This window comes from Salvelinus namaycush, chromosome 3 (genome assembly GCF_016432855.1).
Source record: "Salvelinus namaycush isolate Seneca chromosome 3, SaNama_1.0, whole genome shotgun sequence".
In the NCBI taxonomy this organism is placed as follows: Eukaryota; Metazoa; Chordata; class Actinopteri; order Salmoniformes; family Salmonidae; genus Salvelinus; species Salvelinus namaycush.
In genome coordinates this window covers 47,454,194-47,598,372 of record NC_052309.1, presented here as the reverse complement: position 1 = coordinate 47,598,372, position 144,179 = coordinate 47,454,194, and the positions used below count along the sequence as shown (strand labels likewise).

General features: G+C 42.5%; 4 protein-coding genes across 5 annotated transcripts; 1 reads left to right on the top strand and 3 right to left on the bottom strand.

Annotated features, from left to right (window-relative positions):
* Window positions 1–17,042: 17,042 nt before the first annotated feature.
* Window positions 17,043–37,061, bottom strand: LOC120031992 (coiled-coil domain-containing protein 8-like). 2 transcript variants are annotated; one of them, XM_038977900.1, is made up of 3 exons: window positions 36,927–37,061; window positions 25,076–26,232; window positions 17,043–18,660 (listed from the first exon to the last, which is right to left on the bottom strand). In XM_038977900.1, exons 1-3 carry the CDS (start codon window positions 37,036–37,038, stop codon window positions 18,526–18,528), a joined length of 1,404 nt encoding a protein of 467 aa, XP_038833828.1. In that variant the 5' UTR covers window positions 37,039–37,061; the 3' UTR covers window positions 17,043–18,525. The 2 variants fall into 2 exon arrangements, with proteins under 2 accessions (XP_038833828.1, XP_038833821.1); XM_038977893.1 differs by having other exon boundaries at window positions 25,076–26,235; window positions 36,927–37,060.
* Window positions 37,062–38,216: 1,155 nt separating this feature from the next.
* On the bottom strand, window positions 38,217–54,267 carry LOC120044390 (voltage-dependent anion-selective channel protein 1-like). The gene is made up of 9 exons (XM_038989018.1): window positions 54,153–54,267; window positions 50,603–50,672; window positions 48,263–48,312; window positions 45,766–45,918; window positions 45,308–45,360; window positions 44,845–45,072; window positions 42,907–43,057; window positions 42,641–42,698; window positions 38,217–38,685 (listed from the first exon to the last, which is right to left on the bottom strand). Exons 2-9 carry the CDS (start codon window positions 50,667–50,669, stop codon window positions 38,594–38,596), a joined length of 852 nt encoding a protein of 283 aa, XP_038844946.1. The 5' UTR covers window positions 50,670–50,672; window positions 54,153–54,267; the 3' UTR covers window positions 38,217–38,593.
* A 14,292-nt stretch (window positions 54,268–68,559) lies between these two features.
* Window positions 68,560–133,893, top strand: tcf7 (transcription factor 7). Its single transcript, XM_038989017.1, has 11 exons — window positions 68,560–68,875; window positions 69,029–69,098; window positions 69,838–69,941; window positions 111,538–111,661; window positions 115,353–115,440; window positions 120,346–120,432; window positions 121,491–121,610; window positions 121,858–122,020; window positions 126,511–126,618; window positions 130,509–130,557; window positions 133,871–133,893. Exons 1-11 carry the CDS (start codon window positions 68,693–68,695, stop codon window positions 133,891–133,893), a joined length of 1,119 nt encoding a protein of 372 aa, XP_038844945.1. The 5' UTR covers window positions 68,560–68,692.
* A 1,905-nt stretch (window positions 133,894–135,798) lies between these two features.
* LOC120031983 (S-phase kinase-associated protein 1) lies at window positions 135,799–142,220 on the bottom strand. Its single transcript, XM_038977880.1, has 6 exons — window positions 142,089–142,220; window positions 141,196–141,292; window positions 138,789–138,862; window positions 137,621–137,764; window positions 136,686–136,826; window positions 135,799–136,452 (listed from the first exon to the last, which is right to left on the bottom strand). The coding sequence occupies exons 2-6, from the start codon at window positions 141,290–141,292 to the stop codon at window positions 136,417–136,419; spliced, it is 492 nt and encodes a 163-aa protein (XP_038833808.1). The 5' UTR covers window positions 142,089–142,220; the 3' UTR covers window positions 135,799–136,416.
* Window positions 142,221–144,179: the final 1,959 nt, after the last annotated feature.

Below are 144,179 nucleotides of genomic sequence, written 5' to 3'. Positions count from 1 at the left end.
TGCACACTCTTGGCATTTTCTCAACCAGCTTCATGAGGTAGTCACGTGGAATGTATTTCAATTAACAGGTGTGCCTTCATAAAAACACATTTGTGGAATTTCTTTCCTTCTTATTGCGTGTGAGCCAATCAGTTGTGTTATGACAAGGTAGGTATACAGAAGATAGCCCTATTTAGTAAAATACCAAGTCCATATTATGGCAAGAACAGCTCAAATAGGCAAAGAGAAATGACAGTCCATCATTACTTTAAGACATGAAGGTCAGTCAAGGCAGAACATTTCAAGAACTTTGAAAGGTTCTTCAAGTGCAGTTGCAAAAACCATCAAGCGCTATGATGAAACTGGCTCTCATGAGGACCAACACCAGAATGGAATACCCAGAGTTACTTCTGCTGCAGAGGATGAGTTCATTAGAGTTACCAGCCTCATAAATTGCAGCCAAATAAATGGTTCTTAGAGTTCAAGTAACAGACACATCTCAACATGAACTGTTCAGAGGAGACTGTGTGAATCAGGCCTTCATTGTTGAATTGCTGCAAAGAAACCACTACTAATGGACACCAATAAGAAGAACAGACTTGCTTGGGCCAAGAAACACAAGCAATGGACATTAGATCGGTGGAAATTTGTCCTTTGGACTGGAGTCCAAATTGGAGATTTTTGGTTCCAACCGCCATGTCTGTGAGACGTGGTGTGGGTGAACGGATCTCGGCATGTGTATTTCCCACCGTAAAACATGGAGGAGGAGGTGTTATGGTGTGGGGGTGCTTTGCTGGTGACACTGTCTGTGATTTATTTAGAATTAAAGGCACACTTAATTATGGCTGCAGTCCCGATATCGGGACCAATATGACAACAGCCAGTCCAAGTGCAGGGCGCCAAATTCAAAAACCAGAAATCTCATAATTAAAATTCCTCAAACATACATGTGTTTTATATCATTTTAAAGGTAATCTTGTTGTTAATCCCACCAAAGTGTCCAATTTCAAATAGGCTTTTCAGCGAAAGCACTACAAACGATTATGTTAGGTCACCACAAAACCAAAAATAATCACAGCCATTTTTCCCAGCTAAATATAGCTTCACAAAAACCAGAATAGAGATAAAATGAATCACTAACCTTCGATTATTTTCATCAGATGACACTCATAGGACTTCATGTTACACAATACATGCATGTTTTGTTTGATTAAATTCATATTTATATCAAAAGATCTGAGTTTACATTGAGGCTACAAGATTCACTAAATGCAAAAACATCAAGTGACTTTGCATAGCCCATCGTTTCAACATGAATACTCATCATAAATATAGATGATAATACAAGTTATACACATTGAATTATAGATATACCTCTCCTTAATGCAACCGCTATGTCAGATTTCAAAAAAACTTTACGGAAAAATAATTGCACGCTATAATCTGAGACGGCGCTCAAAGTAGCATACCACAGCTGCAAAGATAGCGTCACTATAAACAATAAAATACATGATAAATATTCCATTACCTTTGTTGATTAGGATCAGAAAGCACACCAGGAATCCCAGGTCCATAATAAATGTTTGTTTTGTTCGAAAAAATCCGTTATTTATGTCCAAATACCTTCTTTTGTTAGCGCGTCTGGTTTACATATCCAAACGCTAATTCTGGTCAGCGTTATATCGGACAAAAACTTTGAAATGTGATATTACCGGTCGAAGAAACATTTCAAACTAAGTACTGAATCAATCATTAGGATGTTTTTAACATATAGCTTCAATAAAGTTTCAACCGGAGTATTCCTTCTTGTCTGCGTGAGCAATGGAACGTCAGTGCCTTGCATGAGGAAAAGGCATGATCAGCGCATGGCTGCTTGATGGACACCTGACTGATTCTGCTCTCATTCTCTCCCACAACATCATAGAAGTCTCATTGGAATTTCTATTGATTGCTGACATTTAGTAGAACCCCTAGGCAGTGCAACATCAGTCAAAACTCAATTGGATTTCTTAAAGGACTCTGGTGAATACAGACAAGCTCAGATTTCTGACTTCCTGTTTTGATTTCAACTCAGGATTTTGCCTGCCAATATGAGTTCTGTTAATCTCACAGACATAATTCAAACAGTTTTAGAAACTTTGGAGTGTTTTCTATCCAATACTAATAATAATATGCAAATATTAGGAACTATGACTGAGGAGCAGGCCGTTTGAAATGGGCACCTTTCATCCAAGCTGCTCAATACTGCCCCTGCAGCCATAAAAAGTTAACCAGCATGGCTACCACAGCATTCTGCAGCGATACGCCATCCCATATGGTTTGGGCTTAGTGGGACTATCATTTGTTTTCAACAGGACAATGACCCAACACACCTCCAGGCTGTGTAAGGGCTATTTGACCAAGGAGAGTGATGGAGTGCTGCATCAAATGACCTGGCCTCCACAATCCCCTGACCTCAACCCAATTGAGATGGTTTGGGATGAGTCGGACCGCAGAGTGAAGGAAAAGCAGCCAACAAGTGCTCAACATATGTGGGAACACCTTCAAGACTGTTGGAAAAGCATTCCAGGTGAAGCTGGTTGAGAGAATGCCAAGCGTGTGCAAAGCTGTCATAAAGTTAAAGGGTGGCTATTTGAAGAATCTCAAATATTAAATATATTTTGATTTGTTTAACACTTTTTTGGTTACTACATGATTCCATGTGTTATTTCATAGTTTTGATGTCTTCACTATTATTCTACAATGTAGAACATAGTAAAAATAAAGAAAAACCCTTGAATGAGTACGTGTGGTAAAACTTTTGACCGGTAGTGTATTCCTACACAAGGTATAAGGTACTTTACTGCTTCAGTTCACCATGGATGCGTCCCAAATGGGACCCTATTCCCTATACAGCACAATACTTTTGACTAGGGCCCATATGGCTCTAGTCAAAAGAGTACACTATAGAGAATAAGGTGCCATTTGGGACACAGCCCATGACTTCATAGAGTTGTGTCTTGCTAGCCCTCTCACACATGGAGGCTCCACACTCTACAGTCATAAGCAGTAATACACCTTTATTAATCCTCTGTCTGAAACCATTTAAAGGACGCCTTTAAGTGACTTTAATGTACCTGTTCTGATGAACCTAATGTCCCACTTCATTCTCTATTCCCCCTGGTTTGCTCCTCCTCACAGAGCTCTGGCTGCATCCTGTCCACCACTGTGTTGTTTATTTTCTCATTAGCATCTGTTAGGCACCTGTCTAAGGTAATGCCTGTCTCCACACACCACGGGAGCAGCTGCTGTAAAGTCACTGAAGAGGGGAAAAGTTAAGCACTCTGAAAACAGGGGGGGAATCGAATCCACCCTCCTCCACCCCTATCGATTCCATCAGCACTTACTTAATAACATATTTTTTGGGCAGCTTTGCCAGACAGAAGTACTATTGAGGACAACCACAAAGGGACTTTGCGCGACAAGTGTTTATTGTTTGATGGAATGTGGACAAGGAGGCTATGTGAGGGAATTAACGCCATGATAAGGATAGGGAACTTCTATTACCTTTCAACAAACATCTGGTAGCAACAGACCAATCAGGTGAGACGTGGTGGGAAGTGGACCACACATATTTCATTGTCTTGTGTTTCATTTCTACAGTTAGGGGGCTTCGTCCCAAATGCCACCATATTCCCTACATAGTGCACTACTTTGACCAGAGACGTATGGGCCTTGTCAAAAGTAGTGAATTACATAGAGAATAGGGTACCATTTGGAACACTCCTAGATGATGAAACCCATCATAGTGTTGTAATGGCCTTTTAGGAGCTGAGCTGGAGGTTAAGGGACACAGGAGGGGTGGACTGTTTTATACAATGTAGAGACACTATAGGTCTGATCACTGCGATTGCTTTTCCAATGGAGATGGTTAACCACTGTCTCGGATAATTAAAGATTTCTTCTCCATCTTGGTCACGGCACGTCACAGACCCTTGCGAAGTGTTTCCTTTTGAGTTTGTAAAGAGATCAAGACAATCAATTGAGAAGCATACCAGTGGACAAGACAGAGTGAAATCATTACACATTTCTAGCTTTACATCAACAGTTAGATATTCTAGGCAAGGTGAGCAAACTACTGATGTAGCTTCTTTCCCTTCTCCACATTATATTTCCCTTACTACTGCTGCTTTCAAATTATCAAATGGTTTCCCTGACTAGATCCCAGCAAGGATGGCAGTTGTTTTAGTGTCGAGGTTTTAAGGGGGCTATAAAGCATTGCAGGATAACCTGTGTTGACAGAGAGTTATATTGAATCTGGCTGTCCCACTGTCAAATCACCTGCTGAATTTCAATTAAAACCGAGGAGGCTAACTAGAAGAGACTCCTCTATCAAATCATTCTGCCCCATAATCAAAGCAGCATCTTTATCAATATTACAGAGGTGCTCTGTACCCACTTTTGGTGGGTCAAAATGTAATCTGAGTGGTGGGCTACGGGGCCAAACAAATAGACGCTATCCATTTTGAAATATAAAAGGTAGACAATAGCTTCTTAGGATCTTGAAACAATAGCTTTTTTTAAAACATAAATCAAATCGTAGACATTTAACTTGATACCTAACAACACATTCTGATTACTAGAATGGCAGAGTTGTTCGTTTGTTAGAACTCTGCGCTTTGACTAAAAAGCATTTAACATTGTCAGAAATGCTACAAAAAGGTAGCAGATTGTTGTTTCTTAATGGATGGAAATGTGCGATAAATTATAAATGTAATAAAAACTGTTGCACCTACAAACTTTTTTTCTCCACTTAGGGGTGGATCAGCTTAATATTGCAGAAAGATTGTTGCTTCCATCAATGTAATTGTCTGCATCATTTCCAATCCCCAATATCTTTTTTTGGTAAGTATATACAGTATATATCCATATACATACACGGACATACCCATACATATACATGTGCATACATAAACATTCATACATATACACATATATACATACACATATCTACATAGATATACATACTTCTTTTAGAATAAACTTTTATTATTCCCCGCAAACCCTACCACCCTTCCTCCAATTGGAGTAAACTAATAAACAACAACACTTAGGCTTCTACCTTCAGTTTGTACATATTGTACACATTTTACAGACACAATCTATTTTACATTAGTTATATTTTGTTTGTTTTTAGTCCTTCCTCTATTTCTGATGTCCATCCAATTTGATTTCTATTTGTAACTGTACTATTTCACAAAATTCCTGAACCTATATACATTTTACAGACCCTGTATGTTTTACATTGGTTATCTTGTTATTAGTCCCACCCTTCAGCTCCAGTCAACCCCTCCCATCTATCTCTTCTATTTGCCATATATTTTTCAACTGTGCTGTGATGCTTCACGAAAGTATGGAACCTTTCTATTCTCATAGCTTCTACAGATTGTAAATTAAAGATAAAAATTTTTGCTAAAATAATTGTTATACTATTGATTGATTGACTATGGCTTTTCAAATCACCCAGTATTGCTATCTGCAGCGTTAGTTCTGGGCAAATGTTGCAATTCTTCAGCCATTCCTGGATATGCGACCAAAAACGAGCCACATATGGGCAATACCAAAATAAATGATCTAATGACTCTGCCTCCTCACAGCAAAATCTGCAGAGCTGGGAAGATTGTATCCCCCATATATATAACATTATATTGGTTGCAAGAATTTTGCATAGTAATTTAAATTGAAAAATTCAAAGTTTTGAATCCGGCGTTGTTTTGCGTATCAATTCATAAACCATGTGCCATGGAATGGGTACATTGAAAATCTCTTCCCAACTATTTTGCAATTTATATGGCACAGCTGTACATTTTTTGGTCCTTAAATGAAATTGGTATATATTTTTATTCATCACACTTTTCTTTAACCATTTATGTTCTTTAATGCAGGGCCGACAGACAAGTTCCTTACTTTTTTCCCCTTCTACTTGCCTCTTCCATTTTTGTGGTATTGCTGCAATTAGTTGGTTGTAATTTTGGGTAGAGCAGACATTTCCATATGTCTGTGTTAGCTGCATGCATGACATAACTCCACCAGTCCTATTTATGATATCATTCACAAAAATTTTACCTTTTTTTAACATTTCATTGAAAAATACGTTTTTTTTAAATCAATTAGTATATTTGAGTGTAACCACAATATTTGTTGTATTATTTGTTCTGTCTTTTCAGGTGGATTAAACTGAAATTGCAACCAACTTTCTAAGGCTTGTTTAAAAAATAACAATATTTTGGAGATTATTTCCTTTTCAAACAACTGAAAGTGAGCAGTTGTAATCTGAATAAAGGGAACAGGGCCATTCTTGAACATGGTGTGAGACATTCCTACCTATTTACTAGAGAACCAGTTTGGATTTAAGTATAACTTTTGTATGACTGATGCCTTTAGTGAGAGGTCTAATGCTTTAATATTTAATCATTTCTGCCCTCCGAATTCATATTCGTTATATAAATAGGCCCTTTTAATTTTGTCTGGCTTGCCATTCCAAATAAAATTTAATCTTTTTTTTTCATATAATTTTAAAAGCTGGTCACTAGGTGTAGGCAAAACCATAAGCAAATAGGTAAACTGTGATATGACTAAAGAGTTAATCAGGATGATTTTTCCACACATAGACTGGTACTTTCCTTTCCATGGTAGCAAGATCTTATCTATTTTTGCTAACTTTCTATAAAAATTTATTGGAGTGAGATCATTTCTTTCTTTTGGGATTTGTATACCAAGTATGTCCACATCCCCGTCAGACCATTTTATTGGTAAACTACACAGTAATGTAAAATGTGCCTTTTTTTAGTGATCCAATACGTAAAATAGTACACTTATCATAATTTGGTTTTAATCCAGAGAGGTTAGCAAAATAATCTATATCCTCTATGAGGCCGTGGAGGGATTCTAATTGTGGTTTTAAAAGAAAACATGAATCATCAGCGTACAATGACACCATTGTTTTGAGCCACGGATTTCTAATCCCTTAATATTATTGTTAGATCTAATGTCATCAGCTAACATTTCGATGGCAATAATAAATAGATATGCCGATAGTGGACAACCTTGTTTGCACCTACAAATTTAGTCAATTAATCTGACATCTATAATTTGAGCTAGGTAGCAGCAAGACATACTCTTAAAACTCAAATGCTAACGACCCTGTTAAAAAATCTGGTATGTGGTTCTCGGTAACAGACGGCTCATTACGAGAGGCAGGGATTGTGTTGTGTACGAATTTTCATAGAGGTTGGTGTCATATTGGCTTAGATATGATGATAGGGAGATTTGAATTTAACACTGAGCTTCATCCAATTCCCATATAGACGCGGCTATCGTCAGATCTATAATATATCCTGAATGCCTAGTCACCTACCTCTACCTACATGTACATACTGTATTACCTCAATTACCTCAACTACCTCGATATCTCTGCACACTGACTCGGTACTGGTACTCTGTGTATATAGCCTCATTATTGTTTTTAATTGTGTTACTATCTCCTTTTTTAGTAAATATTTGTCTTACTTTTTAACTCTGCATTGTTGGGAAAGGCTCGTAAGTAATCATTACACTGTAAAATCTATACCTGTTGCATTGGCGCATGTGACCAATACAATTTGATTCGGATTTATTAAACATTTTGCAACCAGTTTTCTATGTTCATAAGGCTAATAACTTGAATATGAGCAGCATTATGGGGGCCCTAAAATAGATTTGGTTGACCCCTAGTGGTCCTGGTGTGCCAAACCAAACGTCATTGTGGGAACCAGTTTGGTCGACCCTGATCAATAAGTATAGATCACACATCTACATATAAAGCAGTTTTTCAATTTAAAATGTTGTATTCAATTAAAAACCTTAAAAGGCAGGCTAGATGAATGTATTTAGATTACCTTTGGTGTAATCACTGCAGCTACAGGAGAGGAAGTAGAAAACCAATATCGGAAATTGGATGGTGGGACAGAAGGGGGTTCGCTTTTGACACAGCAGTGGTTCTTATTAAAGAAAATAAAAAGTTACACAGAACTCAAAATTGCGTTCAGGAACTATTTGTCCTGTAGAGTTCGTCAGTTCACATTATTCTGTTGTTGTTGTTGTTTTTTCTTAGAGCGTTTGTCCTTTGAGTGTGCACAGTCAACACACCCATCAATAGCTCTCTCCCTCTCTCCTCCAGAAAAGCAATTTCCTCGATCCCCGGAGCTCCATTGTACAACATGAATGAACTCATTATTTAAAGCAATGCAAAGGGCCTGTGGAGGGCTCAGAGCGAACGGTGTCCCCTGGTGCCCTCTCTGCCAGCCGCTGACAGCCCCACCACCACTACACAATCATGTCAATGGGCCCCACTGTTCCAGGGCTGTCTAGACTGACCCGGGCCTCCCTCCTGACTGCCTGAATACAACTTCTTCTACAATCCTGAGTCGAGTCATCCACTCAGACATACAGTACACTCCTGCTTAAGAGTCCTCCAAACACGCTGCTTGCAAATTCGCATTAACGACTGGCCAGGGAGGAGGTCTTCTGGGTGATGATTGGTGGAGGTCCCTACCTCCGTCCATCTACAATACACACACACACACACCCACACACCCACACACACACACCCACACACACACACACACGCATACACACACACACACACACACACACACACGCACACACACACGCACACACACACACATTTTCAATGGATCGAAGTCTTTGATCAAGAGCCAAATCTTTGCTTTTCTGACCAGTTGTAAAAGGTTTCGATGGGCGAATAAACAGTAGACATGGGCTGGGTGTCACAGTGAATTCAATAACCTTTATTTCTTCTAGGGAGAAGTAATATCAGCAAACCACAAAAGTTCATTCAACACATGGAAAGCAAGGTGATCCCTTTTTTATTACTCCCAAAATGCAATATAGTCAGAAACATTGAGGACCCCCCTAAAAAAAATCTCTCACCAAGCAAGGTCTGCATAATGTATATATCAGGATTTCATAGCGGCCATAAAACATTAATAGGGGCAATAATTTGGGACCATTGTGTTTGACCTGGTATGAGTGAAATTCTTGCTTACTCAGGCGTTGGTAATCGCTGTCACATTGAGAGCTGGTGGAGAGGTCGTCCGTGTGACAGCAGAACGCAGCAGAAATACTGTTACATGAGGGAACGTCCGGCAGTTGGGTGGCTGGGTGGGTGGAGAGGAGGGTGTGTAAGGGGCCTCCTTTGCTGAATATGCACCAGCTCATTGGAATTTACTTAATTCAGATTTCGGCTGCAGCGTGTGACCTTTGCACACCTCCATCCATATATTGTTCTTCATTATTGCTGTTCCTCTGCAGCGTCGGCATGACCGCGGGCCTTCGTACCTCCGTCCTCCATCCCACATGCTCAGCTGGATTTCCCCCTCTTTCTTATAGGAACTGTATCAACCAAAAGGAACTCCACAGAGTCAATGACTGGAATTTTAATGGTGTTCCTTTCAGCCTGGCCTCAGAGCCATATGAAACATACTTTACGTATCTCTGAACACCTCCAAGACCTATGATACCTACTAATGGTCTAGTTACTTTAGACAGAGACGAAAGTAGGGAGGTTGGTCGAGAAGGATGGGTGGGCGTAATCCGTGACAGTCTAGCGATCAAAAGGTTGTGAGTTGTAGCGTTTTAGCTAACCCTTCCCCTAACCCCTATTCTACAATTTAACCCAATTCACCTATCCTGCTAAGTAAATTCCCCTACAGATGTAGGATCTTAGTTTGATAACTATTTTGTTGCAGAGAATCTTCCTGCACAGCAGAAATGCAAACGTCTAGTGTATTTGAGTTTTAAAAAGGCTTCTAAAGTTTTTCATTTCCACTTTGAAACTTCAGACTTGATTTGCCCTGAAGGAAAATGTATCAACCTCTACAAAAAATGTCCATTAATTATAATACATATAATAATTTGGATTTCCTGTTGCTGCAGGATTATTTTCCTCCTGTAGCAAACTGGCTCAAATTAAGATTCTACATCTGTAACCTTCATCATGTTAGCTCCCCTAACCACCAATGTAAATTATCCCTGTATTTTTTCTTTGTTGTTACAGTACAACAAGCAACCTGTCCTCCAAATTGTATGATAAGTTATGTCATCCAATTCGTATGCTATTGTACAACCGGGTAAGACATAGTATCATACTACTATGCATCCGATAATTTGTATGATATTGTACGACCGCTATTCCATTCATAATAATGTAACCTAACGTAACGTAATATATGATACTAAATGGAGTGTTACAGATTTACTTACAGAATAATACAAATTGCCCTGAGACCACGTACTTCCTTCAGAATGCTGAGATTGCTCAGTGTTCTAGTCAGTGGTCATGCCTGAGCCTGTTAATCAGGTGTTTTATTGCCCGGGGGACAGAGGGTGACGAATGTCCATGTTGTTGTGACTGACAAGGGACAAACAGTGTGTTTGGAAAGAAGTTATAATGTCCAGGCCATGACTCCCCAATAAATTCACCCTGCCTTGTCACAAGGTGATCCCATGGATTTAAAATGGGAGGGACAAGATGTTGAGGGAACTGCAGATGGTGTCAGTGAGAAATCTCCCTCCAATTAATGCATAGACATACCTACAAATACACAGACAGAAAAACTGCACCTCATCATCAGAGACTGAAGGGAAGATCAAAGTAGCATATAAATCCACGAGAAGAAGCTAGTCTGGGAGATTTGGACAGAGCTAAGATTATAGATCCAAAGTGAATAAGAGATATATGGACCCTGCAGGACTCTGAAGACACTACTGGTAGAGAGAGTAGAAAGGATTTTGAATAGCCCATACAGTTGACAGACGGCGTAGACTAACTTACTCCTACAAGAGAGAAAGGGAAGAGGAAATACAAGACAAACAACAAGATCTAATACACTATTCTGAGAGGACGGAAGGAGAAAAGTAAATTGGGGAGATGCTGACAATGAACTTAAGGTATGAAGCATGAAGCAGCTAACATAGTAGGTCTGACAGAACCAAGCAGCCAGACACTGTATGGCTTAGCATGGGAAGGTAGGTGGAGGCAGGGGAGAAGCACACACACAGATATGTATTCGATTCCAGCCATTGCAATGAGCCAGTCCTCCTATAGCTCCTCCCACCAGCCTCCTCTGGCCTCCACCAACCATCCCAAGCTAAGCCATACAGCAGGGATCATCAACTAGTTTCAGCGGAAGGCCGATTTCTTTCTTGAGCGAGAAGAAGCACACACACACAAACACGATGGATGCTTAACAGCAATCAGCTGAGAGCAGAACTGGAGGCAGACGGACCAACATGCTAATTAAGACTACGAAGGGGGAGTTGCTAATACGAAAGAGTTACTGAAGAAGACAGAAGGTTACATTTAAACGTTTTTTAAACGGATGATAACCGTTTCATCATCTTAAATCAACAAACCAATGACAACCTCTGAGCTAACAGTTTGTTAGAGAAGGAGGAGGAGGGTTTTAAAGGGAGGGAGGTGCTTTGATGGTGAGTGAGTAATGAAGGGGAGGATGACATAATGAGAGAAGCTAGGGAGGCTCCAGGGGAACGGGCCCCTCAGAGAAGAAGGCAGGCAGTCTTCATTACAGCAAAGAAGACATATGGTGTGGTGTTTATAAACAAGAGTTAATCCAAGAGTCAACACTGTACACTCTGTAGGCTTTCCCCAGACAGAAACTCGGGACAGTAAAGCTATAGTCAATATTAAAACCACACACCCAGATAAAACAAGGCAAACAGGACTAGACAGTCTAGACCACGCATCATCAACTAGATTCCGCCACGGGCTGATTCTTTCTTGCGCGGATGGTCAGGGGGCAGGAACATAATTAAAAATCATTTGTAGACTGCAAATTTACCGCAACAAGCCCAAACAGATATAATATTTGAGTAAAACGTAATCATTTCAAACCTTGCTTACATTTATACAACGAGTGGGTCTAATCCTGAATGCTGATTGGTTAAAACCGCATTCCTGCAGGTGTCTATTCCACAAGTTACCACCTGCTAAATCTGACATTAAAATGCCTATTCACTGTCACATCAGCCCAGCCCAGCCAAACAATTAATAAACTTGATCTCCACTATAAAAAGCATCGAGACATTATGTCACATTTCTTTTAGACTAACATTTCGTTTTCAACAGCGGATTTGTATAAACCTTGCTGTCTGTCTCTCTGACATTTGCAACATTGTTTCATTATTCAAATTCGATCTCCAGCTGTCCCATAGTAATGAACGTGTCAGGACGAGACAGACAGACAGGCAGCTTTTCTCAACCAGTCGAAATCATGAATCAGCTTTTTATGGATATATACAAAGAAATGTCAATCGAAAAAAGGTTAAACGAAACGAAGTGCTGCTAGTTTGCTGTCTTTTCAGCTTCAGTTTGAAGTGATTGTGTTAGCTGTGTTGTTGGCTAGCTCCTCTGATCAACAGTGTCCTGACGAGCGAGCAAATGTTCTATGCCAGGTGAAATCGCGCCTCGTTGTTAAGGATGTGTCCAAATAAATGTCTCTAGAAAACAGCTTAAACAAATGTAAATGCTGCTACTTTGCTGTTATTCTGACTGCACTTTTTGCGTGACTGTAAGTTAGCCGTAGTTGGCTAGCTAGCAAGCAAGAGAATAAGAATGTTGCCAGCCGGTATTGCAATGGAACATTTAGAACGAACGACTAGGTCATGTCTCTAGCAACCGAACCGATAGAACAAACGACCAGCTGGCTTGGTAGCAACCCTAGATTTGTGTCTGGACTATATCTTGTGAAAGGATGAAATAGTATGAATAAAGTAATCAAAATAACGTTTTTAATGAAAATATGTCAATCAGTATTTGAATATGTTGGTAACCCATTGTATAAAAGTGATAATGCCCTCGAAGCCAGTGTTTGGAGGATGTATTGGATATAGTGCCAATACACCCGCTTCTTGGGCATTATCACTTAATTGTATCACATACAGTGCATTTGAAAAGTATTCAGACCCCTTCACTTTTCCACATTTTGTTACATTACAGCCTTATTCTAAAATGGATTCAAATTATGTTTGTCCTCATCAATCTACACACAATACCCCATAATGACAAAGTAAAAATTGGTTTTAGATTCTTTTGCAAATGTATTAAAAATAAAAAACATATCTTATTTACATAAGTGGAGATGGGAGAACCTTGCAGAAGGAGAACCATCTCTGCAGCACCAATCGGGCCTTTATGGTAGAGTGGCCAGACAGAAGCCACTCCTCAGTTAAAGGCACATGACAGCCTTCTTGGAGTTTGCCAAAAGGCACCTAAAGGACTCTCAGACCATGATTAACAAGATCTGATGGTCTGATGAAACCAAGATTAAACGATTTGGCCTGAATGCCAAGCATCAAGTCTGAAGGAAACCATGCGTCGCTCATCACCTGGCCAATATCATCCCTACAGTGAAGCATGGTGGTGGCAGCATCGTGCTGTGGGGATGTTTTTCAGCCGCAGGGACTGGGAGACTAATCAGGATCGAGGGAAAGATGAACGGAGCAATGTACAGAGAGATCCTTGATGAAAACCTGCTCCAGAGTGCTCAGAACCTCAGACTGGGACAAAGGTTCACCTTCCAGCAGGACAACAACCCTAAGCATACAGCCAAGACAAAGCAGGAGTGGCTTCGGGACAAGTCTCTGAATGTCCTTGAGTGGCCCAGCCAGAGCCCCGACTTGAACCTGATCGAACATCTCTGGAGAGCCCTGAAAATAGCTGTGCAGCCATGCTCCCCATCCAAGCTGACAGAGCTTGAGAGGATCTGCAGAGAAGAAAACTTGGGGGGCCCAAAAAAATTATCTGGGGCCTGCCAGTTGGGGAACCCTGGTGTAGACAAAGAAAAGTACAATATATGCCATCCAGGTGATTTTTAGTTTGAAAGCAACAGGGAGAGGACATTTTAAGTCTCAGTAAAGTAATTAGAGGGTAGAGGAGATCAGAGATATCCTTCTTACTGCATACTACCGACAATTGTCACATTTTGTGGTAGGGCTACTTGGCTATGTTAATTTCTAAAATTAAGGTAAACGGCACTTCCTGTGGAGCATCAACCACGTTTACATTTGACATTTTAGTCACTTAGCAGAAGCTCTTATCCAGAGTGACTTACCGTAGTGAGTGCATAAATGTTCAGATATTTTTTCGTACTAGTCCCTCGTCGGAACCAAGTCTCACACAATATGAAAATCTGTTACGAAGAATTTTTATAAAAAATAATGATCCATAGAGGACACATGCCTCTGTGAACTGAAACAACATTTTGAGGACATGAAGAAAAGGATATTTTTCTGCATTAACACATTGCATTCACCCATGTGCGCACACATTGGTCCACAAATGTCCTCTTTGAAACATACAGCACCTATGAAAATACCATAAATCCCAACTATTTCCGTCAACAGCAAACTTTCGCACACCTTGACTTCCCTCTGAAGATAAAGCAACAGCCAGAACATATCGGATAGGTATGCTTTGAGTATTGGTTTTATTCCAGATTTTTTATCTGCGAGGGGGAGGCTTCCCCCCCAGTTTCCAGTCCATATATTGACATGTCAGCACCGGGGAGCCCCCGTGGCATCTGTTCTGCCAAAATATCCAGGTTTAATGAGAGCATTTAGTGATTTATATTTTTTAAGGAGCAATCCAGAAGAATGGCGGAAGCGGATGTGGAACTTGAATCGGATGGAGGTGGAAGTGGGGATGAAGAGACTTTTGTCCAAAATAATGGGAAAATAAGCAAAATTGAAGTTGAAAGGAAAATGTGTAGTGTTGATAATACCCCATCATATCTGGTAGGAGTGCGTTTTCAGGGAGTATTGGTGTCCGACTTGGTGAATCTGTTGAAAATATCCTAAAAGGTGGAGAAAGCCTTGGGTGAAGTAAAATCAATAAAGATTATGAGAAGTGTGCTTGTTTTGATTTCTTGTGTTTGAGAAAAAGTGAAAAAAGGTGTGGGTTGGGTCTCACTCGAGTTGATGATTATGCTGTGTCGTTCTTTGAGCTACGGAGAAGGGCACCTGTCAAGGGAGTAATTTCTGGATATACTAAAGAATATTAATGGTGGTCAATTGGCAGTAAAGTTTATTTTTATGTGGAGACCCTCCCAACATGAGTGCAGCTGGGATATGTGTACTATCATGTCAGAGCTTTTGTATCCAGGCCTTTGCAATGTCATCGTTGTAAAATGTTTGGACCTGTAGGAAGTGTCTGCAGACAGAAGAAGCCGAGATGTTGGGATGTGTGGGAAAGATCACTTTGAAGGTGGTTCCGAATGTGTAGCAGAAGAGAATGGCCATTGGCCAAGTAGTAAAGTGTTGTAACTGTGGTGGAGAACATAGGGCGAAATCCTTGGAATGCCTGAGTAGGGTGAAAGAGACTGAGGTTGCCAAAATCAGGGCAGTTGAAAGTGTTTCCAATGCAGAGGCTGTCAAAAGTGTAGAGAGATTATCTCTGAAGGTCCAGTGGTAGTGAATCACCAACAGGACCTAGAAAATCTTCATGTGAAGAAAGTGGACTTTGTCTCTTTTATAGCGATGGTGGTAAACGGCACTGCACAAGTTGAAAAGAAGTCAAGATCGACTTCATTGTTTATGCAGCTGAAATATTTCTGGGATTAAAATACTTCACATCTGACGAGTTATATGGAGCACTGTCTTGTGCGGTCCCACACTCTCAGGCCCTAGAGCCTGAGCAGGGTATATGAGTATATATATATTTTTTTATTATTATTATTAATTCCTTTTTTTGTAGGCACTAACGGGGGTTGACTCCGCCATGGCTCGCTGGCCAAAGCCTATGGGGAAATTAATGGGGGTTTTGGATAAACATAAATGCCGAAAATAAGGTCTGTGGTAAACAGGCTTAAGGAGATCTTATACATTTTGTTCTATGAGATAATCTTCATCAGCTAAAGTAACTTTTTGTGAATTTATGTAATCAAAATAAGTCCATAAAGCACATAGACTTCATAATTCTTAAAGGCCATGTTAACTGACTGATATCTCATAGAACAATACATTTAAGATGTGTTAACCTCAGACCTTATTTTCAGCATTCATCCCAAAACCCCATTCTTTCCCCATTAATTTCCCCCATAAGAAAGACTGAACAAACCAGTTTCATTTGCGTTTTTTAGGAATACAAACTGGCAAGCTCTATATGCCCAATATCAGCCAGAATCAACCACCCTGCATAACCTTGACATCCCATTTGTTATCAATATCACTGCATTTACCCACCATCTTGTGCTTTCATGTATAAATATAATCTTTGGTTTCAATTAAATTGACAGTGCTTGGGGTTCATGAAATCAACCATGTAAATACGTTATTTAACTACATAAGAACATTCTACTTGCTTACACGGTGATTAACATACTAAGTTTTAGGATGATGGAATCACCGTTCAAGCAAAAACAGTCTTGTACTCAAACTGGAAGTGCATTTCTGAATGTTCTCTTGAATAGTTGAGCTGCTGTTCAATTGTCTGAACACCACTGACTTGTAGGTCTCTACTGCCATCCAAGGGCGATATGACTAACTGCAGCCTTACCTGTAGTACAGGCCCTTTGGTATGTGCCTCCTTCAAGAGTGCCTCCTTCAAGAGTGCCTCCCCCCCCCCAAAAACATCGACAGACAGCTTCTAATGCAGAACCGCCATGCAAGTTCAAAATACTATTGACACTACTTAGGATTCAAGGTTCCTCGCTGGGGTACTTGGATGGATCAACAGACAAGGATGTGACAGAGGTAAACATTGCTGTCATCATACAAAACAATAGCAGTGGAATGATTGAGTGGCTAGGGTAGAGTCATGTGGTCATGACAGGCTCATTTCCAAGGACATTTCCAAAGCATTCAATACTCATGACAAACAGTTTTTTGATGACTCTTAAAACCTGGTGTGGACGTTATGTTAAATTGACAAGAAACAGACAAAAAAAAAAAATCAAAATGTATTTCTTAGAAAACTAAGCATTAGCAAGAGGAAAAACAAAAAGGGGCCCCCAAATTCAATTGTGCTTTATTGACAAATACAATTGTGCTTCATCGGCAAACGATTGTACAATCTCTACAGTTGATTGCAAAGGCAGTGTCCATCCACCAAATTAAAGCTACACAATATACTTCCTGTTCCTTGCATGACAAAACCTCCCTTCCATGCTTTAGCTATTGTCGTGACACTCAGATTACAATGCTTTTCCACGGTCCTGAAAAGACAGCTGGAAAACTATTGGGGATTGATAAGTGCATGAGAATTGACTGATTCTGGATTCACGTCACAGGATATGGCATTAGAATTGAAGACTCGTTAAGGTAATGACGAGTGAGCGACGGTGGTGGTTATCGTTTCCTCTAGACTGAGGTCGATTCCCAAATGGTACCATATTCCCTATATCTATAGTGCACTACTTTTGACCCAGAGCCCTAGTGCCCTGTTCAAAAGTAGTGCACCACATAAGGAATAGGGTACGTCCCCAGATTCGACAATCAGTTCTCTGTCCCCTAAAGTAATCTGTGTTGAAGTAGTGTCTTACATGCACATTAGGCCGCGTGAAAGAGGAAAAAAAAGTCCTACAGAAGGAGAGCACGCCGGTCGAGTCCACATGGTTCAAAGTCATTGAGAAATCTCAGTGAGGAATCTTTACCTGACATCAGAGACTTCATCAAAGTCATTAAACAAATACAAAAAAAAAAGGGATCAGCACTGGGATTAGTGCATAGCACAATCTGGCCAACGTGTTAATAAGAAAACCAGTCAAAATGCCAGATTATGGAAAAATACAATTTCAAGCAAGGGAATTACTGCCACCATATCACAATGTGGTGGGCTCTGTCATGTCAAAAGTCCTCACTTGTCTAACGGATTTAGCGTAAGAAATAACCACAAGTTCTGAACATAAATGTATATTGTGTAGTACGCTACATACGTACAATATTAACTTTTACAACTGCAAATGCTTTGTACTGCAATGCTTTGTGGATTGAGGGTTTTGAGGCGAAACACTACAAATAGCCTTCATTCATTGCAGGGCAGATTAGTGACTAGCAAGTAAAGTACACTATTATTGGTTATTAATCTTGGTATTGATTGACACTATTTACATTCCAATTTTCTAAGTGTGTAATCAGCACAAACACTTAAGTGTGCAAAACAATAAGTGTAGAATGATAGTAAGGCTTAAACATGGTGAGAACGTATTTCATACAGACAAGTATAGGCCACCCAAATAAATCAAATACTAAAATCATAATTAATTTCAAAACCCAGGACTATGGTTAACAAAACAGAAAATAATATTTCCAGCATACGTGGGCAAACATTGAAAACGTGTATCGATTACAGAGTGGTCATACCATCAAACTCCCTCCTGCCCAGGTTTTTCCTGAAGCAAGAAAAAGTGGGGGAAGCTTGTGGGCAAGCAAGCGTTTCAACAATGCAGCTGGAAAAAGGCTCGTTTTAGTTCTTTCAACTTCCTTCTCTGCTCAGAAGATGTAATCTTGAGTCATCTTGAGGGAAGGCATGGCCTCGTTGACATTCTGGTCCAGCCGATGATACTCCACGTTGTTGCGAGAACACAGGCCGTCCCTCCAGCGCCGACTCTGGGCTAGCAGGAAGATCTGGAGAGAGTGGATATTCAAGTTAACATTTTACCTTTTTATTGAATACTGGGCTGTCCATTCATAAAGCGTCTCAGAGTAGTAGTCCTGATCTAGGATCACGTCCCCACTGTCCATGTAATCCTATTCATCAAGATCTAAAAAAGGCAATGCTGATCCTAAATCCGCATTCTTACTCAGATGCTTGATACATACGGACCCAAAAGTAGCTAAAATAAGCGCCATCAGGGTGATACTCAAAGGAACACAAAAAGGGCAATGAATGGAGACTACCCACGCTAACAATGTAGCTAGGCTACCTAAAAGGGAAGTAAATAGTCTCTCAATAACAAAAATTAACTCCAACTCTATATGCATTTCTGCATAATGTATATATTTAAGATGACTAAAGTTCATATTTAAATTGGGCAACTTTGATAGGGGTGGGGCCCACACAAAAATCTGGCTCACGGGACTGTGTACCCACATCCATACCCACAGATGCAGTCAGAGCCGGCCCTAAGTAAAATTTTGTTTTAAAGTAAATATGCTGCAATTATACACATTTTGTCATGGTGGAGAGAATATTTAGCACATTTTGCCATGGGGCAGAGAATGTTTTCAGTTTTACAGCTAATTTCATGAAATTCTACACATTTTGACAGAGAAATGTTTGCAGTTTTTAATATGATATCTGAATGAGTGACTAAAAAAATAAATAATGGGGGCCCCCTGGTCTGTAATTCAACCATGTTTACAAGTTTAGTTAGCAGTCTAGACTACCTTGAAAATAAATGTCAGCTGATTAAGTGACTGTCAGCAGCTGACATAAGATTATTTTTAAATTCAGCAAATATATTTTTTAATTAAAAAATAATAATAATTAAAACGGCACTGTGTATTGTACTATTCTCTCTCAACAGTAAGTTGAGACCTTGACTGGGTACCTCCCTCACAAATTATTATTATTTTTGTTGTAAATTGATCCACGGGCCTACAAAAAGGGGGGCCCTGACAGATGCCCATCCCTGATTTAGTGATCAAAACCATATTTAGCATATTTTGAGTTTCTGTAATACATCACATTTTCTGTGTTCTGTTTGTAACACTCAAGGTGTTACATGCGGGTTGATGGTCACTAGACTTGTAATGGACTATTCTCATATGTTGATAGTGATTGACGCCAGACTGGAGGTACAAGGACTGAGGACACACTGATTATTCACTGTGGTATTGATGACATTCTATGAACACTGATTCTGTAGCAGCTGACAAAGACACCCTTTTGTTTGGACTTCCCACAAGCCTCTTGAGCTGGTGTTTGGAGAACATTTGGTGCAGCCTGATTAGGAGGATAAAGGACCTATCTACAAGAGGCCAGTTAGACATTTTCTCTGCATCTGTGCTGGGTGGCGTCTCCCTATTGCAACTTGTAAATCAACCTGATTGACATTATCTGCGACTGCTCTTCTCTTTTGTTCACCTGGAAATTCCTATTACAGTGTGTGTATACAAAACATCAGGAACACCTGCTCTTTCCCTGACTGATTGACCAGGTGAAAGCTATAGTATGAGCCCTTATTGATGTCACCTGTTAAATCCACGTCAATTAGTGTAGATGAAGGGGAGGAGACAGGTTAAAGGACTTTTAAGCTTTGAGACATGGATTGTGTATGTGTGCCATTCAGAGAGGGAATGGGAAAGACAAAAGATTTAAGTGCCTTTGAACGGGACATGGTCGTAGGTGCCAGGCGCACCATTTTGAGTGTGTCAAGAACTGCAACGCTGCTGGGTTTTTCACGCTCAACAGTTTCCCATGTGTATCAAGAATGGTCCACCACCCAAAGGACATCCGGCCAACTTGACAACTGTGGGAAGCATTGGAGTCAACATGGGCCAGTATCACTGTGGAACGCTTGACACCTTTTTGTCCATGCCTCAACGAATTGAGGCTGTTCTGAGAGCAAAAGGGGGTGCAACTATGGCTGTGGCGGTCACGAAATTGTCAGCCGGTGATTGTCAAGCAAATAACTGTCGGTCTCACGGTAATTGACATGAATTAACATAAACACATTTAGCATCTGCTGGCTTCCACACATAGCCTACAAGCCACTGATGCAGACCTTTAGAACATCTACATTTTAAAAAGTCTAATAAATCCATGTAATATAGCCTACACCTTCACAATAAGTCCACTTTTTATTTTAGACAGGTCTGAAGAAGCATGACAAGAAGAAATGTAGTCTATTTCAGGAGAACAGAATAGTATACTCGGAGTTGCCCTTATGTTAGGTCCTGATGTGGATATGCCAAATGGCTGTGGGCTACACTAGTTTATTTAGCAGACAAGATTTGCTTCGAATTTCGTGGCATTATTTTGTATTATGAAAAATACAATTGAATAAAATAGAAATTGTATTTTCTCCAAACAATTTGATGCGGCTATTCTGTGTTGAGCGGTTCAGAAAGAAATAGATACTCCTATATGCTTAATTTAGAGTTAATGTAATTGTTCTACAAACTCTATATGTTTTGATTTTTAATACATTGTAAGGCTGCATGACGCGACCAACGATGATTTGAAAAATGTTGCTACTTTGTTTTTTTGCGCAGGCTGTACACACTGCATCAATCACTCATTCACAATTTGACTAGCACTTGATAATGCTTCGAATTTTACGGCAACTTCCTCTGTGTGGCCATAATGCATCCTAAAAAATCCATGCCTTTTGCGGTCAGTGGTCATTGTGGCCTTGGCCCGGAGTGCTGCGCTGGGCCCTTCTTCCTGAGTGCTGCGCGCTCCGAAGCACCTCTCACTCAGATGGCTCGCCATCATGTGATCAGGTCTCTCACAGGCTACAAGTGAAGACAGACACGTCGGGGACGCATCTGCGCATGTCCTTATCCAATTCCGAGGTGCATATTGAAGATATTGGAAAAACTGTCCACATTTACTTTGTCAGCCAACAAGATGAGTAGGACAAACAAACAGCAAAAGCCTAAGTCAATCTACTATCCCCCATAGTAAAAAAAGTTTGTTTTTTTAAAAGACGTATTCTGTGCGAGAAATAAATATTCCAAACATAGTCTGGGACAGTTGTGGGATGTGATAGATCCCAAATTAATACAACCACTAGCATTAAAAAAGAAAATTACGGAATGTGGCTGACGCAACAGATCAGAACGTTTAGCTTTAAAATGTTGATAAACTATTATTAGCAGGAGTACTCCATTATCAAAAGTGACAGCAAATGCGATAATGCTTGTATTGCTTTTGTTATAAAGATGCAATTTACGGTGAAAATTTACTTCCCCAAACTTGAAACACATACGTTGCTTATTTATTCATTACCTTTAACTAGGCAAGTCAGTTATTAACAAATTCTTATTTTCAATGACTGCCTAGGAACAGTGGGTTAACTGCCTTGTTCAGGGGCAGAACGACAGATTTTTAGTTTGTCAGCTCGGGGATTCGATCTTGCAACATTTCGGTTACTAGTCCAACGCTCTAACCACCAGGCTACCTGCCACCCCATATGTATGCCAGTTAGGCTCTATAGCCCTTGTAAAAGCGGATAAATTTGCTTCATTTTAAGAAGTTATTTGTCCACTTTAGTTGTGATACAAACCTTATCAAAATATATAGGCCTATGGGCTAGGCTACACGAGGTGTGCGACTATGATTCGAAAAAAGGCATTGTTCCTTGCGTTATGCTGGGCATCATTCACAAATGATAATATAGAATTCACAAGTGATAGGCTAATATTGTCACCCATTAGACTATTCTTGATTTAATCTTGTCTTTACATATACTTACACACACACGCAGTACCAGTCATAAGTTTGGACACACCTAATCATTCTAGGGTTTTTCCTTATTTTTACTATTTTCTACATTGTAGAATAATAGTGAAGACATCAAAACTAAGAAATAACACACATGGAATCATGTAGTAACCAAAAGTTAAACAAATCAAAATACATTTTATATTTGAGATTCTTCAAAGTAGCCACCCTTCGACTTGATGACAGCCTTGCCCACTCTTGGCATTCTCTCAACCAACTTCATGAGGTTGTCACCTGGAATGTATTTAAATTAATTGGTGTGGCTTAAAAGTTAATTTGTGGAATTTCTTCCCTTCTTAATGCGTTTGAGCCAATCAGTTGTGTTGTGACAAGGTAGGGGTGGTATACAGCAGATGGTCTTTTACCAAATAGTGCTCAGTCCATATTATGGCAAGAACAACTCAAATAGGCAAAGAACCGACAGTCCATCATTACTTTAAGTCATGAAGGTCAGTCAATCCAGAAAAAGTCAAGAACTTTGAAGGTTTCTTCAAGTGCAGTCGCAAAAACCAAGCGCTATGATGAAACTGGCTCATGAGAACTGTCACAGGAATGGAAGATCCAGAGTTACTTCTGCTGCAGAGGATGAGTTACTCGTGAATCAGGCATTCATGGTCGAATTGCTGCAAAGAAACCACTACTAAAGGACACCAATAAGAAGAAGAGACTTGCTTAGGCCAAGAAACACAAACAATGGACATTAGACCAGTGGAAATTTGTCCTTTGGTCTGGAGTCCAAATTGGATATTTTTGGTTACAACCGCCATGTGAGACGCAGTGTGGGTGAACGGATGATCTCCGCATGTGCATTTCCCATCGTTTCCCCACACTTAACCAGCATGGCTACCAAAGCATTCTGCAGCAATACACCGTCCCATCTGGTTTGGGCTTAGTGGGACTATCATTTGTTTTTCTACAGTACAATGACCTAAAACACATCCAGGCTATCTAATGGCTATTTTACCACGAAGGAGAGGGATGGAGTGCTGCATCAGATGACCTGGTCTCCACAATCCCCCGACCTCAACCAAATTGAGATGGTTTGGGATGAGTCAGACCGCAGAGTGAAGGAAAAGCAGCCAACAAGTGCTCAGCATATGTGGGACCTCCTTCAAGACTGTTGGAAAAGCATTCCAGGTGAAGCCGGTTGAGAGAATGCCAGGAGTGTTCAAAGCTGTCATCAAGGCAAAGGGTGGCTATTTGAAGAATCTCAAATATAAAATATATTTAGATTTGTTTAACACTATTTTTGGTTACTACATGATTCCATGTGTGTTATTTCATAGTTTTGATGTCTTCACTCTTATTCTACAATGTAGAAAACAGTAAAGATAAGAGAAAAACCCTTGAATGAGTAGGTGTTCTAAAACTTTTGACAGGTAGAGTATGTGTGAAATTTGTTTTTGATTTAGAATGGACAATTATCACACACCTGTATCAAAACAGGGGCAGCAGGAAGAAATACATGTAATCTATGCACTTAAATAGCGAATGGAGGTCACTTTTCCTGTGGTTCATTTTCATGCCAGCCAGGTAGGCTATACTCCTGTTGTAAAGATAAGCAATGAGCTTAACATTAGGAAAGTTGAGAAGTAAATATAGTAAGGCTAGCCTATAGAAAGCTGACAGGATCCTCCTCTTTTTAAGAGGCCATCATTCAGTTTTCACGTAATTGCATAGTCTATAGAAATGTTGTGCAACATGAGCTCATGGGCTCTCATGGTGTTTGATTAGATTTTCAATTACATTTGCATTGATGTCAGAATGATTTAGAGAGACAATAGAGTGCTGAGTACCAGGCAGTTGGCAAGTCTGGTAGGCTACTAGCAGCAGCATCAGAGCTTGGAGAGGCCTAATTGGAGTGGCAGGTAGCCTAGTGGTTAGAGCATTGGGCCAGTAACCGAAAGGTTGCTAGATCGAATTCCCGAGCTGACAAGGTGAAAATCTGTCGTACTCCCCCTGAACAAGGCAGTTAACCCACTGTTCCTAGGCCGTCATTGTAAATAAGAATTTGTTCTTAACGGACTTGACTAGTTAAATAAAAAATGTTAAAAATAAATACATTTGCGTGATTAAACGGTCACGTGGAATTTGACTGCCTTCGTGACTCGTGACCGCCGGTGTGGCGGTAATACGTTCCTAGCCGCAACTCAATATTAGGAACATGTTCCTGATGTTTTGTGCACTCAGTGTATAGCCAAGGCTACTAGTTTACGAGCTAGAGAGAAGGGGAAGAGACGTGCGAGTTGCCAGCGGAGATGCACGAATTACAGTGAAATACCCGCCGGAGTTTAGGCTACCCTTTTTCAATAAGTGTTTGCACCGATTTTAGATAAAGCACTCAAATTAAAATGTAGGCCTAGTGTCAACATAACCACCCATTGCTTCACTAAAATGTATTGATCAATGGCTGATAGGCTATGGACAGGTTGCATGTATGTGTCCATTTTATAGCCTAGGCCAGGTGTTTCCCAACTCCTCGAGTGCCCACAACAGTACACATGTGTGTGTGTATTGAAGGGGTTCGGTACAGCAGAAATCAAACAAACAGTCTCGTATGGATTAATAAAGTACTCCCCCTCTGCTTACCTTCCTCTTGTTGTGGTAGGTGATGTATACAATGGCCACCAGGAAGGCCAGGATGACCAGGTGGAAGAAGAAGTGGGAGTCCTCGTCCTGGGTGGTGTAGATGTTGGTGTCCTTCATACGTACGTCTATCTTCCCAGCACTCTTTGCTGGGCTGAGCACCACCTGGTCATCGTCGGCGTCCACCATGCTGTCGTCGTTCTCCTCGTTGAGGTCTTGGCTGCCAAAGTTCTGGTTCTGGTCCAGAGGGACCTTAACAGCTAGTCCAATGTCATCGTTGTCTTCACCACCTTCTTCCTCATTTTCTCTGCCGTACATGTCTGTCTCGCTCTGGGACTCCAGGGTGTTGACAGGCACTAGATCGCTCTCTTGCTCATCCTCTGTTGCGTCCATGGGGCCGACGAGCTTGGTGTTGGAGGCAGGGCTTGGTTTCTCCAGGATGGGCTTGGCAGGCTCTGGGGCTTTGACTGTGGTGGTGCTGGTGGCTGGAGCTGCAGTCATGGCCGGGGCAGCATCAGCATCTGAATCAGCAGGTTTGGGAGGTAGTTTTTCAGGAGTCAGTCCTGATTTATCTAATTTGGTTTTGTTCTTGTCTGCAGTTTTTGCATACTTGCCAACATTTGTTTCAGCAATAATGGCAGTGGATTCAGCTATAACCTCCCCTTTGGTGTATGGTGCATCATCACGTGCTATTACATCATCGATAGGTGTGTCCTTGATGGGTGTGTCTTCTATAGGTGTGGCAGCAGCGTCCTTAATGGGTGTGGCAGCAGCGTCCTTGACGGGTGTGGCAGCAGCGTCCTTGACGGGTGTGGCAGCAGCGTCCTTGACGGGTGTGGCAGCAGCGTCCTTGACGGGTGTGGCAGCAGCGTCCTTGACGGGTGTGGCAGCAGCGTCCTTGACGGGTGTGGCAGCAGCGTCCTTGACGGGTGTGGCAGCAGCGTCCTTGACGGGTGTGGCAGCAGCGTCCTTGACGGGTGTGGCAGCAGCGTCCTTTGCATCTGCTGTTACAGCCTTAATTACTGTTGCATCAGGTGTTGTAGCATTGTCACTGGTTGCTTTGCCGTCTGTTGTACCAGTGCTGATGGCTGTTTCTGCATCATTGCTGGCTGGTGCCAAAGGCAAGGGTTCTAAATCATCAACTCCTGGATCCAGAGAAACTGCTGAAAATTAGAGAAGTAGGAATTGAAAACAAAACCGTCACCACACTCATTTGGACATCTGTTCACATTCTTCACTTTACAAAACAAGTCATGGGGTTTAATCTTTTTGTAGCCTACAGGAGATTTGAAAATAAGCGTGGTGAAATCTTTAGTGGAAAAATGTAGCCAAGTTATATCGCCTAGGCCTAATCATCAAATTGTACATGATACACACATCTTACCATTCTACATCTGACCTGTAATGGTTGTCATGGCGCCATCCCTTTGAATGTGTTCTGTGTTAGATAAAAGAAAATAGTAGGTTCTCTTTGCCCTCTGAGTTGGGTGTCCAATCAAAAATGCATATAAAAAAAGTGTACCAATGGTCCAAACCTCATAATCCGTTAACAAGTTCTTACCCTTGTAAGATGGCTAAAAGTATGGTGACTAAATCAACGGTACTGTATATCAGAGCTCGGTGCTTATTATCGGAAGTATTAGGTTATGAAATCTAAATTTTGGGATATAATGTTAATGATATTGTAATGTAATGAAACAGGCAGGGAGCAGGTCTCGAACCCTCGACCTTCTAGCCCGAAGTCAAGCGCGCTATCGACTGTGCCGCAAAAGCATGCTCGTGCGGCAGAGTCGATATCCGCGCTTATAAACCCAGGGTCGTTGCAATATGTTAGAAAAATACCCCACTGAGCAATTCAGAACATGAATAATCTTACTTGTCTTAGTCAAATTTGTTCTAATAACATAAGGAAGTGAAATTTCATCACCAAAGCGTGTTTTCACCCACGCTGGGCAGAGCGGGTAGGCACCCTACTCTGAGTTTATCAGTATACGCTTCTCACTGTAGAAATGTGCAGTGTACTGTACAGTAAATATCTACTTAATTCATATGCATTCTGTCACTGTACAAAACGTTCAGTCAGGCATCCAATGAGAGAGATGTTTGTTCTAGCTCCTGCCATCTCATGCCTTTGGCCGGTCCTCTTAAATCAATGGCCCGATTCAACCAGAGAGTCAACATGATTTTATACTCATGGGACTTTGATATTCATCGGCCAAGCTGTGGGTTAAGATGGGCGGGGAAACTGAAGAATAGAGGCCAAGTTAGCAGTCGCCACACAGAATGGGAGTTTTCATTCCTGGAAGCTACTGCCAGCATCAACATTGAATAAGAAGAGGCAAGGCCGTCAGAAGATGATTAGGGATGGGGTTGGGTTGGGATAATTATTTCTCCCCATGCTGCAGACGGCTATTTCGATCCGCTCAAACAGTAAAGGCCCAGTGCACTACTTTTGTAGGAAGAAAAAAAATCTCCTTAAAAAATATACACTGCTCAAAAAAATAAAAGGGAACACTAAAATAACACATCCTAGATCTGAATGAATGAAATATTCTTATTAAATACTTTTTTCTTTACATAGTTTAATGTGCTGACAACAAAAATCACACAAAAATGATCAATGGAAATCAAATTTATCAACCCATGGAGGTCTGGATTTGGAGTAACACTCAAAATTAAAAGTGGAAAACCACACTACAGGCTGATCCAACTTTGATGTAATGTCCTTAAAACAAGTCAAAATGAGGCTCAGTAGTGTGTGTGGCCTTCACGTGCCTGTATGACCTCCCTACAACGCCTGGGCATGCTCCTGATGAGGTGGCGGATGGTCTCCCGAGGCATCTCCTCCCAGACCTGGACTAAAGCATCCGCCAACTCCTGGACAGTCTGTGGTGCAACGTGGCGTTGGTGGATGGAGCGAGACATGATGTCCCAGATGTGCTCAATTGGATTCAGGTCTGGGGAACGGACGGGCCAGTCCAAACTGTATGCAGAATGCTTGACAGAAATGGTAGAAGGCGAATGTTGAACTTTTGTTGCACACATATCCAGATGATGCTGCGGACCATTTTTTGCGCAATGACGCTGTCAGTGCGATCGAGGCAGCACTGGGAGTCTGGGCTGCATCATTATCGTGGGGGAAAGAGCCAATAACGTGTTGTAATACCAACACCTGACTCACATCTGCGTGACACGTCATCTTAAAAAAAAATAGCATTGAGCTATATTGTTAATCTGCAGGCTATTATAATATAGTAAACCTCTCAACTGCGGCAGGGTCTACTCATACCATTTTGACAGTGGTGTAAAGTACTTAAGTAAAAATACAACTAAAGTATCTGTACTTCATTATTTATATTTTTTGACTACATTCCTAAAGTAAATTATGTACTTTTTACTCCACACATTTTCCCTGACACCCAAAAGTACTAGTTACAATTTGAATGCTTAGCAGTACAGGACAAAAAGTCCAATTCACACACTTGTCAAGAGAACGTCCCTGGTCATCCCTACTGCCTCTGATCTGGTGGACTCACTAAACATAAATGCTTCCATCGTAAATTATGTCAGTGTTGGAGTAATCACCAAATGTCAAAAAAAAGTAATAAAAAAGGAAATTGTGCCATCTGGTTTGCTAAATATAAGGAATTTGATGTATAGCATTTACTTTGTACTTTTACTGAAGTATGACATTTGAGTACTTTTTCCACCACTGTACTTAAGTACATTTAAAATCTGATACTTTTAGACTTACTCAAGTAGTATTTTACTGGGTTACTTTCACTTTTACTTCAGTCATTTTATATTAAGGTATCTTTACATTTACTCAAGTATGACAATCGAGTACTTTTTCCACCTCTGAATTTTGATTAGATTTTATTTATTTTAGGTTCAAAAGAAGCATACTGGCAACTGTAGCTTTTATTCCGTTACATTTTTGGCACCAATGCATTTGATGTAAACAGCATGGCAATTACACACTCCAAGATTAATTATATGCAACATGCATCAATCCATTCTAGGCCTATCTAACAATGCATGTATCATCATCCTAGCCTATATTATAGCTGGGATCTTTCTACCTCGTCATATCAACATCTTCATTATTATATTGCTGACATTCCAACTCGAATCGATTGATCAAGTGGTTACAGCCTACTGTTACATGATAGATGTGCCATATTCGTGTCATAAGCCCCCCCCCCCCCCCCCCCCCTCCTAAAATAACATTTAGAAAAATGTAATGCGTCAGCAGTCAGTCACTTGCAAAGTATATACTGCTGCGGTCATAATGAAGGAGCTGATCGTGGACTTCAGGAAACAGCAGAGAGCACGCCCCTATCCACATCGACGGGACCGCAGTGGAGAAGGTGAAAAGCTTAAAGTTCCTCGGCGTACGCATCGCCGACAATCTGAAATTGTCCACCCACACAGACAGTGTGGTGAAGAAGGCGCAAAACAGCGCCTCTTCAACCTCAAGAGGCTGAAGAAATTCGGCTTGGCCCCTAAGACCCTCACAAACTTTTACAGATGCACAGTTGAGAGCATCCTGTCGGACTGTATCACCGCCTGGTACGGAAACTGTACCGCAACCGCAGAGCTCTCCAGAGGGTGGTGCGGTCTACCCAACACATCACCGGGGGGGCACAATGCCTGCCCTCCAGGACACCTTCAGCACCCGATGTCACAGGAAGGCCAAAAAGATCAAGGACATCAACCACCCAAGCCACGGCCTGTTCACCCCACTACCATCCAGAAGGCAAGGTCAGTACAGGTGCATCAAAGCTGGGACCGAGAAATAGCTTCTATCTCAAGGCCATCACACTGTTAAATAGCCATCACTGCCCGGCTACCACCCAGTTACTCAACTCTGCACCTTAGAGGCTGCTGTCCTATAGACATATAATCACTTGTCACTTTAATAATGTTTACATACTGCATTACTCATTTCATATGGATATACTGTATTCTAATCTACTGTATTTTAGTCAATGCTACACCGACATTGCTCATCCTAATATTGATATATTTCTATTTTACTTTAGATTTGTGCATATTGTTAGATTTTACTGCACTGTTGGAGCTAGGAATACAAGCATTTCGCTACACCCGCAATAACATCTGCTAAATATGTGTATGTGACCAATAACATTAGATTTTATGTTGTTGAAAGTGGCTAGAGGACACAGTAATGACAGAAAAATTATATACCAGGCCTACTAGAAAAATAATATGCTACTGAAAATACTAGGATAACCATCGTATAGTACGAATCATGAAAGGAGCTTGGCTACGTTTCATTCTTTGCGCCCCATTTAATAAGAGACGAAATGCAAATCTGACACCAATGCTGACGTCATTCAAATCAAATTGTATGTCACATGCACAGAATACAACAGGTGTAGACCTTACAGTGAAATGCTTACTTACAAGCCCTTAACCAACAATGCAGTTAAGAAAAAAATACACAAAAAAAGGAATAAAAGCAACAAATAATTAAAGAGCAGCAGTAAAATAACAATAGCGAGGCTATATACAGGGGGTACCGGTACAGAGTCAATGTGCGGGGGCACCGGTTAGTCGAGGTAATATATACATGTAAGTAGAGTTAAAGTGACTATGCATAGAAAATAACAGAGTAGCAGCAGCGTAAAGGGGGGGGGGGGGGGGGCGTGCAAATAGTCTGGGTAGCATTTGATTAGACGTTCAGGAGTCATGGCTTGGGGGTAGAAGCTGTTTAGAATCCTCTTGGACCTAGACTTGGCGCTGCCTACAGTTCTCATTCTATCTAATTAAAGAGAACCCTATTTTAGGAAACTTTCTGGAATGGACATAGAGAGGATTAGCAAACCATACACTCACACCCACCCACCTAAAATGATCCATCAATCAAAGCCGCCTGCAGCGCTTCTCACTCAGACTCAAGCAAATCACATTAAAACCTTGCCTTAACTTCAAATCCTTTCTGTAGGTAATCAAAAATGAGTCTACATTATAGGAAAATGTTAAATCAATGTAGCCTATCATATAAATTTAACGAGGAAAGTTAAGGGGAAGATAGACAGCAGTGATATTAGCCTGGTCTCAGTCCAGACGTAACATAGTAAATGTAAATCCAAGATTCAAATTAGTAAGATGTTATGTTTGGTATGGTTACATACAAAAGAAGGTTACTTAAGGCAAAAATAAAAGGAGTGTGCATGGGTGGGCGTATAACGCAAACGTCTAGCAACCCAAAGGTTGCATGTTCGAATCTCATCACGGACAACATTAGCATTTTAGCAACTGTTCGACTACTTACTACTTTTTAGCTACTTTGCATGTTAGCTAACCCTTCTCCTAATCCTTTTAGTTAACCCTTCCCCTAACCCTTTAACCTAACCTCTAGCTAATGTTAGTAAGTGGCCTTGCACAAGCCTTGGCTAGAGCAAGCCAAAACGTTCATAGCCTCCTGCCCTATCTCCTGATTCTATAGCGTGAGGCAGCTAGATCTACAAGTACACCCCCTGGACAGGATGCTAGTCTATCCCCTTAATACTGAGTGGCAAGCAGAGAAGCCTCAGGTCCCATTTTCTAGTCTGGTATAAGCCAGGGGATCGATCTCACAACCTTCTAATCTCAGGGCAGACTAACCACAAGGCCACTTGAGCTAGCTAACATAAAGCGTTACATATTGCACGTTTCGCAAATTATCATACGAATTCTAATTTGTAACATATATGAAATGGATAGAAATCCACCAATGAATACATACCATATGAAACGTAACATATAATACTAAATGAGTGTCCCGCATTTACATACAGAATAATACGAAATGCTCTGAGAACAGGTTGGTGATATAGGCTTAGGCCAGTGAACAAGCACACCGGATTCAGCTTGTCAACTAACCGACAAGCCCTCAATGAGTTGAATGAGGTGTGTTTGTTAAGGGCTACAACAAAACGGTGTACTGTTGGGGGAACTCGACGACCAGTGTTGGGAAACACTTGGCCTAGGCTATATGAATTGGAAATTAACAACCATTAAATACAAACATACATGCAACCTATCCATAGCCTATCAGCCATTGATCAATACATTTTAGTGAAGCAATGGGTGGTTCTGTTGACACTAGGCCTACATTTTAATTGGAGTGCTTTATCTAAAATTGGTGCAACCACTTATTGAAAAAGGGTAGCCTAAACTCTGGCGGATATTTCACTGTAATTCATGCATTTCCGCTGGCAATTCGCCCATCTCTTCCCCTTCTCTCTAGCTCTTAAAATAGTAGCCTTGGCTATACACTGAGTGCACAAAAGATTAGAAACACGTTCCAAATATTGAGTTGGACCCCCTTTTGCCCTCAGAACAGCCCCAATTTGTTGAGGGATGGACTACAAGGTGTCGAAAGCGTTCCACGGGGATGCTGGCTCATGTTGACTCCAATGCTTCCCACAGTTGTATCAAGTTGGCAGGATGTCCTTTGGGTGGTGGACCATTCATGCTCTACAAAAATATAATCAGAGTTTGATTTCTAAACCAGATGAGTTCTCAAACAGCAGCTGCCCAATTCCATGGTGGGCATGCATAATGTTGGATGCATTAGAATACAATATATGGAGAATGATAAAGAGCCTGTAGGATTATATAAAAAATAGTTGGGAAACTAATGTTTGAGTTTCAAATACTAATTGTTCAGTGAATGTGAGTATATTTAGGTGGTTTAAATGATTAACTTTCCTACTAACCTAAAAGTTAACGGTGCCAATCCATTCATTATTCTATTAACTATGAGTGTGAGACATGTTTTCCATAATGTTTGTTTCATGCACATATATGCAGGGGAAAATAACACCATCAAAGTGTTTCCCCATTTATTGAGAACGGAAACAAATCGTGTAGATCGGAAAAAGTATGTTTTCAATATAGACAAGAAAAATACAATAATGTGTGTGTTATTAGTTTAAGCACATTATATTTGTCTATTGTTGTGACTTAGATGAAGATCAGATCAAATTTGATGACCAATTTATGCAGAAATCCAGTTAAATCCAAAGGGTTCACATACTTTTCCTTGTCAGTGTATGCTCCCAGCAGGCCCAGTTATTCAGGAAAGCTTGCTCTGCCTTTCCGTTCTGACCAGCTATTCTTTATGTGTGGCATAAACACAACCAGTCAAAGTAGTAATCTGATTAGGCTAGTTCAAAAGTCTCCTGTAGTCTACTTGCGCACGTTCGTCCAAAATATACCGAACAAAAATATAAACCGCAACATCTAAAGTGTTTGTTTCAATGTTTCATGAGCTGAAATACAAGATCCCGAAAATTTGCCATACCCACAAAGTTTATTTCTCTCGAATTCTGAGCACAAATTTGTTTAGATCCCTGTTAGTGAGCACTTCTCCTTTGCCAAGATAATCCATCCATCCGACAGGTGTGGCATATCAAGAAGCTGATTAAACAGCATGATCATTACACAGGTGCACAAAGGCTACTAAAATATGGAGTTGTCACACAACGCCACAAGTTTTGAGGGAGCGTGCAATTGATATGCTGACTGCTGGAATATCCAACAGAGCTGTTGCCAGAAAATTGAATGTTCAATTCTCTACCACAAGCTGTTTCCAACATCTTAAAAGAGAATTTGGCAGTGCGTCCAACCGACCTCACAACCGTAGACCACGTATAACCACGCCAGCGCAGGACCTCCACATCTGGCTTCTTCACCTGCAGGATTGTCTGAGACCAGCCACCCAAACTATAGAGTATTTCTGTCTTTAATAAACATTTATGGGGAAAAACTCATTCTGATTTGCTGGGCCTGGCTCCCTAGTGGGTGGTCCTATGCCATCCCATGGCTACGCCACTGCCCAGTCATGTGAAATAAATAAGGCCCTAATCTATGTATTTCAATTGACTGATTTCCGTATATGAACTGTAACTCTGTAAAATCATTGAAATTGTTACATGTGTTTTATATTTTTCTTCAGTATATAATTCCAGCAGCCAAACTGTGCAGATTGTAGTGTTGAAAACACAAACCGTGTTGAAGTGCCCAAAGTCTGTATGTTTTGCCTATTGGTTGTGGTGCATTTGTACAGAAACCTGTTGGTGTGAAATTTGTTGCATACATTTTATATATTACATCAAAATGTTGAAAATCAGATTTGCACCTAGCTGGTCATTGTCTGCAGCCGGCTCTGATTGTATTGTAGGTCTAATGAAACAGGCAGGGAGAGTTAGCTCATCTGTCGTGGTCTGCGAACCCTCAACCTTCTGGCCCGGAGCTCTGTGTGACATCGACTCTGCCACAAAAGCATTCTGAAGTGGTAAAGTCGATATCCACGTTTATAAACACAGGGTCACTACAGTTATTGTTATTTGTGGTCATAAAATGTTGAACTGTCCCATAGGTGACTTGGTGAGAGGTATCAGTAGTTTAATTAGTTGAAACTTAATTACTCTTCGCAAAACAATGTCCATAAAGGCTAGAACACTTTACAATGCAAGAAGATAGCTTACAAAGCTGGAAGCTACTGGTAACTTTCCTTGCTATGCTAGCTGACAGCTAAAACTAACAAATTCACTAGCCTAGTACTTTCTTTGTGATCATTTGCAAACCATAATGTAAAATATGCTGGTTTCAAAGATGATTGCCACCAAAACTTTATTAATTAACTTAAAAATCGGTCTCTTTCTCACATCTCTCTAAGATGATCTACTGCCTCAGCGAAGGGCTCCGATGGGCAGATTTGGATACAAGGGATCTCAGAATTGACTTTTCGTAGCAGGTTAGGAGAATTTTGTATTTATTTATTTTTCATTTAACTAGACAAGTCAGTTAAGAACAAATTCTTATTTACAATGACGGCCTATCCCGGCCAAACCCTAAGGACGCTGGGCCAATTGTGCGCCACCCTATGGGACTCCCAATCACTGCCGTTTGTGATACAGCCTGGAATCAAACCAGGCTGTATCTAGCACTGAGATGCAGTGCCTTAGACCGCTGCGCCACTCGGTATCAGGTTAGAAGAATAAACGTAGCACGTTAGGATAATTAGGTTAAGGTTTGGAAAAGAGTTAGTTTTAGCTAAAACGAAGAAAAAAACTTTGTCAATTTGATTAACCAGTAATCTTGGGATGCAGTTTAAGAGTGCGCGCAATTAAAAATAAATAAAAAATAAGCTACTTCTATACAAATAAGTCCCAAATTTCAGAGAAATAGATTTTCATGCGGCTACAGATGACATCAGCCAAAACAAGCTCAATAACTCAACGCATGCACACACTCCTACTGAATACACATTCACCTGTATTGATTTACCCAGAGATTTACCATTCAAATAAATTACCATTATGTTGTTAAATTGGTAAAAGTCAAATTGATTTAATGAATACATGGCCGTATCTGAAAAATATTGACGTAACATTTTTCTAATGTAATGATGCCCAACGATTGCAAAGAGCAGTAGCTGAGTTTATATGTCTGGATCAAGTGTCATTCTGTGCCTTTGGCTAATATGCCTTTTTTTGCTGTGGCATCATTTTGGTATTGAGTATTGTGATACTTAACATGGTAAAGAAATGCTCTCATAACAGGTTAAACGCAGTAGGATGACAGGTCGACAGATGGGCTCTCTTTCCGTAACTCAAGAAACTATGGGGGCAATCTCAGCAGCCCGCACAAGGCACAGTGAATGGGCTACTGTTGAGAGTGATTAGACTGTTATGGATAGCATGTCATGTCAATTTGGATGCTGTAGAAATAGGCCACATGGTTTCGCTTTCCATGAATGTGGCATCATGTAATGCTCCTAAAAGAGGAACAATGATCCTAAGAAAGGAACTCATAGCAGTTCGGCTTTAGCACAAAAGGGACATGACTAGCTATATGAGATATGAGACAATAAGGCCAGAGTTGTAGTTTTGTCCCCAAAAAATCTGCTCTGGTCTCGAAAAATGATATTTTCATAGTCCTCAAGACATTTTCAGAAGGCGATAAGGACCTTGGAAAAGCATTCCCATGAAGACAAGCTCTATATCAATACCATATACAGTATTATCAAGTAAAACATGTTGATATTAAAATGATGTAAAGGCAGAAACGAAAATATTTTATAAGTAGGGTTGTGATAAGGAAATCATTTTGTTGACATTTCCTTATTGGGCCTCTGCTTAGAGAACAGCGTTTCCATTTCACTGACAGAATGCTTATTATTTCAGATACATGGTGAGGGACACCTGGTCGGACAGTCCGTTTCTCTCAGTCAAACCTGGAATTAGAGTCCAAGACCCCAACATAACTCGCTAACTGTAGCTGGCTTGTTACAACCAAAATAATATCTATAAAGTGGGTTTTCTAACCATTGAGATACTATAAAATTCATATTCTAATACCTAATTATAATGATTCTAACACTAAAGCATTGTGCTACTAGCTAGTTAACTACCAATTATCAGCAGAATCGTGACAAAATTAATCTTTACTTTCACTTTGACGCCAAACTAGCGAGCCCTCTGTGGCTAGGATTGGAAACTGTAACGTTCGTTAGGTAACATTAATGGTCACTGATGACAGATTAGATGATTAGGCCTGTAAAATTTTAACCCTGACTTCTATTTCTGACAGAGTTGGCTGCCATGCTCCTCATCTAACACCTTGGCAAGTCACTAGGCGGCACCCATATACCTCAGACGGCGTCACAGCAGGAGCTGGTCGTCGACTAGCTACTGTAGCTAGGTGAAAACTGAACGCAGATACTGGTTCAGGTGAAAGCAGATACTAGTTCAGGTGAAAGCTAGCTACGTTAGCTCACTCTCAACATAAAACTAACCATAATCGATGGTAACTTCGTTTTGAATATTAAACATACCGTTTTGGGTTGCCAGCGGAGCCGAAATACAGTTGGGAGGAAACAGTTGTAACATGATAAAAACGAAACATTGAATTTTCCAGCTACGTCCCATCTTCCTGCAAGTCGCCATCTTGTTTGTGAGTGATCATTAAGGGGCGTGGTTAAAATGCAAAGAGGGGACGTAGAACAGATGACAACCGAAACTGAACGGTCCTTTGTACTTGCCACCTGAGTGGGGATGAGGACTGTCTGATCAGTTGGAAAGATAGCTTTATGTATACTGAAAACTATAAACGCAACATCAAACATTTTACTGAGTTACAGTTCATATAAGGAAATCAGTCAATTAAATAAATTAATTAGGCCCTAATCTATGGATTTCACTCCTGGGCTGGGGCGCACCCATCGGGGAGCCAGGCCCAGCCAATCAGAAGCAGTTTTTTTCCAGACGAAAGGGCGTTATTACAGACATAAATACTCCTGTTTCATCAGCTGTCCAGGTGGCTGGTCTCAGACGATCCCGCAGGTGAAGAAACCGGATGTGGAGGTTCTTGGCTGGCATGGTCACACGTGGTCTGCGGTTGTAAAGCCGGTTGGACTTACTGACAAATTCTCTAAAACGATGTTGGAGGCGTCTTATCGTAGAGAAATTAACAGTTATAGTCTAAGGTAGATATGAATATAGGCCTACAGCAAATCCAAGGCTTTTATTTCCAATATCATTGCATTATGGGTGAAAAAAAAGCACAGAGGCATTCAATATGTTCTTTATTTAACAGGGAGTAACAACGTCAGGTACACAGAGTTTGTCTGTTCCAACACCATCATCGGAAGACTACCATTCCTTGTAAAATCATTTGTATTAAGAGGGATGTTGAATAGTGTGCAGGACAGGTTACCTTTCTCTTTAGGAACAATTGAGGTTTGCCTTAAACTTCACAGGCAGGTAAGTATTCAAGAACATTGTTAATATAATATTTTTGCTATATGTAATAAAAAATAATTCACACCAAATGCACAGACAGACGAGTCAAAAAAAGGTTTTTATCCTAAATGGCACCATATTCTCAAAAAGTAGTGCCCTATTTAGTGCCTCAGAGCTAATGCTGCTTAAGTGAAGGACCACTTACCCATCCCATAATAATATAATATCTTAGACACTTCCCTTCTTTGTCGGATGGTTTACAAGGAGAGAACTCTCCAGTACAGAGGAATATTTCACCTTGGCCAAGGAATGTTTATGTTGTAATCCAGTACCAGTGATGTTTAATGCAACAGCCCCACCATGTGGACAGAAAGTAAACTGTATGTTTACCAAATCCTTTTTTTTTTTTTATCTACAGTATTTTATTTTCTCTTATCAGCTTTGAAAAAATATATAAATAAATTAGTGTTTACATGATTGTAGTGAAATACAAATGCATAAGACCTTAACAGACCTTTTTCATTTTTACGTTTTGCCGACCTTTAAAAGATCTTAGTTTTGTTCTAAACTGGGCCCTGTATTCCGAAATATTTTATCTGAAATGGTCCTGTAAAAGTGGAATATCAACTGTAGTGTGATTTCACCACGTGTGCCGCCTCACCTCAACCAAAGCACATCTACTGTAAGGGAAACAAGGTGGTGAGGATAGCTATTTCAATAAAATATTTGGAGGTTTGGGGTTGTTGTGTTCCTTGCCTTCTTATGCCTCAAACTCTAGGCCAAGACCGAGCTTGTGCCCACCGGTGTTAATGTTTTTCCCATCCAGGAGAGCAGAAAGGGTCAGCTTAATGCCTGTAGACAGAGAGACAGAGACAATACATCAACAAGGGGGAGTAACAAGTACGGCTGTGGTGATCACGAAATTTCGTCAGCCGGTAATTGTCAAGTTAATGTCAAATTAACATTTAGTATCTCCTGGCTTCCAGACCTTTGGAACATCTACATTTTTAAAAAGTCTAATAAATCCATGTAACATAGCCTACACCTTCACAATACATCCATTATTTATTTTATACAGGTCTAAAGAAGCATGATATGAATGAAATGTATTCTATTTCAGAAGAACAGAATAGCATAATCTGAGTTGCCCTTATGTTAGGTCCTGATCTGGCTATGCCAAATGGCTATAGGCTACACTAGTTCATTTAGCAGACAAGATTTGCTAAGAATTCCGTGGTATTATTTTTATTAGTTTATAGTATGAAGAATACAAAAAGCTGAATAAAATGGAAAGGATATTTTCTCCAAAAGATTTGAGGGAGTGCGCACACGCGGCTATTCTGTGTTGGGCGGTTAACAAAGAAATAGGTATTCCTATATGCTTAATTTAGAGTTATTAATGTAACTTTAGTTGTTCTACAAACATTGGGGTATATGTTTGATTTTGAATACATTGTAAGGCTGCATGATGCGACAAATGATTTGAAAAAAGCAGCTTGAAAGTCATGAGCTCTGCCTTGTTTTTTTGCGCAGGCTGTACACACTACATCAGTCACTCATTCACAATTTGACAAGCAATTCTAATGCCTAGAATGTCACAGCGGCATCACCTTTCTGTGGCCACAATGCACCCTAAAGAAATCCATGCCGTTTGTGGCCAGTGGCAGTTGTGCCCTTCTCCGAGTGCTGCGCACTCCATCGCGTGATCGGGTCTTTCTCACAGGCTACAACACAGGCTACAAGTGAAGACAGATACATCGGGGACACAACTGCACGCGTCCTTATCCAATTCCGAGGTGCATATTGAAGATATTGGAAGAACTGTCCACATTTTCTTTTCGTCAGCGAACAAGATGAGTAGGCCTAACGAACAGCAAAAGCACTGGCCAATGTCAATACACTATCCCCCATAGCATAAAAGTTTGACCTATTATATTCTAAGCGAGAAATAAATATTCCAAACATAGTCTGGGACAGTTGTGGGATTCGATAGATCCAAAATTAATACAACCACTAGCATCAAAAAACCTTTTTTTACACAATGTGGCTGACACAACAAATCAGAACATTTAGCTTTAAATGTTGATAAACTATTCGGCTATTTCTTCACATTATAGGCGCAGCAATGTGCACATGGTAGTAGGCTAATGTTCCATTAACAGAAAACACCATTATCAAGTGACACAAATGCAATTATTTTATTACACTGCTCAAAAAAATAAAGGGAACACTTAAACAACACAATGTAACTCCAAGTCAATCACACTTCTGTGAAATCAAACTGTCCACTTAGGAAGCAACACTGATTGACAATAAATTTCACATGCTGTTGTGCAAATGGAATAGACAAAAGGTGGAAATTATAGGCAATTAGCAAGACACCCCCAAAAAAGGAGTGATTCTGCAGGTGGTGACCACAGACCACTTCTCAGTTCCTATGCTTCCTGGCTGATGTTTTGGTCACTTTTGAATGCTGGCGGTGCTCTCACTCTAGTGGTAGCATGAGACGGAGTCTACAACCCACACAAGTGGCTCAGGTAGTGCAGTTCATCCAGGATGGCACATCAATGCGAGCTGTGGCAAAAAGGTTTGCTGTGTCTGTCAGCGTAGTGTCCAGAGCATGGAGGCGCTACCAGGAGACAGGCCAGTACATCAGGAGACGTGGAGGAGGCCGTAGGAGGGCAACAACCCAGCAGCAGGACCGCTACCTCCGCCTTTGTGCAAGGAGGTGCACTGCCAGAGCCCTGCAAAATGACCTCCAGCAGGCCACAAATGTGCATGTGTCAGCATATGGTCTCACAAGGGGTCTGAGGATCTCATCTCGGTACCTATTGGCAGTCAGGCTACCTCTGGCGAGCACATGGAGGGCTGTGCGGCCCCACAAAGAAATGCCACCCCACACCATGACTGACCCATCGCCAAACCGGTCATGCTGGAGGATGTTGCAGGCAGCAGAACGTTCTCCACGGCGTCTCCAGACTCTGTCACGTCTGTCACATGTGCTCATGTGCTCAGTGTGAACCTGCTTTCATCTGTGAAGAGCACAGGGCGCCAGTGGCGAATTTGCCAATCTTGGTGTTCTCTGGCAAATGCCAAACGTCCTGCACGGTGTTGGGCTGTAAGCACAACCCCCACCTGTGGACGTCGGGCCCTCATACCACCCTCATGGAGTCTGTTTCTGACCGTTTGAGCAGACACATGCACATTTGTGGCCTGCTGGAGGTCATTTTGCAGGGCTCTGGCAGTGCTCCTCCTTGCACAAAGGTCCTGCTGCTGGGTTGTTGCCCTCCTACGGCCTCCTCCACGTCTCCTGATGTACTGGCCTGTCTCCTGGTAGCGCCTCCATGCTCTGGACACTACGCTGACAGACACAGCAAACCTTTTTGCCACAGCTCGCATTGATGTGCCATCCTGGATGAACTGCACTACCTGAGCCACTTGTGTGGGTTGTAGACTCCGTCTCATGCTACCACTAGAGTGAGAGCACCGCCAGCATTCAAAAGTGACCAAAACATCTGCCAGGAAGCATAGGAACTGAGAAGTGGTCTGTGGTCACCACCTGCAGAATCACTCCTTTTTTGGGGGTGTCTTGCTAATTGCCTATAATTTCCACCTTTTGTCTATTCCATTTGCACAACAGCATGTGAAATTTATTGTCAATCAGTGTTGCTTCCTAAGTGGACAGTTTGATTTCACAGAAGTGTGATTGACTTGGAGTTACATTGTGTTGTTTAAGTGTTCCCTTTATTTTTTTGAGCAGTGTATAAAAAGTGCATTTTTATGGTGAAAATTATCTTCCCCAAACTTGAAACTCACGTGCTGCTTATGTATGCCAGTTAGGCTCTACACCCCTTGTAAAGCGGATTAATGTGCTTCATTTTAAGAAGTTATTGGCCACTTTAATTGTGATACAAACCTTATTAAAACATATAGGCCTATGGGCTAGGCTACATGAGGTGTGCGACCTATTCGAAAAAGTTACAAAAAAATGTGTAATATATCATTCACAAGTGATAGGCCAATATTGTCACCCATCAGACTATTATTGATTTAATCTTGTCTTTACATTTACTAAATAATATGTGAATGGACCCTTATCATGCACCTGTATCGAAACAGGCGCAGCGGGAAAGAATACATGGAATCTATGCACTTAAATAGAGAATGGAGGACCCTTTTTTCCCTGTGGTTTATTTTCATGCCAGCCAGGTAGGCTATACTCCTGTTGTAAATATAAACATTAATATTAGGGGTTGAGAAATAAATATAGTAGGCCTAGCCTGTAAAAAGTTGATGCTCCTCTTTTTAAGAGGCCATCACTGTTTTCTCACGCAATTGCATAGCCTATTAAAATGTTGCGCAACATGAGCTCATGGGCTCTCATGAAGTGTTTGATTAGATTGTCAAATACATTTGCATTGATATCAGAGTGATTAAAGGGACAATAGAGTGCTGAGGACGAGGCAGTTAGAAAGTTTGGTAGGCTACTAATGACCATTAGCAGCATCAGAGCTTGGAGAAGCCTAATTACCATGACTAAACAGTCACGTGGAATTTGCCTGCCTTCATTACTCGTGACCGCCGGTGTGGTGGTAATACGGTCACCGCAACAGCCCTAGTGACAAGTGACAAGATCAGGGCTCATTGACTGGCTGAGGAGGTCAAAGATCAAGTGCACGCTGCTGTTCTGTCATTTCTTCCCAAAATACAGTAGAACGGTATTTCAACTGCACATTTAATCTACACTGGCATGGAGAAAAATAATATTTCGCAAGACATTTTAATAAAACGTTTTAAAATTACTAACCAGGCTTCAGAGTCTGAGTGTATCCCAGGCCCACAAGGCTAGAGTTGTTCACTCTGGCCTGTTGGAGAAATGTATAGATTAGAAACATGATTATGATAGAAAGAGAAAAAAGGAAAAAAAATAAGACTCAAATGTCCTCAACAATACTTCCACAGATCATTTTAAACTTATTAGCCTAGTAACTCCCTCTACCTGTCCCCTGAATGTGACCCCAGGCGGAGGTCATGTCTCAGCCAGTAAGAGGACTAGCTAGAGTGGCCCCTTACCGAGAAAGATGCGTCAGCATCAATCTGGTACTTGGCTGCAATGCCAAAGTGGGTGTTGCTGTTGCCAGCGGTCCAGGCCAGGTTGACTGCTGTCTCCAGCTGGTCGTTCACCTTCTGGTAGATGGAGCCCCCGAACTCGGTGCCATCATTTCTGTCGTCGAAAAAAAAAGCGGTTGGTCATTATTACTATGAGAAGGTGGAACTAACATGTACGCAAGTATATTGCAACATCACTATCCATTCCAGTATTCATGTTCAACAAAAAAACTAAAACGAGAACTGTTACAACTACCTAATATCACATGAACTGCAATCAGAAGATCAATATTCACAGTCTAAACTAGCAAACTGAGGGTACAAAACATTAGGAACACTTTTCTAATATTGAGTTACAACCCCCTTTTGCCCTCAGAAAAGGTCTCAATTCGTCGGGACACGGACTCTACAAGGTGTCGAAAGCGTTCCACAGGGATGCTGGCCCATGTTGACATCGATTCCTCCCACAGTTGTGTCGAGTCGGTTGGATGTCCTTTGGGTGGTGAACCATTCTTGATACACACGGGAAACTGTTGAGCGTGAAAAACCCAGCAGCGTTGCAGTTCTTGACACACTCAAACCGATGCGCCTGGCACCTACTACCATACCCTGTTCAAAGGCACTTAAATCTTTTGTCTTTCCCATTCACCCTCTGAACAGCACACATGCACAATCCATAAGTGTTTGTATATGCTTATCGGTCATAGTATGGATATAGTTAGCATGCCAAAAGTTCCCAGATGTCGTACTACATTCGCCAAAATACAAAGTATACAAGCAATGGACACTTTTCCCGTGCTTTTCGGGTCCATAATGCAATTCTTCAGAAAATAGGCATTGCTTCATAACGTTTTCAGATGAGGAAAATGGCGGAAAATATGCAGCCGAAGTCTGACGAAAGCAGATACAAATTTGTTGCTTTAACCAATTATGACAAATGTTAAGAAAATGTTGAGCAATGTAATAAAGTAATTACTTTTCAAATAAGTTACGTTACACGTTATGTTGGCTGACAATTCGCTAGCTACGCATACCCAGTATACTGGTGTAATGATACTGGTGTAATGATATGCTATGTTAGCTACCTACTGTAACGTATTAGTAGCCAACTGACATCGGACTTGCCAGTAGATTCACTTTATGCTATCTAACTACGCAACATTTATTAACTTGATTATTCACGTCATTTATAGCTTAGCTAAGTGTTAAAGTGGTTCGGGTGTGTTTGTAAATTCGCTCTGGCTACCTACTCCGATTTCAGAGCACTCTGGTCTGACTGTGCCAGAGCGCAGAATAACTGATGCAATTACAAACGCTCAACACCCGTTGAATGTGGCCAGTGTCAGTAAATGTCGGCAAAAAAGTGTAATTAAATAGTTGCCAGCAGCACCATTACAGTTACCAACACTCTGGATAACTGCCTAACCAGCTCTGCTAGGGTGAGTAAAATGGTCAGAGTGAGGTGTTCTCTCATTTGTGTCTGGAAGTAGCTAGCCAGTTAGCTTGGGTGCTTGACTGCGGATTAATCCTAGATCCTACTCCTCGGCCAGAGATTCCAGTATGCGCTCCAGAACGCCCAGAGCACACTCTGACACTCCAGATTGAATTTACGAACACACCTGAATGTTCCCTAAGCCCCATCGCTGGCTTACTGTCAGTGTTGTTAAGCCCCATCGCTGGCTTACTGTCAGTGTTGTTAAGCCCCATCGCTGGCCTACTGTCAGTGTTGTTGAGCCCCATCGCTGGCTTACTGTCAGTGTTGTTGAGCCCCCTTCTTACTTCCATTGTTTGCTGAAGCGCAGAGGCCTACCTGAACCATATTTATGTATCGGGTAGGCGGTCATTGTAAATAAGAATTTGTTGTTATCTGACTTGCCTAGTTAAATAAATATATCTACTTACACATTTGTGTGGAGCTGGAACTCGTCGGTCTTGTAGCCCACGGCAAAGTTGCTCTGGGTGACCCTGTTCTTCCCGGCCTCGAAGGTCATCTGGTAGCCGGCCAGCCAGCCCTCGTAGCCCACCACCGCCATGCCGTGCACAGCCGTCCCGTTAATGTCATAGTCCACATCACACCCCAGGTTGATGTGCTCCCTCTTGTAGCCAGTCTTGATCTTACCACTCTTCTTGCTGGAGGTGGGGATATGAGAGGAATGGAAGGAAGGAAAAACTTGTGAGTATGAGGTAATATAGAAATCACAGTGACAGAATGGCAAATACATCCAACAATCTACATTGAGCTGAGCAGGACAACAACAAAAATAGCAACATGTATTGTGTGACGACATCATTGATTGCAATTAATTAACATTGTGAAACAGTTAAATGCTATCTTCACTGAATTAATTGGATAGCCACTTCTTACCCAGTGTTTGGCGAGAAGGAGGAATCAAACGTCAGTTTAAGCCCTTTGGCCAACTGAAGGGAGAAGGTGAGAGAAAGATGGAGAGGTTAAGAAAGCATGAAGAAAGCATGAATGATTCATAAGTAAATTAATATCCGAGGCAGACGGAAAGAACTATTAAGAAAGCATTGTTGCGTAATTAAAAGGTATATTGCGATGAGCATTTCACCCCTTAATAGGGTGGGGGGGCCCATAGGGAACTGAGACTCCCACACGAAGAAGACTAAACATGTAAAGTTATGTATATATTGTCTTAAAATATATAATAAAATCAATGAAACAAGTCAGTGAGTGCTGATCTTTTTTATATTTACACTAAGGGATTACTCATTGTCTTATAGCACCCTTCGAACAATGACAGATTGAAGAAAACGGACTAGAGTACACCCTAAAGAACCTAAAGAACACATAGACCTGACCTGGTCCTCCAGAGTGATCTCGGTGCCCAGAGTGTTGTCGGTGTTCCACTTCTCAGTGAAGGTCAGTCCGTGTTCGGCCCACTTGTACTTGGTCTCCAGGGTGCCGGCCACTTTGCTGGTCTCGGTGTTGGCAGAGCCCGTGCTGGTGAACTCCTGGGATTGGGGTCAAACAGAGGTCAGTGGTGAGATGTGATCACGTTATTATAGCATCAGACATTATTAGTGAGGATTTGGATGGCTGAGGACCACATTGGCACGTCACAAGTGACGTGGACAATCCGAGAGGTCTTTCACAGGTGCCGATGAGTCAGATAACTAAACGGAAGAAAAATATAAAACAACATGAAGTGTTGGTCCCATGTTTCATGAGTCGAAAAAAAACAACAAAAAAAAAAATCGCAGAAATTTGCTATACGCACAAACCGCTTATTTCTCTTAGATTTTGTGCACAAATGTGTTTATATCCCTACTAGTGAGCATTTATTCTTTGCCAAGATAATCCATCCATCCGACAGGTGTGACATATCAAGAAGCTTATTAAACAGCATGATCATTACACAGATGCACCTTGTTTTGGGGAGAATAAAAGACTACTCTAAAATGTGCAGTTTTGTCACAACACAATGCCACAGATGTCTCAAGTTGAGGGAGCGTGCAATTGGCATGCTGACTGCAGGAATGTCCACCAGAGCGTTTGCCTGAGAATTTAATGTTCATTTCTCTACCATAAGCTGCCTCCAATGTCATTTTAGAGAATCTGTCAGTACATTCAACCAGCCTCACAACCGCAGACCAGGTGTATGGCGTTGTGTGGGTGAGCGGTTTGCTGATGTCAATTTTGTGAACAGAGTGCCCCATGGTGGCGGAAGGAGTTATGGCATGGGTAGTCATAAGCTACGGACAACAAACACAATTGCATTTTATCAATTTCAATGCACAGAAATACCTTGACGAGATCCTTAAGCCCATTGTGAGGCCCATATTTTCGAAGGTATCTGTGACCAACAGATGCATATCTGTATTCCCAGTCATGTGAAATCCATTGATTAGGGCCTAATTCATTTATTTCAATTGACTGATTTCCTCATAACAACTGTAACGCAGTAAAATCTTTGAAATTGTTTAATGTTGCGTTTATATTTTTGTTCATATTTTTGATATGACGAACACATCAAGACTGTTTCAACGACAGCTTTCTTCCATCTACCTAACATTGCAAAAATCAGAAACCTTCTGTCCAAAAATGATGCAGAAAAATGAATCTGTGCTTTTGTCACTTCTAGGTTAGACTACTGCAACGCTCTACTTTCCGGCTACCTGGATAAAGCACTAAATAAACTTCAGTTAGTGCTAAACACGGCTGCTAGAATCTTGATTCGAACCAAAAAAATTGATATTACTCTAGTGCTAGCCTCCCTACACTGGCTTCCTGTTAAGGCAAGGGCTGATTTCAAGGTTTTACTGCTAACCTACAAAGCATTACATGGGCTTGCTCATACCGATCTTTCCGATTTGGTCCTGCCGTACATACCTACACGTACGCTACGGTCACAAGACTCAGGCCTCCTTACAGTCCCTAGAATTTCTAAGCAAACAGCTGGAGGCAGGGCTTTCTTCTACAGAGCTCCATTTTTATGGAATGGTCTGCCTATCTGTGAAAGACGCAGACTCGGTCTCGACCTTTAAGTCTTTATTGAAGACTCATCTCTTCAGTAGGTCCTATGAATGAGTGTAGTCTGGCCCAGGAGTGTGAAGTTGAACGGAAAGGCACTGGAGCAACGAACCGCCCTTGCTGTCTCTGCCTGGCCGGTTCCCCTCTCTCTACTGGGATTCTCTGCCTCAAACCCTATTACAGGGGCTGAGTCACTGGCTTACTGGTGCTCTTCCATGACGTCCCTAGGAGGGGTGCGTCACTTGAGTGGGATGAGTCACTGAAGTGATGTTCCTGTCCGGGTTGGCGCCCCCCTTGGGTTGTGCAGTGGGGGAGATCTTCGTGGGCTATACTCGGCCTTCTCTCAGGATGGTAAGTTGGTGGTTGAAGTTATCCCTCTAGTGGTGTGGGGGCTGTGCTTTGGCAAAGTGGGTGGGGTTATATCCTGCCTGTTTGCCCCTGTCCGGGGGTATCGTCGGACGGGGCCACAGTGTCTCCCGACCCCTCCTGTCTCTGCCTCCAGTATTTACGCTGCAATAGTTTGTGTCGGGATGCCATTATATGCTGTTATATCTGGAGTATTTCTCCTGTCTTATCCGGTGTCCTGTGTGAATTTAAGTATGCTCTCTCTAGTTCTCGCACTAATTATCTCTCTATTTTTCTCTCTTGGAGGACCTGAGCCCTAGGACCATGCCTCAGGACTACATGGCCCGATGACTCATTGCTGTCCCCAGTCCACCTGGTCGTGCTGCTACACCAGTTTCAACTGTTCTGCCTACGGCTATGGAACCCTGACCTGTTCACCTCTTTTGGCTCAAGGGGTATACGGACTGCAGTGGAACTTACCAGTCCATTCTCTGACTTTGTTTTCAAGTCCAGCTTGATGAGACCAAAACCTGAAAGGCACGGAAGAAAATTAAATCAAACTGTTGTAATTACAATATATTCTATGAGTGATTTTTAAACTGATGATATATTCCTGTTCAGTTCATTATTTCCACTAGAATTCCTAGCATTCCGTTAACGCATGGCTTCTGTTGTTTTCAAAATAAGCATGACGTCTCTTGCAGACTTTTTTTTAGCACTTCATAAACACATACAGTACATTCGCTAAGTTTTCAGACCCCTTGACTTTTTCCATATTTTGTTACGTTACAGCCTTATTCTAAAATGGAATACGTTGTTATTTCCCTTATCAATCTACACACAATACCCCATAACGACAAAGCAAAAACAGGTTGAGAAATGTTTGCCAATTTATTATATCACATTTATATTAGTATTCAGACCCTTTACTCAGTACTTTGTTGAAGCACCTTTGCAGCGATTACAGCATCGAGTCTTCTCGGGTATGACGCTACAAGCTTGGCACACCTGGATTTGGGGAGTTTCTCCCATTTATTCTCTGCAGATCCTCTCAAGCTCTGTCAGGTTGGATGGGGAGCGTCACTGCACAGATGTTTTCAGGTCTCGCCAGAGATGTTCGATCGGGTTCAAGTCCGGGCCACTCAAGGACATTCAGAGACTTGTCCCGAAGCCACTCCTGTGTTGTCTTGGCTGTGTGCTTAGGGTCGTTGTCCAGTTGGAAGGTGAACCGTCACCCCAGTCTGAGGTCCTGAGCGCTGTGGAGCAGGTTTTCATCAAGGATCTCTCTGTACTTGGCTATATTCCCCACAGCATGATGCTGCCACCATCATGCTTCACAGTAGGGATGGTGCCATGTTTCCTCCAGACATGACCAGAATTCAGAGTTCAATCTTGGTTTCATCAGACCAGAGAATCTTGTTTCTCATGGTCTGAGAGTTCTTTAGGCTGTCATGTGCCTTTTACTGAGGAATGGCTTCCGTCTGGCCACTCTACCATAAAGGCCTGATTGGTGGAGTGTTGCAGAGATGGTTGTCCTTCTAGAAGGTTCTCCCATCTCCACAGAGGAACTCTGGAGCTCTGTCAGAGTGACCATCAGGTTCTTGGTCACCTCCCTGACCAAGGCCCTTCTCCCCGGATTGCTCAGTTTGGCCAGGCACCAGTCTTGGTGGTTCCAAACTTCTTCCATTTATGAAGATGGAGGCCACTGTGTTCTTGGGGACCTTCAATGCTCCAGACGTTTTCTGGTACCCTTCCCCAGATCTATGCCTCGACACAATTCTGTCTCGGAGCTCTACAGACAATTCCTTCAACGTCATGTCTTGGTTTTGGCTCTGACATGCACTGTCAACTGTGTGACCAAATCATGTCCAATCAATTTAATTAACCACAGGTGGACTCCTATCAAGTTGCAGAAACATCTCAAGGACGATCAATGGAAACAGGATGCACCTGAGCTCAATTTCAAGTCTCATAGCAAAAGGTCTGAATAATTATGTAAATAAGGTTTTTCTGTTTTATATTTGTAATAAATGTGCAAACATTTCTAAAAACCTGTTGCCGCAATGTCATTATGGGTATTGTGTGTAGATTAATGAGGAAAATGTTTTATTTAATCCATTTTAGAATAAGGCTGTAACGTAACAAAATGTGGAAAAAGTCAAGGGGTCTGAATACTTTGCGAATGCACTGTAAACCACTGTTCAATAAATCCCTCTGAGAAATACCAGTCTAGCCTATCACACATCCATTACAACTATTACATAACATTGATAGATTGAGTTTATTGATTTGATGTGGTTTCTACTAGGGCTGTGACGATACCAGTGTCACAATATTTTTTTCCATAAATACATAATGGATGTTTGTTTCCAACATTTGGGCTGTTTTCCTAAAGTTAAATCTGCTTTGTGTTTTGTTTCCTTGCCACGATAATAACGAGTATTGCGATACTTGTATCTTCCCGGCCCTAGTTTCTACACTAGAGTACATTGTCACGTCAGGCACAGTTCACTGCCCCAGCTTCCTTCCCATCCATCTCTGGGAGGCAGTGTGCTGGTCGTCCCACCCTCGCCTGTGTGATTTACCTGGGGATCCCCATAATAAGGCCTAGGCCTCAATAGCTCAGTACAGCTGTGTTTCTCTCAGTCAATAAGCTGCCTAAGGACAGCCAATCTAAACTAGAGGGTTTACCAAATGGCTATAACACTAGGCTAGTACGACTACAGTCCACCCCTCATTCTCTGCAGGACAGGAGCAAAGGCTGAGTTGAAGAATGATCTAGGAAATAGTGGGTAGAAAGTAGTACTGCTCAGTGCTCACCGTATCCCTTGGTAAAGACATCCTTGGCGGACTTGCCAAGGTCAACATAGGTAGGAGGAACGGCCATTATCTGTAAAAAATCAAATTAAAATCATGAGAAAAAAAGGAGACATCTTTGTGTTAGGCTACTGCTTAGCACAAAGCTCTGTGAGATAGCAATGGGGCAATGGCATACATAAAGCATTAGCAGTGTGCTAGGCCTTCAATGACATAGCAACAGAGGAGAGAGCACTGCGTGTGGGGGAGGAGGTGGGAGAGGATTGAGGTCATTGATGGACGGGGTGGGCCGGTAGGGGGAGGGGCAGGCAGACAGAGGAGCAGGCAGACATGCCTCACATCTGCCTGAACGGACTAGCCCGTTTGCTCTGACTCATCAGAAAAAGAGTGATGTGCTTGCCTTGCCAGGCTAGAGATTTCACAACAGCAGCCAAAACCTGATACACTGGACTGACAGCCAAATTAAAACGCAAAACACAGAAGGGTCAGCTTATGAATCAATAAGTGATTTCTAAAAATGGAAGGTTAGATATGTTTTACTATTTGTTAGATGACCTCAACTCCACTCTTACTATAAGATAATGTGTGGGCAGAGACTTCAATGTTGAGTAACAGGAGGGGAAAATCTGCTTGTTGCAGATTCCAAAAAGGATTTCGGCATTGATCGTGCTTTTTCGTCCAAGACTAGGCTTAAACTGGAACACTTGCCCTCTACACACATGTGCACAATGCTAATTTGCAAATAGAATAGCCTATAGCCCAAATGGCTATTTTGTACATCAGCGCATGCCACATAGCCTACAGCATCGATCACTTCCTTCAAAACCCTATTTAATAGAATATGAATGATAATTACTACACCTTTCTCCCTGTCATACACTGAACAAAAATGTAAATGCAACATGCAACAATTTCAAAGATTTTACTGAGTTACAGTTCATGTAAGGACATCACTTTAATTAGGCCCTAATCTATGGATTTCATATGACTGGGAATAAAGACATCTGTTGGCCACAGATACCTTAAAATAAAAAGGTAGGGGTTTGGATCAGAAAACCAGTCAGTATCTGCATTTGCCTCATGCACCCGATACATCTCCTTCGCATAGAGTTGATCAGGTTGTTGATTGTGCCTGTGAAAAGTTGGCCCACTCCTATTCAATGGCTGTGCGAAGTCGTTGGATACTGGCGGGAACTTGAACACGCTGTCGTACACGTCGATCTAGAGCATCCCAAACATGCTCAATGGGTGACATGTCTGGTAAGTGTGCAAGCCATGGAAGAACTGGGACATTTTCAGCTTCCAGGAATTTTGTAGAGATCCTTGCGAAATGGCACCGTGCATTATAATGCTGAAACATGAGGTGATGGCAGCGGATGAATTCACGACAATGGGGCCTCAGGATCTTGTCACAGTATCTCTGTGCATTCAAATTACCATCGATACAATCCAATTGTGTTCGTTGTCCGTAGCTTATGCCTGCCCATACCATAACCCCACTATGGGGTAATCTGTTCACAACGTTGACATCAGCAAACCGCTCGCCCACACGACGCCATATACACTGTCTGCCATCTGCCTGGTACAGTTGAAACCGGGATTCATCCGTGAAGAGCACACTTCTCCAGCATGCTAGTGGCCATCGATGGTGAGCATTTGCCCACTGAAGTCAGTTACAATGCCGAACTGCAGTCAGGTCAAGACCCTGGTGAGGATGACGAGCACCCAGATGAGCTCCCCTGAGACGGTTTCTGTAAAACGATGTTGGAGGTGGCACATGTTAAGAGAAATTAACATTAAATTCTCTGGCAATAGCATACCAATTGCATGCTCCCTCAAAACCTGAGACATCTGTGGCATTGTGATGTGACAAAACTGCACATTTTAGAGTGGCCTTTTATTGTCCCCTGTGTAATGATCAGGCTGTTAAATCAGCTTCTTGATATGCCACACCCGTCAGGTGGATGGATTATCTTGGTAAAGGAGAAATGCTCACTAACAGTGATGGAAACAAATTTGTGCACAAAACAAGAAAAATATAATATTAATGTGCATATGGAACATTTCTGGGACCTTTCATTTCAGCTCATGAAACATAGGACCAACACTTTACATGTTGCGTTTATATTTTTGTTCAGTGTAAATGCATGGTTTAGTGACACCCAAAACCAATTATTACACATCTCTCATTTCTACACGCTTTGAAATTCAGTGGGGTGGCAGGTAGCCTAGTGGTTAGAGCATTGGGCCAGTAACCGAAAGGTTTCTGGATCTAATCCCAGAGCTGACAAGGTAAAAATCTGTCGTTCTGCCCCTGAGCAAGGCAGAACGACAGATTGTTCCCCGGACGCCAAAGACGTGGATGTCGATTAAGGAAGCCCCCCGCACCTCTCTGATTCAGAGGGGTTTGGTTAAATGCGGAAGGCACATTTCAGTTGAAGGCATTCCGTTTTTAATACGAGCCATCTTCAGTGACCAACAGGCACTCACTCGAAGGGGACCACGGTAGGAGACAGGAAGTGTCAAACATCAGGCATTCCAGAATACACACACACATCCAGCTCACACACGTTACACAAATACACATACAGGAAGGAGCACTGAACCTTTGAGGAGCATTATTGGTGGGAGAGGTTAGAATATTAGGCCATACAGAGAATAATGTCCGTGGGGTCTTGAGGAATGTACTAGCTAGTCATACATAACAGGGTATTCAAGGAAAGCCACACAATGTGTCTTTCTGGTCCCTCTGGAGATAGATATACTCCATTGCACAAAGTCAATGAAATCTCATCAGACGATAGCTAGATTTTTGCGTTATTTAATTTTCAAATAAGCATACCTGAACAGAAATACCATGGGGACATCGACTGATAGGACCTTGCGATAGGAGATTGATCAAGCAAAGAACGTTAGCATTGTTGCATTAGACCCGTGTCAGGCAGGTGGTTTCACGTTCCACATGCACTAGAGAGATGGAAATGCAATGTACATGTCTCCAGACAGTTGTCACAGAATCTGCAACCTGCTGCCTGATACGAGCAGTTCTTCTGCCTGGCTGCCTGATGATGTCCAAGGGGTTATGCAACAAGGCGGCAGAAACATCACTGCTTGTGCTTGAACATCTTTAGCTTATTGGTAACTAAGTAGAAAACTAGCTAGCTGCTGAGGTTAGCAGGGCAATTGGTGGACAGCGGGACAAGCGCATACACTGCACATCATCGTTGGCTATAGCGAGTAACTTTAATCAAATTGCAGAGAACAGTACCTAAGCTCATTAAATTCAAATAATAATGCGTTAGGGTGTTAGCTAGTTACTCGAGGCCATGTTCACATAGCTAGCTAGCCAGAGAGCTAACTCATCAGGCTAGCTAGCTGTATGCTGATCAGCATTTCTCCTCCTGGACTGCTTCTAACGCAACGTTACTGGTTGCGTGGTGGATGAGCGTGCCATCTCTTCCAACTCAAGCCAAGAAAGAGGTCAATGTCTATCACAACAGGGGTACAATAGTGCCCCATAATATTCCGCAATATTAACTACATTTCAACATACCTCTGTCAGTGCTTTCCAATCCTGCCTGAGGAGATTCCTGTCAACTAGACAACGGGAGGGGTAAGAGGAGGTGCAACAGCGTTACACACGCTAGAAGTCAAGCAAGCGTATGAAAAAAAGAGGCATGACTCTTGCGTTGTTTTTGTGGCGCACGCGCTGTTGATCGTTTGACGTCCGCATAGCGCATCATCGGTAGGTTTAAAACCCGCCACCGTTAACAACCGATCTAGAATCAGCTCGTCCCACCTCATCACCAATCCCCATCATTATGTGCTTATAACAAAACCGTCCCTGGTCAACGAGTAGCCTAATCGCTGGAATGCAGGAATGTCGCATCAACGTTGGACAAGGGAAGAGCCAGGATGTGACATTGAGCACTCATCACAGTCGACTTCTGTGATGGCATTATCTGCATCGCCAGCAAATCCTGGCTGTTTAACCCAGTTTATACATTCAAAATGTGCATATTGTGAAGGCCTTTTTATGTCTAAGCCTATCATGCAGTTGCTATTTTGAACTTTTTTTTGTCATATACAAATCACCTCAGTGCCAGTTTTCATACTGTGTTCTGCACTCTTGTGAGCCTTATGGGTGTAGTGTATGGCAGCATGGGTGCGAAGCTTTTTGTGAAATAGTGTGTAACTTGTTGTCATAGAATAGTGTGGAAGTGGTTGTGTGGAACCCTGCCAAACCACATGACTTCCTCTGTCATAGTTAGGGTGCAGCTGGCAGCAAATACCTCCAGGTATTATCTAGTGAAAATAACTACAATGTGATACCGTCTATAGACACTTTCAGTGTCAGATTAGTTATATTATGCTCAAGATAACATATTTTATATATATTTTTTTAAATATAAATTAAATCGCTGGTTACAGTATGTGACTATAGGCACACAGGTGACCCAGGAAGTAGAAATGCAAAGCTAGGCCAATGGAGAGCATGTTCATCTTCGAAACTATGATATGCACCTACGGTAATTATGTCTCCCTTTATCGAATTATGTTTTAATCTTTTCTGCTTCGAAATAGGCAAAATACCCTACAAATAAAGACATTTGGAAAGCCGTTTGTTTTGAAAGCATTTATGAACATTTGCAATCCCAAATGTGCTAGAGTGGCTTCTAGGAAGGTTAGTAGCACTACAATATCTTCAGAGGACAAGGGGACCATGAAACTGCCTAATCAAAGAACCAAAGGAGAGGCCGCAAACTGAATGAGGGCATGGGAGAAGCTTTGAGCTGTTTTGGCCAGTAGGTGACAGTGTAAGCAATGTAATGTGACTCCTCTCTGTTTCCAGAAAGCACAGTGAAAGTCTCCTCAAATTACAAAAAAAGCAACTAAAAACTTCAAATTAATTTTAATAATTGTTGTGGTAATCAGACACTCTCGAAATATTCATATAGTATTTTCTTGAAGTTATTTGATTGATTAGAAAAGGTTAGTTACTCTATGAACTTGAACTATTTGTATTTCTTTAAAAAAAATCTATTTGGTTTCAATGTCAATCATAAGATGAATATACTGCTAAAAATAACATATACTGTTGGGTTTTAGCTCATTTAAAAAGAATAAGGAACATGTTGTATTTCTCTGACTAATAAACACATTAATATCACATAAAATAGCAACACCTCAAATTAAATAGAAAGCCTCAGCATTTTCAAATAATTTATGTAAACATTCTCAACTGTCAGCCAGAAAAGAACAACTACTATGAAAATGACTTAAGTGTTATGTAGCTACCTAACTATCTGATAGATTCATTTAAATTTGCCTGAATCTTAATAGCAACATTTCAATTATTATTTTAATTGATAATACTTTAAGTGGCATTTATGTTATTTCACTTGAGCTAATTCTTCAAAGTAAATAGGAGCTGTTTTTGTCATTTAATTTCTGTAATAATTGATTAATTCCAAGATAATATCATGCAGTGTTTGAGGCAGTTCTTTTGTGATTTTATTTTCCTTAAGATGGCTTGAAGTAAGTCATGTCAGTAAACAATAATGAATTATGTTAATTATAACAGCAGAGCAGGTATAAACAGCATGATTCATAACTAACAAACAGTCTGTCATTGATGCAGAGACTCTTATATTTATTTATTTCCCAACAGTGACTGATTATTTTAATCAATTCAAGTTAAAGCTACAATCCTTAGTTGCTACATCCATTTTTGGACTTATAAATGTATGATATATACCCATTGATTCTTGAAGAATATAACTCATGAGCTTAGTTCAACTGTTTTACCACATCAGAACCCAAAATATATTCTTGTTTTGCTGCAACATTTGTAAACAATGTAAATTAAAACAAACACTGTTTAGCCTCAAAACATGGTTTAACTCAAAATGTTCTATCATGGATAGTTAGTCCTTGCATCCATAGCTCTGTCTATGAATTTAAGAGTGGTTGCATTTCTTAGTTTTTTAACAAAACAGAAGCAGTTTTGTTATTGTTTCAATTAAGGATTCTAGCTTTGAGGTATTTCCTTAAATTCTTGAACTGCTCTTTTATCTTGAACATGCACAATTGCATTTGGTTGTTCTTGTGTCATTGTATCCTGAATCACATTTTACCAACAATTTCTCATCTGTCGCCTTTCAGTCGCCTGCAGATGAAGCCAAATTCATTTTTAAATTATCCCCAAGTAATATCTGGATTCTCCTTTCATCCCCACGCATCAAAGCCAACCAATGCACACTTCAAACAGCCATCACCAACTGCCAATCACGTATCTAAAGATGACAAACACAACGGAAAATGCTAATCAACCAAGGACCCGCATCTACAAAGTAAATAAAGAAATTATAAACAGATGCCATAATTTACAACATATGGATAAATAAAGCACTATGTCATCTTTTTCAAAACAGTGGTTCAAGCGAGGTCCAAAACCCTCCCATCCAACCAAGCCTCTCATGAGTCAATGACTTCACTGGAGCCTGATGTATGTTGATGCTTTTTCCATTCAGCACTGAATGGAAGTCCGCAACCCAGACTCTGGTTATGGTTGTATAAATCATTTTATTTTCCCCAAGTTCCTACTCAAACAGCCGCTCTCCAAAGACCTTCTAACTTCCATTAACTATGGGCAAACGATTGAATATGGTAACTGACGTTTTTGAAGATGGGATGGTTTATTGTCTCGCACTTTTCTAAGTAAAACATCATTTCTATCAATGATTGGAAATGTTTTTTAGAGAGGGGGTGACACAGAATACAATAAGTAGTTAGTAGGAAATTCAGTCAACCATTTCTGGACTTCTTGACTTTTTGAAATCCCCATCCGTCCACTGTTGGCTGCCCTGCCCGAGCACATGAAGTTAGTGATGCCAAAGATGAGCTAAAACAATATGAAAGGTGTACTTTGAAAGGCTTTGTTTTTTCTCTTCTGCTCAACGTCACAGAAGTTGTTAACATTACAGGGGGGAAAAGATGTGTGTGTTTCCTGGCTGAACTTTGGTAGAAGGTACAAGAAATGTCAAGGCTTGACTGTGGTCAAAGCTGTTCTCGCATACGTACACACACACACACACACACACACACACACACACACACACACACACACACACACACACACACACACACACACACACACACACACACACACACACACACACACACACACACACACACACACACATTTGAGTCTTGAGTCACTCTTGCTATGCCTGCTTGTTTTGTTTTGTTCTAAGTGTGAGAGACTGAGATCTTTATCTAGCTACCATGCACTGTAGTCCAAGGAATGCAGTAAGATGGGTAACAGACAGTTTCACAGTAGTGGCGAGATCTGTGCTGATAATTGGGTATGCTCAGATGCACCTTTTTCCAGTATAGAACAAGCTTTGTTGTGGGAGCAAAAGTATTTCTGCAATCGCCCACTTTCTATTTCCCAAATCACCTCGCAGTGTAACACTGTGGTAATAATTCCATACATATGTTATCAACCTTTCTGTTTACTATTTATTTTATTTTGTTTATTATTTAATAGAAACATATGAAGGGCCAGTGTGTCTAGATTCATATTTTCAACACTAAACTGTGCTTGATCAGCAACAACTGATCATTCACAAAATTATGATATTTTTGCCATTGATAATAACAACACAGGTTTGGCTCAGAGAAGGGAGAGATGTTCAGCATTGAAGTTATTGAACAACCACTATAAAGTTAATCAGAGAGGACTGCACCTCACTGTACCCAACATCAACATGTGTACTGAATATGTGATCATCTAATCAACAGATTCTCCATATTCTCCCCGCAGGTGTCTGCACATCAAAGGGGCAAAGGATGGAATGGTATCTCTATGCCTGCACTTACTACTGTGAACAAGCCTGGTTTTAACCCCCTGGACATGGCCAAGAAGAAACCTAGGAAATTGAATTTAATTACTCTACCGCTGCCTGGTTGATGTGTGGTACCATTTGCAACCTTTAGGTAAGGTTGGACCACAAAAGAAACAAAGAAACAAAGCCCTAATTAAGATTCATTATCAAGTAAATACTACAATACTTTGACAAGATGTAGCACAGAGAAAGGACAATTTAATCAATCACACTCAACCCTTTTGAAATGAACATATTTTCAAACACAGCAAGCAGCAACTGAGAGGCCATAATGGATGATGACTTCCAGACTGTTATGCAGTGGAAACAAGCGTTTTGCTTGTTGTGTAACACCTTGCTGACAAATGTGCAGCTCCTTTATCTAAAGTGTGAAGAAATCAGACAACAAAAGGAGATGTCTACTCCAAGGCTTGGCATATGTGCTAGCTTTGAGGAGATAGACAGGAAACCTTAAATGCCAGGCTTGCGTCTCTGAATAACGAACACACAGTACCTCCTCAGACCGTCTTGTCACATCCAAGCAACCCTAAATAAAAATACTTCTTATATACATACATCATTGCTTTTCCCCTCAGTATGAGAAATATCAGTCTCAGTCCATCATCTTTTATAGTTCTGAGGAGGAGACGTAGTGTTCCCCAAAGGCCCCAATAGATCCCCTTTATTAATTCTGGTCCTGGATAACGAAATGACATAACATTTTTAACATTATGTATTTTTGTCTTTCTAGTTCGAGTCACTATGGAGTGTAAAGACAACTTTAGTGATGGTGCATCTTTGGCTTGCTCAGTGTGAGAATAACACATTTACAAAACTCTACAGAGTTATCTCTTTCCCCAAAACCGTAACTGCTCAGCCCTGACAAAATATTTTAAAAACTGCAGTTTGGAGCAGATATGTGAAAACCAAGAGTCCGTAAAACCATGCAACAACAATGGCTATTATATCAACCACTGCTCCGCCAACCACCATTCAAGACCAATACATCATATCAGTAGTAAAGATAAGAGGTCTATCTAGCCTCAATTAATGTTTTCAGTTGTTCCAGTTTAGAAAATCAAGAGAAATAACAACAGTTGATATATGTGTGGTGAATCTCTCGCTGCCATTGCCAGAGCAACCCTGTAATCTAGCCCATCATAAAACCAGAACAGATTTGGTTTAGCGCTTCCAGGGTGCCATCACTTTAAATTATTTTGAGCCAATCAGAAGGCCTGGGAGAATAATGTTTGTTCCCAGGATTGATTCCCAACTAGATGATATACTGTGAGAAGCAGTCCATTCAAATCTATTTCTCACACATATGCAGAAAAACTCTCACCAAACTCTCACTCTCCCAAATACACAAGTATGGTTTAGGGTTGAGTTTCCCCTGTCATTACAGGGACAAGGTTAGTTGACTATGAATCACACTTTTCAAGGGTCATTGTTTCTTTTCTGCAAGGATAGAACTACCACACTATTATCACAACATTATCCTCCAGCTTCCTGTGTAACACGGTCGTAGATTTGCCTCCCGATAGTAGTTCCATCTAGTAACATCCCAGATGAAAGAAAATCTCAGCTACACGAACCCAGACGTCATAAAAATGAAAACACAATGTGAGCATTTACATTTTAATGAGTTGCTGAAAGATATGTGAATCTTTCAATAGGCATCAGTGTACATATATTTTTTCATCCCTGTTTGAGTTTATAAAAGGAAAATCAGTTCAGCACCAGTTGGGACATCCAATCTCTGTTCTCAGTCTCTGAATCAAGTCAAAACCATCAAAGCCTAAAGTTTAGGAATCTAAAGTCGGTTCAATCTCAGAACGTTTCCCGCAGCCTTTCATGGGTTGCCAAACATTTATTTGTTTTGGATTAGTTGAATTAACCCCGCCTTTCCCAGTGTCAGAATAGCCACAGTCACAGCGAAAAGATTACAAGGCCCTCCCTCATATATCCAGCTCAACAACCGTATTGTACCGTACACAGCGGCAAAATATTTAATATCACTGGATAATATTTTGGTTTTTGTTTGACAAGTAAATGGCCCTCTGAGCTGACAGTTCCCATGAGCACAGACCTGTACCCTTGGTGTCACCGTGGCAAAATGTTCATGATATCTTGACTTTACTGTACTTAAAGCTCTATAATGTAAAATGTAAGGGCACCAAAGAAACTGTTAAGTATTTTTAGTCCCAAGGCATTGAGTAGATTGGGCTGTTCTCATTCAATGTAAAATAAATTAGAGATGATGAAATTATGAATTATAGATATTGTTTGAGGCGGAAATTTGGAGATTATTTCTAAAAGTGTCTTGGTAATAAACATATAATCAAACACCACGAACAGTTGTCATGACATAATTGTATTGGAAAGTGGTTCACTATTGTGGAAAAAAGGTTGGGCGATTTAAAAAAAACACAAAGGCAGACTCATCATTTGAGGCATAACTCTTTTGGCGTCAATATTTCTTCACATGACAAAAGTCATGATAAAAACGATGTGTGAGTATGTAATGTGTTAGTGTTCCAACTATAGCGAAATGTTGAATAAATACAATTGTTTTTCTATTTCAAACTATTTCTCTTTCCATGGGTAAAAAAATATATCTGTTGCAGGGAATTGGGATCAATCCCAGATGGGACCAAATCATTTTTCAAAATGTGGTCAAATGAATCCTGTGGCTTCTAATATAGCACTATAGCACATGCAAGTTCAGTTTGAGAGAACTTTCCTTAGAATGCTCAGGCAGAGACACAGACAAGAAATAATTAAGACTTTAGAGCTCTGTTCCTAAGTAATCATATCAAACCAAAAACAGAACAAATCACATATTTTCTTTGTTGAAATTCGAAAGTTGGCATTGTGCTCTCTGAGCCTGAGCTATGTTTTTACAGTCATACAATGGGGCAAAAATCAAGTGTTTGTCTATCGATAGACAAGACCAGGTTGGTAATGTACAGTAGGCTACTGTACAACCAGTTTCCACTAATTCCCTTCTTGTTCCTCGAGGGGTCAGCCTTATTCACTTTGCTGAGTCCTTGGTCCTATCAATTATGAAGTAGCTCACTGACCAGTTCCGCACAGTACATTGGTACAATAAACGTGTTCTGCAGTTCTAAAGGAAGCAGTAGAATATTGCTCGTATATAAACACGTGAAATGGTTGACATGTTGACTACTTTGTGCCATGGTGTAATCCATGTAAACAATATGGAACACAACAGAGCTCTTGCTAGCCTACATTGATTAGCACCATTGACACAGCCATGTACAGTACATGTAGCTACAGTGGTTTCGTTTCATCACACATCTCATCGTCATTTACTTAGCCTTCACACCACTAATTCTGTCCCTGAGTGAGAAGTCAAGTCTGATCCTTGGCTTTCACCACTCCTCAGGCAGCCAATTAGCAACAGCTCTCTTAGTATTTTCCTTGTATTTCCATGGCTTTTGCCAGCTGGTTAAAAAATCTGGGATGTTTTCTTTCTTTTTTTTCTTTCTGTGCGACACTCCCCACTTTTGACCTTGGCTTCATAGAGGATGTTTGGAGCCCAGTCTCTCATAAGGCTTGGAAATGAACAAGATCACACAGAGGAGTTTTGACTGTATTCTTTATGTTTCTGGGCTTGTAATAATCTCCCCACACTTCCAATCCATTAACTTGTAAACACTACTGGTGCTGGCAGGATAAAGAGCTGAAAATCCACCCCTTTATTCATCTTCATGCTATTGTTCTTTTATGAATGGCTCGTATCCCTTGCTTCTTGTGTCGGACAAAATCTGTGCAGAGCACAGGGGACATGTTATACGATTTTCTCTATTCCTTTTAATGTTGATTGATACTCATGTATGGTCTTTGTGGATGTCTTGTCTTGAAGTGAAACCCTGTGAACAGGAGTCTAATGGGGGATGTCCCCCCTGAGGACGGGCATGCGGTCTGCCAAGTCATCTCATCAGCCTAAAGCAGGAATAACAGCAATCAGAACACATTAACAATTGCTTTCTTGCCTCTTGGTATCTTGGCAGGTATCAATTGGTGGCTTCTCTATAGGTCTTGTGAAACATTGGTACCCAGATCATTGGCGTGTGTGTGTGTGTGTGTGTGTGTGTGTGTGTGTGTGTGTGTGTGTGTGTGTGTGTGTGTGTGTGTGTGTGTGTGTGTGTGTGTGTGTGTGTGTGTGTGTGCCTACATGCGTGTGCGTGTGTGAGACTAAGCATGTATCCCCTTGATAGATGTATACATCCTCTACTTTGCCACATCAGTCCACTAACAGCGGAAAAACTGATCCCGGGATCTGCTGTTGACTGTCAACTCAAAAAAATCCAACCCGCCCACTCACCACTAGAAAGCGACCACCGTGAACGCACACATTTAATAGCCGTGCCATAAGTCCCGTGAAAGGCCACTCTGATCTTTTTCTATCTATGACATTCATTTGTTTCACTCTCCAAACCAAGAAAAAGGAAAACAACGCAATTATAACTGCCATTATTTCATTCGTTGTGATGTATGATGCTGTAGTGAGATGGCTTATTTAGGTGGCTTTCTAAGGGACGTCATGTTCATCTCCATGCAGTTTCATAAGCTGAAGTAATAACAAAAGTAAATCATCAGTGTGCGGTGTATTTGAGCGGCGATATAATGAGCCACTTAATTACATTGTAATAACTATATAGTTAAAAAGTGGTCCCATATTTTCTTGTTAGTTGTTCTCACTGTACCACTGTTGCCACTCCACTAACATGCTGAAGTACATTAATTCCTTTTGTGTTTCCTGATGTCCGCTGATGCCTGAGGCCCCCCCCTGACTCCCATTTATGGTTTGACTGGGGAAGGGAGTCAGGGGGTTCTCAGGCATCAGCCTTCAGCTGCCCGCCACTGTGGTCAGAGCCTGCTGCTGGCCCACCAGGGTTCTCACGCTAGTCCTCTACCTCTAAAGAGGCACAAGCCCCAGAGCCCTGGCCCCACACACACACACACACGCGCGCGCGCGCGCGCAAGGTGATATATACTGTACATAAACACACAAACACACAAGGTGATATATACTGTACATAAACACACACACATATGACACATGGTCATACATACAGGCACACACACATACAGATTCAAGTACACACAAATACACATGTAGGAGCTTTATGCACACACAAGCACATAGAGCACACACATTTTCATACACTCATACACAAATGTTTCTTTTCAATGTAAAATGTGACTTAAATCCTGAGGGACAGACTGTAGAGAGAACATATCAAAACCAAATCAGACGTGACTTTGAAGATTGATTAGCAGTTGAATGAAGCTCATCTGAGTCAATGGCACTCAAGCAACAATCCAAAGTGTTTATTAGCAGAGACTGATGAGGTTAAATTAGGGCTTTCATGGTATCTGTGATGTAGTTAGATTGTGCCTGGGTGAAAACGTAATCAGGAAGAGTTATTTAACCACCCACAGCAGACCTTGCTGGACTGTGGTAACAAAAAAAATGTTAATATCAGTAAAACCGCTAATATCATGTTAGATGCAGAGGCAAGGCAGGGCTGACTCACTTTAGCGCAAACCCAAGCTACAATTTTGTCAATGAAAATATCTGAAATTGAAGCTCTGCATGTCAGTGATCTTAGTGTACTGTTGTGAAGTTGTGGGGAGGTGCCAAAAAAGCTGCACTTAAAAAAATTAAAAATAAATTGCAACATTGGCATGTTGGCATAAGTTCAACAAGTAATGGAATAATTCAACGAGGGGAAAAGGTGCTGTAGAAAAAAATATCTTTCCACTGAAGCAACTTGCTGCTTGTGCCACATCTTTGTACAAGCGTACATCGTTGTTTCAATCTAGTGTGTCTTTAAATAGCAGTGTGTGTGTGTGTGTGTGCATGTGTGTGTGTGTGTGCGTGTGTGTGTGTGTGTGTGTGTGTGTGTGTGTGTGTGTGTGTGTGTGTGTGTGTGTGTGTGTGTGTGTGTGTGTGTGTGTGTGCACGCACGCCTGTGTGTGTGGAAGGAGCGAGGAGTGAATGGCTTGGCTCCACATCAAAGGCCCCTGCAAGACTCTGCATTAACGAGGCCCTTTGTTTCCTGCCTCACAGATTACAACAGGTTTCTCCCTCCACTGCAATGGTTCATCAGGCTCTGCTAGGGAGAGCACAGTAACCTCAGGACCCAGGCCTTTTCCTCAGTAACAGCCAACACTACAGCCCTGTAGAGTAGGGGAGGGCTAGGGTAGAACAGTCATCACAATACCCCACTCATAGAAATGAATAAAGATCATTGTGATCCAACTACTATCCCTACATCTGGTCCATAGCAGATTCACCCGTCCATAAACTTCCCTATCCCTCATTAACTCTGCAACAGCAAATGGCTGCTCCTTCAGCAAATGTTGTGTGATGTGAGACAGTTGGGTTGCGTCCCAAGTGACACCCTATTCCCTATACGGCGTACTACCTTTGACCAAAGCCCTATGGGCCCTGGTCAAAAGTAGTGCACTATATAGGGAATAGAATGCCATTTGGAACGTAGAGGTATGGTAGCTCCCATCAGAGAGCATTTTTAATGAGCCAGTCCAGCTCTTTTAACTGTAACATCTTTAGAAGCACATGAGCCAAAGCAGTCGTGACCCAAGATGGAACCGCTCCAATAATGGTTTGCTGCTTTCTTCTCCTCAAAAAAAGTCCTCCCTTAACTCAAAATGAGCCAGAAGTTTAGCTTACTTTTTACATAGCATTTTACCTGCCTTCTTAACCTTTTTGTGAAGTGAAGTGATTGGTCCAGCATTTAAAGTAACATCACTTTATTGAGCACATTACATAATCCCTGTTACATTCCTTATGGCTCCTTTTATGTCTTAATTATCTTCAGTTTGGCTCGGCCTTACAGCGTACTCAGAGGGGACATACTATATCAATAATGTAGACTTCGGAGATGTATTCAAATAGCGTTTGTGTAAAAGTCCGAGATATAACGTCTAAAAACTGTCCTGCATTCTAGAGGAGATAGACAGAAAGGCAATTAGACAGAAAAGGAGAGAGAACTGACCAGGTCACAGCGACAATGTAGTAACCATGTATGGATCCCAAATGGCACCCTATTCCCTATATAGTGCACCACATACAGTAGGGAATATGGTGCTATTTGGGATGCATACAATTTACATGAACAATGTATGTAATACATGTATCACTAGCCACTTTAAACTATGCACTTTTATGTTTACATACCCTACATTACTCATCTCATATGTATATACTGTACTCGATACCATCTACTGCATCTTGCCTATGCCGTTCTGTACCATCACTCATTCATATATCTTTATGTACATATTCTTTATCCCTTTACAGTTGTGTGTATAAGGTAGTAGTTGTGGAATTGTTAGGTTAGATTACTCGTTGGTTATTACTGCATTGTCGGAACTAGAAGCACAAGCATTTCGCTACACTCGCATTAACATCTGCTAACCATGTGTATGTGACAAATAAAATATGATTTGATTTGATTTGAACAATTCACTCATCCAATTGAATTATTGTCATTTACAGGGTTTCACATTCAAGGGTGCTTCATACTTCATTCATAATTGTGTTGAAGGGTGGAATATTTCATGGGGGAAAACCTACATAAAAATGTAGGCTGTCGAAAAGATTTGCTAAGGTTCAGTTTTGCACGTTGAATGTTGCTTGAGAGAACATGTTTTTGGTTGGAGGGAAACCAATAAAGCGCACACAAGTGGCTACAGTTAAGAACTGTTTCCTTCGATGTGGCCTAACCTCAATGAAAGGATGTGATTTAATTAGTTTGCTGCTTTAATGTGCCTGAAGTTTATTTAGAAAGCAGAGTATATAATTTTTTTGTAGGAACTGCAATTTATCCTTTGTGCCATAAAAATATGTGCAAGAGAGAATGGTTTCCCTTGCAAATGATTAAGAAATGGAAAAGGGATTACTCAAATCCAAGTTTTCACTTGAAATCATTCCATGATTCCAAATTGTTTGAGCTTACTGATATCTGAGAAGGGAAAATGGAAGAACTTTGGATTTTTTTTTGGTATTCCTCTTCTCTATCTAATTTCCCTCCCTGTTCAATATGGACTCTATGCTTTTCAGCTGATGTTCAAAGCTTCATTGCGACTTAGACAAAAGTATTACATGAGTGGTTTAAAACATGACTTAAGTTAACAGAAGACTGCTCACTTGACCTTTGACTGGTGTGCAGGGTAGGAGGAGTTTGCACGTTTGGGACTATTCCATTGCTTCAATAGTACCAGTCAAGCTAAATCAAGCGCACCTGAAGTATTTGATTAATGCATTTGACTCGTGTCTGCCCTGCTCAATGACTAAATGTAAATGAAATGTCACTTGATATGTCAATGTTGTTCACAATAGACAACAACGCACTAGAAATGACATATAACAAACACGTTTGACGTATGTGGAACTTTAGAAATGCACGTTGCAGGATTCCACATCATTGTAAAGCCACATAATTATGTTGCTTGTAAAGTGTACAACATCACCACCCCAGACATATTTCGGTCTTAGAAACTTTCTCTAAATTTAACCCCTAAACATTCAAGTGACTAATTTATGTGCCATTAATATTTGCATTGAGTTTCCATAAACCTTTGCCCGAAGTAATATTACCATTTGTACATATTTTTCTCTCGACATGAAGTGCTAGTGTTGGCAGACAGTGATTTTTGTTGTCTGTTTTCTTTCCTTTTTTGGTGTTTCCTGCCCCTAAGGCAGAGCAGAGAGTAGAATTTACTGACATCTGACGTCATGTCTCCAATTCCCATAGAGGAGATAAGAGATGGGGATACAGAGGCTGGTGTGTGAGTGAGTAATGCACACACAAACCCTGATAAGGAACGATTTAGAGTCCGACAAAGATAGATCTATCATATTAATCAAATCCAAAACTCACACACAGTCAAGTCCAACAAAGGAACGAGTGCATACGCCACCTCAAGGATATTTGAAACCAATGTGAGCACGTAGAAACACACACACACACAAAAAGTGCCAAAGAATCAAGAACTTGTGAAGTAAGCCACATAGTGAAACACAGCTGTGTATATTTAATCAAAGCGAATAAACAAGGAGTTTAAACAACTCATTTATAATTTAGATTTGCATACATTAAACAGCTCATTTTAATCTTTTTATTCATATGCATGGCCGATATTGTATAAATATGCAGCTTTATGCAAATACTAGGCACATTTTCTGTTTGTATTTAATTCTATTTCCCAGTTGTGGTTCATCATTTTCATTCAAGGCAACAGATTAAGCCAAATATTAAGTCACAGCATGGGAGCGTATAAATATTTCTCAATTAAAACTCAGAAGACCATGCTACTGTATCAGCATCAAAAATGCTAGTCTACATCTCCTAGTCTACATCTTTTCCCTTCCAAATGGTGTTTTTCCATCAATCAAAATCCAAGTGCTATAGAGACTAGCGAGCCGTGCCATGTCTCTTATATTGATGAGTCTTTTTCTGATGGTTTACAGGGGACGTCCTACATGTCTCTGGTGTTCTCACTACATCAATACAAATGTCAAATAAATATTTCTACAACTTCACCAATGTCGGGATAAGATGGTTTTAGGTTTTGTATCTAAATGCATACTGTATACGAAGGAATCGTGTTTTACACTCTATGTATTTATATATAACAATATATAACAATGTTATAACAATGTTACACATTAGATAACGTTGTGGGAAATATCTATCAATGGCACAATAATCTGAAAGATTACAAAGTGTCCCCTTTGTTAAAAACAAGTAACTCTATCCATGATGAGGTGTTAAACGTCATGAATGGGCTAATGCCCAGCAGGTTCTTAGGTGATGTCTCTTTAAGAACTGTACCCTCTGCGGAAACAATTGTACAACCCCCAACAAGTCATTGAATCTGTCAATCACCGGTCGGCGCTCTTTGATGTTGGGAGTCCTCGCCTTGTCTTGAGCTCAAATGCACTATTTGTTGCTGCCTGGCTGCATTACATTCAACGTGCAGGGCCGCTCCACAGCAGAGCAACTTTTGTTTAGTTTTATACTTTGGCCGTATCTGAGTGCAACAAACTTGGGAGGTTTAGGTTAATAGAAAGTTTCGTTTCTTTTTTTTCTAAGGAGCGCACCGCTGATTAGGCTAGGACAATATTTTTTATTTTCAAAGCAACATGCCTCAGCTCAGTAGCGGCGGAGGAGATGATCTTGGAGCGAACGATGAAATGATATCCTTTAAGGATGAAGGCGACCAAGATGAGAAAATTCAAGAAAACGCTTTCACAGAAAGGGACTTAGCTGACCTCAAATCGTCTCTGGTGAATGAATCCGAGACGAATCAAAGTCCGAACGCAGCGGTAGGTACAAGAGAGATAGTTCTTATGCGCTGTTGGTAAGGTTGAAAGTGGTTGTTAAGGGGTCTTGGTATGAAACTTTTGTCGCCTGGCCTGTTCAAAGTTATTCTCAGGTTACTAATCTATGTTTACTGTCATTGCTTTGGACACTTTCAGGCGGTCAGACGGGGACAGCAAAACGAACACAGAGGTTATCAAGAGAAACACCGGGAGCATCTTGACGGCGGTAAGAACTAACGTTAACAAGCTCGCGTATTCTCAGACAGCAGTTGAAGTAGGCAAATTGTATCGCAGTGAGTGAAATACGTTCCCTGGGATTATAATTATAAGCATAATGAAGTCATAAGCTTTACGTTAGGTTTATTTCTTGCCCCTATATGGGGCCAATTCTGTCAAAAACACAAATTGATTTTTGGCTGTACTGAACCTCACTTTTCAGGGCAGGTAAGTTAAAACGCTATTTATATCATGAGCTCTAGTTCAGTAAAAATGTTTGAATATGATAAATCACAAAGATTTGTCCACTCATGCAATTACCTAAAAGGGAGTTGAAAAAATCCATGTGGATCAATTACCTTCTTTTTGGACAGCCTGTAAAGATGCATCACACATTTTGTTACCATCAACAGTCAAGACTTGAGAGATCAGTGGTTAGCCCACTGTGGTGAGTGACAAACAACAACAACAACAACAACAACAACAACAGCAAGGGATTGGGGTTTGGCTGTTTTTGTGATGCAAGATTAGGGCTGTCACTTTGTCACACAAATATGTGACAGTAGTAAAACAAGTCTGTAACCTAGAATCTGTCAAAGAACTCTCTGTCATTATTTGTTGAAAATACTTTTGCTTATTATACCAGTTTTAACTACAGTAGGCCAACAAAAAAACAAAAAAAAGTCATTTGGAAGGTAAGTGAACATGAGAAAACATGTTATCTCACATTTTTTCGTCTCACTCCACAGTTTCCAAACATCAAGATGGAGGAATGTATAAAACAGCGTATCCGGGGTACCCGTTTCTCATGCTGCCTGACCCATACATCCCCAACGGATCAGTGTCACCATCTGTAAGTCCACATCACGCTACCTTCCACATCACAATGTAGAGTTAATCACTCTGTTGCATTATTATGGATTGTTATTCTAGGTCTCAGAAGGAATCCATTTGCGATAACAGGTGCACGATCAGTTGAACGTCTATATCTGAAAGTCAAATGCAAGGACAACGAACTGTAAGGAAATTAGAAAGTCTGGGGAAAATGATTCAAAGCCACGTGTACTCCGGTAGATTTTGATGTCTGTATTGCCATGGTATTACTCTGATATGAAGTATACATCCGCACCCTCATACAAGTTTGAGTATGGACTCAATCAGTAGCACATCAAAAAACAAAGCTTATTTTGCTCACACTTTTGTATGTCTTCTGTGTATTGGTATCTTATAACATTAAAGGGAACTATGCATCTTTGACTAGGTGAAGCACATTCTGTTAAATCTGCGAAAACAGGGGGGAAAAACGCTCATATTAGGCATGGCGTTTTAAAAAAGCCTACTTTTCGGTCTTCTTTTCGGGACATAACGTTTCTGTCATCAACACTCCAAGGGTTCTGAAAGAAACGCTAGCACAGTCAGAAGCTCAGGTTTAAACGGGGTCGGATATGAGGCCTAGTCATGTCGCCACTCAAATTACCAAAAAGTATCGAGTTTGTGTCTGTGTGTGTGTGAGACACCTAATTGTGTACAGACCAAAAACAGTACAACCTAACAGTTGTTAGGCCCTACGTAGTGGCTTTATATGCCTCCAAATGCATCAGGTAATTTATAAAATAATTAACACATTTTATTGAGACGTTAATAAAGTTGTCATTACAAAGTAAACACAAAACTCTGAATTATTTTCAGTGTTATGCCCAGAAACGAATGTGTCGCTACCTCTTTCTTCTTATAAATTAATTCCCCCGTTTTATCCTTAAATGCCCCGCAGTGCAAAGTACATAGGTTCTAAAGATTGTTTTGGGAATAAAGAGCACTTTCTTCCTTGTGTGTGTATGTGTCTCCACGGCTCCACACAATGCTCACTTGTTGCTTCCCTTGTAATTACCCGGCAGCAATAGCAGTACTGTAGCTGCAGATCTATCTACCTGCCACTTCAAAAGGAAGGGAGGATGGTGTAGATGGTGATTATAGCATAGGACATGGCAGTGGGGCGCGAGGGGAAACAGGGCTGTGGATTCCCTCCTGTTTGGTGTACCAGTTCTGATGTTTACGTTGAACAAGGTGATGCCTGTCTTCACCTCGCCTCACCCAGAGGCAGGCACTCTGCTTCTATCTCAGCTCAGGCGCTCTATCACCTCATTGTTTTAGCTGGGTTCATTTGTCGGTTTTGACTTGGTTGATGCCTGTCTTTGTTATTTTTTTTGGTAGCAATTTGTGAATTTACCTCCCGGGAAACTATGAAAGAAATAGTCTCTTTTTTTTCCATTTATTTGTGTCTGTTGAACTTTTGTTTAGGCATGTCAAATGTCCTTGTAAAAACTCTAGACTATCCACAGGGTAACAATTCATTTTGTTAAAATATATAAGACTAGTATTCGACTATTGAAAGAAGAATTTGAAACCATTTTGTTACAAAATATGTACATTTCTTCAATTAGTTGAAAGGCCTCACTAAACAGATGGTCTAATTAGCTGATTCTTCCCGCAGACAGTTGAATCGCACTCCTTATTGTTTTAGAATTAATGTTATTAACTCTTCAAAAGAATTTCACAAAAATCTATTCTCTTTACAGAAATCATTTTACAATGTCTAAAAAGAAAACACATGAGGCTGGAAAGCGTGTTCCTTCTAAGCCCGAACGGGTCCTAATACAATTATTACAGCGTCGTTTCATGGGACATGCCAGGGAATTATGTTCTGGCTGTAACATTAATGTAGATATCAGTTGTCCTTCCAGATACAGTGTCAAAAGAAGGCGATTTGAGACGACCCCAGATGCTTTACCAGATTTCCCTAGCTTTTCTGTGAACAAAGCCTCCTCCTGAGTGTGTAGCTGTGACGCGAGAAGGGTTAGGGTGTATGTAATGCTGTGGATTACCAGAAGACATTGTTTCATTTGAGGGGATCAGTAGAAGAGGGTCGTTTGAAGGAGCCAAACCCCTGCGGATGAAGGGTTCTAAATGAGAGCCACCAGAATACACTCCTCCCGATCTGTGTATTTCTCTCCTCTCTCTCTCCCTCTTCATGGTATCCTCGCCATAATGCACTCCTCCTCATCTCCCCACCCGTCTCTCTCCGCCCATCGTCTCTCTCTTCTAATCTCCTTTGCGATCACCCATCTCCTTCTCTTCCTTACCTTCTGTCTCGCTTCCATAAATACACTTGTTTTCTCTCCCCTCTCCTTCATTCCCTCTCCACTTCTCCTTCTGCTCTCCATCCTCTTTCCTCCCAGGTGTCACTCTCCTCTCTATCTCCCCTCCTCTACCTCTCTATCTCCTCTCTTTCTCTCCCTCTTCTCTCTGATGGCCTTGCATCCCAGCGGGTCTTGAGGCCCCGGGTGGAGGATGTTTGCGGTGGGCTGTGCTCATGGAGGGCTAGAATGTCAGGACAATCATCAGAGCCCAGAGAGCCTGTGATGTGGAAGATGTGGTTCACCGTGTGGATCACAGGCGCTAACATGTCTAGCGGACAGACTGGGGCGGCTGTAAGTCATATCCCACTTACCCTGTTCAATTAGAACGTAACGAACAGTTCAGCGCGGACGTGTTCACATTGTTTCTTCATTGTATTGACTCTTGAGCAAGTGAACATTGTTAAAAGGCCAGCTCGTTGTTTCAAATATTTGATAGTGAATTTTCACGAACACTCTTAACTGAGCTTCTTGGTGCTCCGCTTATATTCCGTCAGTCAACTTTTTGAGTATCGTCATACAGGAAACAGGATACAATCTTTAAAAAAAGAAGACTTTACCAGTTCAGCCCTCCCTCTCCGTATCTCTCCCTCTTTCTGTCTGTGGGTGTGCCTCTGCATTGCTTCTGTGCTGAACTCTCTGTGCCTTAAGTGTTAGTCCTTCCCCAGATCAAGGGATTCATTACAAGCAAAGCCCAGGATCGCACGTCCCCAGATCACACATCCTTGTCTGGCATTGTGAAGTGCTGTTTACACTGGCTTGTTCAACTAGCCCCTAGTCCCTAGGTAAACAATAGCAGAACACTGACTTAGGCCCTGTAATCCCTGCATACAAGCCCATGGGCTGGGGCTCTGTGCCTCTGACTGACAACGATAAGAAACAGTGGTGCTGGATTATGCTCCTCTAAAGAAAAGCAGCTTTTCCCGGCCCGCTTGTGTGTGCGTGCGCGTGCGTGCGAACAAACTACTTGGAAATTTGTGACTGCCCCAAAACGGCTCCTTATTATGTAATTTAACATTATAAGCATGAGATTATTGAAATGAACAAGGATGATGGTGGCGGTGTGGCAGAGTAGCCGAATCAAATCAAATCAAATCAAACTTTATTTGTCACATGCGCCGAATACAGCAAGTGTTGACCTTACCGTGAAATGCTTACTTACAAGCCCTTAACCGACAGTGCGGTCCTAATAGATGTATGGACCGCAGTCAGTAGAACATTAAGAGAAAGCCGTGTCAGTCAGAGAATGTTTAGGACAGCAGGAAATGACAGAGAGGCTGCAGATTTAAATACAAATGATGATAAGGGGCCCTCATCCTCAGCTCTTTGAAGTGGTTGGCTATAAAGAAGCCTCAAGAGATAATATGTACAAGCCTATTTTAAGAGGCGGAAACATTTAGAAAATATAAGAAACCTGTCGAATCCCCTGAGGCGTTTATAGCTGTAATTATTCATGCACTTATTTCCTTGTTCCTCCCCACCCCAATTTTGAGTCCATTAAAGAGCTCTCCTGAAAGGTGGATGTTCCAGCATCTGCTGCAGAGGTTTCTCTTTTATAGTCTTCGACTCAAAATCACAGTTTCAATGACTAACATTTTTTACAAGAGTGCTACTCACGAATCTGAGAGAGTCTCAGTTGGAAGTGAGCGTCTCTAATAAACCCTCCTCTTTAGTCTACTAGAGGCTTCCGCCATGAGCCCGCTCGCTGCTTGGTCCTTCTTTGGGTCCCTGTTTGTATTTGTCTGCGAGGTCTTTACAGGTGGAGGGGGGGGGGGGGGGGGGGGGGGGTGAAGGGATGTTGCACCCAGGTGACTCACTGGCTGACGGGAGCAAACCAAACGACGGCTCAATTGCTGTTGTTGACAGCCCAGATGCTCAGCTTCTCAGACTGCAGTTAATAAACTACAGGAAGATGATTATCACACAGGCAGGCACAGCACAGGGGTGTTTAAATAGAACGGCTTCCTTCCTAGTCTCCACCTTGCAAGCAGGACTAAATATAGGCCTCAGGAACATGCGGTAACCTGCTTTGTACACCTTTGATGTGTAATTATCGAATCGTTGACTTTTCCAAATTCCAATCCGGGGCTGAGGTACCCCGTGTTACTAGGACACTGTAGTCGTAGACAGGTTCATATTGCTTCCTGTTGACCTAACTGAAAACAAATGACAAGGGTGTCGGATAGGTAGCTCGTAGGTTAATGGTCATGTGACATATGGGAAGCAGGTTTTGTATCATTTCTTGTTACTGTACTTCATAGTGCCGTTACATGGCACTTTCATACAGCATCACCTTCCCCAGATGAATCATATTTTAAGTATATACACACAGCCTGTACTTTTTCATCAAAAGAGAGAGAGAGAGAGAGAGAGAGAGAAAAATCCCCCGGCTTATATAACCATAACTTTTGATTCTTGATGTCAGAGGGTGGTATCACTTTGATGTTTCGGGATGATGTTTCTGAAAAAGAGGGATTGCCGGGGAGGAAAAGCAAGAGGAAAGAAGATGAAGGTGGCTGAACAAAACATGCGGGCACCTTTGAGTTGGCTCAAGCTCTGTGCTATAGGGGACTGGAGATAAACAATTAAGGTAGATAGCTAGATAGGGAGGAGACGGTTCGGGTCTGGGACTCCATGGAGCTGCAGTGTCCAGGCTGGGGACACTGTAACCTGGGTAGAGTGAGTGACAGTCTCCTGGGCCACTTGGCTGATTGACTCAGTTTTAATGGCCTGCCTTCCTGGGCCACAGCTGTCTCATTCTCACCCTGTTGTGTCTGTGTCCCTGGCCAATTGGTATTTGTCAGGCTGGGGTGAGAACTCAGCAGCGTGACCCACCACTGGTGGAGGGCCAGGGTGAGATGGAGGAGGGTGGTGCCTGGGTGGGGGTGATGGTGGGAAGCTAGGCCCTGGAGGGAGGGGTGGAGGAGGTCACCCCTTCGGTGGTGTGAAGTTCAGGCAGGTCACCGTTGTTTTCCTGGGCGCTAGCTAGTAGAACACGAGTGACTGAGGCCTCCATTGTGAATGAAGCCGTTGTTCTTGGCCCGTCCACTGTGATGTCATCTCATCTACAGCATCTGGGCCTGGGTTAGGATAGGAAATCAGTCTTCTGTTTTTCCAACTATGAAATACCAGTGTGTTGGGTGATGGGGTGTGTCTGTTCACAAAGCCTGTTTGAGAGAGAGAGCGAGAGAGAGAGAGAGAGAGAGAGAGAGTTGTTATTGTGGGGTTTGTTGTCTTCTCTCAATCAATCACATTTATTTATAAAGCCCTTTTTACATCAGCAGTACAGAAACCCAGCCTAAAACCCCAAAGATCAAGCAATGCAGATGTAAAAGCACAGTGGCTAGGAAAAACTCCCAGGAAAGGCAGGAACCTAGGAAGAAACCTCGAGAAGAACCAGGCTCTGAGGGGTGGCCGGTCCTCTTCTCTCTTGTTGACAGGCCTTTTATAGATGGGTGGCTGAATGGTGTGTGCATGGCCCTAGATGACAGTTTGCCATGTGCTCTCTCTTTTATCTGGCTCTGTAAGGAACTTTACGACCTGTTTGCGCTTGTGAGTCTTCTGTCTTGCATCCAAACTACCATGTGTGCTCAGAGAAGGGTAGAACTTTTGTCTTGATGTGCTTTGTTTGTGCAGGCCTGCTCGGGTGGAATTTTTCCCCATCACATGAAAACTGTGTCCGTTATTACTGTTGCCTTAATCACTGTCATTTCCCAGAAGGCCATAGCATCACACAGTGAAGCATGTAACTGAATGCTGCTCGATGTTTCGTCTGAATAGGTCGGGAGGAAAGTCTTAGTGGGTTGAGCTGTGTTGGACACACACGTAATACTGTGTTGCTTGCTTCTACCCAATGTGGATGAGGCGTGTTATAAAATTGTGTGTCATGGACGTCATTCACAGTATTACAATTATATGTTTGGGTGTAGGGCCTATCTCATTCTAAATGGTTATAGTTATAACAAATGACTAGAAATGCATATATTACATAAATTAATTCTGTCACATGATTATAAATCACTGTCAATTATTACAAGCTGTTTTGGTGCCTTTCAAGAGGCCACACAGGAACTCAGCCCTCTGTCACAGGTTGTTCTGCCCACTTCTGCTGTGGTCATGTGACGTGCGTCCCCTGCTGGGACAGGCCCAGCCGTGGCGGAGCAGAGCGGCAGAACCACACAGCAGCAGCAGCAGGAGAGAACCAGACCAGAGCTGAGCGGTGGTGGCGGTGGGTGGGTGAGGCTGTGGGTGGAGCTGCTGGTAGATGGGTATCAGATGGGGCAGGATTAGGCCACTGTGATCGCACCCATGTGTGCCTGCCACATGCGGCTGGGGTGGCTCCACCGGGTCTGGGGCTGGGCACTGGCTCACTCAGGGTGCGGGGCCCGGCCTGGTGGATGGGTGGGGGAGGGGGAGCTGGGCAGTGCTGGTGGGCCGTGGCTTGACCCCAGCAGAGAGAGGTTCAGCCCAAGGCCTTTGCTGCATCCCAAATAGCACCCTATTCCCTTATATAGCTTCTACTTTCCACCAGGCTATATAGGGAATAGGGTGGGCGTTTGGGACACACTCCTTGTCCCAGAGCTGGGCTGGGTAGCTGCACTGGCGTTGGAAGTTGAGAAATGGAATGGTCTACTTTCAAAGTTACATGTTGAACTGTATTGTGTTGAAGGGGAGGTGGGAAGTGAAATCTGTGGTGACATGCAAGGCTGGTGGATTTCTTGGGTTCAGCCTAGCCATCCAAGAAAGAGTAGGCATGTTAGAGTATGTATCAGTAGCATCTAATCAGATCAAATCTAATCACGTTTTATTTGTCACATGCGCTGAATACAACAGGTGTAGCCCTTACAGTGAAATGCTTACTTACAAGCCCTTAACCAACAATGCAGTTTTAAGAAAAATAAGTATTAATAAAAAAATAGATAAGTAAAAAAAATTAAATCAACATAACAAATAATTAAAGAGCAACAGTAAAATAACAGTAGCGAGGCTATATACAGGGGCTACTGGTACAGAGTCAATGTGCGGGTGCACAGGTTACTCGAGGTAATTGAGGTAATATGTACATGTAGGTAGAGTTAAAGTGACCATGCGTAGATAATAAACAGAGTAGCAGCAGTGTAAAAGAGGGGACAATGCAAATAGTCTGGGTAGCCATTTGATTAGCTGTTCAGGAGTCTTATGGCTTGGGGCTAGAAGCTGTTAATAAGAAGCCTTTTGGACCTAGACTTGGCTCTCAGGTACCGCTTGCTCTCATGCATGCTTCAGTGTTTCTTGCCTCGAACCGAGCATAGAAGTAATTTAGCTCGTCTGGTAGGCTCGTGTCACTGGGCAGCTCACGGCTGTGCTTCCCTTTGTAGTCTGTAATAGTTTACAAGCCCTGCCACATCCGACGAGCGTCGGAGCCGGTGTAGTACGATTCAATCTTAGTCCTGTTTTGACGTTTGATGTTTGATGGTTTGCCGGAGGGCATAGCGCGATTTCTTATAAGCTTCCGGGTTAGAGTTCCGCTACTTGAAAGCGGAAGCTCTACCTTTTAGCTCAGTGTGGATGTTGCCTGTAATCCATGGCTTCTGGTTGGGGTATGTACGTACAGTCACTGTGGGGACGACGTCATCAATGCACTTATTGATGAAGCCAATGACAGATGTGGTGTACTCCTCAATGCCATCAGAAGAATCCCGGAACATATTCCAGTCTGTGCTCGCAAAACAGTCCTGTAGTTTAACATCTGCTTCATCTGACCATTTCTTTATTGACCGAGTCACTGGTACCTCCTGCTTTAGTTTTTGCTTGTAAACAGGAATCAGAAGGATATAATTATGGTCAGATTTGCCAAATGGAGGGCGAGGGAGAGCTTTGTACACGTCTCTGTGTGTGAAGTAAAGGTGGTCTAGAGTTTTTTTTCCTCTGGTTGCACATTTAACATGCTGGTAGAAATGAGGTAAAACGGATTTATGTTTCCCTGCTTTAAAGTCCCCGGCCACTAGGAGCACCGCCTCTGGATGAGCGTTTTCCTGTTTGCTTATGGCAGTATACAGCTCATTGAGTGCAGTGGTAAATAGACAGCTACGAAGAATATAGATGAAAACTCTCTTAATAAATAGTGCGGTCTACATCTTATCATGAGATACTCTACCTCAGGTGAGCAAAACCTCTAGACTTCCTTCGTATTAGATTTCGTGCACCAGCTGTTGTTTACAAATATATACAGACCGCCACCCCTGTTCTATCTTGCCGATGCAGCGTAAAATCCGCCAGCTGTATGTTATTCATGTTGTCGTTCAGCCACGACTCGGTGAAACATAAGATATTACAGTTTTTAATGTAGGATATTCGTGATCGTAGTTTGTCTATTTTATTATCCAATGATTGTACGTTGGCTAATAGTACTGATGGAAGAGGCAGATTACCCACTCGCCATCGGATCCTTACAAGGCTCCTCGATATCTCCGTCTCTTTCTCATGTGAATCACGGGGATGTGGGCCTTGTCGGGTGTCTGAAGTAAATCCTTCGCGTTCGACTCGTTAAAGAAAAAAAATCTTGTTCCAGTACGAGGTGAGTAATCACTGTCCTGATATCTAGAAGCTCTTTTCGGTCATAAGAGACGGTGGCAGAAACATTATATACAAAATAAGCTACAAATAATGAGAAAAAACACACACATAGCACAATTGGTTGGGAGACCATAAAACGGCAGCCATCTCCTCTGGCGCCATTGTACTAAAGCCATAAGGCCATATGTTTGTGCTTGGCTATGTGTGGGTTCTGGTCGAGAGCAGGCTGGGGACAGTCGGCCCCATACTTACCAACATTAAAATAACTTTATTTGAAAGGTATTTTAGATTCATTTTCATTGAATTATAAACGTTTTCGTGTTTGGAAGAGCATGTGACTGCCCTGTAAATCTTATGGAACAAAATCCCAAAGAGAGAGAAAGAGTAAAAGATTCCACCCCCGTGCAGACAGACAGGCAGAACATTTAGCCCGTTTTCCAACTCCAATCACAACATGGAGTCCTGTTGTTCTTCATGGATGGAATTCATTTGTTTGTTTATTTTTCCATCATTGACTCCAAAGGGGAACTCAGCCAGTCTTTGTTCAACATTAAGCGCAATGCCCCCTAACATTTTCTTCTCTGACGATCTGATATCCATTACCATGTTAATTTCAAACCGTTTTTTTTGTCATCACAATGTTTCTGAAACAATGTTTAGTTCGGGAAAGAAGACAATGAAATGAGTGACTGGCTGGATTGTTAGACGGTGGTTTGTTTGAAGCTGTATTATTCCCGTAGGTCTCGGTCTCAGACATTCCCTGAAAAGTAAGCTGATATGATTTGTCAGAGCCGATTCCTCGTGCGTGTACTCATCCCTGAGAAAGAGGCCCTGAGATAATGACACACTGCCTACTACAGGCAGGGAGGGCTCCCAAACACACACACACACAGCCGTAAAAAAAAAGGCAGGTGTGTGAAAGAGAAAGAAAGAGAAACAGAGAGAGAGAAATAAAGAGATAAATTACGTAACTAAGTTAATTTCTACTCTTTTATTTTTCTTAGATGGGAAAGCACACATGGCCCCATAAATGATGTGAATATATGCAAATTGGCCCGTAACTCCACCTACACAACAGCATAGGCCGAGGACTATGCATCCTTTAAGCAAGCATGGTTCGTAAAGACATTGGCAAGTCAAATTCAAGGACTTTCAGGGACTTTTTCAAGCACTTCATTGTCATTTTCAAGGATGTCAATGTTATACAATTGTATAATTTATATAATTGTACATATAGGGCCTTATATAGAATCCCCCCTCCTCCCAAAATGCATGCAAAAAGTGTCAACAAAAAAAAGTAGGACATTAGCACTTTAAGAAAAAAATATGTTTTGGGGCCTTTGCCAATACATTGCTATTCAAATTACATTGTAAAATATGTGAGAATAATGTGGACATTGCCTGACTAAATAGTTTTGGATGCATGGAGATTTATCTGCCTATGTGGCCGACACAGGGTCACATAATAAAGCCGTGAATAGCGTCGGCATTCATCTCACCATTTGAATCTCACCATTTGAACCCCCCCCCCAAAAAACGGGTTCCTTTTTTAACGGAATGATTTGTATGGAAAGCCAAGTTGAAGCCAACAGATGTCCTCATAAAAGGTGCTGCATGGTCAATCCGACATCTGCATTGGCCCGTACAGCATTTACTGCGATGCGGCCTCCGCAGAAGTCAGAGCATTCTGGGAGCTGTCGTGAGCATCCAATAAATAGGTCTGGTCCGTCCCACTCGAAGTGATTCAGGGCTGATCTCTACACCAACCATGATAAAGGATTCAAACATAGGTTTCAAATCAACATGCGAGTTCTATTGAATATAGCTATAGCTTATATCATAATGTAATGACATAAACAAAAATGGCAGATTATTATCAATGACTTATCAACAGCTGTAACAAGTTTTTACTGTTGCCCTAGTAAATAGAAAGACCCACATAGTAGACTAACAGTGAAATGCTTAATTACGGGGCCCCGCAGAGAGAGGAAAATTGAAATAATAGACAAAATAATAACACGAGTGAGTGAGTAGGTGGGTGTGGTGGTAATTACCGATGCTGTACCCCAGCGTCGTGAGTGACGATGTAAGAGCCATTTCAGCTCAGAGCCCGAGCCTCTGTTGCTCCTCAGAACTCCACAAGTTAAACAAGAGGCATCCCAGTTCCGCCGATCTACTCGCTGCCTTTCAAATGTTATGGAATGTGGTTTTCTCTGTGGTTTCCCCCCTATGATCGTCTGGAGCCAACTGGAAACCATTTCACGTCTTAAAATAGGGCTTTGCTTTTGGGATAGAGAGCGAGGTCTTTGTAGATATCAAACAAGCTGTGGCGGGTAGAAGGGGGAAAAAAAAGAAAATCTTGCTTCAAAAAATAGCATCGAGATTTTTTAATGGTGGACATGAAAGTTATTAATGTAACGCTCCTACCATTTCAGCTGGAACGGCAGCGCTCTGTGCCGCGGAGCTGTGCTTTCAGTGCCTGAGCTTAAAGGGAGGTTTGAAGGGAACAACTGTGTGTAGTGGATACAGAAGGGATGCATCCCAATTGGCACCCTATTCCCGACACAGTGCGCTACTTTTGGGCAAAAGTGGCGCACTGTGTAGGGAATAGCTCTGGTCAAAAGTGGCGCACTGTGTAGGGAATAGGGTGCCAATTGGGATGCAGGCTGTGTGCTGTGGATACAGAGGGAGACCCCTTCTGCCTCAGAAGTGATGACGCCTGTTTGAAGTCCCTCCCACCCACCTCTGTCACACCTCCGCTTGTTGCAGTCTGAGTTAAGAAACGTTTTGGTTCACTGTTAGGCTGTCAGACCTAGTTAATGTGCAGGTTTCATAGCATGTAGGTGTGTGTGCATGTGTTCACGTGTGTGTGTGTGTGTGTGTGTGTGTGTGTGTGTGTGTGTGTGTGTGTGTGTGTGTGTGTGTGTGTGCGTGTGTGTGTGTGTGTGTGTGTGTGTGTGTGTGTGTGTGTGTGCGTGCGTTCATTTGGGTGTGTGTGTGTGTGTGTGTGCGTGTGTGTGTGGGCGTGCATGTGTGCATGAGTGTGTGCATAGGCATTGTGGTGGTTGGGTTTCTGACATGCATCCTGTATATCAAGGCCAAGTCGAAGAGCTTGTGTGAATACATTGATGGTGATGTGTACTGTGGTTAGGCAACTTGCCTCCTCTTTGTGTTAGTGTGTGCGTGTGTGTGTGTGTGAACGTATATTCATGTATGCGGGGAAACACGCAACATAGACAGTGAGAGGGGTAGGATAGGGACCGGGTAAAACAAGTCTCTTTCTCCTTTCTCTCATTACCTTATCTGATTTATAGAAGGAGAGAGAGAGAGAGACAAAACAGAGCGCTAGCGGAAGGGAGTTAGCAGTAAACATTGAGAAGCAGGTAACCGCGTATGCACCTGGTACACCTCACCGCAAACGACTTCAAACAGTCAGAGGCACCTTCGCAGCACCTTAACCATTTCACAGCCATCCACGGCAGGCAGCATTCAAGGAACAGCGCCAACAATGAACGCCTCGATGCCTTAATCAGTTGAGGCAGGGCCACAGCAAAACTTCCTTGTCAGACACTCCCTAACTAACTATCCTACAGGCCTATACAGAGCCCAGCCTTGCACAGTCCAGCACTGCACAGCCCAGCCCTGCACAGTCCAGCCCTGAAAATTACAGCCCTGGAGAGTCCAGCCCTGCATAGTCCAGCCCTAAGGAGTCCAGCCCTACACAGCCCAGCCCTACACAGTCCAGCCCTACACAGTCCAGCCCTAAGGAGTCCAGCACTACACAGTCCAGCACTACACAGTCCAGACCTACACAGCCCAGCCCTACACAGTCCAGCCCTAAGGAGTCCAGCACTACACAGTCCAGCACTACACAGTCCAGACCTACACAGCCCAGCCCTACACAGTCCAGCCCTACACAGTCCAGACCTACACAGCCCAGCCCTACACAGTCCAGCACTACACAGTCCAGCACTACACAGTCCAGACCTACACAGCCCAGCCCTACACAGTCCAGCACTACACAGTCCAGACCTACACAGTCCAGCACTACACAGTCCAGACCTACACAGCCCAGCCCTACACAGTCCAGCACTACACAGTCCAGACCTACACAGCCCAGCCCTGCACAGTCCAGACCTACACAGCCCAGCCCTACACAGTCCAGACCTGCACAGTCCAGACCTGCACAGTCCAGCCCTAAGGAGTCCAGCCCTACACAGCCCAGCCCTACACAGCCCAGCCCTACACAGTCCAGCCATACACAGCCCAGCCCTACACAGTCCAGCCATACACAGTCCAGCCCTACAGTCCTACAGTCCAGGCCTGCACAGCCCTGCACAGCCAAGACCTACACAGTCCAGTCCTGCACAGCCCTGCACAGCCCAGCCCTACACAGTCCAGCCCGACACAGCCCAGCCATACACAGTCCAGCCCTGCACAGTCCAGCCCTGCACAGCCCAGCCCTACACAGTCCAGTCCTGCACAGCCCTGCACAGCCCAGCCATACACAGCCCAGCCATACACAGTCCAGCCCTACACAGTTCAGCCCTACACAGTTCAGCCCTACACAGTCTAGCCATACGCAGTCCAGCCCTACACAGCCCATCCATACACAGTCCAGCCCGACACAGCCCATCCATACACATTCCAGCCCGACACAGTCCAGCCCTACACAGTCCAGACCTACACAGCCCAGCCATACACAGTCCAGCCATACACAGTCCAGCCCTACACTGTCCAGACCTACACAGCCCATCCATACACATTCCAGCCCGACACAGTCCAGCCCTACACAGTCCAGACCTACACAGCCCAGCCATACACAGTCCAGCCATACACAGTCCAGCCCTACACTGTCCAGACCTACACAGCCCAGCCATACACAGCCCAGCCATACACAGTCCAGACGTACACAGCCCAGCCATACACAGCCCAGCCATACACAGTCCAGACCTACACAGCCCAGCCATACACAGCCCAGCCATACACAGCCCAGCCATACACAGTCCAGACCTACACAGCCCAGCCATACACAGTCCAGTCCTACACAGCCCAGCCTAACGCCTCTCTCTGGCCACTCACACTCTCTCATACATCAAACCTTTGATTCTGTGAGTCTCTGTGTCAGAATATTTTGTCCCCTTCGTTTTCCTATCCAAAGATGAAATAAGAAGGTTAAGTCCATGGATTTAACTGATGTTGTCTGAGGTAGCAGCAGAATGAAGAGATGAGAAAACAGCCCTTGCCTTAATTGTCTAAGAAAAGAGAGGAGAGAGGAAACCCCAACTTAATTAGGTCTATAATCAATAGCCTAACTGTTAAATGTGCCTGGCTTTGAAAATCATCCATATATATCTAAGTATATATACCCTTCAAATGAGTGGATTTGGCTATTTTAGCCACACCGTTGCTGACAGGTGTATCAAATCAAACACACATCCATGCAATCTCTATAGACAAACATTGGTAGTAGAATTGCCTTACTGCGGAGCTCAGTGACTTTCAAAGGATGCCACCTTTCCAACAAGTTAGTTCGGAAAATTTCTGCCCTGCTAGAGTTGCCCCGGTCAATTGTAAGTGCTGTTATTGTGAAGTGGAAACGTCTAGGAGCAACAACGGCTCAGCCGCGAAGTGGTAGGCCACACAAGCTCACAGAACGGGACCGCCGAGTGCTCAAGCGCGTAGCGCTTGCAACACTTACTGCTGGTTGCAACACTCACTACCGAGTTCCAAACTGACTCTGGAAGCAACGTCAGCAAAATAACTGTTCGTCGGGAGCATCATGAAATGGGTTTCCATGACCAAGCAGCCACACACAAGCCTAAGATCACAATGCGCAATGCCAAGTGTTGGCTGGAGTGGTGTAAAGCTCACCGCCATTGAACTGGAGCAGTGGAAACGTGTTATCTAGAGTGATGAATCACGCTTCGCCATCTGGCTGCTAAATGACAAAAATGTAAATGAATTATTTAATCCAACAGTGTGCTTAAAGCATCAGACAAGCTCAGTGAATATAGTTGATTTGATTAAAAAACATTTCTGTTGGTCCAAAGAACAGATAGCCCTAATATACACAGGGTACCAGTACAGAGTCGATGTGCAGGGGCTCCTCGCACTCTACCTCTTTCTCTGCCTCTTTAGTTTACACGGTTGCCACCATTTCCTCTGTGTCCTCTTCCTCCTCCAGAGTAGTACATCAGCTGTACCTTCTTCGGTGTCTTTCCAGGGGTACGAGGTAATTGAGGTAGATATGTACATATAACTAGGAATAAACACACTCAGAAACAGGATAGATAATAAACAGTAGCAGCAGCGTATGTGATAAGTCAAAAAAAGTTTGTGAAAAAAGGGTTAATGCAGATAGTCCGGGTAGCTATTTGGTTAACTATTTAACTAAGTATTTAGCAGTCATATGGTTTGGGATTAGAAGCTGTTCAAGGTCCTGTTGGTTCCAGACTTTGTGCATCGGCACCGCTTGCCATGCGGTAGCAGAGAGAACAGTCTATTACTTGGTGGCTGGAGTCTTTGACAATTTTTTGTGCCTTCCTTTGACACCGCCTGGTATAGAGGTCTTGGATGAAAGGGAGGGCCCATGCCAAATATTTTCAACCTCTTGAGGGGGAAGAGGCATTGTCTTGCCCTCTTCACAACTGTGTTGGTGTGTGTGGACCAAGATAGGTTCTTAGTGATGCGGACACCGGGGAACTTGAAGCACTCAACTCGCTCCACTACAGCCCCGTCGATGTAAATGGGGGCGTGCTCGGCCCTCTGTTTCCTATAGTCCACGATCAACTCTTTTGTCTTGCTGAAGTTGAGGGACATGTTGTTGTCAAGTCCAATCCAATGTATTTAGAAAGACCTTTTTACATCAGCAGATGTCACAAAGTGCTTACACAGAAACCCAGCCTAAAACCCCAAAACAGCCAACTATGCAGATGTAGAATCACACTGCCATGTCTCCTGACCTCCTCCCTGTAGGCCGTCTCATCGTCGTCGGTGAACAGGCCAACCACCGTTGTGTTGTCAGCCAACTTAATAGTAGTGTTGGAGTCGTGCTTGGCCACGCAGTCGTGGGTGAACAGGGAGTACAGGAGGAGACTAAGCACGCACCCCTGAAGGGCCCCCATGTTGAGGATCAGCGTGGCAGATGTGTTGTTGCCTACCCTCACCACCTGGGGGCGGCCCGTCAGGAAGTCCAGGATCCAGTTGAAGAGGGAGGTGTTTAGTCCCAGGGCCCTTAGCTTAGTGATGAGCTTGGAGGGGACTATGGTGTTGAACACTGAGCTGTAGTCTATAAACAGCATTCTCACATAGGTGTTCCTCTTGTCCAAGAGGGCAGTGTGGACTGCAATACAGAGTTTCTTCGTCTGTGGTTCTGTTGGGGCGGTATGCGAATTGGAGTGGATCCAGGATGTCTGGGATGATGGTGTTGATGTGAGACATGGCCAGCCTTTCAAAGCATTTCATGGCTACAGAAGTGAGTGCTACGGGGCGATAGTCATTTCGACAGGTCACCTTGACGTTCTTGGGCACAGCGTCTATTTTGGTCTGCTTGAAACACGTTAAAGACACAGCGGATGTTTAAAACGCGCTGGGAGAGCGTGTTTACAGGGTCTCGGCATCTGTCGCTGAGCCTCTGATCTTCATCTGTGAATCCCCCCCCCTGTTTCTAAATCAGTGAGGATCCTCAGCAGCGTCTCTCTCTGAGGAGCAGCAGATGCCCTGGTGACTAAGAGAAAGAGCACTCTGTTGTGTTTCTGGAGGCTTAGGCCGCTTATTGCAGTTGGTTGTCTTTTCTGAATGGGAGACAGTGAACGGTCTTTCTCAAGTCAAACTGACTGGGAGCACAGAAGTCAGCTGCATCCCAAATGGCAACCTATTCCCCACATAGGGTGCCATTTGGGATGCACCGTTTTACGCTCCGCTTGCTTCATCTCCTTTCCAGAACGTGTCCAAAACCGGGAGAGTTACGGCAGCTAGTCGTGTTAGAATGAAATCATTGTGACTGGGGATCCAGAGTCCCCTCTCCTCTCTCTGCGGTCCAAGTCTCAAAGGGACGCCATCGTCTTTCCCCTCCTCCCATCCATCCCGGGGGGGGGGGGGGGGGTTGTAGAAAGAGGGCTCCAAGTTAATGTGTCGAATTAGACGTTGCCACTTTGTCTTCATTAAAAGCAGAGAGCTATCCCAGCTCAAGTAGATTTCCCTTCTCATTAATTCAAGCCAACCCAGGGAATACTGTTTTCAATTATACATTCATTAACAAAACATTATGTCAATGTGATACATTTTTGATGAGGGGAAACAAGGGAGATGACTGTTGATGTTTTTTAGGTTAATTTTACCACAGGGAAGGAAGAAAGTCCCCGAAAGTCCCTTATGCCCGTAGTACGCTCTGCTTCTAGTGCAAAGTTTAGAAGTGGATATGATATGTATAGGGGTGCGTAATGTTATTAAACTTTAGTGATATAATAAACTCATGTTCATTATTAGCACTTAAACAGCCTGATAACTTTTTGTAGTGTTTGTTTCAGACCATATTTTCTTCGATTCCGGGTTAGTTCTTTCGTCACCTTACCGGAGAGAGCTGCCTTCGAGGGAATTGCATGGGCGACATGGAGGAGGACATAACCAAAGTCATGCCATCAAACACAGCACATTTTAAACTGGTTGAGATGGATGAGAGAAATACCCCACTGTTCCACGGCTGCTGTGTGACAGTATTGTGCGGAATGTGCACATAGCATAGGGCAGGTCCGAGAGGTTGGCTGCGTCCCAAATGGCACCCTATTCCATATCTGGTGCACTACTTTTGACCAGGGCCCATAGGGTGCCATTTAGGACATGGACAATGTCCTTCCTGCTAACTACCATGTGATGACACGCATGAAAGATTTTCCTCTATAGGACATGTTTTTATGTGATTGTGATCTCTGGTCTTTGTATTACCCAGTGAACGTTACCTTTCGCATGTACAGAATACTGCGCCTGTTTAGGCGTTGCTGCTTGGAAGTTGTGTTAAGATTCCAGGTAGATGGTTTTGCCTGCAGCTTGTCTGTGTGTCTCGCTCGTCTCATCGTTTACAGTTGTGTGAGGTTAAACTTGTTGTGGTTTACCATGGAAAATAAAGCCCATGTCTGTCACTGTGTGTCACGTGAGCAACACAACACTGCAGTTCCTCGACGGGGCACAGTGCGATGGAAACCTTTCAACGGTCCGATCCACTCTTAGTCTCAGCTGCATTTCCCCTTGCTACTGCGGCTGTCACAAATGGAGCAAAATGTGCAAATACCTATTTTATTTTACCTTGACAGGTGGCTATGTTATTTTAAACCCGGTTGTCAGGTACTTTATCCTATCTTCAACCTTGCTCTTTGTTGTACGTCCATCCCAGCACCCGTGGCCCCTCAGCTCTGAATGAAGAACTGAGTTAAATGCAGTGGATAAAAAAATGCTCCCTTCCCCAGAAGGGACAGCGCTAACTCCATGTATAAGAAGGTAACACTGTCAGATGTTAGCATTGTGTGCTGTGGTCATGGTTTGTTTTGTTTTGCAGCAGTGGGGGGTCTTCAGTTGCGTAATGGATCAGGTGACATGAGGAGTGAGTGATGGGTCTGTGTCAGCAGTCAGCACCATCCCCACTCCCCGGCAGCCTCCCTCCCAGCATATCCCAGGTCCCAGGCGCAGTAGCAGGGAGGGAAGCCTGCCTGGAAGGAGTGTGCTCGGCCGGCGCTGTAAAGGCAAACACACCCGTCTTTTCCATGTTTCTATTGGAGCGTGATGAAATGAGGCCGATGGACTTATCTCGGCTGCATCTGAGGACCACACTGTGGCCTTAAAGCTGACAAGCTGCTCCTGGTTAGCGTCTTGGCTCCGACGAGCCCCGCGCTAGAAGACGAGAGTCAGGGAGCAATTACGGGATGCAGCAGAGGCAGGGAGGCAGCGCTGCAGGTCCCAGGCAGGGAGGCAGCTGCCGGAGAGCTCACTGGGAGGGAGCGGTGTTCACATGTGCAACCGTACATTTACAAATCTTCTGAAAAAGTTCATCTGACTGTAGGACAAATAAGGTCCATTGTTTTAGCGGGGATGGAGGGAGAGCACAGAGTCGTGGGAGATCATGTTCAAACAGGCCCTCTCAGCAACTTGTTGAGAGAGAGAGAGAGAGAGAGAGAGAGAGAGAGAGAGAGAGAGAGAGATGCATAGCACTTTATTTTGGGGTGAAAATTACACAGTGAGAAGGCTTACTATGTTATTTGTACTGATTATCGATCGCTCAATGCCACCCTTTTGCTTGGCAGTGTCCCGAGAACCGCTGGCAACCTTGTTCTCTAGAGAACCCGGGGCGGAGGGTAGTGTCCCAGCCAAGCGGCCCTGGGCCTGGAGGAGTGTAACCCAGTGATGACAGTGGTTCTCTGTGATGCTGGACCACAGGGGGGCCCCCTGGGGCTGGGAGTGCTGCTCTGTGGTTTTGCCCTCGTTGGGTTGGCTCACTGCCGACGGAGCTCTGCCGACTCCTGAAAGACCGACTGCTCCAGGAGAAGCTGACTCTGCTTTTAGAAGTGGCCAGTCAGAAAAGTAGGGCACTAAAGAGGGAATAGGGTGCCATTTGGGATGCACCCGGTGTGAGTCACTCCTTCTACACAGAACTCGGGGGAGAAGCTGCCCTTTCTGCCTTCACTCACTGGACCAGGCTGAGGTTTCCACCTTGCATAGCCGTGATTAGCAAAGTCCCTGAGCTGCTCACAAGCAAAACGTTGCCCATCTGACTCTGTCTCGTCTACAGGGTCTGAGCATCTGTCACTGATCCACTGATGTTCATCTGTGAATCACCCCCCGGTTTCTAAATCAGTGAGGATCCTCAGCAGCGTCTCTCTCTGAGGACAGAGGGTAGATGTGATAGATGTAGGTTGTCCTCCAATGCAACAGAGACCAGGGTTAAAGACCGACATGCTGGGGATGGTCCTCCCCTGTAGGTCTTTGCGTTTCCAGTGCCCCTAGATAAAAGGGAGAGCTCGAACATCTCCTGAAGATTAAAGACACACAGAGATGGAGTGACACGTGCTAATAGTGTACAAAGGCAGGCAAATGGAAAGGCTTTAATTGACGTGTGTGCGTGGGGACAGACACACACTCACACATAGACCCTCGTGACGAGCAGCGAGCCCTCAAAATGAGCTGTGTGTCCGGTCGGTGTGTCTCAGTGCCATTGATCTCTTTAATCAATTGATCTGGCTCTCGTTCGCCACTCAAAATGCATTAAGGTGCCACTCCATGCATGTTTTTATGCTATTATTTGGTATCAACATGATGAGGATTTTCTGAGGAGCTCATAGAGTACCTGCAGTGTGTGGATTTTCTTAGACATTTTTGGCCGATACCGATATCTAATATTTCCTTGCCAAAAAACGATACTGATAACCGATATTTAACATTTTAGCGACCTCTAGTACAGTTAAATAGTTGACACACACACATGGACACAGTGGTCTAAGGCACTGCATCTCAATGCAAGAGGCATCACTACAGTCCCTGGTTCAAATCCAGGCTGTATCACATCCGGTCGTGATTGGGAGTCCCATAGGGCAGCGCACAATTGGCCCAGCGTCGTCCGGGTTTTCCGGGGTAGGCCGTCATTGTAAATAAGAATTTGTTCTTAACTCACTTGGTACACACACACACACACACACTGACCAAAAAGTTATTTTGTTTGCATTTACGTATGTCCCCATTACCAGTAAAACATCATCAAAACCTATTTCTTTCACCTACTTGCTGTGCTGTTTCGTTGTTCTTTTGTTCAGTCGTTTCAATCTCAACCAAGATTGCATCATACTGTACATGTCAAGCAAAGTTTCAGCTCTGTCTGTCCGTGGCCTCTTCCTCGGTGCGCACTGTCGCTGTGTCCGTTTCCATCTTGTCCAGCTATGTATGTAACATTTCATGTAAACCCTGTTTCTTGTGTGCATCGAAGTAGCGATCCTTGTACATAGCATCGAGCATGGTGGTAAAGAGAGAATGCCACCAAATCGCTTGTTCACAGCCTGTGTGGGCAGATTTGTTGCCGGGGCAAACTGTTGTCAAGGGCAACTGTTTCAGTCGCAAATGTGGGCCAGTAAAAACATCCACCTCGTCGGGAAAAGGGGCCATCTTCACTCCATAGAAACTAGTCAGCACTAACGTTGCACACTAGCTGCTAGCTAACTGTTTAGCTTAACATTGACGAAGTCAGAATGGGCATGCGCACTCTACTGTCATGTGACAGACTCGGTAGCGTTAGAATTAGGAATTAGAATACGAATACTACACTGAACAAAAATATAAACGCAACATGTAAAGTGTTTGTCCCATGTTTCATGAGCTGAAAAAAAATATCCCCAAAATGTTCCATACACACATAAAGCTTATTCCAAATTTTGTTTACATTTGTTTACATCCCTGTCAGTTTTGTTGAGCAGGCGTTTCAATGCCATAACAGAGGGTATCACATCTGCTGCAGGCACAGTTGATGAGCTTATTGTTCGAATAGAGCTAGCTAGTGTATTCATGTTTCCAAGTTTCAAACATGTTCTCAAATGCCATTGAAATGGCAACAGCGGTATGACAACTAGCATATTCATGAGCATGCAATACGACTTTCCTCAGTACGAAATCCTTGATGACCTACTGTGCTGTCAGACTCAGCATGCACATGGGGCTGATATCACTGGTCCAAATGTCAGTCGTGAAGCTAATAGCAGTGACGACATTACTGTATCACTCCGGTAGGGAAACTTCTGAAAAATAGTCAAAAAATATAAAAATAAAAGTGTACCGGTGCTCGACCAGTCGGCGAAAGCCAGCAACACCCATGACAGAGAGCGGTTGATTGTCAAGGGCAATGAATTCCATTATCTTGCCGTTAATGGATTTCGCCTTTGAGTTGTCTCGCTGACATTTCCTTATTCTTTCAAATGACTGCTCAAATGACTTGTTGACTGCTCGATCCCCACAGCAGACATTGTGGGCTAGGTTAGGAATGCTGTGTTGCACGTGTAGCACAAAATTGTACGCGCCATCATTACGTCATGTACCTGCGTTATATACAAAGATGTTCTCATCTTTCTGTGTTATATAGGTAGGCACGTCAGCTTTGACATCGGTTTTGCACATCGGCGTTAAACTAGATATTGGCATTTTTAGCTAATATCGGCCGTTCTGACATGTTCACCGATATATCGTGCATCCCTAGATTTCCTATTACAAATTAGATTCTGTAATAAGAATGGTTGGTTATGAGAGGTGGTGAAGAAGAAAAATAGGCTTGTTGATTTTGAATCCTGCCTTCTTCATAGCCCAGGGCGGCTGTAGATGTTGACAACCTGTTTATTCATTTGTATTTTCTGCTGTAACTAACTTAGTGCGTCAAATACATTTGTAGATTTAGTGACGAAAACGATAGACGACATTCTTTATCTTGACTAAGTTCTAAATGATCTTCTCTGGCTTCATTTAGAACTTAGTCAAGATAAATAAATAAATAAAAATGACTGGCTCATGCGCTCACTGGATAGAACAGAGACATCAAATTACAAGGAGACGCATGAACTAAGAATGTATTATTTGTGTGTAGTGTCACCTCTACTTTGTGTGTGGTCTGGCTCTTCTCTGTGTTGCTCTGAAGTCTGCTCAATCTCATCACAGTTGTTGCTTTGTGTGAAACACCAAGAACAGAACGGTCTTACCAAATCCCTTGATAATATGGGCTGTTTGATGTCAGGGTCCGGAATTTCAAGAGATACTCTTTGTTTCACAATTAAGATCTCATGTACTCAAAGGCCTGGCTGTGTCATGTCATTCTCACACACCGTGTCTTTTCTCCTGTATTGTGCTGGATACAGCTTGTGTTGCATCCCTGGAGGAGTGATTGTCTGAAAGGCCTCGGTCGGTTTCCAATGTCTTCACTTCTGCCCCATGTTTTCACTTAACTGAATGCATGAAGGTGGTGATGCTCATCTGACAGATCTCAACGTTTTTTTTTTATGGTGCCCACTGCAATTGTTTAGGGGCTTTCCCTGCACTCAACATAGCTCCTAAATCCAAACTGACACTGGTTATCTTAGCACGAAAGACACTCTACACTGTTGCGAAACTCTCCGTCCCTTGAAGGAAAACCGTTGAAATACTGTACGCATCACTTTGACTAACTTGTCATAAATACTCACCACAATATTCCTCATCTGGAGTGATGTCAGGCGATGCTAGTTTTTTTTATATGAAAAGCCATTGGTAAAATGGGAACAGCATGTCGGTCCCAGCTAGGGGAGTTCTGGCTTGCAAATATACAAGCAATTCCAAAATATTATTTCATAGACAGAACCCACAGGACAAGGCTCCTTCGAGCCGTCTTCTTCTTGGTTGAGTTCCAATTATATCTGTGGCCACATCAGAGCGTTGGGCCCTGTGATATCTGAGCCTGGTGGCTTAAATTGGAATGGCTGGTGGACTTAAAGCCTACCATGAGGTCCAGCTCTGGGAGACTGGTCAATGATGTAACGCTCATTCAATAACAAACCATTAGCCTTCCAGGCAGGCACACAACGTATTTTTTAACGGTCCCGTTTCCACGGGGGGGAACGGGCTCTTTCCTTTCTCTCTCTCTCTTTCTTTCCATCTAGCTCTCTGTCTTTCTTGACTCTCGTCACCGTTCTCTCCTCACTCAAAGGCTTGAACAAACAAACAAACAGCGGGGGTTTGAGTCTCAAATCTATAATTCAAACCAGTCAACTACTGTGAGGATGTTTCCTAGCAAACCGTCAAGATGCCTCTCGGGATTTGAGTTCAAATCAAGGGTTTTAGGGTTTCCCTATAAGTTTTAAACCTTCAATCAATGTTTATGTAATTCATCACGCATCAACTATAGGGTTTGATTATATATGTAGGCAGAGGTTTAGTGTTATTTTTTAGGTGAGGGAGCGCAACAAAAATAATGAATGTCATCATTTATCAATCAAAGTTTGTACCGACAGACTATTGAATATCATTATAGAATATGCATAAAATGCATCCCCCAATTGCAAAGTCTGCCTATGCCCACACATATTGTCTTAAGAAAAAAACTGATATTTTGAATACCCTCAAACACAAAGTTAGCCATACCTAATTTCAAAATAGGCCATCATCACTGTCAATAAATCTTCACCTTTTTCCGGTGAAATGTCCAAACTGCATGCCAATCATTTGATTTGAATCAGTTTCATGGGAATATGCATTGAGATCTTCTTGAGTTACTGTTTTGTGAGTGATATAAAGCAGATGGTGTTAACAAACTACAAGCCTTTCTTGTACTCCCATTTTGTTTCAATCAAAGCATATATCCTGCCTAGCGGCGCACGCTGTTGAGTTTTGGCCGCATGACGAATTTCTGGGGACTATTCAGCTTATGTTAAGAAGTAACTGAGGTGTTTTTGGTGTGACATGTTATAGGCCTGCTATGCTACAGGGGACATGCTGTTATATTCCGTTCCGTTATGTAAAATACAAATGAATCATTAAGTGATCTTGCGAGACTTTGATTCAGCTTTGATCTAACTTTACTAAATGAGCACCATTGTGAGAAGTGATAATCTTTTATTTGTAATAATAATAGATGTAAGTGATGAGTAGGACTATTAGGCGTAGGGAACAGATCTTGATGATGGGGGTTATTTTAAGCGATTTGAGTGCCCTTCGAATTGTGGTGCTGAAAGGACAGCACCGTAACCAAGTGGTCACATATCGTTCTGGGTTCCACTGCGCAAGAGGGAGTTTTATGAAGGTCAAGGCAGACACGCGGTGAATGTGGATCCTAGATCTCGTCGGTGTGATGATAAGGTTCATGCGGGGGATCAGTTTGTCTGCATACGCAATAGGAGGTGGTACGTTTCTGTCAGCTAAGCACTCGGACAGTAGGGCGAGTTCAAGTGCGTCGTAGGCCTACTTAAGCCCCAAGTCCATAACAAACTGTTTTGAGGACATCCGTTTTAGCAACCCCTGACGTTTTCTGTCAGTGGCAGTTGTTGTTATGTCAGATTTGGCCCGCTCAAAGGGCCTCTGCACACACCTACAGTTATTCATAATTGGCGCCCCTGCCAGAGAGAGAAGACAGGGAAGAAACCACCAATTACCTACCTATAGGCTGCTTTAGCCTATATATTTATTGAGTTTGTCACTCTATCGTTTTCATGGAATTTTAGTGGTAATTAAATAGAATTTATTTAGAATTTATCCAAATGAATTTTCCAGAAATATTTTGACCTTGAATATTTTGCATTCTGAAATTGAAAAGAAGTGAGGGAGCGGCATGCCCGCGCTACAGCAGCGCTACATCCCTGTTGGTAGGGCCACTAATAGATTTTGGGGGACAGAGTGGCGCAGCAGTCTAAGGCACTGCATCGCAGGCTTAAGTTGATGTTTAATTAAGTCACATTAGGCTATGACGTAGCAGAACACACACCATCCGCATCTCACCTCCTCTGTCTGTCTGGCAGCAGCAGATCTGCCTCAGAGCAGTGCAGTGCAGGGTGAAGGGGTTTGGCTCTCACACACACACAGGGCTGAGAGGAGTGAGCCGGCACAGATTTCCACAGAGCGGGCCTCGCAGCCTACCTGCGGACGGCGCACACCGTGCAGGGGCGGTAACCATGGGAACGGTGTGCCTTGTTCCAGGCGGCCGTAGAGAGGGCCCAGCCCAGCAGGTGGGCTCTGAGATAGGAGAGAGAGGAGCAGCTCGGGGCTGTGTGGAAGAGGGTAGGAGGGAGGGAAGAGGAGGAAGGAGAAGGGGAGGGCATATCCACTGGAATCACTTCAGCCACAGGGGCAAAGAGAATTAATCAGACAGAATAAATTATGACATGAAAGAAGATCATCCACCCCCCTTCTCTGTGCATGCATTAAGCAGCCATGTTTCCCTAATCCCCACTATTTACTACTGCATCTAACTCTGGATGGATAGGGATGATGCATGCGGTTATGGATGGATAGAGGATTTGGGTGTGTATGGACTGCTTGTGCTGGTTTTGAATGGATTGATCCATTTATCCTGTGTTGAGTTTACCGATAGCCATCGAACTGAGCAGATGGAAAGCAGAATCAGGGACAGCGTAGACTTCCTCTGTGTCATGTCAGTGTCAATGGCTAATCAGCACTAGTTTGTTGTGCTTTGAAGAACAGGGAGTTCAGGGCCTAGTTAGACAGCTAGACAGACAGTGTTCACCATCCTCAACAGTAGGTGCAGGGTGTTGAGGGCTACACTGTAGTAAGTCAATGGAGTCTATCGATAAGGAAGATGTTTTGTATTGTTTATAAACGATTGAAATAAAATCTAAAAAAAAGACAGAAAGAAAGATCTCTCCAGATCTTTCAGACCGATGCTGGAGCAATGTTCTGATTGGTCAGTTGCCTCACGCCTGTTTTGTCCATTAATGATTTGTTCATCTCCACTGGGTAGATGTCCGGCTGAAGAGATCATTCCCCTCCTCCTTCCTTCTTTTCCTCTACCATCCTCCCCTCGGGAGGAAGAGGGTCATCTCTAAGGTCAAAGTAGAGGGATAGCTCTCTTAGGCGAGATAGATAGATATCAAAGGCATTGTCTACGTCCCATATGCCACCCTATTCCCTTTATAGTGCCATTAGGTTATACATTAGCATGGCTTTGTTTGTAAACACGGGAAAGCGGAATTGACCATTTACACTTCATCGACTGAGTCATGGCACGGGAACTTGGGGTGAGGTTTACACAATTCGGTCATCATGCCGTTCTCTGGGGAGGCGTTGAGATGTCTGAACTGAAAGTGACCTCTTGGACTGAAACAGTTACCACTTCCATATGGAACACAGGGCTGCCATTCTTATTTGCAATTTTCCGTACACACACACACACACACACACTGTTAACAGATATTAGTGGTCTAGTGTAGTATACATGCATGTTTTCTATCCAAATTTAGTCCATAGCTCAGAGTGTCTTTGAAGCAACGCCCCCCCCCCCCCATCAGAGACTCTCCTCTCTTCTCCCAGTCCTTTGACGTTCCCACCATTTAACCCATAATAGTCTAAGCCCTCTGTCGAAGCTGGGGGGGGGGGGTTCTACTAAAGCTATATTGAATTGTTTTAAGAAAGTCATACCAAGGATCATTTTTCTATTTGATTTTGAATTTTAAGACCCCTTGAAGTATAAAAAGTAGTATACTGCTATTAGCCAATACAACCACATTGAATAACAGATTCACTACATGGAACAACAGATAGTCCCCCCCCAAAAAACCTCAAACGGAAGTTTGTTCTGAAGTGTGTGTTCTATGTCTGAGAGATACACTACACAACCAAAAGTATGTGGACACCTGCTCGTTGAACATCTCATTCCAAAATCATGGGCATTAATATGGAGTTGGTCCCCCTTTTGCTGCTGTAACAGCCTCCACTCATCTGGGAAGGCTTTCCACTAGATGTTGGAACATTGTTGCTGGGACTTGCTTCCATTCAGCCACAAGAGCATTAGTGAGGTCGGGCTCTGATGTTAGGCGATTAGGCCTAGCTCGCAGTCGGCGTGCCTTGCTCGCAGTCTGCGTTTCAATTAATCCCAAAGGTGTTCGATGGGGTTGAGGTCAGGGCTCTGTGCAGGCCTGTCAAGTTCTTCCACACCAATCTCGACAAACCATTTCTGTATGGACCTCGCTTTGTGCGCGGAGGCATTGTCATGCTGAAACAGGAAAGGGGCTTCCCCAAAATGTTGCCACAAAGTTGGAAGCACAGAATCATCTAGAATGTCATTGTATGCTGTAGCGTTAAGATTTCCCTTTACTGGAACTAAGGGGCCTAGCCTGAACCATGAAAAAACATTATTTTTTCTCCACCAAACTTTACCGTTAGCACTATGCATTGGGGCAGGTAGCGTTCTACTGGCATCCCCCAAACCCAGATTCGTCCGTTGGACTGCCAGATGGTGAAGCTTGATTCATCACTCCAGAGAATGCGATTCCACTGTTCCAGAGTCCAATGGCGGTGTGGTGATCTTAGGCTTGTGTGCGGAAACCCATTTCATGAAGCTCCAAACGAACAGTTATTGTGCTGACGTTGCTTCCAGAGGCAGTTTGAAACTTGGTAGTGTGTTGCAACCGAGGACAGACCATTTTTACGCACCTAGCGCTTCAGCACTCGGCGGTCCTGTTCAGTGAGCTTGTGTGGCATAACACTTTGCGGCTGAGCTGTTGTTGCTCCTAGACATTTTCGCTACACAATAACAGCACTTACAGTTGACCAGGGCAGCTCTAGCAGGGCAGAAAATATATTAAATAGTTTTTTTCACTCATCAATTTACACACAATACCCCATAATGATAAAGCAAAAACATTTTTTTTTGCAAATGTAATTTTTTAAATAATAATGACATTTACATAAGTATTCAGACCCTTTACTCAGTACTTTGTTGAAGCACCTTTGGCAGCGATTATAGCCTCGAATCTTCTTGGGTATGACGCTACAAGCTTGGCACACCTGTATTTGGGGAGTTTCTCCCACTATTCTCTACATATCTTCTCAAGCTCTGTCAGGTTGAATGGGGAGCATCGCTGCAAGCCACTCCTGCATTGTCTTGGCTGTCTGCTTAGGGTCGTTGTCCTGTTGGAAGGTGAGCCTTCGTCCCAGTCTGAGGTCCTGAGCAGGTTTTCATCAAAGATGTCTCTGTACTTTGCTCCGTTAATCTTTCCCTCGATCCTGACTAGTCTCCCAGCCCCTGCCACTGAAAAACTATACATTTGCAACAAGAAATTATACATTTGCAACAAGAAAAATTAACTTTGTCATTATGGGATATTGTGTGTAGATTGATGAGGAAAACATTGAATTAAATCCATTTCAGAATAAGGCTGTAATTTAACAAAATGTGCAAAAAGGGAAGGGGTCTGAATACTTTCCGAATGCCCTGTACTTTTGTACATATAGTGTATAAGAAAGATGAGGAAACATTTTTTTCCGTTTTTTTTACTTGTATTTGACCCATTCTTTTTGGCACTAAACAGTCTCCATATACACTTCCATCCATTTTTTCAACTGGTACCGGGGGACCGTCAGACAAGTCTTGTGAGGCCTGTGGGTGTCCTAGAGCAAAACAACCGATGTACGTGTTTGTGAGAGTCTCACCTTTCCACAGAGGGTGAAATTATGTGTAGCCCAAACTATTTGGGCGCTACAGAAAGGAGTTGGCAGATCGGCTGTACCAACTTCAGACAAGTCAAGCAAAACAGAGAAAACCATCATGTTTGCGAGAGTCTCATCTTTCCATAGAGGGGTAATAGTAGTTTTGTAGGCCAAACCGTTTGTAAATTAAAGATGGGATTGTGGGTGGACCGATTTTCGGGATGTCTCATGGTCTGACAAACACCACTCCAGCTCTTGTCACATTTCACCACAGATGCAGAAGTGTGACATTGGCGAATGTGATGGATTGAGATGCATCCAATGCAAAAAAAGACCAGATATGTCTAGCTGAAACTGACAGATTTTAATTGGGATTTTTGCATTATGCTAATTTGATTTCAGCGGGGCACGGACATCAATTTTAGGGGATTAACAGGGCAACAGTAAACATTTCGTCCCCAACAAATGATGCACCAATTGAGATATCGCATGTGACTAACACATTTCAATGAATTACTATAGGTCCCTCCTTGGGCCAATCATTGTAATGTTGTAAATGACGCATCTCTATGGCAACACGCATCCTTCACCCAAGTTTTGTCCCAGTGCTGTCTGAGATATCGTGTGTGATGAATGAACGGATGGACAGAGACTGATCGACAGTCCCCTCCCCGATATATTTGTGGGGGACATTAGAGTCTACTAAGTGTGTAGAGGAGAGGGCATCCACTCCGGCAGGGCAGGGCCACACCCCAGCCCTGGCAGTGGGACGCAGCTGACGAGTAGCTATGCAGAGGGAAGGTCTGTCTGTCCTGATCAACCTAACTCTCATATATCAGGCATAGGACTCGTGCCTAAAGGCGTCTACAGGCTTCCCAACCGAAACAGTTCGGGAAAAGTTTGTGCATATATTATGACGACATTTTGTGACGTTTTTGTTAGTTTTGGACTTCGGTTAGGGTTTTGCAGACTGTTCGGGCACACAACATTTTTTCTCAAGGCCCGCTGAAGTTCGGGAGCCGAAGTCTACGCCCCTTCGTTGGTAATTGGTGAACAGTAGGGATCCTTCAATAAAGACTATGTTGTCATAGAAACGAGATACGACTTGTTTTCATGCAAATTTTATCATTGAGAAATACTGCACCAAACATCTTAGTTATCTCCCTCACTAGTTTTAAGCACCAGCTGTCAGAGCAGCTCACAGATTACTGCACCTGTACATAGCCTATCTATAATTTAGCCCAAACAACGTCCCCTACTGTATTTATTTATTTTGCTCCTTTGCACCCCATTATTTCTATTTCTACTTTGCACATTCTTCCACTGCAAATCTACCATTCCAGTGTTTTACTTGCTATATTGTATTTACCTCGCCACCATGGCCTTGTTTTGCCTTTACCTCCATTATCTCACCTCAGTTGCTCACATTGTATATAGACTTATTTTTCTACTGTATTATTGACTGCATGTTTTGTTTATTCCATGTGTAACTCTGTGTTGTTGTATGTGTCGAATTGCTATGCTTTATCTTGGCCAGGTCGCAGTTGCAAATGAGAACGTGTTCTCAACTAGCCTACCTGGTTAAATAAAGGTGAAATAAAAATATGTAAAATCTCCTCGGGCAAAAACGTTAAGAATTAATGACCGATTTCCTGAGTGATCTCAGATTAATTAATAACAATTTTGAGGAAGTTCTTTTGCCGCTTTTTTCTCGTTCTTCAAGCGAAGGTCGTTTAAGGGAGTATGCGAGCACACTCGTTCGGTTCGCTTAGCCGACATCGGCTAGCCGCCAGCCGAACTGAAGCATACAGACGCCTTAACCCACCATACCGTATCCATAGAAATAGAATCCATTGATCCATGGATTCCATTTCTATTGCCTTATCTCAGCTTATTATCTCACCTTGTTAGAGATCACCCATCTCTCTGTCTTTTCATATTTTTTTTCTTCCCTCTCTCCTCTATTGTCTTTCCCTCGCACCTCATCCCCCTTTCTTAACTTCTACTTGGTCACCATCCCGGATCCGGGAGCATCCTCATCAGTAAAAAAGCTGACTAGCATAGCCTAGCATAGCGCCACAAGTAAATACTAGCATATAAATATCATGAAATCACAAGTCCAAGACACCAAATGAAAGATACACATCTTGTGAATCCAGCCATCATTTCCGTTTTTTAAAATGTTTTACAGCGAAAACACAATATGTATTTCTATTAGCTAACCACAATAGCAAAAGACTCAACCGCATATTTCCCCCAAAAAATTACCGCATAGGTAGCTATCACAAAACCGACCAAATAGAGATATAATTAGTCACTAACCAAAAAACAACTTCATCAGATGACAGTCTTATAACATCATGTTACACAATACATATGTTTTGTTCGAAAATGTGCATATTTAGCGGTACAAATCGTGGTTTTACAATGTGAATACGTAGTCAAAATGCACAAAAATGTTATACAATAAATCTGTTTTGTTCGAAAATGTGCATATTTGAGGTATAAATCATAGTTTTACATTGCAGCTACCATAAAAAATATCACCAAAGCAGCCGGAATAATTACAGAGAGCAACGTGAAATACCTAAATACTCATCATAAAACATTTATGAAAAATACATGGTGTACAGCAAATGAAAGATAAACATCTTGTGAATCCAGCCAATATTTCAGATTTTTTAAGTGTTTTACAGCGAAAACACAATATAGCATTATATTAGCTTACCACAATAGCCAAACACACAACCGCATTCATTCACCGCAAAGGTAGCGATCGCAAAAAAACAGCAAAAGATATAAAATTATTCACTAACCTTGACAAACTTCATCAGATGACAGTCCTATAACATCATGTTACACAATACATATATGTTTTGTTCGAAAATGTGCATATTTAGCGGTACAAATCGTGGTTTTACAATGTGAATACGTAGTCAAAATGCACAAAATTCTCCGGAGATATTTTGGACAGTCACCTAATCTAATCAAATAACTCATCATAAACTTTACTAAAAAAGACATGTTGTACAGCAAATGAAAGATACACTAGTTCTTAATGCAACCGCTGTGTTAGATTTTTAAGAATAACTTTAGTACGACATACAGCTTACGTTATAGCGAGACAGCGCCCGCAATAAGGGCGGAAAATAGGACTAAACATTTTCCACAGAAATACGAAATAACATCATAAATGGTTCCTACTTTTGCTGAGCTTCCATCAGAATCTTGTACAAGGAGTCCTTTGTCCAGAATAATCGTTGTTTGGTTTTAGAATGTCCTCTTCTCCTGTCGAATTAGCAACCATAGCTAGCCATGTGGCGCAAACGTGCCCAACTTCACATGACGCAAAGAAAAGAAAATTCCAAAACTCGCAATAAACGTTCAATAAACTGTTACAACTCGGTTGAAAAAAACTACGTTATAATGTTTTTATCACATCTATCAAATAAAATCAGAGCCGGAGATATCTAACGTGTATACCGAAAGCTTTTCAGAAGGCAATCTGGGGTTCCTTCTCGCGCCTTCGAAGACAATGAAATTTCCAGACACGTCATTCCAAAAGCTCTTGTTCGGCCTCAGATCAAGCCAGACACCCCATTCCACCTCTTCCACCTGCCTGTTAACATCTAGTGGAAGGCGTATGCAGTGCATGTATATCCATAGATTTCAGGCAAATTAATAGGAAGGCCCTGGAACAGAGCCTCGATTTCAGATTTTTCACTTCCTGTCAGGAAGTTTGCTGCAAAATGAGTTCTGTTTTACTCACAGATATAATTCAAACGGTTTTAGAAACTTGAGAGTGTTTTCTATCCAATAGTAATAATAATATGCATATTGTACGAGCTAGAATAGAGTACGAGGCAGTTTAATTTGGGCACGATTTTTTACAAAGTGAAAATGGGGCCCCCCTAATGAGAAGAGGTTTTAATCTATTGTCTCTCCTCCAGCACTCTAATGCCAGAGCCCTCGGTTTTCTTGTATTCATCTAGAACAGGGATGACAGTAACCAAGTTTCCATCCAACCTTTTTATGCGAGTAAAGTACACAAGTCGGATAAAATATATAATGACAGGCCTGATGGAAACAGAACATTTGTCAGGGAAATTTCCAAATGTCAACAAAACAAAAATAAGCGAGACAAGGTAGGATCTTTTTGTGTCTGTAAAATGTATTATTCAAGAAATGTCGGTGGAAACGTTTTTATACTCAAATATTTATATAATAACCATCATGTCGAAGTAAACTTGGAGTCACGCGATGACCTGTTGTGTGGTCCTCCCACTACGACTCGTCGGGAAATCATGCAGTTTGTTAGGCTACAGATTAAATAAATGATGATGAACTTCACAGGGTGGTGAAAGTGCAAGGTGATGAGCTTGATGCTCCTTTCCAATAAATGTCGAGGGTCTTATTCTGGTGCCATGATCATCGATGCTTGGCTGCCATTTGACGAATACAAATTATGTTGCTCTTTTGTCCATAATAATCTCATCAAGTAGGCTATACCCGCACTGTATCTGCGAGCTGTTGGCTAGAGCGCACGTGCCAATACTAGTGTATATAATGATAAAAAAAAATTGTTAGAAAACCATCCGTATTCGGTACATGGGAATTTAACTTAAAAATATATTTTCATGTGCATTACATCATCACGCACAGCCTTTTATCCCCCCAAAATCAATTTGATAGAAACACATCTCTGGTGGGGATGCAGATTTTAGAATATTTGCATGAAAATATGTCGCCAACCTAGCTAGTGATACAGTAGAGGGGGTTTTCATTGACAAGGGAAGCTATCAGTTTGGGAAATCAATAAGTCTATTGTGTCATCGACCACAACATAAAGCCTGATGGGAGTTTTTTTTTAATGTGCTGTGGTATTTCCCAGGGGGGCGCAAGTTCTGTTTTCCAAAACCACCTGTGAGTGAAAGCTGTCCCAGCCGCCGTAAAGGTTTCACTATGATTCGCACAGTACTGAATGTATTGTCTGTTCAGCATCATTACTGTCAGACCATTCAACCACTGACTGAAGGGATTTGATTCAAGGGGATCTTTAAGAACATTTCGATGGTGTCTTTTTCTGCAGTGTACGGGGATTCATAAAAGGTCATGTGGGTTGTAGGTGACGAGGATCGCGAGTTTTAAATATGTAACTTTTTGAGTGACCTAACCAAATTCACAAAGAAATGTGTGTTATAGATATGTCATTCTCATTGAAAGCAAGTCTAAAAAGTGGTAGATAGATATGTTCTATGTGCGCTATTTCTATGCTTCCCATTCTTAAGTTTCGTTTTGCGTCTTTTACTTTCGGTTTAGTACACCAGCTTCAAACAGCTGAAAATACAATATTTTTGGTTATGGAAAATATATTTCACAGCAGTTTAGATGGTAGAATGATTCTCTACACTATACATGCTTGTTTTGTCACATAAACTGAAATTAGGCGAACTATTAACATTTTTGCAACCAGGAAACTGGTAAGTTTGTAATTTCCACATTTACATTTCAGACTTGATTTGCCCTAACAAAAAATGTATTAATCCGTACAAAAATGTCCATTAATTATAATACACATAATAATCCATCACATTTTTTGTCGCTGCAGGATTATTTTCCTGCTGTAGCAAACTGGCTCAAATTAAGATCCTACATCTGTATAAATCTTGACATTTCAAACAAACAATGAACACCCAAGAATAACCACACACATCATACTTCTGACTTTCGAGCCACTTTGACAATGCTCTAATTTCACCGCTTACTGTCTGGTTCTGTGTACAGAACTCCACTAGACAAACAAATATGTCTGGTTCTGTGTGTTAATCTATTGTGTTGAGGAAGTGATGATTTCCACCAGGATTTATGATTCTGTGGTCATCTCATTTCCCTTAATTCTGCGTCAATATTTTGCATCAATAGTTACAGATGACTCCTCTGATGATATAAACAAGAAGACCATTAATTCGCTTTTAAAGCATGATCATTAACTTTTTATGGCTGCAGGGGCAGTATTGAGTAGCTCTGTTTAAGGTGCCCATTTCAAACGGCCTCGTACTCAATTCTTGCTCGTACAATATGCATATTATTGTTATTATTGGATAGAAAACACTCTCTAGTTTCTATAGCCATTTGAATTATGTCTCTGAGTGGAACAGAACTCATTCTACAGCACTTTTCCTGATATGGAGTGAGATTTCAGAAATCTTGGCCCCTGCTCCCAGGTCAGTTCATAAGTCCCTGTGAATGCTATGATGCTACAAACACTGCCTACGCCTTCCTCTAGATGTCAGTAAGAGGTGACAATTTGAATGGAGTCGATTGCGCAATCAGGGCCTGTATAAAAGGCCAAAGACCGGATGTACTGTTCTTTTCCTGCTGCGCCTGACGCACGATGTACGTCGGACCTGCTCTCTTTCCAAGCTTGGGTTTAGCCAGTAATATTTCGCCGGTCATGTTTTTACTCGTTATAGGTGTTAAAAACATCATAAGGTAGTTAATTTAAACCGTTTTATAGCAATTTATATCCGTTTAGTGCGATTTTGAGGCATTGCTTTGTGTTGCACTTTGAAGCGCCGGGCACATTTCGGGGTCCCGGTCGAACGTTAGTGGGCATTTCGACGGACAAGAGGACATCTTTCGACCAAAAGAAGATTAGACCCAAGAAAGGATACATTGCCCAAGATTCTGATGGAAGATCACCTCATAGTAAGAAATATTTAAGATGATAAATCGTTGTTCTGTCGAAAAATTTTAAACGCATATTCCGCCATTTTCTTTGGTATAGCTTCGCTTGGCGAACCCTGTATTGCACAGTAAGGATAATTTTAGAAATGTAATTCAGCGATTGCATTAAGAACTAATTTGTCTTTCGATAGCTGTCCAACTTATATTTTTTTAGTCAAGTTTATGAATAGTTATGCATGAGACAAGATCACTGTTAAAGATGGCGCCCGACATTTTCAGGCTAGTTTTGCTAGTATTGTCATTGTATAACCACGTTTTTTTGTGGCTAAATATGCACATTTTCGAACAAACTCTATATGTATGTTGTAATATGATGTTACAGGAGTGTCATCGGAAGAATTCTGAGAAGGTTAGTGAAAAAATTAATATATTTTGGCGATGATTACGTTATCGCTCTCTTTGGCTTGAATCAATGCTCGGGTAACGTTTGCACATGTGGTATGCTAATATAACGATTTATTGTGTTTTCGCTGTAAAACACTTAGAACATCTGAAATATTGTCTGAATTCACAAGATCTGTGTCTTTCCATTGCTGTGAGCTGTGTATTTTTAAGAAATGTTTTATGATTAGTAATTAGGTAATTCTCGTTGCTCTCTGTATTTATTCTAGTCGAGTTGTGATGGTGGGTGCAATTGTAAACTATGATTTATACCTGAAATATGCACATTTTTCTAACAAAACCTATCCTATACAATAAATATGTTATCAGACTGTCATCTGATGAGGTTTTTTCTTGGTTAGTGGCTATCAATATCTTTATTTGGCCGAATTGGTGATAGCACCTGATGGAGTAAGAAACTGATGGAGTTAGAAAAGTGGTGTCTTTTGCTAACGTGGTTAGCTAATAGATTTACATATTTTGTCTTCCCTGTAAAACATTTTAAAAATCTGAAATGGTGGCTTTATTCACAAGATCTGTATCTTTCATTTGGTGTCTTGGACTTGTTAATGTGTGAAAGTTAAATATTTAAAAAAAATATTTTTTTGAATTTCGCGCCCTGCACTTTGAGCTGGATGTTGTCATAGGTGTACCGACCTCGGGCTTGCAGCCATAAGAGGTTTTAAAGACCAATTCAGTGGAGCTGAACACATCTTTATTGTGGTCTATTTGTGCTCATTTAGATGGAGATATAATTCCTCTGCAAGTCTGTATATTGAGTTGGCCTGGTCTGTCTGTCTGTCCTTCAGTCCCGTATATTGTTCAGTTAAAGACAGAATGGCTCAGCAATGGAGCATTCCCATAGTGCTGCTAGGAGGTAACACTTAAGATACAAGATCCCCTATGATCCGCCTCCTGCCCTACCAACACAGCCCAGCATCTGCCCACCAGCATAGCATAGATGTCCACTGTGTTGTGCATTGGCTGTGTGTGTGTGTGTGTGTGTGTGTGTGTGTGTGTGTGTGTGTGTGTGTGTGTGTGTGTGTGTGTGTGTGTGTGTGTGTGTGTGTGTGTGTGTGTGTGTGTGTGTGTGTGTGTGTGTGTGTGTGGAGGGGGGATTTAGTATTTTAAACATGGCTTCGTTGTTATGTCTGCCCAGGCTTTGATGTTCTCCAAACCTCCAACTAAGTGCCGCTCATTTTGGGTAACTCTGGAGAGGGAGAATCACTTCCAGATTGGGCTTCCTACTCTGTATGATTGGGTGTTGGGTTATAATGGCAGGGAGTGGCAATGACAGGGGGAAGGGATGTTAGGAGTACCTCTGCCTGACCGTCAGCCACTAGACGTGGGCCCTGGGCACTGGAAACACACACATGCAGAACGCATGTACGTACACACACACACACACACACACACACACACACACACACACACACACACACACACACACACACACACACACACACACACCACACACACACAGGGTTGGGGAGTAACGGATTACATGTAAGGCATTACAAAAAAACGGTAACTGTAATCCGTTACGTTACCAGCAAAATATTGTAATCAGATTACAGATACTTTTGAAAAACTAGATGATTACTTCGAGGATCACTTTTCAATTCAGAAAGGATGTTTGCGAAAAAAATCTTCGACACTGTTTTTTTCAATGACATTCAAATCAGCATTGAAAAAAGGAGCAAGTTTAAATTCATTCCACGTGAGCGAGCCTGACCACAATTCAGAGACCGCTATGACACACCAAATGTGTTTGATGGATCACGGGAAAAGGGCAGGAATAGGCTTTTGTAGGCAACAGTCCAAGCTATGTCTTCCAAAGGTGCGACTGCTGTCGGCATCCAAAGATTATCCAACTTGAATAAATGCTTGGAGGTAAGGATGACAGCAGTGGTGTAGTCTATGGCGATACGGATATCACTTACTATTGATATCTACATAGCGCATTGATGTAAAATGTTCTCTTGTAACAGCTGCATAGTGCGGATCCCAGCCTATGGAATAAAAGTGACACTTTTATCGCTCAATCTAATTCATGCTGATAAAAAAATATATATATATTGATTCTTGAAGAATATAACTTATAAATGCCTCATGAGCTTAGTTCAACTGTCACACTCCATGAGAATCCCAAAAAATAAGTTTGTTTTACTCCACTGTTTGTAAACAATGTAAATGTAAACAAACACTGTATAGCCTCAAAACATGGTTTAAATAATAATTTTGAACAATTGAAACAAACGTTACTGAGTTTGGGTAATCCAAAAGTTATGTTACCGATTACAATTTTGGACAGGTAACTAGTAACTGTAATGGATTACATTTAGAAAGTAACCTACCCAACCCTGCACACAGACACACACACACACACATGAAACTGTCTCAAGTCTTTTTATAGAAACCATAAACTTAGTCATCCAGAGAACTATTGAAATGATTTCCACCCCTGGCCTGGACCCATAAATAAACAAATAGCCAGTTCCGGGATCAAAAATAACGTGAAAGTTTCAGGTCTCATTTTGAAGACATCCTGTGCCACCTCAAACAACCCTTTCACTCGCTCTGCACTGCAGTCGGGTGTGGGTTATTTCCCTACCTTTAGATTCAGGCTCTATACCCCTGCTCACCTCCAACCTGTCTCTCACCTTTGTATGTGTTGAATGCGTGTGTATGTGTTGGTGGGGTGGGGGGGTGGGGGGGGGGTAGTGTTGAGAGTATGTGCAGGGGGTGCGGATGGGGGTATGTAGGTATTGTTGACAATGTGTATGTGTTGGGGGGGGGGGGGGGGGGTAGTGTTGAGAGAATGTGCGGATGGGGGTATGTAGTATTGTTGAACATGTATGGGTGTGTGTTTGGGTGTGTGGGTAGTGTTGAAAGTGTGTCTGTATGACTAATGCCGCAGCCCCACCACAGCGAGGCTCTGGCTCAGTCTGTCTCAGTGTGGTTCAGTGTGGCTCAGTGTGGCGGTGGTACAGTGGATTGGTAAACAGTCACAACTGTCTCCCATCTCGCTCATCTGTGTACTTGCCTATCTATGTCTGCAGCCCAGAGGCTCAACCTGGGATTTCACAGGGGCCACATATAGACTACACTGTATACGGTGGGAACAGGCTCTCTATTGTAATGAATAGTAGATGACATTACAACCATAGTTGTGTTCTGTACTTAACAGAATGGTAATTCATGGTAACTTGCGATTGATTCACACGGGAAGGGAGTGTTTTATCAGTGGTATTTTATGTGTTCTCCTCATTCATGTGGTGACAATGTTACAAAAATATCAAAACTAGCTTGACCCTGATTATGGATTTTTCTCCGCTTTTTTCCCCACCTACCTGAAAGCCCCAAAGACCATTCAATCGAAACGATTCTACTTCATTCAGCCATGAGATATAACAGAGGGTAGACCTAGAGGAGGAACAGAGAAGTGAGTGTGTTTTAATCTAAATAGAGAGATTAAAGACGTTACTCTCAAAGCACTCTGGCCGTGCTCTAGAAAGGGCCCCTAATTTCCGCTTCAAAAAACCCTACTTAGGTCTGTGAAAACCAAAGAATACATTATGCGCAAAGTGTTTCATCAGCATAGGGAATGAAGCGGCAGAGACAAGGGTCAAGGTGTAGCCTATTGGCCGTCGGGGGGGGGGGGGAGGGGAGAGGCCATCATCCATCATTAATTCCTAGTGATGTCTCAAACACCATTACCTCTTTTATTTAACACCGGATTCCTGTTCAAACACAACCCCGCGCCAGATAAAAGGCAATAACAATATGCTAATAGATGTCCTTTTAAGTGAAATTAGATTACTGCAGGAGGAGCACTGTGCGTTTGCCGTACTTTAAAAAGGTTTAATATCTAATTGGAATTTTGTCTTTGATGTTATCGGAGACCGAAGATTGTAGATTGGCGTTGGATTGAAGTCTTGCGTTCATTTCACCTCTCTTTAGGTGCATGCGCACTTTTGTGCTTACGTGTGTGTTCGTTTGCACTCGCTCCAATGCGTGTGCACACTAGTCGGTCTCTGTTACAAGGACAGAATCGCAATTATGTCTAAGTTGTGTGTGTGTGTGTGTGTGTGGGGGGGGGGGGGGGGGGGGTTTAAATAGAGGGAGGCTGATAATTATACGTTAAAGGAGTGCGCTCATTTGGTCTCTGCGAGTGTGTGTAAAGGAACACACATAGTGAACCACTTCAAGGACGGCTAATTTCCTTTAGGAAAGGAGAGACATCAAGAAACTGAAATATAAAATTGTGTGGCGGCTCTAATGTTACAAGGAAATGGTACATCAACCTCAGACCTTGAAACGGAACCAGTGGTCCTAGACGGTTTTTCTGGTCTCTTACAGATGAGAGAGAGAGAGAGCTAAAGAGAGAGAGAGAGACCTAAAGAGAAAGAGAGAGAGAGAGAGAGCTAAAGATAGAGAGAGAGAGGGAGAGACACAGCTAAAGAGAGAGTGAGAGGGAGAGAGAAAGAGAGAGAGAGAGAGAGATGCCCTGCTCCTGAATATACTGTAGACCACGTGGTTTGTCAGATGCAAAAATACTCCTGAGATCCAGTGTTAGGAGGTTTACGTTTGATGTGATCAGGTGATAGAGGGGAATGTTGAAAGTATGTTTTAATGCGTGTCGCCGCGCGTGGGAAGAACTGCCTTAAAGTGATAAGGCATTCGCTTTGTAAAACAGCAGAGGGCAATGTGAAGCAGCAGGACGAGCCTCTCTCAGTAGTGCTGCTGCTGGAGTCTTCAGAGCAGCGGGGGAAACTTTTTCATAAATATGTACATACACATGGAAATCAATGCCTCTGCCAAACCTTCACACACACACACACACACACACACACACACACACACACACACACACACACACACACACACACACACACACACACACACACACACACACACACACACACACACACACACACACACACACACACACACACACACACACACACACACACACACACACACACACACAGAACAAATATGAAAGGCTCTGCTATTGCAACTGTGTCCAAGAACGGGCGAATACCTCCAACATGGTAACCGCTGTGACATATCATATGTCACACAGCATGCTGTTAGCATTAGAAATAACTGGATTTCACCTAAGTTATTGAAAGCCATTTGTAAACAGAAACATGAAAGCAAACAAGCTCTCACGCAACCTCCCTTGATCATCAAAGGCCTATCGATCAAATGTACCCCCACACCCTCCACCCCTCCCTGAATCCCCAGCCAACCCAATGGGAGCAAATCTATTCAGCCTCCAAAGCACATCTGTTTGTTCCAAGCCATGCTTAAAATGACGACCGCCTCTCATTCTCTCTCTCCTTCTCTGTCTCTCTCTCACACTCTTTCTTTCTTTCTTTCGTGCTCTCTCTCTCTCTCTATCTCTCTCTGTTGCAGTCCAACAAAGTTTCGGTGGTCCAGCAGTCTCACGGGATGCACCCCCTGACGTCCCTGTTGCCGTACAGCAACGACCACTTCAACCCCAGCCCCCCTCACCTGCCCACAGACATGAGCCAGAAAGGTAGGTCACCCAATCATCTCCCTCATCATCATCTCCCTCATTACCATCTCCCTCATCATCATCTCCCTCATCATCTCCATGTCCCTCATGATCATCATCTCCCTCATGATCATCGTCTCCCTCATCACCGTCTCCCTCATCACCGTCTCCCTCATCATCATCTCCCTCATCATCGTCTCCCTCATCACCGTCTCCCTCATCACCATCTCCCTCATCATCGTCTCCCTCATCAACTTCTCCCTCATCATCGTCTCCCTCATCATCGTCTCCCTCATCATCGTCTCCCTCATCTTAACTCACTAGCCAGATGAGTGGGAAGGCTTGACTTCTCCTGTCAGTCACCATAGCAGAGTAATACAATAGTCCACGGTCCTTCTCGATTCCCATTTTATATGGTCATTATTTCACCTGTATCTAATTGAAGTAGTACTTCCATCTGAATTTGAACAACAATCCTGAAAGAAGAATATGGTTCCCCTTTCACCATCTACTTGGGCCGATGCCTCTGTGGAGCCTCTCACTTCTCTTAAGTCAGACCTGTACTGTGCCACTGCTATGACCTTACCATGAAAAACTCTGGGCCCTTATTAATAGCATATTACTTGGGTCTGGAGTTTTTCCTGGTCAGTTCACACAGTCATGGAAAACTCCTGGCCCTGTGTTGTGCTGCTGCCATCTTTCCCGAACCTCCACACACACACACACACACACACACACACACACACACACACACACACACACACACACACACACACACACACACACACACACACACACACACACACACACACACACTTCCACCCCTGGTTCCTGAGCTGCAGCGGTGGAGCCGTGTGGAGCCGTGTGGAGCCGAGCAGCAGCTGCAGCCCAGAGATGGGCTGCATCCCAAATGACACCCTATTCCTTATAGGCCCTGGTCAAAAGTAGTGCACTATCTGGGAGAAATGGTGCAGCCCAGAGACAGGCCCTTCTTTCCAGTGAGCCTCCAGCGGTCCCACCACCGCACTTGAAGTGGTCCCTTCCCCACGAGGGGCCGCTTGCCACACAACCCCCTCTCAAACACACACACACACACACACACGCACACAGCTGGGAGCAATTAGGGTGACAATCACACAGGGCCATCTCGGCAGCACACAAGGAAGGTTCTGCTTAGCACGCTACTCTTACACAGTCGCTCGCACACTTGGCTCGCATAGTCACTCACAGACCCACACCCACCGCGCTCACTCCATCACGCTTCTAAACATCTCCCACGAAGATGCTACTCAAATCCAGAGAGAGAGAGAGAGGTGACAAATGTGTTTGAGTTCATCTTTGTCAATTCAATGGATCCGATTCATTTTCAGTGGGATGAAAATGCCATTTTAACCCGAACACAGCCGGAGTCACACTTTAATTAACAAGCCAATGAAAATGTCATCTTGCATCACTCTGGTAAAGACTGACCCTGGCTGAATAGCAATCAGTGTTGGAGTGTGGCTGTAGTTTGGCCAAGACTGGGTCTGTCTGTCAGTGCCGCTGCCTGCGTCAGGGCCTATCTCTGTCCACTCTGAGAGACGGGCAGGCGCAGAGAGACAAAACCCCCTCTCACAGACAGAGCAAGGCAGCAGGCCCCAGCCCAGACAACCTCTCTCAGTTTCCAGCTGGAATTCCCCTGCTCTCCCATTCCTTTTCTAGACTGGGGCTGAGCGGTGTAGCAGCTAGGTAACGTGCCAATGCCCAGGGGTGACGCGAGGGCCGAGAACCAGTGACTCACCCCATAATGAGAGGTCTGGCCCTACCTGTACACAGCTGATACCTCCTTACCTCCTTCTGACACCATCTCACCTCACCCCTGTTACTGTGCTACATCCTCTTACCTCAGACACCATCACACCTCACCCTTCTTACCACACACCTTGCGCTGCAGGCCTACCTCAGTATCCTCACATTGATTTCACACAGTACCTTACTTTGCAGTGTACAGAGACTGCAGCTGACAATCAGTCGGAGTTTCCAGCAGCTTCTCTGACAAGTGTCCCTTCAAGTACTCTCCATCCATGTTCCATTACCCCACTCAGCCAGCCAGTCTGTCTGCATGTCAGTCAATCTGTCAGTCAGTACATTCACGACAGACATTGACTATTAGTCATTCAGTGTCAACCATCATACCAAACGATTAAAGTCAGACCATGTCGTCACGTTTGTTTACGTGTGCAGCTTTGCCTGCACTAGGGTGAAGTACAGAGTGAAAAATAGAAAAGTACAGGAGAAACGAAAGCTACTGTAATGCACTGTACTCTACTCTACGGGTCTTTGGGTCTTTTTTCAGGCACAGCACAAGAGCTACTGTCCAGTCATTTTGGATTCCGATACAATAACAGTTTCTCTTTCTGTGGTTTTGGCTACAGTAACAGGTTGTCAGTATTGAAATGCTCTTTTGAGCCGTGTATCCTAGAAACCTATCGAGGGGTTATTTGACTACGTTGTTTTATCTTGCACCTGAAAGATTCAGTTAACTGAACGATCTTGTGTCTGATGTCATTTCACGGATGTTTGTTTCAATGTATTTGATGTTTTTCTTTACCGTCGGAAATGTTAAAGAAACAAAACAGTGCAATTACTACATTTTAACCGATAAATAAAACAAAAGTGACATTTCATTTTGAATTTACCTGGATAGATTCAAGTTAAAGTTAAATGTATTTTTTTTTTTTTTAAAGGCTAAGAATTGAAGTTGACTCCGTCATAAATGCATTAAATATCAAGCGGGGTTAAAGTTGTTTCTGGAGACCTCTTATTGTGACGTAACTGTGTTGGGAGAGTAGAGATTGAGACCGCACAGTGGTCTGTACACGAGGGACAGAGGCTTTTTTAGGAGGAAGGGAGGGACGAGAGAGGTACATTCCAGTCCTTCAGATTTCTAAATGATCCAGTCCAGAAACAGGCCTGCAGCGACGGCAAATTACAGTAATCTGCAGCATTCTTCTGCAACAAATATAGGTTACCTTCGGGTTGCACTTAAGTGCTAGGTGCTCGCTGTTGACAAAGGACTTCCTTTGAAAGGCACAGAGAGAGCCTTTTTTTGTTTTGTTTCGGGACGCTGCTCTTTTATGTCGGCCGACTCGATAATGGGAAACGTCCCATTTATTAAAACCATTTCGCTGCCTGGCCTAGCGAGCGTCAGTAGGGTGGGTGTCTGTGGAGCGGGGTGAAGTAGTGAGTGGGGTCCTAACCTCACAGGCTTCTGATTGACTGACACATCATGGGAAGGAACGTGTAGCTTGGATCAAGATCCCTCTTTGCCATGAGACAATTGTTGGTGGTGCGATGCAAGCAGCAGGGGCCAGACAGTAAAACTGCTTGCCCTAGGAGAAGACGACGTAAGCTCAGAATGTCAAAGTCATGTTCACAGGAAACTGGCTGTTACAAAGGAGTGGAAACAAAGAACATAGTTCACGGCTCTGAGTTTCTTCATTTCACTTGGTAGTGGTTCAACAAGATGCTGGAGGGCTGACTTTAGGCCTTAGTTCTCGTACATCGTACATCAACACCCCCTTGACCCTCCCAGTAGGGGTGTATGAGAATGGGGGAGGTTGTGTGTTTGACCTGTGTGTGTAATGGTAGGTTCCCAGCCAGGTAATGAGGCCCTTGCTGAGTCAGGGGCCCTGAGTTAACAAGCCTGTCTTCTCCTGTGTGTCCCCTCCAGGCGTTCACAGGCCCCAGTCCCAGGACATCTCAGGCTTCTACTCCCTACCTCAGGGCGGTGTGGGACAGATGCCCCCCTCCATGGGCTGGTAAGTCTCACGTACACACACACATACACACTCTCTCTCTCGTGCACACACACACACACACACACACACACACACACACACACACACACACACACATACTCTCTCGCACATGAGCGCACACACACACACACACACCTGGACTACTCACCACTATTACATCAACCAATCCAGTTTCACCTCCGCTACTCAATACTTTTTTTGCGTGGTGTTCTTTAATGGAAGCCTCTCCAACATAATCCAGGTAGAATCAGGAAATCCCCAGGGCAACTCTCTAGGACCCTTACTTTTTTCAATCTTTACTAACGACATACCACTGGCTTTGAGTAAAGCCATGTATGCGGATGACTCAACACTATACACGTCAGCTACTATAGCGACTGAAATGATTGCAACACATAACAAAGTTTCAGAGTGGATGGCAAGGAATAAGTTAGTCCTAAATATTTCTAAAACTAAAAGCATTGTATTTGGGACAAATCATTCACTAAACCCTAAACCTCAACTAGGTGACTAAAATGCTTGGAGTAACCCTGGATTGTAAACTGTCATGGTCAGAACATATTGATACAACAGTAGCTAAGATGGGGAGAAGTCTGTCCATAATAACGCACTACTATGCCTTCTTACAGCACTATCAACAAGGCAGGTCCTACAGGCTCTAGTTTTGTCGCACCTGGACTACTGTTCAGTCGTGTGGTCAGGTGCCACAAAAAAAGGACTTAGGAAAATTGAAATTGGCTCAGAACAGGGCAGCACGTCTGGCCCTTGGATGTACACAGAGAGCTAACATTAATAATATACATGTCAATCTCTCCTGGCTCAAAGTGGAGGAGAGATTGACTTCATCACTTCTTGTATTTATGAGAGGTATTGACATATTGAATGCACCGAGCTGTCTGTTTGAACTACTGGCACACAGCTCAGACACCAATGCATACCCCACAAGACATGCCGCCAGAGGTCTCTTCACAAGTCCAGAACAGACTATGGGAAGCGCACAGTACTACATAGAGCCATGACTACATGGAACTCTATTCCACATCAAGTAACTAATGCAAGCAGTAGAATCAGATTTTTTTTTTAAACAGATTAAAAATACACCTTATGGAACAGCAGGGACTGTGTAGCAACACAAACATAGGCACAGACACGTGCATACACACACACACAATAACATACGCACTATACACACACGTACACATGGCTTTTGTACTGTAGATATGCCTTCGCAGCAGCTAATGGGGATTCATAATAAATACAAATACAAACCACTTCATCCCACACAGTTAGTAGCTCCTATAAAGCTGGTTATCGTGACAAAATTGGTGATTGAATAGTTCACTTCCTAAGATACGAACGCCCTGATTCATTGATCATATCTAGCCTGGTGTTCCACTCTCAAAATGAAACTACTGTCTTCCCTTGTCTTCCCGGCCTCTAAGGCACTATCACAGAAAGTGGATACGATGCCAAATCAGAACATGTTTTAACACCCATAATCTCAGACACGCTGTGGCTAACAATCCATCCATTGACTTGAGCTCAACTTTACAAATCCATGTATTAAAAATCTGTAACTGGCAGAATAACTTTGAGCGAATCCCCCTGAACAATTGTGGGCTTATCTTAAATGTGATGGGGATTTGGTTCACCATAATAGAATGACAGCTAATACTACTTCCATTCACATCCATGCTGTGTTTCTTTAAAGCTGGTGGAGGACTTTGGCACTCCCTAGGCAGGCTCCGTCCGCACGAGGCAGAGGTCTGCTATTTCTCTGGGCTCTCTCTCACTGACTTTTATTTCAAACAGTCAATGGCCACTGTGGAGTTTCTGTGGTATTGTCAACAAATCATCTTGTTTACAAACTCGTAATCTTCTTAGTGCAGATTATGCATTTGTTTGGTTTTCTTGTGTCCCTCTTTGTGTGGGGAAAGAGAGAGCAAGGAAAGGAGATGACAAAGAACTGGATATGACTCACTCCAGCCACCGTATGGCACGTGACTGGGGCCTGGGAGGATGTGTATTGTCTTCTTTCCACATGAAGCTAGGCAGCTCACTGTAGGCACAGCCTAGCAGATTGCAGTACGTTTCACAGTTAATTTGTTTCAAAGAAGTTCAGATACAGGTCTAAGTAAAAAAATGGATCGAAATTTCTCTATAGAGTTTGAATAGTTGGTACTCTTAAAGGGACATGAGAGGGACAAATCACAAATCTATCGGTATGCAAATACACAGGAAAACCCCATCCGTGCCTCAACACAAACAGGAAATGTTCTCTCCCCAGCAGAGGACAGACAGGGCTGTGGAGAGGAGAGGTGTCAGTTGGATCTTGGATGTGGATGTTGCTCCTAATGGGCCTGTTGGCTGGGATTAGCAAGTGAATCCCTCCCTGAGAGAACCCTCTGGACCTGGGAGCCTCCCTGACACTGAGCCTCCTCTGCCTTCCTTGATCTCAGGGACCTCCTGGGGCTGAGGAGGGCTGGGAAAGGGGGTGCTGCTGCATATCAAAGATTCCTGCCCCCCCATACATCCATCCACCACCCTTCACACAGTCATGCTATACAGGTGTAGAATCTTAATTTGACCAGTTTCTCACAGTAGGAAAATAATCTTGCAGAAACAGGAAATTTGAATTATTTTGTGGATTATAATTAATGGACATTTTTGTAGGGGTTGATACATTTTTTGTTAGGGCAAATCAAGTCTGAAATGTAATATTGGACATTACAAAAATTAGAAGCCTTTTTAAACCTTGAGTACACTATACACAATACACAATAGACATGGTCGCCCTGTTCATGGCTCCTAAGAGCCAGAGATACTCTATATAGGGTCATGGAATATTGGATGACGGTAATTGGCAAGCCAAATGTCACTGTAATAACCGTTTGAATAAGGAAACGAAGCTCGTCCCTCAACCGATCTCTCTCTCTTGTAGGACGTGGAACTCATATTCAAATTTGAAAACATAGTTCCACATTTTTTATATCGCTGCGCTCTCGTGTGACTCTCCATGAAATAGGAAGAACAACTAGATAGCTAAATTATTACAAATGTTGTGACAGTGATTTAATAGTTTGCAATTGTGAGAAAATAGAAACATACCAGTGGCTATCTCCTGCACAAATTCAGGACGTTAGTCGCCAGGCACTTCATCAGCTGTGTAGCTAACTGTTAACTTAGGCTCCTGACATAGTTAGCTAGCTAGTTAGCTAGCTTTTCCGTCACTGACATAAAAAACTTACTTAGCCTGTTTCAATTACCCTAAAGTTGTAGACATGCAGCCCCACAATTAAGAGGAACCGACTGTTATCAGAAATCAGTCCGTAGATCAGAATGTTTCTCCGCAATCGTTGGGTCAGCTGAGCACAGCAGCTGACTCAGGAGGCTACTGCAATGACTCGTGAATACTCATAATGATGTAAGCATTAGCACTACTAGCTACAGTAGCTTGCTAGTTAGCTTTTGTTGGAAGATTCAACATTATGGGCGCGTTCGAGCAGATCACATGTGTCAAGTCGGTGACCAAAGTGTGCTGCATTATGGGGATAAACATTTTCGACTTGCGCCTACATGTTGACTCCATGAACTTTACAAAAATCACGTGATCAAAGGTCATGAAGTTTTGACAGCAGTCGCCTGCAGGTTTCTGCAGTTGCTCTTCACCAACTTCATCCTGCAGCCATCGCCTGCACTGTGAGAGGCTGTATTGTCAACCAACCATTATGGTGTTTTTGTTTGACCCACGCGAACGTGACCAAAGATGTCACTGGAACAGGAACCAACTTTGCCGCAATACATGTATACAGTGGATATGTACAAATGAATGTGACATTTCAGGCTCTCTCTCACCAGTTGATTGTACAACGTACACGCATATATTTTCAGTTTGTGAGTGTGTGGGGTTGGAGACATTCCTATATCGACATTATAAAGAACAACTTTTATAAACAATAGCAACACTGCCATGTTGCACTCAGCCTTGCTGTTGGGAAACCACACCAGTGTCCGACTTTCGGCTGTCGCAGCGATGCACCTCCCCGACTTCGCTCCTCGTCTTTGGTCTTTCAGTTGGTGACGTCACCCGCTCTGAGAACTAGAAGTAGTTGTTTCCCTTGCTCTGCAAGGGACACAGCTTTTGTGGAGCAATAGATAATGAGGTTTCTTGGGTGGCAGTTGGAAATGTGTTCAGAGGGTCCTTGGCTCAAGCCCTGGTTGGGGCGAGGAGAGGGACGGAAACAATACTGGTACATTAGGATGGACTTAACTCCATAACCATTCATGATCAAGCCCCTCATTAGCTAGCTAGTACACAGACTGAGAACTCAGACTGCCCGTATATACCTATAGCAGGGCTATTCAACCAGGGTCCGCAAAAATATTTGTATATTTTGTTTTTAAGTGTTGTTTTTCCCCCACCAATGTTTTTATGAATATCGCTAGCAATAACAGAATCAACTCATTTTGAATTACATACCTACAGTAGAACATAGGAAAATATATTATTTCTAATGATGTCGACTTCATTTCTAAACTCCTAATATTGAGCAAATTACATTTATTGGAACCAATTACACTCACTGGATTATCTGACATAGGCTTAGAAAAAGCACCCGCGAATAGGCTACCAGTGTGGCAAGTGCCACTGGCTGCTGGTAAGCTTTCTTGACTTCGACATCATGTTTTGCTAACATATGATGGAGGTCCCTGGAATGGTATCAAACAGATGGTTTCTATGTGTTCCATGCCATTCCATTTGCTCCGTTCCAGCCATTATTATGAGCCGTCCTCCCCTCAGCAGCCTCCACTGGTCTAAACATATTGTCAGAAGTTAGGCAGTGAGGATTTGGTCAGCAGCCTAGTTGAACCCTGTTGCATCCCTATTTGTCCTCCCAACCACAGGCAAAGTCAGCCTGTCTATCCCCTGTCCTCATGTGGATTCAGACAGCCCTACTCCTCCAGTCTCCCCAACAGCTCTTCCTACCCCAGGTACAGTATGAGCTGAGTCGCTTCAGTCTGGGGAGGGAATCGCAAAGTACATACCCCTTCCAGACCAATGCTTCTACTCCTCCCACCTACCATGTGCCCTTCGCTATTGCCTTGTACAGGTGCCTCCGCAATGTGTGTCCTGTCTTTCTGTGTGCCAACTGCTATAAACTACCCTGCAACTGTGTGGGGACACACATGAAGAGACAAACCCGTCTGTTCTCCTGGACGGAAGTGTGAGTGCAGCAGTGTGTCTCCTGTTGCTGTGACAAAGAGAGACGCTATGCGCCACTGCAAACTGTCTGCTGTTGACTGTTGTTATTTTAGGCAAAGGCTCAGTCATGAGATCGCTCCTCTGTTACTGTAACTGGCGAGCCAAACATGCTAGCTCAGTTAGCTTCAGAAATAAATCCAACTGGAGACGTGGTTCACATTTAAATGTCACCAAACATCTATGTCACACCGCGTTCTCTCATTCCCATCAGTTCAGGGTGAAACTGTAGGATTTGAAATGTTTATTTTACACTAGAAGAATGATGTCTTTGGAATTGTATAAATCAGAAAATACATTTAATGACCAGGTATATCAAATATGAATTTCAGGAAATCAAAAACACACATTTCCAACATTGCAACTAAAACATTCAGTAAAGTTTCAGTAAATGGCACTTTTCATTCCCAATCCAATAATGAATAAATAGATGTCATCAACAATATGAATCTCAGAAAATAACACACTGAAAAGAAGCCTTTAACGAAACACTAATGAAAAGTAGAGCAAGTGCATTCATGTTATCTACTGTATCTACAGCGCAGCCTAGCTTTTGTCTGAGTGTGACCACAGCTCCATCTGCTGGCGTTGGAAGAGACTTCTCACAGTCTTAACGCTCTGAGAGGACTGCCAGGAAGCCCATTCTTTCAGGGCCAACCAACGTGCTTCAGCGCTTCATGTTCACGTTGCCATATATAAAGACAAAACATATTGTCTGATCCTTTGGTCTCTGTCTCTCTTTGTCTCTCTCTCTCTCTCGCCCTCCCTCCCTCTGTCTCTCCCCTTCTAGGTTCTCTCACTCTCTGATGCTAGGGCCAGGCATGCACTCAACGGGGATCCCCCATCCAGCCATCGTGCCACCTTCAGGCAAACAGGACCATCATGACCATTACGACAGGAACATGTACGCGTAAGTACCCCCATGGTGAACCCCTGTCTCTACAATGACACACGTGTCTGTCAAAGGAGATGTGTGATCTGTGTGTGCTAGCTACATGGCATACAATATTATAGTATCCCATTGATGCATTGAAAGTGTATCAAAAGCTTAGATGGATGAATAACGCCTTACTGTTTTGATGTTCTTGTGTACGTATTCACCACGGGTGTCCCTGTTGATCTTGTTAGTTTTGCTCTGCTCCCCCCCCCCCCCTCAGTAAGCCACACCAGGAGCCCAAGCGGGAGAAGGAGCCTAAGAAGCCAGTGATCAAGAAGCCTCTGAATGCTTTCATGCTGTACATGAAGGAGATGAGGGCCAAGGTGATCGCTGAGTGCACGCTGAAGGAGAGCGCTGCCATCAACCAGATACTTGGCAGAAGGGTGAGCAGCGAGCACGCACACACACACACACACACACTAAAACACACACATACATCCATGAATACTCATGCAGCAAAGAGACTCATTCCCAAATACCTCGTCTCAACCCCTGCTGTTGATTTCACACATGAGAGATGGACTTGAGAGGAATATCTCAGTAATGTGAATTACTACCCTGCACGACTGACTGCTGCATATGATACCATTGACCAAGATGCAGAAATATCTCAATGGGATGAATATCATCAAATCAAATCAAACTTTATTTGTCACATGTGCTGATTACAACAAGTGTAGACCTTACTTGCTTACTTACAAGCCCTTAACAACAGTGCAGTTCAAGAAGAGTTAAGAAAATATTTACCAAATAAACTATAGGGGGGGGGGTCAATGTAATAGTACGGTGGCCATTTGATTAATTGTTCAGCAGTCTTATGGCTTGGGGGTAGAAGCTGTTAAGGACCCTTTTGGACCTAGACTTGGTGGTCCGGTACCGCTTGCCGTGCGGTAGCAGAGTAAATAGTCTATGACTTGGGTGACTGGAGTCTCTGACAATTTTATGGTCTTTTCTCTGACACCGCCTATTATATAGGTCCTGGATTGCAGGAAGCTTGGCCCCAGTTATGTACTGGGCCGTACGCACTACCCTCTGTAGCACCTTACGGTCAGATGCCGAGCAGTTGCCATACCAGGCGGTGATGCAACCGGTCAGGATGCTCTCGATGGTGCAGCTGTATAACTTTTTGAGGATCTGGGGACCCATACCAAATCTTTTCAGTCTCCTGAGGGGGAAAAGGTTTTGTCGTGCCCTCTTCACGACTGTCTTGGTATGTTAAGACCATGATAGATTGTTGGTGATGTGGACACCGAGGAACTTGAAACTCTCGACCCGCTCCACTACAGCCCCGTTGATGTTAATGGGGGCCTGTTCGGCCCGCCTTTTCCTGTAGTCCACGATCAGCTCCTTTGTCTTACATGATGTTGTCTGTCTCAGAACTTTTCACAGTGGCCCTTCATCTATCCAATGTCACTATATCTTGTGAAATGATTAAATAGTATTGGTAACCCGTTGTATAAAAGTGATAATGCCCTCGAAGCCAGTGTTTGGAGTATATCTTGGCACAGTTTGCCAATATATCCTCCAAACATCGGCTTATCGGGCATTATCACTTAATTAGAGTTCTAAGGAGAATAATGAAAGACATTGAAGGTGTGTTCCACGACGCGCTAGCGGAGTGGAACTGACCTTGCACAGAGTTGCATTATTTTCCAGAGAACGCATGGAGCCCCAAGTTGATTATCCCTTTTATACCATGGCTATAATTTAACACATTTACCACTAGAAATTGTTTAATTTGCTGTTGGAAATGTGTTCAACGTCCACTGAAGTAGCTAGCAAGTTTACTAGATAGCTACAGTAGTTGCCGTGGTAACCAAACAAACAGACTGGTAACCAAACCATCAGTCCTAGCTTGCTATTATGAAAATCTAATTCAACAATACCAATACTGTTTTCAATTCTACTTTTTCTTTCAAAAGCAGCTCAAACAAAACATGGAAAAATTAACTATAGCCATTGAATTCTACCATGCAAACATACCGTGTGTTATAAGGAAAAAAATGCACGCTCTAGAATGTACTTCAAGTTATTCAGCAATGCCATGGTATAATTAAGCAATAAGGCCCGAGGAGGTGTGGTATATGGCCAATATGCCAAGGCTAAGGGCTGTTCTTAAGCTCGACGCAACACAGAGTATTACACAGCCCTTAGCCGTGGTATATTGGCTATATATCACAAACCCATGAGTTGACTTATTGCTATTATAAACTGGTTACCAATGTAAGCAGGTAGCCTAGTGGTTAGAGTGTTGGGCCAGTAACCAAAGTAACCTGTTGGGCCAGCTGGATTGAATCCCCAAGCTGACAAGGTAAAAATCTGTCGTTCTGCCCCTGAGCAAGGCAGTTAACCCACTACTCCCCGGGCTCTGAAGACATGGATGTTGATTAAGGCAGCCCCCTGCACCTCTCTGATTCAGAGGGGTTGGGTTAAATGCGGAAAACACATTTTAGTTGAAGGCATTCAATTGTACAACTGACTAGGCACAGTGCCTTGCAAAAGTATTCACCCCCTTGGCATTTTTCCGATTTTGTTGCATTACAACCTGTAATTTAAATGGATTTGGATTTCATGTAATGGACAAAATAGTCCAAATTGGTGAAGTGAAATGAAAAAAATTACTTGTTTCAAAAAAATTCAATAAATTAAAAACGGAAAAGTGGTGCGTGCATATGTATTCACCACCTTTGCTATGAAGCCCCTAAATAAGATCTGGTGCAACCAATTACCTTCAGAAGTCACATAATTAGTTAAATAAAGTCCACCTGTGTGCAATCTAAGTGTCACATGATCTGTCACATGATCTCAGTATATATACACATGTTCTGAAAGGCTCCAGAGTCTGCAACACCACCAAGCAAGCGGCACCAAGAAAACCAAGGAGCTCTCCAAACAGGTCAGGTACAAAGTTGTGGGAGTATCTGTCCATAGGACCACTTTAAGCCGTACACTCCACAGAGCTGGGCTTTATGGAAGAGTGTCCAGAAAAAGAAAAAAAATAAGCAAACACGTTTGGTGTTCGCCAAAAGGCATGTGGGAGACTCCCCAAACATATGGAAGAAGGTACTCTGGTTAGATGAGACAAAAATTTAGCTTTTTGGCCATCAAGGAAAACGCTATATCTGGTGCAAACCCAACACCTCCCATCACCCCGAGAATACCAAACATGCTGTGTGGATGTTTTTCATCGGCAGGGACTGGGAAACTGGTCAAAATTGAAGGAATGATGGATGGTGCTAAATACAAGGAAATTATTGAGGGAAACCTGTTTCAGTCTTCCAGAGATTTGAGACTGGGACGGAGATTCACCTTCCAGCAGGACAATGACCCTAAGCATACTGCTAAAGCAACACTTGAGTGGTTTAAGGAGAAACATTTAAATGTCTTGGAATGGCCAAGTCAAAGCCCAGACCTCAATCCAATTGAGAATCTGTGGTATGACTTAAAGATTGCTGTACACCAGCGGAACCCATCCAACTTGAAGGAGCTGGAGCAGTTTTGCCTTGAAGAATGTGCCTATATGTGCCAAGCTTATAGAGACATACCCCAAGAGACTTGCAGCTGTAATTACTGCAAAATGTGGCTCTATAAAGTATTGACTTTGGGGGGGTGAATAGTTAAGTTTTCTGTTTTTTGTCTTATTTTTTGGTTTGTTTCACAATAAAAAAAATATTTTCCATCTTCAAAGGGGTAGGCATGTTGTGTATATGAAATTATACAAACCCCCCAAAAAATCAATTTTAATTCCAGGTTGTACTGCAACAAAATATGAAAAATGCCAAGGGGGTGAATACTTTCGCAAGCCACTGTATCCCCCTTTCCCTAATTAGAGCAGTAAAAATAAATGTTTTGTCATACCCGTGGTAAACGGTCCGATATACCACGACTGTCAGCCAATCAGCATTCAGGGCTTGACCCACCCAGTTTATAAAACAATATACGGTGCATTCGGAAAGTATTCAGACCCCTTCACTTTTTCCACATTTTGTTACGTTACAGCCTTATTCTAAAATGGATTAAATAAATAAAAATCCTCATCAATACCCCATAATGCCAAAGCAAAAACAGGTTTTTAGAAATCTTTGCAAATGTATAAAAAAACTGAAATATCACATTTTCATAAGTATGCAGACCCTTTGCTATGAGACTCAACATTAAGCTCAGGTGCATCCTGTTCCCATTGATCATCCTTGAGATGTTTCTACAACTTGATTGGAGTCCGGCTGTGGTAAATTCAATTGATTGGACATGATTTGGAAAGGCACACACCTGTCTATATAAGGTCCCACAGTTGACAGTGCATGTCAGAGCAAAAACCAAGCCATGAGGTCGAAGGAATTGACCGTAGAGCTCCGAGACAGGATTGTGTCGAAGCACAGATCTGTGGAAGGGTACCAACACATTTCTGCAGCGTTGAAGATCCCCAAGAACCCAGTGCATTGTAATAAGATAAACGCATTCCCTCAGCCCTCCTAGCCTCAACAGTTGTCATTGTGCATGTCATTGTCTAGGCCATGTGTCACAAACTCAAGGCCAGGTGCCAGATCCAAATAAAACGACATTGAACGAACTAAAACCAAATCAAACTGTGTAGAAATGGTAATGGACCTAAATTTCTAGTCTCTTCACTCTGTCCAACTTAGAGGACTATTTTTTGCTAATGTTGATGGCGAGAAAATATCAATTTTAAGTGCGGCTGTCCGGACCTCAATGAAGACTGAATGCGGCCCGCGGGGAAAATTAGTTTTACACCCCTGTTCTAGGCTAATGAACAAAACCTAAATGGCATCTTTGTCTTGTGTGTGTGTGTGTGTGTGTGTGTGTGTGTGTGTGTGTGTGTGTGTGTGTGTGTGTGTGTGTCTCTTCCCTGCAGTGGCACGCTCTGACCCGGGAGGAACAGGCCAAATACTATGAGCTGGCCAGGAAGGAGCGGCAGCTACACATGCAGCTCTACCCCAGCTGGTCCGCCAGAGACAACTACGTAAGGCCCGCCTTTTCCTGGTTACACACACGCAGCATGATCACCCCACCCTGCCACCTGTCAATCAATGAGGCTAGTGGCTACACATAGAAATATCAACCTATTGTATCTAATCATATTTATTTGGCACATTTCCAGAGTTGGTCACGTATCAGTGCAGACATTGTTAGAGAGACTAGTTTACGACCATAGTGTTATTATGACCAGCGTTATAACCTCTATGACCAGTGTTATAATCTCTTGGCATGCCATTCCTTTAGAGTGGGTTTTGAGAATGAGATAGAGCGTACTGGACATTAGTTGGTCAGACATGGCTGTTCAGCGCTGTTCAGTGAGGTGATTTAATTGGCTGTTGAGTGCTTTGCTGTTAGGGACGCATGACGAGCTCCGCTTTTATTACACATAGCATTACACAGTCAGCTGCAAACCTCCCGCTCCCCTCTCATCTCTGTATTACTATAATAGGTTTTTAAACCACTGGTAGTTATATACATGGAGGGCACCTTTGTACTGTTGTAACTGGACCTTAGTATAAGTGCACTGTCTGTGAAATCTGTAATTAGTAGCGGACTTGTAGACTGAGTTAAGAAGTAGTGTAGCGAATCCCTTGCTTCAAATACTGTGCAGATGAATATGATGTGTATTAGAGAGACATGTCTCTAAGAACGTCTCTATGTTATGTGTGTTAGCTTAATGCTGCTTAACTACCCTTCTGTGCTGTGCTCAATTGTGAAGTTGCTGTTGAATTCTTCCAGGAGGCGGGCCTTAGAGAGGGCGCGGGGGAAAAGAATAAAGCTGATTGGGTAGGGCACACATTTTACCCCACTTACCCGCTCTACTAACAGCAGGGTGGCTTTGGCTTGCTCTCCTCCTCAGGCGGTGGGGCGGTGGGGTTCGGACTGTAGAGAGGGAGAGGACAGCTGGGAGCTGGGCTGGAGAGGCTTTCTGGGCTTTGGGGGACCATTATTAGGCTATACCCTCCCTTAGGGCAGGCACAGAGGGGTGGAGGTGGCTTATGTTATGTAAGTTATGCTATGTATCTGGATGTGTTTCTATGGGAGATGGTTTTCCTGGACTACATAATTGCCAATGTTCGCTCACCCCATGTGAAAACAGACAGGATGAGTCTCACAGGGCTCACTTTCTTGCTTTCCTGGAGATCTTTTACACGGCCTATTTTCCTTTCCTTGGCTTGTTAAAGTTTGGGGTTTTGTATCATAACACACCATAGGGGCTTGGCTCTCTCATTTCTCTCTGTCTCTTGGCTGTGGATAGTTCGTTAGCTGGTTAGGGTAAAGAGGGTTACGAGCTGGTCGTGGTGGCATTCTCAATGAGGTGAAATGTGCATGAAGCTTTTACTGCTGCATCTGATTTCGTATCAAATCAGATGAATATGATGCAACGTACTGTGGATAATGTTTTTATGTGAAGATAAATGTCACTATTTAACACTTGAATGTATGTTTCCATGCATGTTTCTTCATATTTCAAAGATGGGAAAATATAGCCAGAGACAATATTGTCCCAAAACACATTAGAACTAATGGAAACTCTATAATAATAGAATATAATAAAATGGTAACACATTATAGCAGTGGTATTCAAAGTCGAGGTCGCGACCCCTTGATAAGAAATGGAAATGCAATGAATTGACCGGTTTTAAGGTTGTGCCATTACATTTGGGGTGAGGTGGGGTCGTGAGAAATTCTTGGGGGAAAAATGGGGTCCCCGGATATTCTGGCTGAAAAAATGGGCTCGCCGCTGAAAAAGTTTGAATACCAATGCTTTATTGTGACCGTATAGATAACACTTTATTTGGAAAGTCCCAAGCAGATGGTTGGTAGATGTTCAGTAGATATTACCAACAATAATAATAATAATAATAATCATCCATTTATTTTATATAGAGCTTTTAATTACAAGTCAAATCTTAAAGTCGCTTTAAAAACAAAATAATCAAAAAAACAATTTAACAAAACAAATATAGGGATTTGGCAGTTCTTGGGCGAAGCTCTTCCACAACTTTAGATGAAAGGCAGTTCAGAAATGTATTATCTTGAGAGGAGGGAGCATAGATGGTACAGCCAGGCAGGGAGATAGAGACATCAGACAGACAGGCCACAGAGCTCTTCATCAGCCCCCTCGTCATATTCAACAGTCACAGCTCTTCCTCCTCCGTAGGTACACTCTTAGAAAAAAGGGTTTCAAAAGGGTTCTTTGGCTGTCCCCATAGGAAAACCCTTTTTGATTCCAAATAGAACCATTTTGGGTTCAATGTAGAACCCTCTGTGAAAAGGGTTCTACATGGAACCCAAAACGCTACTATTTGGAACCAAAGGGGTTCTACATGGAACCAACAAGGGTTCCTTCAAAGGGTTCTCCTATGGGGACAGCGGAAGAACCGATTTGGGTTCTAGATAGCACCTTTTTTTCTAAGAGTGTATGATGGATCGTCCACTACTGAAATGTACCACGCACGTGGGTGATGCTTCGGCACTGTAAAACGCCAGTAAGACCACCTCACCTCAGCAGTGGTTCAGAAAAGCCCTCAACAAAACAAGCTTCTAGGAACTGGGGCAGGGGGTCAAAAATAATTTTAGCTAGCTAGCCAAGCCAAATATAAACTGGCTTGCCATAATCAGTCCTGCAATTCCGTGGGTCAGCACCAGATATTTCACTTAATCAATTTTTTATTTTACCATTATTTAACTAGGCAAGTCAGTTAAGAACAAATTCTTATTTTCAATGACGGCCTATGAACAGTGGGTTAACTGCCTTGTTCAGGGGCAGAACGACAGATTTTCACCTTGTCAGCTCGGGGATTCAATCTTGCAACCTTTCGGTTACTAGTCCAATGCTCTAACCACTAGGCTACCTGCCGCCCCATCTATCAACAAGTTATCAAAAAAAAAAAAAAGTTTGATTCAAATATGCAATGAAAAACACTTAAAAACAATAAAATATGAGCTCTCTGCCTAGGCTACCTCACGGTGCCATGGCAACCACGGAACGCAGCAACTTAATAATTAATTTAGTTATAATATTATTATTATATACATTATATTAATATTAATTAATGAACATAAGATGTTCAATAACTGTCATCAAAATGTCAACTAACTATCCACTAACAACAACCCTCAACTTAGCAAACAGTTGCTTATCAACAGATAGTTTGTTAGCAGACGATTTTATCCAAAGCGACTTAGTCATGCATACATTTTACATATGGGTGGTCAAGGGAATCGAACCCACTACCCTGACGTTACAAGCGTCACGCTCTACCAACTGAGAAACAAAGGACCACTAGCTCTGCTACAGTCTAACCCCTTCCCAGACACAAGCCAGAAAACCAGGGTAGTCATGTGATCTGTTAGCAAAACAGGAAGTGAAGGTCCACCTACGCAGTCGTGGGGTTTTCTTCCGCAAGCCGTAACCACACACACACAATGCTTTAGGGAGCAGTGAGGGTAGACGAGTCTAGGCATCCAAGAGCTGTTCCCACATCCTCTCCCCAATATGAGACTTGAGACTTTATTACTCTCTTCATGAGAACAACCCCAACCATACTATTAAGGCCCCACTGTATAGCCTATGGAGTTTACAGCAATATTACTGTAGATCATTCGAGTTCTTTCCCTTCTCTTCTACTGTCATCGTAACTTGTGGCCTGAGTGATCATGAAGTGCCCTCATTCACCCCCATTCCACGACTTGTGAATTGGGCCGTCTCTGGTACAGTTGACTTAAGTCTCATGAACATGGTGAATATCACGACGTGGTTCTCCCATGGTTGTCATCGAGATGTCACTGACAGATACTGTCCCGGTGGTGTATAGGACCCCGTCCCCCCTACTGACTCTCTGTGCGTCTGGTGGTGTGTTCCAACAGGGCAAGAAGAAGAGAAGAAAAAGAGAGAAGCAGCAGGACTCCACCACAGGTAATGTTCAATTAACAACCTTCAACATCCTCTCAGGCCAAACCACCACGCTTCAATACAACATACCAAAACGTCAAGCCCTATTCTAGCGTTTGAAACAACTTCACTGGTCGACTATCCTCTACTCGGACTGGGTCTCTGCTACTCTAACTAGCAGAGTTTGAACGCATGGCAGACTTCCCACTTGAAGTGTTCCTCTCTTCCCTAGTGACCTCAATGCCTGTTGGGAATGGAGCTCCTGCTCCCTCTACTCTGTTCTGGCTGCAGTTATGGGTTGTTGTTGTTGTTGTTGACTTGGGCACTAACAGTCTGGTTTGATGGCTTTCTGATTTACCATCTCTGTCAATGCGTCAACGTCTGCACTGACCTCTTTATCTAATCTGATCTGATCTGCTCTCTCTCTCTCTCTCTCTCTCTCTCTCTCTCTCTCTCTCTCTCTCTCTCTTTCTTTCTTTCTTCATCTCTTCCTCTCTTTCCTTACTTCTTTCCCATGCGCATGTTGCCTTGTGCTCAGACCCTGGCTCTCCTAAGAAATGCAGAGCTCGCTTCGGCCTCAACCAACAAACGGACTGGTGTGGTCCCTGCAGGTGTGTATCTCTCGCCCTCTCGCTCTGCTACCCCTCTCTCCCTCCTCTGTGAGCGTGCCTCAGCCCACTGCTGTGCTCTGCATGCACTCATCTCACTAACCCTGTGACCCACGTCGCCCCCTACAGGTAGAGAACGCCAGCGTACTGGGGTTCCAGGAGGCTGTATTGGAAACTAAAGCTGCTTTGCTGGCTGGTGATGGGGTGGGTGTCTCCTCAGGGATTTGTGGGTGTAGAGGTGGGGATGATGGGTGATTATGATCAAAGGAAAGTGGGAGAGAGGTCCTGTAGTTCTGAGGGGAGGAAAGGGTTTCACACATACAGTTGAAGTTGGAAGTTTACATACACTTTGGTTGGAGTCGTTAAAACTCGTTTTTCAACCACTCCACAAATTTCTTGTTAACAAACTATAGTTTGGCAAGTAATTTCTCCAACAATTGTTTACAGACAGATTATTTCACTTATAATTCACTGTATCACAATTCCAGTGGGTCAGAAGTTTACATACACTAAGTTGACTGTGCCTTTAAACAGCTTGTAAAATTCCAGAAAATTATGTCATGGCTTTAGAAGCTTCTGATAGGCTAATTGACATAATTTGAGTCAATTGGAGGTGTACCTGTGGATGTATTTCAAGGCCTACCTTCAAACTCAGTGCCTCTTTGCTTGACATCATGGGAAAATCAAAAGAAATCAGCCAAGACCTCAGAAAAAACATTGTAGACCTCCACAAGTCTGATACATCCTTGGGAGCAATTTCCAAATGCCTGAAGGTACCATGTTCATCTGTACAAACAATAGTACGCAAGTATAAACACCATGGGACCACGCAGCCGTCATACCGCCCAGGAAGGAGACGCATTCTGTCTCCTAGTGACGAACGTACTTTGGTGTGAAAAGTGCAAATCAATCCCAGAACAACAGCAAAGGACCTTGTGAAGTTGCTGGAGGAAACAGGTACAAAAGTATCTATACCCACAGTAAAACGAATCCTATATCGACATAACCTGAAAGGCCGCTCAGCAACGAAGAAGCCACTGCTCCAAAACCACCATAAAAATGCCAGACTTCGGTTTGCAACTGCACATGGGGACAAAGATCGTACTTTTTGGAGAAATGTCCTCTGGTCTGATGAAACAAAAATAGAACTGTTTGGCCATAATGACCATCGTTATGTTTGGAGGAAAAGGGGGACGCTTGCAAGCCGAAGAACACCATCCCAACCGTGAAGCATGGTGGTGGCAGCATCATGTTGTGGGGGTGCTTTGCTGCAGGAGGTACTAGTACACTTCACAAAATAGATGGCATCATGAGGATGGAAAATTATGTGGATATATTGAAGCAACATCTCAAGACATCAGTCAGGAAGTTAAAGCTTGGTCGCAAATGGGTCTTCCAAATGGACAATGACCCCAAGCATACTCTCAAAGTTGTGGCAAAATGGCTTAAGGACAACAAAGTCAAGGTATTGGAGTGGCCATCACGAAGCCCTGACCTCAATCCTATAGAAAATTTGTGGGCAGAACTGAAAAAGCGTGTGCGAACAAGGAGGCCTACAAACCTGACTGAGTTACACCAGCTCTGTCAGGAGGAATCGGACAAAATTCACCCAACTTATTGTGGGAAGCTTGTGGAAGGCTACCCTAAACATTTGACCCAAGTTAAACAATTTAAAGGCAATGCTACCAAAAACTAATTGAATGTATGTAAACTTCTGACCCACTGGGAATGTGATGAAAGAAATAAAAGCTGAAATAAGTAATTCTCTCTACTATTATTCTGACATTTCACATTCTTAAAATAAAGTGGTGATCCTAACTGACCTAAGACAGGGAATTTTTACTACGATTAAATGCAAGGAATTGTGAAAAAAACTGAGTTTAAAATGTATTTGGCTAAGGTTTATGTAAACTTCCAACTTCAACTGTAGATGTTCTCTGCTTAAAACAGATATTTCTTGGTTATGCTATTGGTAGAAATGACAAAGCAGACATTTTTTATTTATTTACAGTGGATGGATGATCAGTCATGCTCATCATCAGTGCCTTTTTTTTACCAACTCAATCTCTTCTCCTTTATTCCTTTACACATCTGCACACTCAAAGTCACATCAGTGTAGAGGTACCTGCCCTGCCTTCCCCACCATGCCGTCACATCATGGAAATCTCCTGACCACTGTGCGTGTTGTATGTGTGTTGCGCTGCAAGAGAACAAAGGGAGGTGAATGTGGTTAGAGCGAATCCTGATCACCGCAGATGAACGCACACACAGACACACACAATCTCGCACATGCACAGCCGCTCTGCACTTTGATGCCATTTCTCATGCTCATCTGCCTTCAACTTTCTCCATTCATGCGGTCAGGCAGTGCAGCTTTTGATAGTGAACTCTGACATTTAGAATCGCTCTCTCTTCCTCCCCATCTCTAAATATTTCCTCGCACCTTCTCTTGCGCAGGCACTAAGTGACTCATGTTGGGTTCTGGTAATAATCATGGGATTATTGTTCACTTTCAATTTAGCTTAGAAAACAACATTTCTAATGATCACGAGAACAACCACAAAAATCATTCATGATTTGAAGGAAATGGTGGTGGATGATCTATGAAAACATATTTGATGGTATTCAATGGATTTGCTCTTTTGGGGTCTTCAAACTCAATTCAATCATGTTGAAAACAGTAAAAAAGTTCATTTTGGTGACGCTTTGCATCCACGCTTTATTCACAGATAACTCTCTTGACTGTTCCTAGGAGGAAAAAGAAGTGCGTTCGATACCTTCAAGGAGGATGGTGCGCCAGCCCCACTTCTTCCGATGGAAGCGCTATAGACTCGCCCCCCTCCCCCGTCGACGGCGTCCCCCCTCAGCACCCCTCCCTGCCCAGCTCGCCCTCGCCTGCTTCCCCCTCACACATCCCTCTGCACCCCCAGCCCAGCAAACAACACACGCCCCTTATCCTCTCAAAACCCAAGACCACAGAACTTTCTCTCAAAGCTTTAATAGAATCATCCCAACAGCACGACAATCTCAGTCATCATCATCATGACTGTACCCTGCCCAAGTCTCACTAGCCAGCCTCACCTGTCCTGTCCCCTCTCACACTTCCTCGCACCATCCCAACACACCGCCAGACAGACAGACAAAGCCCAACGTCATCAGGACCAAACAAGGAGTGGGGAGCAAAACGCTGGAGAAAGACCTTCACCACAAACATCCAAAAACAATGACAGAGCATTGTGTCTGGGAGAGGATGCCATTCACATCAATATGACTAACTGACTCCTGACTGATTTACTCAGTGCTCATGTCATTTTAATATTGCCGGGATGATAACTGCTTCTCTTCCTCACTGCCTAAAATCGAATTGATTCCATTTCCAAAGATTTTTACAGAGGAGTACTGTACTCCTCCTTTTCATAAGACTTTCAGACGTGTCAAAGGAACCTTTTCCAGAATAGATAGTATTTATATTGATTAATGATGTCGTATAAGGTTGAAGCTTCAAGGTAGAAGTGACAGTGTTTTTCACTGTGTAGACATGTTCTTGTCTCCCCTCGGAGAGACTCATCTCTGTTATGTTCATTTGTTTTAGGCACTTCCTGCTTGTCAGTCAAATTCTTGCTAGATACATTATTTTGATGTAGGTCTCTCACAGAGTATTAAAACATCATTGGTGTTTGTTCAAAAGGATGCAGTTTGGGAGATTAATTTGTTTCCTGGTGTCAAAAAGCCTCCATTATATAATAAAAAATGAAATTCAGCAGTCCTAAACTGCCTCTGACTGAACATTCTGTAAACCAGGGTTTCTAAAACTATGGGTCAGGACCCAAAGTGGGCCCTGGGATGTTAGAGGTGGGTCGCGAGTTATGAGAATACATCTTCCTTCATACACTATTTCTTCTTAATTTGGTTCAATGGAGGACGATTTGAGTAACATGAGGACTGTTAATTTCTCATTTGGGTCTCAAGCTGAAAAAGATTAAAGAACCCTGCTGTAAACTAAAGACCAAATGAGTACTATATTTCATTGTGTTCTAAAGTTTTATGTTGAATTCCCTACATAAAATGTAAGTTTTGTTATGTAAAAATGAACATTTTTTTTCTCCCAACGTTGTTATTTTAGTCTCTAATTTCAGTTTTCCACTAAAAGCAATATCATTTTTTATTTTACACCCATTTTCTGAGAGAAAAACACATTTTGTGCAGAAGTTTTGCGTTAGCTTTTCCTTTCATTGAAGTTATCACAGCTGTGTCAATCCTTTTCAGTGTGTTCATGTTCCACCTAAGTGTACCAAAAATATATGTGAAAAACAATGGCTTTAATTTACTGCTTGCAAGTGTCAAACCCTGCTTACTTTGGAGATACTGTAGGTGGTGTACAGCAAGGCTTTTCTGTTTGTTCAATCAATGTCTAGTCCATCAGAGGGTGCTCTAATGTTAACACACATCTTAGATTTGGGGACTGCTCGTATCAGAATGACCACACATAAAAAAGGTGTACTGATGTCTGTCTTTTCTATTTTTTTTACACATTGAAAGACTTCTGCCTTTGATGTGCTCATTTTTGTTTGATGTATTAAAGTATTTTGAAAATCTGGATCAGTTTCCTCACTATTTCCCATTAGATGTACAATCACAAACAGCAGACAGACAGACATTATTTTAAGTAATTTATTAACTCCTGGAATTCAATGGGTGTTAACCCTAAATGTCATCTTCAGAGCAGAACTGAGAAAATATTCCAATAGTACTAAGCTAGGTAAATACCCTAAGTTGAGTGACAAACAGCTCGCACACATTTACTTCTTCGACAAGCACTTCCAATCCACAGGACATTTTGCACACGTTTAGCCCCACTTCAAATCTCCTACGACAGCTTGTCTCCTTATCATGACTTTAAGAAGACAGCACAGAAGAGGCTGCATTTACAAAATTCTGCACTGCGCTATCATTTCAGTCAAAAAAAAGCAATTTATTCAGTTGACTCAAAAAGAAAAATAATAATAAGATATTCAGTAAAAAAAGACAACTATAGCAATTCAAAAAAGGAGTTAAATTGTAAAGACCAGACTATGCATCTCATGTGAATATGTGAAGTAACATTTGTAAAAACATGAAATAGCTTTTTAAATTCTTTTGCACAAGCAATAGAAATGGTCATGCTATAGGGGGGCGCTCTAATAGACTAAATATAATATTAACACGTATGAACAGCGCAGTGCAACCAGTTAATGGAACAATCCTTTCAGTGTATTAGTGTTGGCATGATCCTCCTTTATTTCTCTTCACACCACTGGTTCTCCTTGCGTACCTGGGGAGAGTGGGAATGGAAAAGCAGCACACACTGTCACATGGCTCAAATGTATATTATCACAAGGCAGCTCCGCATTCAGGACTGCGGTTCTGCCCTAAATAACACCTTATTCATTTTATAGAGTATTACTTTTGACCAGGGCCTATAGGGCTCGTCAAAAAAAGGTAGTGCACTGTGACTGTATAGGGTGCCATGTGGGACATCCTGAAAACCACAGAAGGCCGTATTACCTGGGCTTCCTCCTCCTCTGTGAAGTCATTTTTGATATTGAACGTCTTCCTGATCTCCTCTGGGGTCTTGCCTTTTATCATGTTGGCCACCGTCTTGCAGGTGACATCTAGCAGTCCTTTGATGTCCAAATAGTTTGCGGCCTAAACATTTAAAAAAAGAAAATAATAGGAGGATGAAGATGAAAAGAAAACAACTGCAAATACTGCCTTTCAAGTGAACTACTGCAGCCCTGGGCTTAGGCCGAGTAAACAGGTCTCAGGAGCTGGGTAAAACCTACTCCTCAAATGACAGACTTGTGTTACAGTTCCTAGAAGCCCTGAGCGCTACAAGAACATATTGCGCAAATCACTGCACAAGAGCCATGCAAGGCTGCTTGTTTAACTTCATATGCACATAGCTGATACTTCCTGAGCCGCTTACACACAGGAAGAGAAAACGCAGCCGTCTCCATGTGTTTCTATGCAAAGCCGGTGGCAGATTTGCCTCCCACCTCGGCGGCAGCAGCACAGGGAGGGACGGCACATGCACAGCGAATTTCTCTGACGCACAAGTTCAAATATTTGCCACCTGTGCCTCCCCTCGGTGACCAATCGAATTACAGGGGGATGGATCCCTTTTCCTGGGGTGTTTCATTGGATAATCCAGTGGTAACATAGTGGAGGCGTTTTGTACCACCAGAGTTTAAGATTTTGGATAAACTGTCGGGAACTTTTCTGCTTTTTTGACTGTGTGTAAGGCTCTTTAGTAATGAACTACTACTACCTCCAGTTATAACTTTATTACATTTTATTAAGCACCTACTAGCTTAACTGGTGTGGTATGTTCAGCTAAGCCATTGCCTAAATTCAAGACCTGAGACACTTCCACTTTGTATGTGTGCAGGTGTCAAACTGTTTCTGTGAGTGAGTGGCAGGGGGGGGTGGTAGGTACACACCAGAATGAGTTCGAAGAGGGTCCCTTGGTCCACTTTGAGGAATTCCTGGTCCCAGACGGGAATGTCGTCCGTCCTCTTCTCCTTGTTCTCGTCATCCTCGGGGGGAGGGGGGTCGTCTTTATGGTGGGTGCACCACTGGATCACCTGGAGGGAGGAAACGGAAGTGAGAAAGGAAACAACATGAAAAGGAACAACTATTCCTGGCACACAGTCCGTGAATCAACAATCAGACACGCCAGGGCATCCATCTCCCACGGAGTTCAGTTTCAGAGGCCTAACTTGAGGACGGAGGTCAGAGCACACATGACGTTTTCTGTTTAGAGCTGTATGCTTCTGGCAGAGACACATGCTATTCTACAGATGTAAGAAACAACAAAAAACCCGACATTAAGTCAGGCAGAAAATGTATAATTATCTGACCATGCAAACATTTCCCCAAACAAAATGTAATTCATTAGCCACATGGATACAGTTGCTGAACAAAGCAGCAGAAACAACATCAGCTTGTCCCTCAGTTGGAGACATGCACAAGACAGCATGGAACAATTCAACTGGGAGATGGAATAACAAAAATCATCTTTAATCCCACAGTATAATGCCAATTAACACCATCTACACCTTCAGCAGACAATCACACCATTTGATTTCTAGAGATTCGGACAGGCACAGATGACTAGTTGCATTTGTTCTTTCACATTGTAGACTGTACCCCTAAGGCCAACTATCCCAACCATCTGTCCTTGAGCAAGGCTGCTCCTGTAAGTCTCTCTGGATAAGAGCGTCTGCTAAATAATGTAATGATCGAGCATGGACCCTCACAGCTCCTCCCACATAGGTACGGATCCCTGTTACAGGTTTGAGAAAGTCATTCTGCCTACACGTTTGGCTTACATTGGTTTAAATTGTGCCCAAATGTTCCACTTCCTGGAAAATCATCTAGGAGAAAAAGCTAAGAAGGGTTTGGGTTCAATTGAATTGTGCCGCTATGGATAGAATTGATGTGCAACTAAACTGATAAGTGGAAATAGAGACAAGATAGCCCCAGCTCTGGTTGGGAGGAGGCACTTTACCTAAGGTTATCAATGTCCAACTCCCAACAGTTTGCCTGTCCCTCAGTCCATTGCACCAGATATGGGATAACTGTCAGACAGTGAGTCAGTCCACTTGCCTTCTTGAGGATGGCTGCATTCACATTCGGGAGGGGGACTGGATCATCATCTCCTTCATCATCCATACCCAAATCTGTCAAAGACAACCATTAGACAAGTGCACACAGATACTGACAGACAGTTTTGATAGCTGCACTTTGAATCAAATTGTATTTGTCACATGTGCCGAATACAACAGGTGTAGACCTTCCCACGAAATGCTTACTTACAAGCCCTTAAACCAACAATGCTTGTTCAAGAAATAGAGTTCAGAAAATATTTACTAAATAAATCAAGGTAAAAGAAAATGACGTAACAATAACGAGTATATACGAGTCATGGTATGGTACCGAGTCAATGTGCTGGGGTACAGGTTAGTCAAGGTAATTTGCACATGTAGGTCAGGGTAGATGTTTAATACGTACTAGTGGCTATGTAGACTACATAAAAGATTTAACCTCATGTAGGGTGTCCACCCACTCTGCCCAGAGTTGGTGGAAAAGCACTTTGGCGATGAAATTTCACTTCCTTATGTTAAAAAAATACATATTAGCAAGACAAACATGTTCTGAATCATTCAGTGGGGTTTTCCCTAAAATATCATTCAATCCAAAAAGTCGGATTTTGTAACCTAATACAGCCAATAAGAGCTCTGTTGACAGAACGGCGCTCTTTCTCCCAGTGACCTTTGACCAGAGGCTTCCGCTTGAAAACAAGTCGCTTTATGGAAATTTCAAATAGAGCTCTCTGCGTGCCCTCGTTCAAAATCAATGAGAGCGCCATTTCTCCTGCTGAATTCGTTGTTGGTGAAAACTCTAGGTTAAGATTTTGCATGTTGTGGTAGTAGTGTGCAAAGTTCTTTCCGCGGGTCGCAAAAAGCTAAATTAGCATGACACAAGTTGGATTAAATGTAAAATGTTTTGAAAATAAAACGCTTGGTATACGCTCAGTGCTCCTTTAACATTTTACAGAGATATGCTTGTTTGTGAGAAATCTTCAAATACGAATTTCGTATTAATATAGGGTGTCTAATGAAAAATGCATCTTTTGACCAATGGGTAAAATAATATGTTAATTTTGTAGATGATCCTCTATGAAAACCAATGGTCCAAACCTCATGTCTATATCCAATCAGATAAAATGTTATTGGTCACATGTACCGAATACAACAGGCATAAACTTCACAGTGAAATGCTTACTTACGAGCCCATTCCCAACAAAACAATTAAAAAACAAATATTTGCACCAAAGAAAAAGGAAATAGTAACACAAAGAATAACAAGGCTATACACAAGGAATACCAGTACCAAGTCTATGTGCATGGGTACGAGGGAGTTGAGGTAATACAGTATGTACATGTGGGTAGGCAATCAGGATACATAAGAAACCGAGTAGCAGCAGCGTATGTGAAGTGTGAAAGTGGTTCTGTGTGTGAGAGAGTGTGTGTGGCGTCAATATGCTTGTGTATGTTTTGTTTGTGAGCGTATGTAGTGTGTGTGTGTGTGTCAGTGTAGTATGTGTGAGTGTGCATAGAGTCAGTGCAAAACAATTCAGATAAATAAATAATAAAGGAGGTCAATGTACACTGTCCAGGTGGCCATTTGATTAACTGTTCAGCAGTTTTAAGGCTTGAGGGTAGAAGCTGTTCAGGTGCCTTTTGGTCCCAGACGGTACCACTTGCCGTGCATTAGCAGAGAAAAGAGTCTATGACTTGGGTGGCTGGAGTCTGAATATTTTTAGAGCCTTCCTCTGACACCACCTGGTATAGAAGTCCTGGATGGCAGGGAACTCGGCCCCAGTAATGTACTGGGCCATACGCACTACCCTCTGTATTGCCTTGCAGTCAGATGACAAGCAGTTGCCATACCAAGCGGTGATGTAGCCAGTCAAGATGCTCTCATTGGTGCAGCTATAGAACTTTGAGGATCTGAGGACCCCCGCCAAATCTTTTCAGCCTCCGTTCAAAACTTATTGGGAGTTTTGACCCTTGTTGGATGGTCAAAATTAGCACGACTAAATCAATGGAGGCCAGAGTAGAAGAAAAAAGTTGTCAATCTGAAAAACAGCATTGTGTCAGCTAGGCTGGATGCTGTGTGAGAATTAAGGCTACCTGACAGGGTCACCGTTGAACTCTTCATCTAACTTCTCAAATCCAGAGGACATAAAACAATATAGAGGTAAGATATATCAGAGGTAAGATGTATATCGATTTGAGACATGACATGTGGTATTTTCATATACACTGTTAAAACTACAATAACCTTTGATGGGATTACGGTAGTTTCATGGGGTTTGGACCATTGGTTTTCTTAGAGGAGTAACAACATAATTAACATGTTTTACCCACTGGTCAAAATATGCGTTTTGATTTGAACACCCTACTCATGTTACAACCACATGATCACAACAGAGTACATAGCTACATACCTTCCAGCATTGTCTTTATTGTAACAGACTGCTTAGCTATTTCCACATCCACCTCAAAGATCTCTCCATCTGAGCTTTGCAGTTTAATTGTGGGCATCTGTAAAACAGGAAAACGTTTCAGTTTCAGGCTTCGCGTTAGTTAGCGGGGTAATGAACTACATTTTATAAACTACGTTTTATATAGGGTGACAGGCGAGCCCTGTATTCGGTTTACTGACAAGGTAACAGTTACGCTACCTTAGCTACGTTGGCTAACGTTAAGGTGGCTAGTTAGTAAGCCATTTCCAATCCTAGTTAGATAACGTTACTGTAGTCAGACAAGTAACGCCAGTTATTCGCTACCCAAACACTTGCCAGCCAAGTTCATGTTTCGGTAGACAGGCAAGTTAGTTAACTAACTAAGTAGTTCTACCTAGCTACGTTACCAGTTCACGCATCTTACTGTTTAACGTTAGCTGGATACCGTTAGCTAGCTTCACACGCTAACTCAACATAGCTATCTAGCTTCGATTCCAGTCTGTTTCATGAACTAGGTACAGTAGTTAGCATTAACTTGCTTGGTTAGTACCGACACATATAGCCTGGGCAACTGTAAACAAACAGGATATCTGAAACGGGCATAGGCTGAAATAAGATGTTAGATTCAATACTAGCGCTACACTTAAAGTAGGAATAATTTCAGGTAACAGTAAGCTAACTAGTTAGTTACATTAACCTTAGCCTGCTGTGCTAGCTGACAACGACTAGCTAACGACGTCGTCAGCAAGGCCTCGTCTTAGCAACCATATTCAAGTAACTTATATTTTAATTTAGATATAGGAATACTACATTTAAAACACAAATTATTTCACCAAGACATCCAACTAAATCGTATGTAAATGGTGGTTACTTACTGTGAATGTTTTAAAGCAAATCTAGAGATAAAATGTTAAACGTCAACAGGGCCAGACCGAAGCACAGACAATCACTGGAACTGTGCTAGCTACGCTTTGTCAAATGGAGCAGGTAGTCTTGTGATATGCCTGTGAGTGATTTTCCCCATTGACATTAAGACAGAATTTCACGTAATATTTATTAACAGGATTGTCTTCTAATGCTATTATTGTAATATTTAGTGCATTCTGTTAATTTTTGCGTCCAAAATATATACAATTATAGTATTATCTGCGCATGTTGCTCTTTCATGATGTGTTCTGCTCAGGTTCTGTCTATTTGTCCCAGCACAAAAACAAATTACCGTAATTGTTTTACTCTCTTTGTGCAGTCATATTGTTGGCCAAGATGTTAGTATTTTTTTTAATGCCATGACAGTAATTGTTTAATGTAAATATGCCTACACTTTGTTGTTGCCTTATTTGAATAGTGGGCCTATGAAGTATTGCATGTAACATGTGGCTATAAATATTATGTAAAATCTTATTCGCATATAACATGTGGCTATAAATATTATGTAAAATCTTATTCGCATATAAAATGTGGCTATAAATATTATGTAAAATAATATTCACAACAATGATCACTGATTCACAATCACACCTTTACCTTGACAGACATTCCGAGTTGTAATGTTGAGTCCTGCCGTGAGATGGCACTCTTCCCACATTATTTGTATATTATTTGTATTCACTTATAATAATATTTAGGTGGGTGCTTAATATTTGCATTATATTCATGTGTGAATTTGATTTTTTTTTTTTTTTGCATATACCAACTCCCCCTAAGACACCCCCTGAGAGTAGGGTCACGGCCAAGATCTGTCATTATCAATGGAGCAATTTTTTTATTTTTTTATTTCACCTTTATTTAACCAGGTAGGCCAGTTGAGAACAAGTTCTTATTTACAACTGCGACCTGGCCAAGATAAAGCAAAGCAGTGCGACACAAACAACAACACAGAGTTACACATGGAATAAACAAACGTACAGTCAATAACACAATAGAGAAAATCTATATACAGTTTGTGCAAATGAGGTAAGATTAGGGAGGTAAGGCAATAAATAGGCCATAGTGGCGAAGTAATTACAATTTAGCAATTAAACACTGGAGTGATAGATGTGCAGAAGATGAATGTGCAAGTACAGATACTGGGGTGAGAAAAAAAAAAGAACAATATGGGGATGAGGTAGTTGGATGGGCTATTTACAGATGGGCTATGTACAGGTGCAATGATCTGTGAGCTGCTCTGACAGCTGCTGCTTAAAGTTAGTGAGGGAGATATGAGTCTCCAGCTTCAGTGATTTTTGCAATTCGTTCCAGTCATTGGCAACAGAGAACCTGCCTTTGAAAAAAACAGCATTTGCTTTCCTAACTGCCTGTGTATATTGGTTCATAACTTCCCTGAAGTTGCATATCGCGGGGCCTATTCGATGCTAATGCAGTACGCCACAGGATGTTTTTGTGCTGGTCAAGGGCAGTCAGGTCTGGAGTGAACCAAGGGCTATATCTGTTCCTGGCTCTAAATTTTTTGAATGGGGCATGCTTATTTAAGATGGTGAGGAAAGCACTTTTAAAGAATAACCAGGCATCCTCTACTGACGGAATGAGGTCAGTATCCTTCCAGGATACCCGGGCCAGGTCGATTAGAAAGACTTGCTCGCTGAAGTGTTTTAGGGAGCGTTTGACCGCAGACCCATTACGGACGCAGGCAATGCAGCAGTGATCGCTGAGATCCTGGTTGAAGACAGCAGAGGTGTATTTAGAGGGCAGGTTGGTCAGCATGATATCTATGAGGGTGCCCATGTTTATAGATTTGGGGTTGTACCTGGTAGGTTCATTGATGATTTAGGGTTAAGTGCCTTGTCAAGGGCACATGGGACAGATTTTTCGGGATTTGAACTAGCACACTTTCACTTACTGGCCCAACGTTCTAACCGCTAGGCTACCTGCAACCCTTTATCAACAGTAACACATTCTTATGGGAAATAAGAAGTGGTGAACAGGTTGGACCATTATAAGTATTTATCACTACCATGTGATAAAAATAA

What these genes read in the sequence shown, in the direction of transcription:
- LOC120031992 (XM_038977893.1), bottom strand. Translation starts at nt 37,038, where the DNA reads ATGGCGACTTGCAGGAAGATGGGACGTAGCTGGAAAATTCAATGTTTC. An exon ending in TCCGCTGGCAACCCAAAACG is followed by an intron (nt 26,236 to 36,926) that starts GTATGTTTAATA and finishes TCTAATTTTCAG; the next exon opens with CAGTTTCTCTGGATCCAGGA. An exon ending in CCTACCACAACAAGAGGAAG is followed by an intron (nt 18,661 to 25,075) that starts GTAAGCAGAGGG and finishes CACTCTCTCCAG; the next exon opens with ATCTTCCTGCTAGCCCAGAG.
- LOC120044390 (XM_038989018.1), bottom strand. Translation starts at nt 50,669, where the DNA reads ATGGCCGTTCCTCCTACCTATGTTGACCTTGGCAAGTCCGCCAAGGAT. An exon ending in AGATCACTCTGGAGGACCAG is followed by an intron (nt 45,361 to 45,765) that starts GTCAGGTCTATG and finishes TTCTCCCTTCAG; the next exon opens with TTGGCCAAAGGGCTTAAACT. An exon ending in TTCCAGCTCCACACAAATGT is followed by an intron (nt 43,058 to 44,844) that starts GTAAGTAGATAT and finishes TTTCGACGACAG; the next exon opens with AAATGATGGCACCGAGTTCG.
- tcf7 (XM_038989017.1), top strand. Translation starts at nt 68,693, where the DNA reads ATGCCTCAGCTCAGTAGCGGCGGAGGAGATGATCTTGGAGCGAACGAT. An exon ending in CACAGACATGAGCCAGAAAG is followed by an intron (nt 111,662 to 115,352) that starts GTAGGTCACCCA and finishes TGTCCCCTCCAG; the next exon opens with GCGTTCACAGGCCCCAGTCC. An exon ending in ATGCCCCCCTCCATGGGCTG is followed by an intron (nt 115,441 to 120,345) that starts GTAAGTCTCACG and finishes TCCCAACCACAG; the next exon opens with GCAAAGTCAGCCTGTCTATC.
- LOC120031983 (XM_038977880.1), bottom strand. Translation starts at nt 141,292, where the DNA reads ATGCCCACAATTAAACTGCAAAGCTCAGATGGAGAGATCTTTGAGGTG. An exon ending in AATAAAGACAATGCTGGAAG is followed by an intron (nt 138,863 to 141,195) that starts GTATGTAGCTAT and finishes TGTCTTTGACAG; the next exon opens with ATTTGGGTATGGATGATGAA. An exon ending in CCCTCTTCGAACTCATTCTG is followed by an intron (nt 136,827 to 137,620) that starts GTGTGTACCTAC and finishes TTAAATGTTTAG; the next exon opens with GCCGCAAACTATTTGGACAT.